Consider the following 132429-nt stretch of genomic DNA (forward strand, 5'->3'; position numbering starts at 1 on the left):
ATGCCATGAATATCATATTCGTAACTTTGTGAATTCGCACATTGTAAATGGCCTGTTTTAATATCTAACATATGGATATTAAGAATGTTTATTTTTTATTTATAGAGAAAAAACTATTTAAAATTCACTGGTATTTCATAGTCATCAGCTGTCGTCTCGCTTCACTGATAGCCAGTTTTCTCTTTTTCACTATAGTTTGTTAACTTCAATGGACGTCTCCCCTCAAGGTTTAATTAATTTTTTATTCGTGAAGGGCCTCGTTCGATAAGAATTCCATTATCTTGCGTGTGTTAACACAGCGAAATGAGGAGAGGTTTGAATGTATAATGCAAGTGAAGCCAAAGGTGGTGGGAAACTTCAGTCATCATGAGATCGGCCGGCAAAATAACCCAAAGTCTTCGACCATGGACGCAGGCACTTACAATATATATTCAGTGAAACATGGGCTGCCCTGTGCAAGTAATGGCACTTCCAGTACAAGCACTCGACATGTACAAGTAATTACATACCCGGGAACGGGCTGACATTGAGAGAAGGCATCTAGGCAAATCTTTACACACACACACACACACAAATGTAATGGTTTGAATTTTCATAACTATCCGTAGTCAAAAATTATAATACCAACACAGAAGTGAAATGTAAGTATTAAAGAAATACTGTAATGAGTGATTTCTGGACTCAATGTGCAGTTGAAAATGGGGGTTTCGTGTCAAGCGGTTCGACCTGATGACCTCACGTCATACTCTTGACTTCACGGTAGTGCAAGAACACGAATGTGTTTGATTATATTTACACGTAAATTAACGAGTAGTTTTATATATTCAATGTTAATCTAACAATGATTCAAGCATTATGATTACCAAGTCATAGTGCTCTTGCATTATTTACTAATTTGTCATTGTATGAATCACTAAATGGGACCCTAAGTTATCACTGTGCACAAGTGGGTTCACTAGTGAACAACGACCTATCAACCTCATTCCATCATTCCTCTGTACCTGGTGTCTGGATATCATCATACTGTGATTCAGTTCCAGATGAATGTTTTACACCGAGACCGCCATCATAGAACTTCCACAAAAAGTGTGGGGAATATTGTTATAGTTGTCTTACTGTAAATCTTTTAGCACAATCACAAGGATGGTGATTTTAAGCACACAGCCTTGTACATTAATCTCTTTCTTCCAGTGTATGGGATTTATGGGACTAAATCAATCATTGTTGCCTGTTAATTTGTCAAATCTAGGTAGCTTGTCCCTTTAATAATGGAGTGCAGCTGATTCCCTCTTTCAGTATCATTTACCTTTCCACATGAAAAAATATCATTACTTACAGTTTCCACTTGAAGAATGCTTCTTCCATGTTGTATGCAAGTTATAGAACAGCATCTATTGAAACTATACTTTCAGAAACCACTGGTTTGGAGACTAAAGATAATTATTCTCCTGAAACTATGTCAGTCTTTAGGTAAAAAAAACTTGTAGCTTATATGTATTACCATCAGATCATAGACTGCATGTTATCAACGTTTCATTAACATGCTTTTAATGATATGAGGATTTTAAAAACTTCTGATGAAAATGAATTGTTTATTGTTAATTCATTAACATGAACATTCTTATCACAGAAACAACTGCTATAGTATCTTTATATTAATGTATAAAATGGACAATACTCTACCCCAATAGCCATAGAAAAGACATATGTACTCTCTTCCAAATTGAATTAAAACTAGATAAATGCTTGGTAAAATGTCATGAAACAAACCTCATTACAAAATGTAGGATAAAACAATAACTGAATAATGCTCTTAAGAGGGTTGCCCTTGTAGAGCTGAACAATTGTTTATAATCAACAATCAGTTGGAAACCACTTGCTCTTACTAGGGCAGTGAATTGTTTCATGTGAATATGTTTTTGATTACATGTGTAATTAAATAAAAATACTGTCAGCTGGCCTTTTCTAATTTGAAGGTACAGCAACATTCAATGATGCTTTTTTCAAAACATATTGGGATGAAGCACAAAGAAATCAATTATATTTATAGATGTGAGGAAAGATACAAATCAAAAACCTCTACATTATATGTATCTTGGATTCTTCTGAAGAACTCTAAATAATCCTGGAAAATAAACAGCATAAGAACAATAAAGCCTGAGTGTCTGAGAATAATATTTAGGGCAATACTCCAATGGTGTCATAGAAATATTCTATAAGGAATCATAATTTTCAAACATGAATGCCATGGCAAGAAAATGCCAATGTTACCTAGACTATTACAATTATTTCATAAACAGTAAAGAAACCATTAAATGACTAGGGGGAACTGCAACATAAGTACTTACATTTCTAATATGCTTAAGGTCAGATATACACTCTGAAGTAACATCCAGAGCCCATCATCCTGCATCACTGTCAGTAGGACCTTCTCATTCTAAAGGGGTTCAATATTTCCCTCCTCTTGAAAGGAGTATAGCCTCAAGCTGCAAAAGCCCCATCAGAGGGGCCCTGAGACTATGTTATAATGATAAAATTATTGTCCTTTTGAAATAATTGATACAGAATAAGCCCAGCTTTCTTTTGTATGCTGGTCCATATTTTGTCAAAACTGTCCACAGCAATAATTCAACACAAAAATACTATTTTTGGAAGTCAAACTTTAATCAAATCTAATCATTAAAACAACAGGAGCATATAAAAATGGATATACATATACTCTCAATGGCAAAGCTGCCAAAATATCTTTACATTCTCATTTTGTAATCAGTATTTCAGACAGAATTTTTCTTAGTTGATTTTCTAAGACTAAAAACTTACTATAAATCATTCACTTTTAACCACTTCTCCAAGGGTATATCTGCACAACACCCTAAACAACTAATTAGATCAATCTACATTCACAGCAGCCAGGAATGAAGATGATTAGAGATACAATCTACTACTCACAAATCACTTTCTGTCAAAATCAAAATACTTTATACAAAGTCTTCCCATGGAGATTGGGCATTACTGTCCTTTGTCACCTAACAAGATGGGGGATGGGGACCACAGCTCTAGAAAATTCGTTTCCATAAAGAGGCATGCCTGTATGTTTGATCTACCCTAGGGAAATTAGGTAAATGACAAGATCAAAAAGGAAAATGTGGCGGCCTTGTCTCTCCACTGTTTCACACAATCTATTCTGAAATTTCCTCAGAACAAAGCTGCTCTTCTGAATGCCAATTAAATTAGGCTGTTACAAGAAATAGAGTAGTTAGTAGTTATGAAAGCCAGATTCATGGTAAAATGAAATATTCCCCAAAACGATGGCTACACTTCATTATCCAACATGGTGAATGCAGTTAATGCAACTACTCTAAAAAAAAAAAAGCTATTAAGGTTTGATAAATGAGATAATCATGTTTTAGAGCTCCTAAATTTTGTTTTAAGTAAGCTACTTTAATAAGCAAAGCAAAAAGAGCTGAACCAGGCACAGGAAGAGTTCAGGGTAAACCATAAAAAGGTCTGTCAGGCCTACTTGTGGATAAGGAGCTTGGGTTTCATTGCATTAAACATGACAGCTACAGAATGAATATGAGCAAATGAGGCAATTCCTTTGTCTGCTCTTGGTGCTACCTCAGTGAGTACATACAATGGAAAAAAGATGTGTGAATACATACAAAATACATAAAACTTCATAATATGCAGAGTTATCAAGCACACACACCCACATACACACACATAAACTTAGTTGAAACATATACTACAACAATGTTAATCTTCCTTTCTATCATCATTTCTCCCCTTAAATGGTTAAATACAAAAGCCTTATTTAAATTTAATCTAAATATTACTTTCCTTATATTTTCACATTACTTTCCCATAATTCTTGTAATACAAGAACTTTTATTTTCTTTTGGTATCTCTTTTACTACATTTTGACTATAATGTAGAAGACTATTTTCTACAAAATTATGATTCATAGAGGAATCTTTTTTGTCCATTATCTTTCTAATACTTTAAATCCTTTCCATAACATTCAATTTTCATACAAAAATATCCTAAATACTGCTTTCTGGTACAACTGAAATCTTACAAATTATTACAAAACTTATGACAGTAGGTAAGTGCTTTAATTCTTTTACTACTTCAGTAATATCGCATATACCAACAAATATCATGGAAGACTACATATATACATTTCAGCAACAATCTTCAAAGCACGGAATGTCCTTGAACACATAATTTCAAGTTTCCTATTGTAGTGACCCTGAATTAAATACCCTTAACTGGAAAAGTAATGACACAAACTATATTGGTGTAATAGTTACCTAAAAATACATGTTAATGAACAATCATAAAAGGTGTGTTAAGATGGCAGTTACAAAACAATACAAAACTGCAAAATATATTCTGCTGTGAAATAGGTACATAACAGAATGACAGTTTAATCTACAATTAGATCAAAAAATATCATGATTTGTCAGCAAATAAGTATAAGGATAAATAGTCATCATCATCATACAAATCAGTATTTATCACAATGATAACAAAGATAAGGAAATAATAAAACATCAGATGTCGTGCTCCAACTTAACCACGAAATAATAAAAGCTGAGGGCAAAATTCACTTACTTTTCATTGGAAGCTTCATTTTTCATTTTGTTGAAATACATTCAATAACCTATAAGCTATTCAATAACCTATAAGCTCTTAAGAGGGTTGGTACCACGGGGCTGTAAATCTTCCTTTAAATATTATGACCTATGTACTGACTGGAATAACACCGATTGTTATTTACTATCCTTTAAAAATTATGACCATTGTACTGACTGGAATAACACCAATTCAGTTATTAACTGTAACTCCTTTACCACAAGAAATATCATTGAATCTTCTATCATTAAATACACAAAGAACTATAACATTATTAGTGAAGGTCTATACAAACTGGATAGCTTTGTTGCATGCAAAATTTGTAAACAGTTCTCTATCTTGTCCACATAAAAATTTCATGACAGAGATGATGCCAAACCCAAACAACAGCTGAAACACCACCATCTGGTAACACTTGTTTACTAATGGTGTCTTAGCTACATCTCTTCCTTGTATATCAACTGACTATTCTATGTCTTCAAACTCATTCCTTTATCTCTCCTGGCAGTGTAATCATTGCACTTGGGAAGTTTTTGTGTTTAATTTTCCTAAGGTTTTATGCACTGGTGGCTGATTCATGTGAGAAACTGCAGAAACTGGTGGCTGAGTTTGGTAAAGTGTGTGAAAGAAGAAAGCTGAGTAAATGTGAATAAGAGCAAGGTTATTAGGTACAGTAGGGTTGAGGGTCAAGTCAATTGGGAGGTAAGTTTGAATGGAGAAAAACTGGAGGAAGTGAAGTGTTTTAGATATCTAGGAGTGGATTTGGCAGCGGATGGAACCATGGAAGCAGAAGTGAATCATAGGGTGGGGGAGGGGGCAAAAATTTTGGGAGCGTTGAAGAATGTGTGGAAGTTGAGAACATTATCTCAGAAAGCAAAAATAGGTATGTTTGAGGGAATAGTGGTTCCAACAATGTTATATGGTTGCGAGGCGTGGGCTATGGATAGCGTTGTGCGCAGGAGGGTGGATGTGCTGGAAATGAGATGTCTGAGGACAATATGTGGTGTGAGGTGGTTTGATCGAGTAAGTAATAATAGGGTGAGAGATGTGTGCTAATAAAAAGAGTGTGGTTGAGAGAGCAGAAGAGGGTGTGTTGAAATGGTTTGGTCACATGGAGAGAATGAGTGAGGAAAGATTGACCAAGAGGATATATGTGTATATAAATAAATATATTCATATTAATTTATTTTGCTTTGTCGCTGTCTCCCATGTTAGCTAGGTAGCGCAAGGAAACAGATGAAAGAATGGCCCAACCCACCCACATACACATGTATATACATACACGTCCACACACGCAAATATACATACCTATACATCTCAATGTATACATATATATACACACAGACATATACATATATACACATGTACATAATTCATACTGTCTGCCCTTATTCATTCCCATCGCCACCTCGCCACACATGGAAGAACAACCCTCTCCCCCCTCAATGTGTGAGGTAGCGCTAGGAAAAGTCAACAAAGGCTGCATTCGTTCACATTCAGTCTCTAGCTGTCATGTAATAATGCACCGAAACCACAGCTCCCTTTCCACATCCAGGCCCCACAGAACTTTCCATGGTTTACCCCAGATGCTTCACATGCCCTGGTTCAATCCACTGACAGCATGTCGACCCCGGTATACCACATCGTTCCAATTCACTCTATTCCTTGCACGCCTTTCACCCTCCTGTATGTTCAGGCCCCAATCACTCAAAATCTTTTTCACTCCATCTTTCCACCTCCAATCTGGTCTCCCACTTTTCCTGGTTCCCTCCACCTCTGACACATATATCCTCTTGGTCAATCTTTCCTCACTCATTCTCTCCATGTGACCAAACCATTTCAAAACACCCTTTTCTGCTCTTTCAACCACACTTTTTTTATTACCACACATCTCTCTTACCCTTTCATTACTTACTCGATCAAACCATCTCACACCACATATTGTCCTTAAACATCTCATTTCCAGCACATCCACCCTCCCCCACACAACTCTATCTATAGCCCACGCCTTGCAACCATATAACGTCCCTCAACCTTACCGTACCTAATAACTTTGCTCTTATTCACATTTACTCTCAGCTTTCTTCTTTCATACACTTTACCAAACTAAGTCACCAGCTTCTGCAGTTTCTCATCCGAATCAGCCATCAGCGCTGTATCACCAGTGAACAACAACTGACTCACTTCCTAAGCTCTCTCATCCACAACCATACTTGCCCCTCAGTGAGGCAGCACCACGAAATAGACAAAAAATGGCCCATCCACTCATAAACACATATATATACATAAATGCCCATACATGCATATATATATCAACATATACATACATATACATATATACACATTGGAAAGGATCATAACTGAGCATGCGATCAATAACTCATTTCCCCATGGACTCATAGGAATATATACACATGTGGATCTTCATACTTGCTTGCCTTCATCCATTCCTGTTGCTACCAACCTACAGGAAATAGCATTGCTACCCTCTGCTTTAGTTAGGTAGGGCCAGGAAAACAGACAAAAATGGGCCATATTCATTCTACTGCTCTGTCATCTGTTCTTGACATTACCTCACCCAAGCCGGAAATGGCGAGCATGTATGAAAAAAATATATGATGAAGTGAGATTGATATGCCTTAATAAACATATGAAATTAGCTACCTCTTCTGATGATAGGGTAAAGGATAGCTACATAACCAAGTATTCAATCAGGGTAATCCTGTATTACTATGCCAAGTGTAAGTAAAACATCTTTGCAGGGAATGTTATTTTTCCCCTGCATCTACAAAGCACATATGATTCTGCAAGTAACTGTCGACATTAAAATACATACTATAATCTGAGAAAAAAAAATATTAGCAACAGCTTAAAAAAAGTTATGTTCTGAAGTAAAATAAAGTGCATCCACCTGAATTTCATGCACTTCATCCTCCATATCTGCAAGGGTGGCTACTCCTGTCACATAAACCCAGCAATCATGGTAAAAGTTAACTCAATATCCCTTCACCCACTAATTGCATTTTAGTTCACAAAGCCTTGGAAGCTTGATCCCTGACCCAAGATTTCCAAATATCATCAAGGAACAGGATTCTATCTAATATTCATGGTAAAAATCTGTTCAATTTTATATCATGTCGTCAAATCTTGTGCACACAAGCATTTATTTGTTGGCATTTCATCACTAATAACCAGGTGACCTTGATTTCTAAACCTAACATCCTAAACTTAATCATGAAGAACTCTTTGTATAGTATCTGTGGTATAACTTGGTAGGTAGTGGTTGGTAGGCAACCAACAACCAGGGAGGTATATTACCAGTATTGGGAGGGTTAGTGTCATTTGCATAGTGAACCAGGACTTTAGTGGTTGTCATGTTGCACTCCTCAGATCCATGGAGCAGTCATTTCTTTCTCCCACACTAACATGTGGACTACTAGCATTCCATCTATGAACATACATTCTCCTTGTCAGTTGTAACACTTGACAACACTTAACTCACATAGCTTATTCTTCGTAACTCTAGATTTTCCTGTGGTGAGCACTTGTGTGAGCCCTGCCTTTTGGCAAAATGGTAGGAGCAGTAGATAGTAGTAGGTAGGGACATTTAGGCAGGAGCATTAGGTAGAAGCAGTAGTTAGGAGCATTAGGTAGAAGTAGTAGTTCGGAGCATGAGATAGAAGCAGTCATAAGGAACATTAGACAGGAGCCTCTGCAAACAATGTGCTAGAGTTGCTCTCTGCCAATGGCCTGTTAAGGGTAAGGCACTAAAGGCTCAGAAGTGGCACTAGAGTTCTTTATCTATGGAGACTCTGTTGTCATGGCCACCCCTATGAGGGAGTTCCAATTGGGCCAAGCAGCAGAGATAAAGATAGAGATAACTTGGTCCAAATATTTACCCAGTCTTCACATACTATATATACAAGGATTCTATAGCATTTCAGTTCACCAGATCTTCTGGCCCTGACCTTTAATCTCCATGTCAAAAGCATATTAAGGTGCTGAGGTTTGTATGCAGGGTCCACAAGAAATACTGTACACACAAATTTTCTAGTTTCTTAATGAACACAATCTTGATTTTTTTTAACCTAACCTCCAAAATTTTAAATTTAAAACTTTGTGTTGTATCTGTTGAACAAGTCTGGTTAATATTCATCAATCAAACCTTCAGATGTTGTGACCACAAGCACTTATGGACGTTCAGTTATGATGAATACGTAATGACACATGATGTCCTAAAACTAATCAGATGTGGCAAGTTATATGTTCTACCTGTATTACATGCTCCATCAATATGAATTCCAGCTATTAATGAGATATTGAGCAAAAGTATTTAGCAACATTTAATTACACATGACCCTGGCCAATGACCTCCAAAAATTATTCATGCAAGAAACTTTTTTTGTAAGTACTCTCTGAGGTACAAATTTGGTCAAATCCATTAGCCTAGTCATCTGATATACTGTACACAAATATCTAATATTTAAAAAGCATTTAACCACATAAACTGGTGACCTTTACCCTGGAACACAGACATTCAAAATTTCATCATCTGTAGAACTTTCTATATATCATCTGAACCTTGTGTATGGTCTACATCTACTTACCCATTCATAAGTTATTTTATATTCAAAAGATAACATAGTAAGCTTGAGCTTTGACCCCTAACTTCAAAAATTTAATCAGCTGTGTCACAAGTCTGGTTCATGTTCAATCATCCACTCATAATAAGTCATTTGCACAATCACTCAGTGGCACTTTAATACAGAAGCCATATGACTTTGACCTTTGATCTATGGACCTCTAAATTCTAAGCACCTGTACAACTTCATGGGTAGTACTGTGGTTAAAGTTTATAATATATCCTATCATCCAGCCATGAATCATCTCATGCACAAGTACCTTTTTATTATATAAAACCTCAACATTTGTTCCCCAAACTTGAAAACTTAATCAGAAGTAGAGCATAGTATGCATCATATGTGTTACAAATCTGGGTCCATATCCAATAACCCAGTCATGAGGTACTGTGTATACTTGTATTTAGTAGTACAATAGTACACAAGACCTTGTACCAACCTCAGACTATGACCTAGAAAACTTAATACAGAATAGAATTTTGTACACAATATTTGTGGTAAAAGTTTGGTCCATATACAATCAACCAGTCCTGAGATACAGTGTACACTTGCATTTAACAATACTTTAGTTGTGAAAAAATCTTGGGACCTTAACCCTTGACTCTGACCACAAAAACTTTATCAGACACAAAATTTTGCAAGGCGTATCTGTAGTATGCATCTTGTCAATATCTAACTTCCAAGTCATGAGATATCATATACACAAGATCACAATACGTGGATGATTATATGAGAAAACCATCATGTCCCCCTGCTTTGAAGAAAGAGGCATAATCAAAGAATGGAAGAGGCATTATTGTGGATCCTATGATATACTGACACATAAGGACTGTATGTAAGACATGCAAGTTAGCTGTGAACACACAACACAAACATAAGAGAATGTAAACTTGTGAAATATTCTACTAAATAAGAAGAGAGTACTTAATAGTTATTATCATTTAAAGAGAATGTGAGCTCTCAAAAGAGAAAGTTTCAGACATGAACAAATATATTCAAAGAGTAAACTTTTGAAAGTCATAGCCCGTGAAAACCTTATCAACAGGGTTGAAAAGTTGGTTAAAGAGACAGATATATTATATATGGTAATATATGTCAATAAAGAGAGTAAAGCACCAACAGTCATGTGGTACAAAAATGAGTTTTAGCCAAAATCACATGCATAAAGGAAAACCCTTGTAAGAGTCTTCATCTGAGAAGTCAAAAAAAATATTTCAAAAATGAGATGATATATAAATAGATGAGTGTATAGATAAAAAAGCTCAGTAATCATAAGTACTGAGCTTTGGCCATAAAGTTAGAATATAAAACACTACAGGAATTCATGAATTCACACTAAGAAAATGTGATACATAATTTTCAGTTTTATGTCATAGCCTATTCTTGAAATAAAGGTAAAATATACTGTGGTACCCCTGACTAGTTTTACAAAAATATGTCAGTGAGGAAGTTTAAACAACCACACTTGGAATGAGAGCTGATTCAAATGCAAAATTAGAAATGCTTCCCATGATAAGCATATGATACTATCACAAATGCACATGTTTTACTGAACTATTTCAGAATTAGTTATGATTAAAAGAATCAATGTTTTAACTCATGGAACCAAAAATATTAGAGATTTTTTGTGGTTAGATAACTGCAGCTCTGGCTGATGCAGAACTATGAACAGATACCACTTACCAATATGTTACAGTGTTACATATCCATAACCTCGGAAAAAAGTATATATACAAGTCCTTAGCTGCTAAACTGCTTTTGATTTCTCCCCTGTTCCTAATGAATCCCTTATGTTATGCCCATCATTATTAGTCTTCTGAACATCTGCCTCTGTATCTTCTTTCTCTTTTACTTGCTCTGGCAGCATGGTTGTTTCATATGGGCTTGCTAGAGGCTGACTGATGTTGGTAGCAGTCTTCTTGTACTTCTCCACCACCTAACGAGATTCAAATGCTCTAGTTTCACAAGTACACAAAACTGGCAACAAATGAGATATGGTTTCCTTAAAAAAATCAACTATCTGTATATTCCTTGTTCCCACTATATAAAGCACACCCTTAACTTAAGGGGGAATATCTAAGATTTTTTGTTTAAATATCTCAAACACGTAGCAATTTCCACCACAATGTTATCTGCACCTAGCCTCCTTTACACATTAGAATACCTTATATTCGATGGTGTGCCTATCGCTTATTTCTTTTCAGAGTACCAATAATCGAGATGAGAGTATTTCCCATTTTGGCAGGGGTTCATGGAGTTATAACAGTAAAAACATGTAGCACTTTCCACCACTATGTTATCTGCACCTAGCCTTCCTTACACTTTAAAATACCTTTTATTTAATGGTGTGCCTATTGCTTATTTCTTTTCAGAGGACCAATAATCGAGATGAGAGTATTTCCCATTTTGGCAGGGTTTCATGGAGTTATAACAGTAAAAACATTTCAGCAGTGGTAAATGAAGTTATAGTAGGAAAAACCTGCACATGAAAAGGGGACTGTTTGGACTCTGGTGTAGTACTGATAACCACATTTGCTAACAGGTATTCCTCACATCCATACATAACTGCTGGGACTACTATACCATTAGACATACCTATCACTGCCCTCAAAGACAATGACCTCTCTTTCTACACATTCCTTAACTTACCCAAGACTTTACCCCCCCTTCCAATACCCCACCCTTTTGTTCACTTCAGTTCCCATGGTTCTATCCACTATGTCCACTCTCAGGTATCTAGAACATTCCTTTACCTCCATGTTCTCTCCATGCAAACTTACACTCAACTTGCCTCTCTCCCTTGCTAGACCTGAGTTGCATGACCCATTATCAACTGAGCAAACATTTTTAAAAGATTTAAAAGATAACTTATCTAAAAAAAAAAAAGCTACAATTGTGGTTGTGATACTTATTGGATTCAAAATCCATTTCAAAATTCTTGGATGGCAATGATATCTATTGTGTTCCTAAATAACCTGTGTCTGTAGACCTTACATCTTTTTTATATTTTCCACTATTTCTTAAAAAAATGAACCCCATGCTTGCCTTGGGCTTAGTTAACTACAGGAAATATTACTAACAACAGTGGATAATGGGTAACATCAGTCGTACCTCCTCTGGAATGCTTTTGATATCTGGTGGAAGTGGTGGTGGGAAAGGATCCAAGTGATTGATTCCATAAGGTCTCAGATGGTAGAGAAAATATTCCATTTCATACATTTTGTTAGGTGGCACATAATGAAATGAAACCGCTGAGTCTGAACAGCACTCAAGACCCTGAAATACATGAGGAAACTCTCAATGATATGAAAAATATTTTCATATATGGTATTAATATTGTGTTCTACATTGATTCCTAGGGATGGGAAAAGCCTACTGTCTGAAATCCTCTTTTGCTGTAACATAATTTTCTAAAGGTAGAAACAAAAATTTGAGGACATGAGAATATTTTGTAAGAGGTTCATTTGTCTATTCATAATGCAACTCCACTGACGTAAAGAAATGCTAAACTAAAAGAATACATTTGACAGTGATGTCTTAATGGAAAAACCTACAAAGGTGTGCAAATATCATGGTATGTTTAGAACAATTTGCAAAGCCACCCTGCATCATAGCTCAGAAAGACATAGTGTTTATTTTATTTATTTCATTTTGTCGCTGCCTTCCGCGTTAGCAAGGTAGCGCAAGGAAACACACAAAAGAATGGCCCAACCCACCCACATACACATGTATATACATACATGTCCACACACACAAATATACATACCTATACATCTCAACGCATACATATATATACACACACAGACATATACATATATACACATGTACATAATTCATATCTCGCTTTTTAAACCAGGTATTCCCAATCACCAGTCCTTTTTCAGCACATAAATCTACAAGCTCTTCACCATTTCCACTTACAACACTGAACACCCCATGCATACCAATTATTCCCTCAACTGCCACATTACTCACCTTTGCATTCAAATCATCCATCACTATAACCCGGTCTCGAGCATCAAAACCACTAACACACTCATTCAGCTGCTCCCAAAACACTTGCCTCTCATGATCTTTCTTCTCATGCATATGCACCAATAATCACCCATCTCTCTCCATCAACTTTCAGTTTTACCCATATTAATCGAGAATTTACTTTCTTACATTCTATCATGTACTCCCACAACTCCTGTTTCAGGAGTACTGCTACTCCTTCCCTTGCTCTTGTCCTCTCACTAACCCCTGACTTTACTCCCAAGACATTCCCAAACCACTCTTCCCCTTTACCCTTGAGCTTCGTTTCACTCAGAGCCAAAACATCCAGGTTCCTTTCCTCAAACATACTACCTATCTCTCCTTTTTTCACATCTTGGTTACATCCACACACATTTAGACACCCCAGTCTGAGCCTTCGAGGAGGATGAGCACTCCCCGCGTGACTCCTTCCTCTGTTTCCCATTTTAGAAAGTTAAAAATACAAGGAGGGGAGGATTTCTGGCCCCCCACTCCTGTCCCCTCTAGTCGCCTTCTACGACACGCGAGGAATGGTGGCTGATTCATGTAAGAAAGCAAAAATGGGTATGTTTGAAGGAATAGTGGTTCCACATCCAAGCCCCACAGGACCTTCCATGGTTTACCCCAGATGCTTCACATGCCCTGGTTCAATCCACTGACAGCACGTCGACCCCGGTATACCACGCTGTTCCAATTCACTCTATTCCTTGCACGCCCTTCACCCTTCTGCATGTTCAAGCCCCGATCACTCAAAATCTTTTTCACTCCATCTTTCCACCTCCAATTTGGTCTCCCACTTTTCCTGGTTCCCTCCACCTCTGACACATACATCCTCTTTGTCAATCTTTCCTTACTCATTCTCTCCATGTGACCAAACCATTTCAAAACACCCTCTTCTGCTCTCTCAACCACACTCTTTTTATTACCACACATCTCTCTTACCCTATTATTACTTACTCGATCAAACCACCTCACACCACATTTTGTCCTCAAACATCTCATTTCCAGCAAATCCACCCTCCTCCACACAACTCTATCTATTGCCCACGCCTCGCAACTATATAACATTGCTGGAACCATTATTCCTTCAACCATTCCCATTTTTGCTTTCCGAGATAATGTTCTTGACTTACACACATTCTTCAACGCTCCCATAACTTTCGCCCCCTCCCCCACCCTATGATTCACTTCCGCTTCCATGATTCCATCCGCTGCCAAATCCACTCCCAGATATCTAAAACACTTCACTTCCTCCAGTTTTTCTCCATTCAAACTTACCTCCCAGTTGACTTGTCCCTTAACCCTACTGTACCTAATAACCTTGCTCTTATTCACATTTACTCTCAGCTTTCTTCTTCCACACACTTTACCAAACTCAGTCACCAGTTTCTGCAGTTTCTCACACGAACCAGCCACCAGCGCTGTATCATCAGCGAACAACAACTGATTCACTTCCCAAGCTCTCTCATCCACAACAGACTGCATACTTGCCCCTCTTTCCAAAACTCTTGCATTCACCTCCCTAACAACCCCATCCATAAACAAATTAAACAACCATGGAGACATCACACACTCCTGCCGCAAACCTACATTCACTGAGAACCAATCACTTTCCTCTCTTCCTACACGTACACATGCCTTACATTCTCGATAAAAACTTTTCACTGCTTCTAACAACTTGCCTCCCACACCATATATTCTTAATACCTTCCACAGAGAATCTCTATCAACTCTATCATATGCCTTCTCCAGGTCCATAAATGCTAAGACATAGTACCAATATAATATTTAATTCATGATTTAAACAAATGAAAAGGGTAAAAGCAACCAAAATCTTTTCTATTGTCTGTTGACACAATTCATGAAATTAAAGTACTGACACTTACAACTTTAGATGGATAATATATCCAATCCCAGTACCAATTCTTTGGGCCAATGTGTCCAGGGACTAGGTGGTGCTCAGGGACAAATGGGAAGAAACGGCCACGTCCTAAGCTATCTCGTGAGTCCCCTGCCCTCACTCCCACATTCTGCATACATTTACCTGTAAAATTATCGTGTTAGGAGTACATAAATCAAGTGTGTTACAATCTTAATAATTTCATACCAAAAAATAAAAGGTATCATTCTCCAAAACCACTGTGACTTCTGTAGTCAAATCTTCCTAACTGCAATCAAATCTACATAATTCAAGACCAAAGCCTCTAAAAAAAATTGAAGCATAAAAACTGCTATGTGATACCTGAAAATAACTTTTGAAAAAAAGCAAGTTTTTAAGAATGAAAAACAATTTCTCTCCAAAGTAATATCCTGAGTTTGAGAGAATCTCCAAGATCACTGGCAATTAAAAACTTCTGGAGGTAAATGCCTCTCAACCTTTGCTGGCCACCTATTCAGCTTGGTCTAAGTCCACCCTCCTCCCAATAAGTATTCTCTAGTCAGTCATGATTTCATTGTTGTGCTGACTGACACAATGGCCATTTTTCACCATAAAATTCTCAAAAAATGGACATTGCCATCACAGTGGCTACCATAAGCTACGAGAAAAGTTTTCTAAAACAGATGGAAAGGTAGGCTGGGAAATAACAACCTGAAAAATTGCTCACAGAATACCTCTTGGGAAACAGCTTTTCATTCTTTAAAACTCATATCTCTCTCCAGGGTCACTTTGTCCTGTGAGCTTAGAGGGCATACCAACACTGAGGAGATGGGTTAGAAAAAAATTCTCAACCAAGAAAGTAGCATGGCATGAACAGATACTTTCAAAGTCATCCAGCAGAACCAATCTGCAAAAAAAAAAAAAACAGATCCTACTACTTTTCTTAAGTCCAATTAAATCCAGCAAAGGAATAGACTATGAAGACCCAGGATCAGTTGAAGAATATGATGCAATCAGATATCAACACCCTTACAACAGAACAATTAAGATGCCACTACTTACTACTGACAGATAAAGGAGGGTAGAGGAATTCCTAATGAAATCAATTCATAAAACAATACAAACACTGTTATTGTGGGGCCACTGGGAATTAAAACTCAAACCACGGTTTTCAGATAATGCATATTCTTTGAAAGATTTGGCATTGATACATCTCACAACTATGATAAGGCTGTTAAAGCAAGCAGTACAGAAATGATACTACCTATCTTTATCGATAAATTCTTCCGACATAAATGCACGATCTGATTATTCCAATACAGATACTAACATTGAATAATGATATTTCCAATTATAAGTTTGCAAACATTCGACAAACTAATACATCTGGACATGCTATCACTAATTAAAGGTTAAAGCAGTGTTGTTTTATGGACATATAACATGGTAATGATATAAAATATCTATCACCTACCAATTTCAACATCTTCTGCCCCAGCATGGTCTTGTCGACACTTCTTTGGATTGGGTATAGCCTCCTCCACAAACTTTCTCAAGGCTTCCCGACTTAACACATAACCAGCACCTGAAAGGGAAGAAGTTCCGCAATTAAGAATATGAAACAATCTACATCAGGAGAACAACTGAATAATAAAGGAAAAAAAATGGATTGGGCATGTTTGACATGACTGACATGTAAGAACAGGCATTTGAACAAACGTGAGTAAATTATGAATGACACCTACGAATCATATACGGTTTATGAGATGACATTAAGTGTACCTAAATACATGAGGTCAAAAGAAGCATCATAGAAAGAGCCAGCTTAGAATGTTGCTGAGCATTAAAGCAACTCCAAGCACATTTGCAGGACACCCAAAAGGCTTAACAAGGAGATGCATCTTCAGTCCCATCAGAGAACTGGCTCACTCTGTAGCTTTAGCATTTGACCACAAAGCCCGAACCATGCAATCCCTACCTCCACTCATGTATTCCTGATGGGCATGGAGTATTGGCACAAATTTATCGATGAACCTAGTAATCGGAGCCATTGGATTTAGGAATGCTAGAAAGGGAAAAGAGACACTTGTATCAACAGATGACATGTGTGGACCATTCATGCAGCATGTTTAAGTAGCCCATCCTTTTGTTTATACCTAAGTCATCATACAGACAATTAATGTATATTGATGATGAAAAGATGAAAAATTGATGATTCATTATCAATAAGCTTTAAGAGATAAGTTAACAAATCAGTGTGGATTAACATTATACATATACGTAATGAAACATAAGAATATGAAGATAAGAAAGTAATCATGCACACATGTCAACTTTCGGTACAATGTAAATACACAGAAAAATATCAATCATTTAAGATACTAAGAGTTAAGATACTAAGAGAAGTAATGATCTCTTAATATTCTCCAAGGATGTATTTCAGGATGATGAAGAATGAAATACCATAAAAGCAAAGATGTACGAAAAAATGTAAAAAGTGATATACAAAATGTAATTACAGGGACAATTTCCAATCTATGATTAATAGTTAATCTTTACAGCCAACCTAACCTGGTACAAAATGACATGAGCCTCCCTGGATGTTGTGATAAATTTGCAGGACAAAATAATAGCAACTTCCTGGATTATGTAACACCATAAAAAATTCATCTAACTAAATATATCACGGATGTTCCTACTAAAATGTATGTGACTCATATAAATCTCAATAAATATCAGTCACTTCACAATTAACACTTCTAAAATTGTAAGCATGGACAAGGATTGCTAGCATTACTGTTAAATAAACCTTTGTTGAGGAGCAGTCCTTTATCAAAAACAGCAACAATTCACTCATGAATGAGACATACCTCAGAGTGAAAAATTGTCACACATGACTCCTCATAAAATGTGTTTTTGACTTGGCCAAAATGACATTTCTTACCCAGTCCCCAAATCTCTATCAGTATCATGTAAGATCCCTCTTAAAATCTTTTTGACTCATCCCAGAGAGTGAATTATTCTTTCAATATATATGCTCCACATATTTTCCATCCCAACTTGGTGCTTCAACATTTGCTCTATTGGTCATTACCTTCCTAATATCATACCTTCCCTTTAAAGGCTTATCAGAAGACTATGATGCTAAAACATGCTTTGGTAACATGTTCTCCCAGGACTCAAGACATTATAGAGGTAAGTGTTTACTGAGCTTATGAAACAAAACAAAAAACACATATTTCTCGGTTACCATACCACAGCAAAACTTTACGCTCAATCTTTCCATATTGTAAGTGCAGCAATATTAACTTCTAAACATTTTTTGCATATAGTACTACAACAAAATTTAAAAATACAGAACAGAACAATCTCTACTGCATTAGGCTAAATAAAACTGTAAGCTATGAACCACATCAAATATATGATTTGTTCTAACCTATAAGAATTGTTACTGCATAGCATAATACAGAAGGCTACATTTTCCATAACAAGGAAGTGAAAAAAAGAAACCATAACAATGCCTCCTAGACATTCTTAATTTCACTTGTCCATGCGACCTGGATATATTCCCATGTAACAATTACATTACTATAGTAAATGTAACAATGAGCAAACATTCATTCTAGTTACACATTAACCTACAAATTTTGCATTCTGTCCACTTCCTAGTTTGATATCCACAACCAAAAGATAGCATCTCTGGTGTCTGCAGAGAATTAAACATCTTAGTATATCATACCAAAATTTCACTAGAGGGTGGGGGCATATCCCCTCCCCCCCTTTCACACAACCTTAGCAATGCATTTTTTTGTATAAATTTTTTTGAAACAGCAGAAAACTGACCATTCATTAAAAATTTCAGACACATCAGCCAACTCAATCACATTTCTTTAAAACTACACTTCCACGTTCATAATCATTTTCAGTTCTCATTCATACCGATTTCACCAATCTCTAACTCATTCTTGTCTACTACCCTGTTAATCAAAATAACATTCAAAATATTGTACTAAAACATTAGTAACTCCCATTTCATTTTTGCATCCGGCTCTACATTTCTGCTTGCAACTACACCTCTATGACCATAATTTCAGAGAATTTACAGGTATGCTGAAAAGTCTGACATCAGAATTCCTGAAACTTCAGAAATCTGGCAATTTTTTGTCAAGATCAGCTTTCCCTCTGATTGAGAAAAAGAGCAGGAATGGTTGCATTATTTTCATTATTCCTACTCAGCTTACAAGTCACTGTAACTATGCATATTCCTAGTATGAGAAAAATACCACAAGAAATGTATACTAATGAAGTGGTGTGACACCCTGTGCCAATTTTACTCAATGCAAAGTTGAATATCTTTTAATACACTTTCTCAAATAAACTAAGAAATCCTGAATAATCAAAATCTGGCAATGTCTAGGCTTCAGGCATTCCAGATTTTTGATGTCATACTTGTTCTGAGTATACCATAATAATATAAGCCCTATAATCATAATAAAAAGAAGCATGGTCTAATGTGAGCATACAAAAAAGTATATAGGGGGCAAAATGAGATTTTCATGCTGACTGCAATACATGTACAAAGCAAACTAAAAGGATAACAAAAGAAAGATCAACCATACAAAATGTGAACTGAAGTAATTACAGAAAGTATTCCAGCTCTAAACACAGTAAATACAGTCATGTATAAAGCATTCAAAACCAAAAGAGAATAATTCAAAGATATACACATAAAAGGGATATAAGAAAGCTTAAAAGACTGAACCAACAGTACTAAAGTCTGAATACTTAAATTCTATGTTACAGAATGGGAAAATGAGGAACAGACTACAGTTGAATAATCTGAATATCTCTTTAATACCTACTCGTATTATCCTGCCTTCACAAAGTAGCATCAGGAACAGATGACTGAGCCTTCAAAGAAAAATCCTCACTTGGGTCCTCCTCCTATTCCTACTTTTAGAGAGAAAAAGTATAGGTGGAGAAGAATTTCAATCTCCCACTCCTGTCCCTCTTAACTGCCTTCTACAACACTCAAAAGATAGGAGAAAAGTGTTCTTTCTCCCCTTTCCCTATAAACACAAAAATATAAATGATGGATCAAAAGATGAAAGAGAAGAATTGAAAAGAACAATAGAATTACGTGGACCTTCAACCTGTTACAAGTAACCTATATGCTAACACAGGACAATAACATGTCCAGTCTCCACACACATAAAATCCAATGATTTCCTTTTAAAATATGATTTTCATGTGACATATCTTATTTGTGGACCAAATACTGTACTCACTTGGTAGGGATATTTTGTGTCTGGCAGCATGGTACAGTCTTTGAAGTCAGCAGAACATGATTTACATGCAGAACATGATATCCCCCACCATAAATGAGTAATAGGATTTGTTTCCCAAACAAAACATGATGCATGAAACCTTATTTTCACTACTAATTATCAGATTTTTTCTGTAGAGCCATTAAGAAATTTTCATCACATACGAAATGGGACTCTTCACACACCCTTAAGTAACTCAAAGAAGTGTATCTGATCATTATAACATTAAGAAAGTAACTATAACTTATGGTATGAAAATGAAAGAAGTAAAATCCTGTATAGTAAAAGATGATACTTCTAAACTATATGGTTTGAACTTTCATTTTCCATGATAAACTGGAATGAGACTGATCAATTAATAGCAAACAGAAACTCAAATGATGTTTTATATACAGGGCATATCAAAGATTTTTAACAACGTGAATCTGCAGTGTATCTAATACACAGAAAACTTGAAGAAAACTAATGATAGAGATTAGACAAAATAATGTACAGGTAGGAGTTGGTAGACAACCAATGACCAGGGAAGTATATTACCAGTACTACCTGTTTGGGTATCAGGAGGGTTAGTGACACTGGCATAGTGAACCAGCACTTTAGTGGTTGTCAAGTTGCACTCTTCTGACCCAGGTAGCTGCATTTTCTTTCTGCTCCATTAACATGAGTACTACTGGCATTCTGTCTACAAACATACAATCTCTCCTTGTCATTTGTCATACATGACAACACTTAACTCACACAGCTTATTCTTCATAACTTGAGATTTTCCTGCAGTGAGCACTATGCCCTCGCCCTGCCCTTTGGCAAAATGGTAGGAGCAGTAGACAGAAGTAGTAGGAGGGACATTTAGGCAGGAGCATTAGGAAGAAACGTTAGGCAGAGATAGTAGGAAGGAGCATTGAATAGATGTAGTCATTAGGAACATTAGGCAGGAGCCTCTGCAAACATTGCACTAGAGTTGTCCTCTGCCAGTTGCCTGTTAAGTGTAAGGAATTAAAGGCTAAGAAGCAGCACTGGAGTTCTTTAGTTATGGAGACTCTGTTGTTATGGCCACCCCTTTGAGAGAGTTCCAACTGGAATGGGCATCAGAGATAGATAGAGAGATAGATAGCCATAATAATGTGGTATGATTGATGTCAGGGTTTCAGTTCGAAATACAATAAGTACTGACTTAAAAGCCACCCTAAGCTCAGTTAGAATATCATGAAATGAAAATAAATGTAGATAAGGTGGAAAAGCTTTAAAATACCTGAAGAAATAGTAACATGGTCTGACGATTTAATTTCCCTTGGAAGAATGGCAGCAATGATGAACAAAGTACAGCTGCAGATCAAAACATATTGTCCATATCACCACAGAAATCCATCATCACTCTCTTCACCCCTGACATACATGAATCCAACCTGCGACATCCCATACCATTACCCTAAATGGCCAACCAATCCCACTCAACAAAAACTCCAACCATACTAGTTATCTCAAACTAAATACACTAAATTCATTCATCACACCTCAAACACCAACATAAAGGCCATACACAATACTGACCCTTGCCAGCTTTGGTTAAGACAAATATTTCTTGGTATCTGCAGCAAATAACTCTTATCTGCTAAACCACAAACTATGCCTCACCTGCGAGCCTGGTCATCCACCTCGTCAAAAGTAAATCTAACAAATATACAAATAACATAAAACAGAGCATTCAGATTAATTACTGGCTGTCTAGCAACCACAAACATTTGACAACTGCATAACAAAATAAAAATACTTCCAATACGATCTCACTTCAATATGTCCAACACTCAGTTCTCTGTAACAACAAACAACACCTTCAAACCACCAACCCAAATCAAAAATCAATTCCCCCTGCTTCAAACTTAACACTCCTCCAAACAAATATGCACAACAAAATGACCCAAGAAGCACTGATCAATAGCCCTCTAAACCAATTCTTCAACTGAATTCCATCAGACATGTACCTATCAATGACAACACTTCCCAAGTGTGTGCAAGTTATTTTACTTCTTTTTGTCTATGTTCTAGACACCAACCATCTCCCCAACATTACAACCAATGATTCAACATCTCAAAAGAACCCTTAAGGCCATAATGACATTTCTAACCTGAAGTCACTGAAAACTTACCGGTCAATTGTCCTGTGCTCACTTTACAGAGACATAAACACATCACATTTCTTAACCTGTGGTCCTGCTCAGTGAACATGGCTAGCTTCCTGAGCATTACTCACACGAGGGGAATATGGGATAAGAAAGTAAGTACACATACATACATAAGCATATGTATATTTTTTCTGAAGATCACACTGGCACAGTTATGTCAAATGTGTCCATCTGAATCTAAAGAGGAAAGCAGTTTGGCAGCTCATATGCACATAACAAAAGGTACCAAACTAAAAAGTTATTTTAAGCTATTTTTTGCAATTCAAAGGAAAAATAAAAGTGTAATCAACAAAGAAAAAAGAAAACTCTATCAGACTATACCTCCACTCATATATCCTTGCTTGACATATTTCTTGAAGCGACATCCAAACCATATTGGTTGGTTGGCATCATAGGGACTCAGCATATAGCGGAGATTTTCCACAATAACATATCTAAAAAAAACATGAAATTATTCAACACTTGCTGGAAGGAAAATTTCTTTAAAACATCAATTTATATGAACTAATATCAAAGACCCTGTCAAAACTTTCCGTACTTGTAGCTAGGAGAAAATTATAAGGTTACCTCACACACCCATTGGATGATTCAAATCTTTTATTTCAAACCTGATGTATATTCTGACACAAAGATAAGACAACATAAGACTAAATCTATAAAAAATACTAACGTGTCATCATCAGCTTTCAAGAACCAGTCAGCATCATTGTAGTGGTTATTATACACGTACATGAATGCAGCCTTTGTTTTTTCCCAAAGATGGTCACGACCTTCATTAACTTCAACTGCCACAGCTCCAAGAGTCTTGTCTGTTTTTTGTAAAAGAAAGATACATTAGCATCTACAATATGACACCTTATTATCATCTTTAGATGAGGAAAAATGTTAGGTTTGTAAGGGAAAAGGCAGAGATATAAAGGTACCTTCAAGTGGACTGGAACAAAGGGAGTGAGATCTGGCTTGCAGAAAGATAAAGACAGTTATGCGAGAAAATTTGTGGCACTATTATTCTGTGAACAGTTTCTAACATCAACTGATGTTCTCTTTGGAAATGGTGGCAAACATCAACTAATGCTTTAACCTTTCCCACCTTTGTTTAAATAACCAGATGACTTATTCACCATCAGATCAAAAAAAGTTTCATCTAACTCTAGAAAGGTGTTGAAGAAATTCTGCTCGCTTTAGCATTTCTAAAACTACCAATATAAATACCTGTAGGTCATACATACATGATGACCCATGGTCAATGCACATATGGTTGGATGGCCAAGGTCGTGAGGAGAAACACTAATGATATACAAGCTTGTGAGGAAAGTGAAAGATAACATGATAAATGCAAAGAAATGAGAACCAGTGACTGTTTTAGTGGGATTATGTAAGAGACAGGGAGGCCTGCATGAGAGTCAATGTTTCTAATTTCCTCTTTATGTAATCCCAAGGTGATGCAGGACTTTGGTAATGGTAAGAGATGGCAGGTAAAGAGCTAGGATATTTCCATAGAAAAATACCTTCAATATCTTCTCCATTAAGGCTAGTCTGGTCCTGTATTCACACATATATTCATGTAATTCACCACTAACACTGTGCCTATGCATAGAAGTACATGGGAAGACACGCTTAAAAGAGATAAATATCAATGTCTTCCTTTATCATAAAACTGTCAAACATTTCACTCACATCCCCTTCGTCCATCCACTTAGCAACAGATCAAGCCAATGCAAAGGTAAAAATATTTCTTTCTTTGCATTTTCTGTTGTTTATGAACCATAATACATCACTTCATAAATAAGAAAAAAATTGGTGTTATTTGTATTTTGTAATACAGTAACCAGATCACTTTAAGGGTAAATGAAGGAAAAGTGGTTGGAAAATATGTTGTAAGACAATGAATTAAAGATATAGCAGATGAAAATAGTAGAATGACTTGGGAATGGATGCAAAAGATGCATTTTGAGTAGAGAGGTGGTGTGACACTTCTCATCTCACTTTAGGACACAAAGTGAAAAAGTAAGAAGCATATTTACATGTATAAAAGTTATTGTTTCACTGTAACACATGAAGCATGGGTTGATGATGTGTGGGAGTGATACATAGATAGGTAGACAGACAAAGTATGACAACAGTATCAGGGATAGAAATGCCATTTTTTGAAACTGTAAGAAACTTATGGAGCCACAATGATACAGTTCATTATCTTAAGAGGCAAACTGATTTTTGAAAACAGTAGAGTGGCTGGCTATGATCATGTATAACCTAAAGAACAGCACAAAGATAAATAATGAACAGTTAACCCTCTTCTTTCATCAAACCCACCAATAATTCCCACAATGTGAAGAGAGGAATCTTTTGAGATGGTATCAGTACGAACATCGGATATGATTATAGGTCACATAGGTTTTTCAAAGACCATTGTGCTCTATATGATGGATGGATATACAAAATTCCAAGAAAAGAAAAATAATTTGAAGGAGTTTATGCATTTGACATGTCTAATTTTGTAAATACAAGCTCTTCAGCTTTTCCCTACTGCATGTAAAGTTATTTCCAGTTTTCTTGACAAATACTCTACTATAAATGAGGACGAATCAAACTCTCCTTCCTACCCTATCAACAGTGGAGGTCCTTTCCCTTAATAAATTATCGATTCTCACCCAATAATGTAATTCACTTAAACACTGATTATCATTTACATCTGTACTCCTTCGCTTCTTTTAAACATTAACCCTGCCTGCTTCCATACTGTATCTTTTGCCCTTCTTCAATCTACACATATTTAATGCTTCCACACCATAATTCTTTCTCTTTCCCTTGCTAAAACCCTTCTACACTTTGTTATATCTTTCAAACATTATTTTGTTTCACCCTATAACTCTTATCATCATACTTTATTCATTTATCTTCTAACTTTTTTGCTACCTTCATATTAAAGAAATAGCTGTCAACCTTAAAAAGAAGGGGATTCTGTTCAAGTCATGGACATATATTTTTCAATGCAAACATCTATTCTCACAGCAGCTACATAAGCTGTTCGAGTGGATGATCAATTCCTGTAGTGAGTATAGCATACACATCTTGAAGAGAACCTCCTACATCTTCCTTCTTAAAGAAACCAAGTTCAGTCAAATTAAATCTACCTTCTAAACTTATTATCTCTCTTTTAATACTGAATTTCTTACTCTACTACAAAGCTGCCTTTCTCTCTTTTACCAGTATAACGTTGGTTTCTGCTACTAGGAGCTCACTACGTACATGTCCTCCTCTCTGGATAAGTCATGAATTGCCTAACAGTTCACCATGTCCTAGAGACACTGTGAACTGAGATCACAAAAGGTGATCGATTCAATATCTGTTTTTTCTTTCCATGTCTAGATGCTGAAATAGTGCATGAGTAAGGCATGTAAATTTAGACAGAGAGAAGTGGAAAATCCTTTGCCCTGGCCACTCCTTGATATGAGTTCCCGGAAGTAACAGACATCAGAGATATAGATAGATAGATAGATAAGAACCCTTTATCTCCTTACGTATTTGCCTGGTCTCCAGTCTGTATTCTTGAAACAGAGAAGTCTATCATTTTATCTTTACCTGAATGATTAACACTTTTCACATTTTCCCATGCTGCATACCACTGACATGGACTGTTGTACGTTTTTTTTATAATAAATAAAATTCTTTACATCAAACTATTTTCAGATGATTGGGCATTTTCTGATCAGAAAGTGTCCCTCCTGAAGCCAAAAAACTAATTTCTTTGGATAAATTTTGTTTCTAAATCCATTTCAGTTATGACAGGGTGTCCCCTAGTTGAGTTTGTTTTACAAGGTTTAATCATAACAAAAATTATGAAATTGAAAACACTGATAATAATGCAATTAAGAAAAGAAAGACTAGCTAAGAAGTATTGCGTACCTTCTTCACTACTAATAAAAACTAGTTTGTTGCAACGTCGTGCCCATGTAGCTTTTACATGCCGAGCTTTTTTTTCATGATTTTTGGGGTTGGTCATCACCCAGCACAGCACACGGACTTTCTCTTTAAGATGTTCTGCCTCCACACCCTCTCCTAAAAAATATGCAAAAGAAATTGTAAAGTATTTGCTTACAGCTTGAGGAAAAAATATCTATAATTCAATGAAAAGGAGAAACATAAAAAATCTTAATCAATCATAATTCTTTCTTATGGGTTTTAAGTTTTCACAATCAAATGATAATTGCACATAATCCTTGGAACCTACACTGCTCTAGAACCCTGATACAAAATGATTTTCAGCTGCAGCTTCCTTCCAAAGAGGATCAATTTGGAAATGTTTGATGTTTGTTCATATGTGGGTGACTTTAACATACTTTCTTGATGAAGATCCTCCTTCCAAGAGACTTTGAGAAAAGATGAAGACAAGTGGAAGTACTGCTTAAAAAGTTATCTCTGAACCTATGAAAAGCATAGTTTTGTAGCTAGACTCCTCACTTGCACTCATCTCATCCATCTGCTCTGCACTATCAACAGATCTTTGAAAATTCAACATCAAAATGACTAAGCAAGTCATGAACTGATGTGCCCTTCTCTAACATCTTTAAAATTCATACTTTTTGGTGAACTATAAGTGAAATATGCATTCTTTACCTATCACTAACACTTTTACACTCATTAGGACCAACATTTGTGATATATTTTCTCTAAATCCACACTAACATTTTTGTAAAATAACCATATTCCTTTTTCTCAATGTCTTACTGCTTTACCTTACTCCTACAGTTCTTTTCCTACTTCCTCACATTCATTTTCCTTCCTGTGCTGCAATATATTTACTGCAATCCTTTCAATAAATTTTTTCAACTTCAGAAAGCCATGCGGCACTTGTTTCGCTTAAGTCTCTGACATATGAAGGAATGGAATAAGGTGCAACGAACACATAGTATACATACCTGCATGGTGAGCTTCATGACTGGAATGCATGGCCACATTACCCAATGGTCCAGCAGCATTCTCCAGTTCATCATGACTGTGCGCATGACTCTCTATGCTATGAGGAGGACTAAAAATGCATTTTATTAATAAAAATTCTATTCAACTGTTATATCTAAAACAAATACAATATGAACCATCATCTATTTTGATGCATATCAATGTAGACAATTCAACAAAACAAAATCGAATCAAAATTTTCAATCTCATCTACCATCTGTCTGACTTAAAGCCACACCAGGCAATTTTATTCTTAAAATTCCTATTATCAATGTTCAAAATACCCATGGATTTAAATTGCAAGAAATGTGTCTGAGAAGTACACAGGTAAAAGTGAGGTCCTGAATGAATGTATTTTACTACAGTGTGTAATATAAAACTGAGGTTGACACCTGATGCATGAAAAAATCTAGAAATATCTTGCTCTGGACAATAGGTTGGGCATTTTAAGTTAATTCACACTGGACAAATAATAATGATAATGGCAAATAATAATGTCACAAGAATAACAAGTTACATCAAAACAACTGGAATTAGTTGATTACCAAGGTTAAACACAATTCTTTTGAGCTTAGTTGCTCTCTGCATAATATCCAACCAACATAGTTGCTCTGAAGTTTTAGCAAAGTATTTCATCCCATCAAAATTTCACAGGCAAACTTCTATGGTTTGGATGGACAAGGAGCCTTAGTCATCAAGAAGAAGACAGCATGTTAATGAGGCACAGCTTTAAGCAAGTGATAACTGTTTTTTTTCTCTCTCTCTCTGTGAAGGAAAGAAAATGGAGAAGCTCACATTGGCCTGTACAGTTCACCTGGCTGTATAGTGAATATTACAAAAAAAAAAAAAGAAAAAAAAAAAGAAAAAAAAATACATAAGTGGCAACAGAAAAGCCTATGTATTTTGTTATACTGCATAATCTATTTAGTGAAGCTAAAATTTTAGCCAATTCTGACTTCAAAAGAAATTCTAATTGTTTCAGATTTAAGAAAATTCTTATTTATAATAACAATGGCCATCCATGATGGTGGTTGGGGTAATCGATCAAGTTCTGAAGAGGGACCATGTAACGACTACCCTACCATGCATGATACTAATTGGCCAGGTAGTCTGAAAGGACATGAATTTTATGTAGTACTTTGACTAAATGGGCTTAATTTGGATAACTGTCAAAAAATGTACCTTTAACAGAAAATCCTGTTACATACATTATAAAAATCACAATTATGCAGCTACAGTAGGCTGAATCATGGCATGAGAAGTGGTTAAGACAAATCAGGTCCATGGGACTTGGAAGTAGATGGGGTTAGAGAGAAGATACAAGCAAATGAGGCTAATTTTGTCTGCTCCTGGTCATACATCACTAACTTGGATATAGTGAACAAGTATGAAAATAGATTACAAAATGGTAGTCTGAATAATAGGTTATTTCTTAGTTTAAATCTGTGAAACGAGACTCCAAATACATAACCTCTTATTTCCTCCTGTCTTAATGCTCCCAAAGAAGCAACTTGAGAAGTGGCAGTATTTTCAAGAATACAATTATGCTGCTATGTAACGAATCACCTTGCACAAAAGTTCAACTGATGCTAGATACTGGAATTTGTCAGTTTTGAGAATCTGAGTCATTCTTAATAAAGTTTCTTTCTAGATACTAAATACTTAACCTCACTTACAACTTTCAGTTTTTCACCATGCACACTGATCTTACAATATGATTTCTCTTTCCTCTCAAATACTTACATTCACTTTCAACATCCTTCTCCACCATTCATAATCGAAATGGCTCACTGTTTCATCCACTCTTCCTTTGACTTAGCATACAAACAGCATCATCTGTATATAACTGCAGCAAAATTCAATATTTTTCTCTATGGTTATGTTTCACACATTAAACACTTCACCTAGTTCTCATCTCAAGTAATGCCCCTCCCACAAAAACATGAATTAACCATGATGACATCACATATTTGTTTCAAACTAATCACTCATACCAGCAATTACTCTCACACATGCACAAAGTTTATTTTCAACTCTTAATGTTATTATGAAGTCTTCCATACAAACCACAGAGTCAAAACTTCCCCAAATGCCTTCCTGTGCATTATGCCATAGGAATTTTCTAATCCAAAACACTAAACAAAATATTCTTTTTTTCTTTTACCTTACGTAAAACAGAACATTTGACTACTTTTCCTACTGTGTCATAGCAGCTCTTCTGGAGGAAATAGAAGTCAGTCTACAATCTTTCAATAACCTTCACTAAACCTGGATCAACCTTAATATCTAAACAGCTAATTCAATGCACTTCTTAAAAATGAAACTCTTCATATTACATGCCACTGGAAATGATTCATTTGTGTTTATCTGTTTACATTCCTATAAAAAGGTACACTCTTTTACTCTATACTAGTCTCACAACTTTGTGCAAACTCACTCTTCGACAAAAATGAGTTACCCACGTAAAAACAGGAACACGGAAAAAACACCATCTATAAAAGGTTTCAAAAAAGCAAAAAGCTGATGACAGCATTTTTTGTATTCTCCTATTTTCATAAGATGGTATCATGCTAAATTTGAAAGACTGTCTTTGCCAGAAGCAGTAGCATGACATGTTACATTCACTCAAATGATCTTGCCTGGCTCTAGGATAAGAATGAATCTCATATACTTTGGAGGCAAAAATTTACCCCTGTGCCATGGCATCATTAAACATGCAAGAACTTTCATTATAAAAGAAAAACTATTAAAGTATAAGGCATCTTAAGAAAAAAATATATAACATATGATATTCTGCTACTGAGAAATCCATCAACAGTAAAACCCTAAAGGAAATTTGATCCAGGTAAGGTATTAGTATGTGCATAGCCAACAGCACATTCCTAAGCAGTGTAATAACAATGTATCAGAAGAGAAGCACATCTACTTTTTTTCTTCTTTTTCAAAGGTACTAGTCACACATAAAAGTCCCCATTAAAGCCAGGCCTTGAATGGAAGAGCTAAAAATGAGAAAACTGAATTCCTAAGGTGATGGAGGGCATGCTTTTAAAAAAGGGGCAGTTTGCATTTGTCTAAGGAAGACTCCAAAATAAAAGTTGCACATCTTTACAGAATAGGAACAGCATTTACAGTGTGAGCTGCAGTTCATAAAGAAATCAGTGAACTATATTCTCAAGAACAGTTCTCAACTGGCAAATCCTTTAATAAATAAAAAAAAATAATAAATGATAAATAAAAAACACATTAATTGGGAAGAGAACCAGTGCTGTATGAACAAAGTATGCAAGTTCCTGATTAACTGTGAGCACTAATGTCACAAGGATACATAAAGCAGTCAAGCAAAAACTGTAGAAAGGTCTGTGGGGCCTGAATGTAGCTGGGGGTTATGGTTTTGGTGCATCACAAATGATGGCTAGAGAGTGGATGTAAACAAATGAAGCTATTTCTTTGTCTATTCCAGGTGCTACCTTGCAAATGAGGAACTGTTGAACAAGTATGAAGAAAAAATTTATTTCATAACCTTTATCTCAAAATACACCCTCCCACAAGGCACCATTAGTCTTGTGGCCTTTAATGATCTACTTACCCACAGCTCATAAAAGTTTGTTACAGGAAACTTACTCTTTATTTAGTTAAATTACAACTTCTTGGTTTCTTTTTTAACAGTTTTCTCTGTACAGAACTGCCATGAGAGATAGCACATACTAAAAAGATTAAGCAACCATAGGAAATGTATCCAATTACCAAGGCATGGAAAGATTTAATTCTACATATGAAATTGGTCACCCTTATGTTATCTACATTCTACATTATTCCCTATCACTTATGGTGATATAGAATCTGACAATTCTCAGAAGGAACACCCTACACCACAGCAAATATACCTGCCTGGTTTCCATGCAAATCCAATATTTTTTATTACTTTCAAAGAAAAAACTTTACGATTGGGTTTTGAAGTGAAAATACATCCCAACCACCAAATCTAATGTACTAGAAATGCAAACTAGTTTTGGGAAACAAAACACAAAGCTTGTGAAGCATAATAAATCCTGTAGCATAATTATGAATATAGCATAAACACTACAAAAACATATCCAATATTCATATTCAATTCCATGTCGAGACAAGTGCCAAAAACCCTGTGATTTGCTTCCCTCATAAACCATCACCTGTTAGTGCCTTTTACCTAATGCCCTCTATGTAGCGAGGGTGCATAGTTACAGTGCTGTTTAAGAGATAGAAGGAGAAGAAACCGCAGAACATTCCTGTTCCCAAGGTTAGAATGAAGCTGCGGCTTATGCCCATTGTGATTCCTGTAAACAGAATGGGTGCACATTAGATAACTGCAATATTCACAATCTTACTCACACTGAAGAATAGGATTACACACTAAAAACAGCAATTATCATTAGAAAAGCATGATAAAGTTTCTGCCTCATGTTAAAGAATGTGATGCAGCCATAGAAGAAAAACTAATCTGTATAGTCAAAAATCTGTTGAGCATTTAGGCTGAAAAGCAAGTACACTGAATGTTCATGTCACATTAAAATGATGCACCCACATTCTTGTCAACATTTTATAATAAAGCCAACATATAATTCTAATAAGATGACCACTTTTATCATCATTGGTATATGCAAGTTCTCTGAGGGCAATATTTTCCTTCAGACTACAAATTATTTTTGTGGCAACAAGACATCTTAAACGGAGCACCTATGATAAGATTTTGGTATAAGGAAGGGATACAGCAGAGTGCTCATTGCTTATCCTGCTTCTTTCACAATAATAATGTCCTTTCATGCCATATGCGATGCACAGTTGTTTATCTTGGATTAATCTGGGAAGGGTTTCAATTCATATACCCAGTTTTCTATTAAAGTACCTACCCATAGGTATGTACAGTGTCCACAAAAATCCTTGTCTAACCCCTATTATTTTTTCAAAGGTGATGTCACACTTACATTTTAGTACTTCGTCATCTTTCCTTTGGCCTTGATTACTGTATGTCGATGTCAGACATGGAAATGGCAAAATTCCCAAAGTATTCTTGGTATATGTTTTGGGTCCATAAAGTCTCAATCTTCTGAATGAGGGAAGGCACTGAAGAGCAAGTTGATTTTCATCTGGTCAAACAGTTCTCTGTTGGGTTTAGGTCTAAGGAGTTCCCAGGCCACTCCAGCAGTTGAATATCTTTCCCTGATAACCAATTCATCACATTCCTAGCTTTAAAGCAGAGGGCACTATCCTGCATAATGTGATAACACTAAAGAATCTCATAAAAAGAAAGCAGATGGTCCTCTAGCAGCTTAATATACCACTTTCTATTCACTGTAACGCTTTCAGGTAAAAAGTAAAACTCCTTTCCTACCTTTTGTACTACTAAAGTAACCCCAGATCATCATACTCTCTGGGTGTTTCACCATGAAACATGAGTCATACTGGTTGGCACCTTACAGCCTCCTCACCCTCCCTGGCTTCAGCTACACAAACTTGAGGAACTTGCATTGAAAAACCTTACTCCACTGTTGCTCACTCCAGTTATCTTTACTGCACATGTAAGTTGGCATTTCATTTCCTTTGTAGGCAGGGGCTTTGGCAGCTGAAATGCAAGAGGGAATTTGATGGTCCTTTGGCAATGCTGAATGGTTCTCTCCAAGAAGTTTCATAAAAGTTTTGGATGGCTCTTCCTCATTCAGCGGCTGAAATGCAGGGCTGCTTCAAGAAATCTTGTTTTAGGATGCTATCTGTAGATCCAAAAGTTTTACTTAGATGACACTGTCAGGGAGGCCATGACTGCCACCTGATTGTGCATTCTGAGCATCCAGCACCTAGAAATCTCACATGTACCAATATTTTCTTTCTCCCAGGCAAGAATTTGGGGTTTCTCCTCCTCAAGGAGGTAAGAGCCAAACATTCTGATGTGTAGGTAGAAGAAATACAGGATCCAGAAGCAAAATTCCCAAAATGAGGTAGCAGCCAAGAGAAGTAATGAAAGAACATTCTTCCTTAACAATAACCTGAGGCATCCTAAGTTTGGTTTTTGGTGCTCAAAGTGTTAGAAACACCAATCTCAGTGACCATATTGATGATGATTTCACCCTCAAGAGTGTCATATTCTTGTACCTAAAATAACTTTAGCCAAGCATTGCCTCTGAAAATACATGGGGGTGGACAAAGTTTCTTAAAGAAACTATATACTGTAATGAGATTTTGTCTGAAGCAGGAATAGCTGTGTAATGCTGATATCTTGGTCATTTCACAAAACTGTATTGTGGTTTTCTACATTTATATAGAAGCGTCTATCTTAAGTTCACCCAGAACTGTTTTGGTCACTGCCTGAGATGTCTTTTGAATGTTTCAGTGTACACACTATTGATATATTTGACCTAATAATGCAAGACAGTGTCGTCTCTCCATCTATCTTGATAAGATCTCAAACATATTTGTTTGGTACCTTTCTGATATATTCACAGGAACACTAAAAGGTTTCATTACTTTGTATCTGCTAAATTGTGAAGTTCTCAACTTCTGTATAATTTCTCTCATTCCTTCCACTTGCTACCATGCATGAAATGCCATACATAATTTTCTTCTTTCTAGACTGTATATACATATCCAGTGATCTGGATAATCAAGACTTTAGTATACTTATAAAGGAAGGCATGGTGAATCATATTTTTCTCACTTTATAAATGTTCTCTATCACTTTATATGGCAAAAGTATACCAGTTGTTGCTCTTCTTCAAGACCATGGCAACCAACAGCCACAAAACTGAGACCCATCACTGAATGAAAATATATCTATGCATGCTTGTCTCTAATACAGCAGTGTAAACAAAGCATCAAATGCCTTTATAACATGGATATAAGGCTTTAATAGACTTAAATATTACCACTTAAAACTTATCTAACTTTTGCTTGTCACTTCTGTTAGAGCACTTTCCAATTCATCCATCTCTGGTACTGTAATAGAACAGTAAACCCTTGATATGAAATCTGACAAACAAGATAGCTGAAGAGAGAAACAACAAAACAATATTTCAGCATTACAAAATCTATAATGGAACCTTAGAAATCTTACAGATTATAATAAACTTTATCCATAATACCTGAACACCTGGGTTGATCTGAATACAGTAAATATATTCAAACTGTTCCTGTAAGTATCCAAACATATCTTCACCTGAAACAGTTTATCATGCTCCAGTTTATTAACTGGAGTTCACCATTTATGGAGGCTATTTTGCTGTGGCCACTCCCATGGGGAGTTCCTGGAGGGAACAGGCATCAGAGATATGGATAGACAGATACAAAGCATACTTACTGTATGTCCTGACCCTCATACATAGCATTTGACTAAAACAATGGGGAAATATCAATCACAATACAAGCAAGGCTCTTCAACTATTTCTGAAGTACACCACTGTTTACTTATCTCATCACTGTGAGAAAATGTGAGTTATAAGGTTCCAACTTAGCAATAAATTTAACTTTTCAAATTCCAGTATACTATATAAGCAAAAACAATGAACAAGAAATGCTTAAAATCATCATAATCTACAACTGAAACCTTTGTAATTATCTAAAAATTAATTAACAACTGTTTAGTTTAAACATTCAACACATGTCCATGAGAAGCCTTATCTTATCAGGGAAGTACAGCAGTTATCTTTACCTGCACTCACAAAAGCCCTCTCACAAGCATCAACAAAAGTATTCAGAATATTCTGCAATTTCTTTTATAACTAATAAACATTTTGGGAACAGAGGCTTTCATTTGCACTAACTACGTAAACCTTTAAAGAATTTTCAGATGATTTCCTCTTTTTCAATTGCAGTAAAATGTACACAAATGTACAAAGTACATTATTGATATGGAGACCATGAACATGAACAAGATCAGCATCTATCCATTATTGTTATCAATATTATTATTACATAGCCCCAGGACCCTTTCTCACTTCCCCAGCAGTTCCTGCTGCTTCAAAACTGCAATATAATCAGTAGCAGGGAAAGGATGGACTCCTGTGGAATGATAATTTCTTCAACAGGACTGTGCTAAAATGACACAACTCAGCTGGAGATGACTTAAACAAGGCAACTCTGTCAACCCTAGTTTCATATACTGATGCCTTACTCCATTCTTCACTCAATCTCCCTTGATATCTCTGCTTACATGCCACACTTCCAAGCTAACTTCCAGCACTTATTTCAGATGTATATAATTACCTCTTTCCTTTAAACTACCACAATCTTTCACTGTCATCTTCACAGAGAAATGATCAAACATTCAACCCATTGCCTCCCTCAGCAGTTCACACTCAACAACCTCTCCTACGAGCCCCTGACAGTTAGTGCACAATTCATTACTGCCCATCAAGTCCTAACCCCACTCCTATATATACTTATGTATGCTGCTTATTTTCATAAAACAATATACGTATACCTTATCTTCATTCCTGTTTCAGCACACAAATTGACAAGCTATTCTCATCTTTCTTTTCACTAAGGATCCCTTGCCTCCAGTTATACACCTCGTTGCCACATCACCCAACTTTACATTCACATATCCATGCATCAAAACTGCCCTTTGTAAATCTGACAATTTGAAACAAAATACAGGTCTCCTTTACTATATAAGGGGAGAGGCATTTCTAGAAAATGCTGGTTAAAGCAAAATCATTCAAAACAAAGATAGATTTTCACAGTAAAATATGGGTTACATTCTACACCCATACCCCAACCCAGCCAGCCAATGCTGGACAAATATAAAAATACAACTAAATAAGTACACATCTAAGGCATACAAAACTAATGAGAAAGTACATATCTCAGTAATGATCACTTTCATGACCAATGGCATCATCCAATCTAAACAAGCTTACTGTATGCAAATTCAAGGGTGAAAATTCTTTACAAAATATTTCATATGAATGAACTATCGTCTGTTCTTGAAAGGTTGAGCACAATTATACCCACCATGCATTTCATATTCTAGGTATCACAACAAACCATTAAGAAACCACATTTGAAGATATACAGGATTCCTTCCAACCTGTAAACTTTGCTCCAAATTTCAATCAAAATCAGTATGTCTCTTCCTGGATCAACAGGTCGATGATCATGGAGCAATGTTATAAAGTTGTGGGTGACTAGTTGTAAGATGGTGCTGCTCTAGGGTAGCTTCTTGCTACTGGACTAATTAGAGATACAAACAGATACTGTTGCTTATGGCAATGCACCTAGCACCTTCTTGTTACCTAAATAATTTAAACCTCTTGTTTCTTCTTCACTAAATTCCATTATCTCCACTCCCAACATCACCAACTGGTGGGAAGGGCAAGGGCAGAGAGGAAACTAAGTTCACACCAGAATCTATGTACTTCTGTTGCAGTAAGTGTATATTTAGGTTATATCTAACCAGGCCTTACATTATTCAGACTGTTGTTACAAAACAAACAGATGCAATACAAGATGAAAGAATGCAACTTATCCTTTTCTAACTACTTTAACACCAACTTAGTCATTTCTCATAATTCCTTCCATAGTTTACCTATAACCATCTGGTAAATATGCACACCCAAGGAATGATTTACAATGAATTTACAAAACATGCCTAAGTGTGATATAAATATCTTACAAAGATTTGATGTATTCTATATCTACCTAAGGCTAAAAAAAAATCAAAACTTTAAAAACCTTGAGGATTTCTGGGAATAACTTAAAATTATCACCTTAAAGAAGAACTTCATACCTTTTAGAGATTCAGTAGGTGTCTTTCTTCAATAAAGGCAGCAACGGAGAGCTGGCTTCTGTTACCTGTAAAAATGTATAATTTCAACACCTAAGATATTAATCCAGCTGTCATAACCCAAATACAACAGTAACTTGTCAGTTCATTTTCTGAAAAAAGAAAATATAAGACTAGTCCTACAAATCTATAATCAGTTACCCTATCCCATTTCTAAAAGGATACTGGTGTTAACCAAGACTCCTTTTCCATGGTTTCCTGAAGCCCAGGGCTGCACTATACTCAGCAGCAGGGACAGCATAGATTCCTTTGAGTTGATAAGAACTCTAATAAGACAATACCCTTTTCTATCAACAAACCATGACACCTTACAAAAGGTGACTTTATGCTTGTGGTGTAACCTCAAGCAGGTGGAGTTCAGCAACACCGATGGTCCTGCTCTGGAATATAAACAAATGTTGAAAACTACATTCCAAACTCTAATGAGGGAAACACCACATACATATTCTATTTAGCATTTCTTCTTTATTTCTGAGATAGCCTTGAATCTAAACACATTTCAAAGTACTCCAATTAAACAGTCATACACATTTCATACAAACACATCGCAATAAGAACAGTAAATACTGTGTGTTACATGGACACCAAGGATCTGCTGACTTATGAAAAAATTCAACTGTGTCTTAGATGCTTACCTGCACTTACCTTACCAAGTGTAAAATCATAAAATCTTTTTCACGCAGGACACAGCGACAAAGTAGGAGGTTGGCAAATTAAAAAGCGAGGTGAGTGGTGGGATGAAGAAGTAAGATTAGTAGTGAAAGAGAAGAGAAAGGCATTTGGACGATTTTTGCAGGAAAATAATGCAAACGACTGGGAGATGTATGAAAGAAAGAGGCAGGAGGTCAATAGAAAGGTGCAAGAGGCAAAAAAAGAGGGCAAATGAGAGTTGGGGTGAGAGAGTATCATTAAATTTTAGGGAGAATAAAAAAGATGTTTTGGAAGGAAGTAAATAAAGTGCGTAAGACAAGGGAACAAATGGGAACTTCAGTGGAGGGGGCTAATGGGGATGTGATAACAAGTAGTGGTGATGTGAGAAGGAGATGGAGTGAGTATTTTGAAGGTCTGTTGAATGTGTTTGATGACAGAGTGGCAGATATAGGGTGTTTTGGAAGGAAGTAAATAAAGTGCGTAAGACAAGGGAACAAATGGGAACTTCAGTGAAGGGGGCTAATGGAGAGGTGATAACAAGTAGTGGTGAAGTGAGAGGGAAATGGAGTGAGTATTTTGAAGGTGTGTTGAATGTGTTTGATGATAGAGTGGCAGATATAGGGTGTTTTGGTCAAGGTGGTGTGCAAAGTGAGAGAGTTAGGGAGAATGATTTGATAAACAGAGAAGAGGTAGTAAAATCTTTGTGGAAGATGAAAGCCGGCAAGGCAGCGGGGTTTGGATGGTATTGCAGTGACTTTATTAAAAAGGAGGGTGACTGTATTGTTGACTGGTTGGTAAGGTTATTTAATGTATGTATGATTCATGGTAAGGAGCCTGAGGATTGGAGGAATGCTTGCATAGTGCCCTTGTACAAAGGCAAAGGGGATAAAAGTGAGTGCTCAAATACAGAGGTATAGTTTGTTGAGTATTCCTGGGAAATTATATGGGACGGTATATACATACATGTCCACACACGCAAATATACATACCTATACATCTCAGCATATACATATATATATCGACCCCTGGTATACCACATCGTTCCAATTCACTCTATTCCTTGCACGCCTTTCACCCTCCAGCATGTTCAAGCCCCGATCACTCAAAATCTTTTTCACTTCATCCTTCCACCTCCAATTTGGTCTCCCACTTCTCGTTCCATCCACCTCTGACACATATATCCTCTCCGTCAATCTTTCCTCACTCATTCTCTCCATGTGACCAAACCATTTCAAAACACCCTCTTCTGCTCTCTCAGCCACACTCTTTTTATTACCACGCATCTCTCTTACCCTTTCATTACTTACTCGATCAAACCACTTCACACCACATATTGTCCTCAAACATCTCATTTCCAGTACATCCACCCTCCTCCACAAAACTCTATCTATAGTCCCCGCCTCACAACCGTATAACATTGTTGGAACCACTATTCCTTCAAACATACCCATTTTTCCTTTCCAAGATAATGTTCTCGACTTCCGCACACTTTTCAACGCTCCCAGAACTTTTGCCCCCTCCCCATTCTATGACTCACTTCCGCTTCCATGGTTCCATCCACTGCCAAATCCACTCCCAGATATCTAAAACACTTTACTTCCTCCAGTTTTTCTCCATTCAAACTTACCTCCCAATTGACTTGTTCCTCAACCCTACTGTACCTAATAACATTGCTCTTATTCACATTTCATATCAGCTTTTTTTCTTTCACACACTTTACCAAACTCAGTCACCAGTTTCTCACCCGAATCTGCCACCAGCGCTGCATCATCAGCGAATAACAACTGACTCACTTCCTAAGCTCTCTTATCCACAACAGGCCTGCATACTTGCCCCTCTTTCCAAATTGCATTCACCTCCCTAACAACCCCATCCATAAACAAATTAAACAACCATGGAGACATCACGCATCGCTGCCGCAAACTAACATTCACTGAGAACCAATCACTTTCCTCTCTTCCTACACGTACGTACACATGCCTTATATCCTCAATAAAAACTTTTCACTGCTTCTAACAACTAGCCTCCCACACCATATATTCTTAATAACTTCCACAAAGCATCTTTATCAACTCCATCATATGCCTTCTCCAGATTCATAAATGCTACACACAACTCCATTTGCTTTTCTAAGTATTTCACACATACATTCTTCAAAGCAAACACCTGATCCACACATCCTCTACCACTGCTGAAACCACACTGCTCTTCCCCAATCTGATGCTCTGTATATGCCTTCACCCTCTCAATCAATAACCTCCCATATAATTTCCCAGCAATACTCAACAAACTTATGCCTCTGTATTTGAGCACTCACTTTTATCCTCTTTGCCTTTGTACAATGGCACCATGGAAGCATTCCGCCAATCCTCAGGCATCTCACCATGAGTCCTACATACATCAAATAATCTTACCAACCAGTCAATAATACAGTCACCCCCTTTTTTTAATCAATTCCACTGCAATACCATCCAAACCTGCTGCCTTGCCAGCTTTCATCTTCTGCAAAGCTTTTACTGCCTCTTCTCTGTTTACCAAATCATTCTCCCTACCCCTCTCACTTTGCACACCACCTCGACCAAAACATCCTATATCTGCCACTCTATCATCAAACACATTTAACAAACCTTCAAAATACTCACTCCATCTCCTCACACCACCACTACTTGTCATCACCTCTCCATTAGCCCCCTTCACTGATGTTCTCATTTGTTCCCATGTCTTACACACTTTATTTACCATCCTTCCAAAACATCTTTTTGTTCAATAAAATCCAATATCTAATTTGGAGGAGTAAAAATCCTGATAAATACAGTATCTTCAGCTAGGATTATGATGTATACATCATGAGTGATGTGGTAATTGCTACATTACTAGAGTTTCCTTTATACTGAAAAGTAAAAGTTCATTACAGTATATGAATATGTATATGTAAGGGGTGTTCTCCCAATCACAAGATTTCTTGGTTCTGAACTATGAAAAACTGTCTACGAGAGGCAGATTCCTAACAGCACTTGTTCACTATGGAATCAAACACCACCTTCAAACCCCTCCCCCATACACACATGCACACACACAAAAAAATTATATCCATGTGTAGCTAATGTGGCAAATGATGTTTAAGGTGCAGTGAACCAAAAGGTGCCTTCCAGCCTACAATGCATACTGTTCACTACTGAGTGGAATGTGCCTTTGGTTATCCTCACAACTCAAAATATGTTTTTTGCAATAGGAAGGGAGAAAAGGTAAGGCATGGAAAAATAACAATATGCTCACAGGGATATTTCTTCAATGATAAAGCAGTTTTTATTGCTTGAGACCAGACAATGCTTGTCCCTTAGTAAAACTCTAAAAGCATTAAAGAGCATACTCACATGGATGAAAGACCTTAATGAAAAACTTGAGGCCCATTCTTAATGACTTCATCCATATAGACAAACTGGACTCCACTCTTAACTCATCCTTTTTCTGAAGGTGGTATACTCAATGCCACATACAATAGGTCATCCAAAGCAATGGAAGTCTAACAGAGATGTCTTTTTAATTTCACAAAAATTTTTCTTTTTCTTCTTTTAAACTATTCGCCATTTCCCGCGTTAGCGAGGTAGCATTAAGAACAGAGGACTGGGCCTTTGAGGGAATACCCTCACCTGGCCCAATTCTCTGTTCCTTCTTTTGGAAAATTAAAAAAAAACGAGAGGGGAGGATTTCCAGCCCCCCGCTCCCTCCCCTTTTAGTCACCTTCTACGACACGCAGGGAATACGTGGGAAGTATTCTTAATCCCCTATCCCCAGGGATAAAAAATTTATTAATATTTATTTTTGCTTTGTCGCTGTCTCCCGCATTAGCGAGGTAGCGCAAGGAAACAGACGAAAGAATGGCCCAACCCACCCACATACACATATATATACATACACGTCCACACACGCAAATATACATACCTATACATCTCAACGTATACATATATATATATATATATATATATATATATATATACACACACACACAGACATATACATATATACACATGTACATAATTCATACTGTCTGCCTTTATCTATTCCCATCGCCACCCTGCCACACATGAAATAACAACCCCCTTCCCCCTCATGTGTGCGAGGTAGTGCTAGGAAGACAACAAAGGCCACATTTGTTCACACTCAGTCTCTAGCTGTCATGTAATAATGCACCGAAACCACAGCTCCCTTTCCACATCCAGGCCCCACAGAAATTTCCATGGTTTACCCCAGACACTTCACATGCCCTGGTTCAATCCATTGACAGCACGTCAACCCCGGTATACCACATCGTTCCAATTCACCCTATTCCTTGCACACCTTTCACCCTCCTGCATGTTCAGGCCCCAATGACTCAAAATCTTTTTCACTCCATCTTTCCACCTCCACTTTGGTCTCCCACTTCTCCTCGTCCCCTTCACCTCTGACACATATATCCTCTTGGTCAATCTTCCTCACTCATTCTCTCCATGCGACCAAACCATTTCAAAACACCCTCTTCTGCTCTCTCAACCACACTCTTTTTATTACTACACATCTCTCTTACCCTATTATTACTTAATCGAACCACCTCATACCACATACTGTCCTCAAGCATCTCATTTCCAGCACATCCACCCTCCTCCGCACAACTCTATCCATAGCCCATGCCTCGCAACCATACTACATTGTTGGAACCACTATACCTTCAAACATACCCTTTTTGCTTTCCGCAATACTGTTCTCAACTTCCACACATTCTTCAATGCTCCCAAAATTTTCACCCCCTCCCCCACCCTATGATTTACTTCCACTTCCATGGTTCCATCTTCTGCCAAATCCACTTCCAGATATCTAAAACACTTCACTTCCTCCAGTTTTTCTCCATTCAAACTTACCTCCCAACTGACTTGACCCTCAACCCTACTGCACCTAATAACCTTGCTCTTATTCACATTTACTCTCAACTTTCTTCTTTCACACACTTTACAAAACTCAGTCACCAGCTTCTGCACTTTCTCACGTGAATCAGCCACCAACGCTGTATCATCAGCGAACAACTGACTCCCTTCCCAAGCTCTCTCATCCAAAACAGACTGCACACTTTCCCCTCTTTCCAAAACCTTTGCATTCACCTCCCTAACAACCCCATCCATAAACAAATTAAACAACCATCGAGATATCAGACACCCCTGCCGCAAACCTACATTCACTGAGAACCAATCACTTTCCTCTCTTCCTACACGTACACATGCCTTACATCCTCGATAAAAACTTTTCACTGCTTTTCTAACAACTTGCCTCCTACACCATATATTATTAGTACCTTCCACAGAGCATCTCTATCAACTCTATCATATGCCTTCTCCAGATCCATAAATGCTACATACAAATCCATTTGCTTTTCTAAGTATTTCTCACATACATTTTTCAAAGCAAACACCTGATCCACACGTCCTCTACCACTTCTGAAACCAAACTGCTCTTCCCCAATCTGATGCTCTGTACATGCCTTCACCCTCTCAATCAACACCCTCCCATATAATTTACCAGGAATACTCAACAAACTTATACCTCTGTAATTTGAGCACTCACATCTGTCCCCTTTGCCTTTGTTCAATGGCACTATGCAAGCATTCCGCTAATCGTCAGGCACCTCACCATGAATCATACATACATTATTAAATAACCTTACCAACAAGTCAACAATACAGTCACCCCCCTTTTTAATAAGTTCCACTGCAATGCCATCCAAACCCGCGGCCTTGCCGGCTTTCATCTTCTGCAAAGCTTTTACTACTTCTCTCTGTTTACCAAATCATCCTCCCTAACCCTCTCACTTTGCACACCACCTTGACCAAAACACCCTATATCTGCCACTCTATCATCAAACACATTCAACAAACCTTCAAAATACTCACTCCATCTCCTTCTCACATCATATCCCCATTAGCCCCCTTCACTGAAGTTCCCATTTGTTCCGTTGTCTTGTGCACTTTATTTACCTCCTTCCAAAACATCTTTTTATTCTTCCTAAAATTTAATGATACTCTCTCACCCCAACTCTCATTTGCCCTCTTTTTCACCTCTTGCACCTTTCTCTTGACCTCCTGCCTCTTTCTTTTATACATCTCCCGCTCATTTGCATTTTTTCCCTGCAAAAATCGTCTAAATGCCTCTCTCTTCTCTTTCAATAATAATCTTACTTCTTCATCCCACCACTCACTCCCCTTTACTTTAAGATATTCTTATCCAACAAGAGATTTCTTCACGTAGATGCAATATTCTTTACACTTAAGGATTCAAAAATTGCCCTGGTTATAAAAGAAGCAGGATCAGAATCTTTTTTTTTTTTTTATCAAAAATGGTTATTTTTGATTTCGCTTTTTTGAATGGGCATTCATTGAGTTTATTTTGCAAAGAGAGAAGTCAGGACATACTAAGAAAAGTAATATTTCTATGATAATTCTGTCTTATATTAGTCACTAAAGGTACTACTTGATTACTATATCTATGCTTTGGTGAATTTGAAAAACACTCTAAGTACTTAATTAACTTATCTACCTATACAACACTTGTTTCACATGATCCTTAGTACAATATTATGAGTACTGAGCAAAGGTCACTGAATTGTTGAGATCTACTTTTTCCATATATAGTTTTCTTGAAAAAAATAAAAAAATCTGGTCTCAAGCAATATAATCATTCAAATAAAGATAGACAGTTTTATATCACAAGTGATTTTCTCCCGATTAAACAGTAGTACATTTCTTTTCTTACAATCTGCAGCAGTGAAAAGAAATCTGAAACCATTATCAAAAAGACCACTAATTATTTTCAAACTCAGTTAGTTAGGTAGCCCTGTAAATATAATTTTCATCATATATGAGGAATGATCAGATATCTTTGGGGTACTGTGACAGCAAATTCATCATCAGGCAGATTCCACATTCAGTAAATCAAACATTATCCTACAAAAGCAGTTGATTTAATGAAAATATATGGGAGGGCATAAGTTCATGATAAGAGGGTCTCACATAACAGAAGAAATTACTATATAAATATAATCCAAACTGTATCAAGATCAGTGCGAACAGAATTAGCAGTAACAGAAAAGGGGGCCAAGTGAGGATATTCCCTCAAAGACTCAGTCCTCTGTTCTTAAACCTACCTTGCTAATGTGAGAAATGGTGAATATGTATACATAAAAAAAAAGAATAACAGCAAGAAACAGAGAACATGCTCCTTACCTATACAGATATGAACTGAAGAAGCATATGGGTGATAAACAAAAAGAGCTTTCTACTGATTTTGTCAGAAAATACTTCTCATCTTCAGAAAAAGTCCTCTGAGAATTTGAGAGCATTTGCCATCACAGGGATTAAAACATCATCTTTTTCCCTAAAGTAAGGTGTATCAAACAGGGTTTTACCCTTTTTGACCATCCTGACATCTGAGACCCAACATAAACCAAACTGCCCTGGTCTGTTATCTCACTAGCATGATAACTGTGGTGGTGCCTTCCGGCCTCCAACCCTCCTCATTTTCTTGTTCGCATTTCTATACTGTAAATTTGCTGACCTTTACTTTCATCACATTTCTACACAGTAAATTTGCTGACCTTTACTTTCATCAGTCAGTTTTTTCTTTTTTTTCACTTTTTGACTGTTTCTGCCCTGCAAAAATGTCATAAATGTATCCTTATCTTTTGTTTGTTCTGGATGACATGAGCTGTAAGTATTCTTTTCTTTCTTTAGACTTCATGGTCTGTGGTAATGCATCTGGCAGGCTGGGCTAGACAACTAAAAGTTCACTGCACTGATGCTGTGGTCTTTATGACTTTGCCTGAGTCTAACTTTTGTAATTTTGTTTAAAGAAGTTTGTTTACTCATCAATTATCTTTTCTTGTATGCTTAAAATCATGGGCCTTTTAGTAGTTTTGTTTCCACAGACTTCTGTAGTGATCGATAGTATAGCCATCAAAATGATTTATAATGTACTTGGTTTGTTTTTCTTTTATGTTAGGTAAAATATTGCAAATACATTAGTAATACATGTCGTATACCTTTGATTTTTTTTATAAATTACAAGACAATCGATACTCCTGAACAAGGAATGACATGTTTCTTGCTCTTACACAGGGACATTACAGATGGCTGTCATAAGATGCAAGTACATTAGTCCCACTAAAGATGCTTCCTCCTACCTTCTCTCTGTGATGGTCCACCAGATAGCTCCCTCCACTAATCTGTTACAGGTGTGGCTTCTAGTGTGTCTGCTTGACATATGTTTCCAGTGAGATCATCTTGTATCACTTCATCAGTAGGGGAGACAGAAACAGACCACAAGGCTAATGAAGCTAAGAGGCCAATAACAATGCATGGTTGATGTTGTATGGTAACAGTCTGAGAACACCTAACCAGAAACCTCTACTCTGAGATTCTCCATCACCCAACAAACACAACAATGACAAAAACACATACATCAAAATGCCCTGACACGCACTAAACAACTGCCTTCCCAACCCAATCTTAAAAACCACCTTGACAGAAGTTTACCTATCAAAATGGCTAGAGTGACAGCTGTCATCATTTCATATTTTGTAAATTTTGTTTTACGCATTTAAGCTATCATGGTTGCACTGAAGTTGGACAAATAATCAAGCAAGCTAGCAATCAATACATCATCGCTCAACTATGATTTTAGTGATTGTAAGAATGGGCTGAGATCATTACAAAAAACTAGTAAATACACATTATAATCACAAAAAATGCCATAATGAAATTACATACACATCAAAAGCATTGGAGATATTTTATATAAGGTTGATTTTATCCTAATGTAAAATTCAAGTGCACTAAGACACAGTACAAACAAGTAGGTGACACCACCTGGGGAGATGCATCAAGTTGTTTGGAGCACTTCAGTATCTTACCAATATAATCCACAACACTTTTTATTTCTCCCCAGGTAAATCATAGTCTATATGCATTGTTTTCTAGTTGTTTCTTTTTTATTTAATAGTATTCTTTCAATTCATAAGATTAATAAGAGCTTTACGGCAAAATTATCATATTTTCTTACTTGTCTTTTTATAACAAATACTACCATAACAACTTATCTGAATACATCTGATACAACTTTGATGGCATGCTACATGTTATTCTGATACACCCTGACAAATACTAGGGTTCTGTCACAACCTTCAATATTTACTGGTACCAGTATTCTGTAAGAGTCTAGTTCAGCTCCATTTTAGCTCTGGATACTGAGTGACTGTATCCTACAATGGTAGAGGTGTATTCAAAAAATGAAATAAAAATCGTGGAAAATCAAGTTGAGCATTTTCTTTAGCAATGTATGATAAAGTAATAACAATGAGGATACAGTATGGCATATCAGGGAAAATACAGGGTTAATGAGTAAAAAAGTAGGTAGAATACATGAAGATGATCAATAAACCTTACCTAACCTTGCTTACTAGAAGAATGATCTTAGAAATATACCAACATGAAATATGCCTACAGCTAGGGACTGCATGTCTAATTGCTGCATGATCTTAATGACGCCATTTGGAGGCAACAGAACAATACTCAATCATGGGATTGATCGGTATATTTCAACCAGAATATCAAACTTAAGATTAAATCTTGATCACAAGGAAGACCGAGTCTTTAATAAGTCTTTAATAAGTGTTTTATTAACTTTTAAACTAATCAACCCAACATTTTCCCCAACATACTACTGCCTTACTCAGTATCAATCAGTACAAAACAATAAGACAAATCAATCTTCCACATGCATATCTGAAATGATAAAAAGCAGTGTACAGTTAAAAACAATGTAAAGCACTTGATGATCTTAACGTGATTATAACTAACCTTAACACTTCAACTGGGGCTAGTAATTGTGCTTAGCTACTGAATATTAGTTTTTAGTCATTGTGAAGGCATTCTATTCTATAGCTAGCTCACCTATATCTTAATATTGTCCATAATCTATACTCTGTGGCATCAAATCAATCTGAAACTAAACTAATAAAACGTGTTCATCGTCCATGTACCTTGCCAAAATAAACTCCATCACTCACGTAAAACATAAATCAGTCTTTTCCCCAAAAACTACCTTCGTTGCAGAGCTAAACCGAACTAAGGCCCCGTAATCTTTCTTCAACGTCTCTGTGATCTAAGTGACAGATGAGGTATTACATAAGTGGGCAGCTACAGGCGGCGTGGTGGGAGGAGACAACTGTCTTACAACTGATCTCCGCTCCGGGCAGACGCTGCCTCCGATGATGCTCGCCCTCTTACCACACCCTTCCTTTACTACCCACAGCCATGATACCCTCTCCAGATCATTCCTACTATGCTATCATTACCTGTTATACATCCTCGTCGTTTATGAGTGACAAATGAAGTAAGCGGGTGAAACAATGACACCAAATTAGCTACCCAACTAACGCAGCAGTGTACACACATCTGCTTATCGAGCTAGGGATTAGCGACTTAAGATGCTACCGAACTTTAAAGTAGTTTATATGCAGTTTATTACTGAAATCTGTTGTGATTTAATATAAGAAATTATAATATGATCATCTTACTTTCCATCATTCATTTCATATAATGTAATACAAATAATGTTTACGCTTGTAGTTCTCTTTGTACCTTTCGATTTGAAATTACCTACAGTTATTGTAAAACAATGTACGATTACGTCATTAACTTTGTTAATAACTTATTTCATAGGTAATGAATCTTAGAGGGATTTTCGTACTGATTCTCAATGTTTCCAAAGCACCTAAGGGAGTGGCACGTTCGTTTTCTTCTCATCCTTCCTTCGGCTTTTCCGGTTCTTTGTTCAAATGCATAGTTTTCTTGCTAGTCCTTTCATCACGGAATCGTTGATGAAGGGACCTGTCTTGTCACCTACATATAAAGTTTCTCTGGGCTAAAGATTGACTTATGACTTGAATACCCATGTCCATTATCTTCCTAAAAAGGTTTAGGGTAACAACCTCCTTTCATCCCCTTCTTCAGACTATTACATCAGTTTACAACTCGTTGTGGGAAATCTATTGTCTAGTATCTACCCTTTCTTGAACGCTTCGTATACATGTTCTCTTGTATCTTCAGCCACCATACCTGAACGGTTGTTTCCTCATGGATTACGACATACCCGTTATCATTATAACTCAGGAAGTACAATTTCATCTTTATTATTTACTTAATATTCTCAGAGAATCAAATCACCCATCACTTATACCTTGCCTCTTACATCAAAACTACTGACACTCACTTAGCTGCTCCCATAACACTTTCCTCTCATGATCTCACGGCCAAGTGCATAAGCACTTATCATCACCTGTCTCACCGTCTACTTTCATTTTTACTCATCAGTCCAAAAGCTACCTCCTTACACTCTTTCAAACACTCTCACAACTCCTGCTTCAGTGGTGTTACTCCTTTAACTCCTGTCCTCTCAACAACCCGACTTTACTCCTAAGACATTTAGAAATCATTCATCCCTTTACCCTTAAGCTGTGTTTCACTTACAGCCAGACAATTCTGGTTTCTTTCCTCAAACATACTATTTATTTCTCCTCTTGGTTACATCCACACACATTAAAATCCAAGTCTGAGCTTTCGACATGCTGTCCCTGGACTGAGCTATGGTAAACCATGGAAAGGTCTATGAGGTCTGGTTGTGGATAAGGAGCTGTGGTTTCAGTGCACTATATGACAGCAAGAGATTGGATTAGAGTAAATGTGGCCTTTTCTCATCTGTTCCTGGTACTACCTCGCTAATGTTTGTCATCATCCATTCCCAGTACTACCACACCCAACAGCATTCAGCATCACTAGCCTTGTTTCAGCGAGGTAGCACCAGGAAAATAGACAAAAAAGGCCACATTTGTTCACACTCAGTATCTAGCAGTCATGTGTAATGCACCGAAACCACAGCTCGATATCCACATCGAGGCCCCACAGAACTTTCCATAGTTTATCCCAGACGTTTCACATGACCTGGATCAGTGCAATGACAGCAAGTTGCCTCTGGTATACCAAGTTGTTCCAATTCCCTCTATTCCTTGCATGCCTCTCACTCTATGTTTAGGCCCCCAATCACTCAAAATATTTTTCACTCAATCTTTCCACCTCCAATTTAGTCTCTCACTTCTTGTTCCCTCCACATCTGACAAATATATCCTAATGTCAACCTTTACTCACCCAGACATCACAACAGCTGCCCCTCTTAGCGCATTTACATCCGAATCTCTCTTTTACACGCATATCAAGTAATATGTAATCTAATAATGACCTTTGACCATCTCTCCTACTCACATTTGTATACTTCCATATCTCTCTCTTTCTAAACCAGGTATTCCCAATCACCAGTCTTTTTTCTGCACACAAATCTACAAGCTCTTCATTTCCATTTACAGCAATGAATACCCCATGTGCACCAATTATACCCTCAAATGCCACATTACTCACCCTCGTATTCAAATCACCCATCACTAACACCTGTTCTTGTGCACCAAAACTGCTGATGCACTTATCAGCTGCTCCCAAAACACTTGCCTCTAACAATATTTCTTCTTATAACCAGGTGCATAAGCACCAATAATCACCAATCTCGCACCATCCACTTTCAGTTTTACCAACATCAATCTCGAATTTACTTCCATGCACTCTATCACACACTCCCACAACTCCTGCTTCAGGACTAGTGCTACTCCTTCCTTAGCTCTTGTCCTCTTACTAACAGCATGACTTCACTCCGAAGACATTTCCAAACCATTCTTCCTCTTTACCCATGAGCTTCATTTCACTCAGAGCCAGAACATCCAGGTTTCCCTCATCAAACATACTGCCTCTCCTTTCCTCTTATCTTGGTTACTTCCACACATATTCAGACACCCAAACTTGAGCCTTCAAGGAGGATGAGCACTCCCCAGTTGACTTGTACTCTATTTCCTCTTTAAGAAATTGAAATGCAAAAAAGAGGGGAGAATGTTGGGTAGAAGAGAATGGTGAGAGGAAGTGAGCATGGTAAGGAAACTTGGGTAAAGAAATACTAGGAGAGAGTGAGTGTACAATGGCAAAAGGTGAGAGCAAATGAAGAGAAGGGAGTGGGTTAGGAATGGGATGTATTTAGAGAAGCAGCGATGGCATGTGGAAAAAATTAGTGAAATAGGTACAAAATGATAGTCATGTGGAAAATGAAACACAAAGCTTCAAACACTTCCATTAGTATTCACTTCATCCAGGATACAGAGAGAACAAATGTAGGAAGGTTTTGCAGACACATGGGCCAGGTAAGGCTGCTGACCCTATCAGGTGAGGGTCAGCTAAAGATCAGGTACGAATTGTGACCACCTAAAGGGTCATATCGTGGATTAGGTTATGAACTTTCACAGGTTCACAATTCTTTTGATAATTAGAGGGTACAGGTCATATATGCCTAGATTGATGCTTTGTTTGTTTTGAAAACTATATTCATTTATTTATTTGGTTTGTCGCTGTCTCCTGTGTTAGCGAGGTAGCGCAAGGAAACAGACGTAAGAATGGCCCAACCCACCCACATACACATGTATATACATACACGTCCACACATGCAAATATACATACCTATACATCTCAACATATACATATATATATACACACAAAGACATATACATATATACACATGTACATAATTCATACTGTCTGCCTTTATTCATTCCCATTGCCACCTTGCCACACATACAATAACAACCCCCTCCCTCCTCGTGTGTGAGGTAGCGTGTGTGTGTGTGTGTGTGTTGAAATGCATATATTTGCATATGTGCACGTATGGGCATCTATGTACATAAATGTGCTTCCCCGCACTCCCTCGCTGACACAGGAAACAGCAACTAAGTATAATACAATATATTTATTTATTTATTTATCTTGCTTTGTCGCTGCGTTTGCAAGGTAGCGCAAGGAAACAGACGAAAGAAATGGCCCAACCCACCCCCATACACATGCATATACACACATGCAAATATACACACCCATACATCTCAATGTATGCATAAATATACACACACAGACACATACATATATACACATGCACACAATTCACACTGCCTTTATTCATTCCCATCGCCACCTCGCCACACATGGAATAACATCCCCCTCCCCCCTCATGTGTGCGAGGTAGCGCTAGGAAAAGACAACAAAGGCCCCATTCGTTCACACTCAGTCTCTAGCTGTCATGTAATAATGCCTGAAACCATAGCTCCCTTTCCACATCCAGGCCCCACAGAACTTTCCATGGTTTACCCCAGACGCTTCACATGCCCTAGTTCAATCCACTGACAGCACATCGACCCCGGTATACCACATCGTTCCAATTCACTCTATTCCTTGCACGCCTTTCACCCTCCTGCATGTTTAGGCCCCGATCACTTAAAATTTTTTTCACTCCATCTTTCCACCTCCAATTTGGTCTCCCACTTCTCCTCATTCCCTCCACCTATGACACATATATCCTCTTGGTCAATCTTTCCTCACTCATTCTCTCCATGTGACCAAACCATTTCAAAACACCCTCTTCTGCTCTCTCAACCACACTCTTTTTATTACCACACATCTCTCTTACCCTATTATTACTTACTCGATCAAACCACCTCACACTACATATTGTCCTCAAACATCTCATTTCCAGCACATCCACCCTCCTCCGCACAACTCTATCCATAGCCCACACCCGCAACCATATAACGTTGTTGGAACCACTAATCCTTCAAACATACCCATTTTTGCTTTCCGAGATAATGTTCTCGACTTCCACACATTCTTCAATGCTCCCAGAATTTTCGCCCCCTCCCCCACCCTGTGATTCACTTCCGCTTCCATGGTTCCATCCACTGCCAAATCCACTCCCAGATATCTAAAACACTTCACTTCCTCCAGTTTTTCTCCATTCAAACTTATCTCCCAATTGACTTGACCCTCAACCCTACTGTACCTAATAACCTTGCTCTTACTCACATTTACTCTCAGCTTTCTTCTTTCACACACTTTACCAAACTCAGTCACCAGCTTCTGCACTTTCTCACATGAATCAGCCACCAGTGCTGTATCATCAGCGAACAACAACTGACTCACTTCCCAAGCCCTCTCATCCACAACACACTGCATACTTGCCCCTCTTTCCAAAATTCTTGCATTCACCTCCCTAACAACCCCATCCATAAACAAATTAAACAACCATGGAGACATCACACACCCCTGCCGCAAACCTACATTCACTGATAACCAATCACTTTCCTCTCTTCCTACACGTACACATGCCTTACATCCTCGATAAAAACTTTTCATTGCTTCTAACAACTTGCCTCCCGCACCATATATTCTTAATACCTTCCACAGAGCATCTCTATCAACTCTATCATATGCCTTCTCCAGATCCATAAATGCTACATACAAATCCATTTGCTTTTCTAAGTATTTCTCACATACATTCTTCAAAGCAAACACCTGATCCACACACCCTCTACCACTTCTGAAACTACACTACTCCTCCGCAATCTGATGCTCTGTACATGCCTTCCCCCTCTCAATCAATACCCTCCCATATAATTTCCCAGGAATACTCAACAAACTTATACCTCTGTAATATGAGCACTCACTTTTATCCCCTTTGCCTTTGTACTATGACACTATGCAAGCATTCACCAATGCTCAGGCACCTCACTATGAGTCTTACATACATTGAATTACAATATAACAGTAAAAGAAAAGCTAGTCATATGTATTTTCTTCTAGCATTCACATGCCATGATCATCACGTAATGAGGATTCTCTTTATCTTATAATTATTTTCCCCTAAGCATGGTCAAAGCACATAACCTTGAAGAGAGAAATCTTCATTAACTAAGGGTTATCTGCCTTTGTGCGCAGATCAGACATCCCGACACAGCTTAGGTTCTCTATCAGTAATAAATGTTGATGAAGAAACCTCTTTGAAGATCACTAATAAGTACAGGAAAGAATGCAAGCAAATAAAACACAGCTACTGTACAACAAATAACTTTTGGTGTTTTCAAGTGTAATAACTCTAACATAAAAGTTCACACAAATACATTCCTCATCTAAATGTAAGACAGTGGGCTACTTACTTAGACTGTCAGTTTCAATTTTCTTGCATCTTTTTTATCAGGATTTTGCCAGCTAATCCACTGACACTAATACAATGGCTGCAAATTTCATCTTGTCACTAAAACAAAACACAACAGAAAATTTTAGAGAAAATCTATAAGTATATCATGTCACAACCTAACTGAAATTTCTGTAACACAGAAAATTATTTGTTTTTTGAATATCAATACTGGAACCTCCATAACCTACGCTGCCGCAATTCTTCTTCACTAGGAAGAGGATTAGATGCTCCATCACCATCTGAAATCCAATACAAACCAAATTACTTCTAATGCTGTCTTTAAGAAGAAGAAGAAGAAGAAAGAAAGAAAAAAACTTTCTAGTTCATAATATAATATACTCATTTAGAGTGGTGGCTACATCACTAAAGATGGAACAAACACTCCACCATGCAAGCGTCATCTACATTCTTTCCTATCACCAGTTCCCTGTTGCATTATCATAAATGCCACATAAAGATCCTGCTTCTCAAAGTATTTCTCACACAAATTCTTCTAGGCAAACATGCAAACATCTGATCCAGAGCTCCTCTACCTTTCTTAAAACCACACTGCTCCTTTCTTAATCTGATCTGTGCATGTAACCATATTTTCAATCACCACTCACCCATACAACTTATCATTAAACTCAACAAATGTATACTTCCGTAATTCAAAGATTCCCTTTTGTATCCCTAGCATTTATACAGTGACACTATAAAAGTATTCTGTTTACATTCAGGCACTCTACCAGAATCCATAAACACGAGGACAATCCTAGTAAACAAAGAACACCACAGTCACCCCCTTTCTTAAGAAATTCAACTACAGTCTCATCCACTTTGCAACACTTTATCTCATGCAAGGCTTTCACTGCTGCCTCTCTTTTCACCAAATCACTTACTATGACTCCCTCACTTTACATACCTTTGATAATTAATCAAATTAAAGAAATATTTTTTGTAAGTATCCCATAACATCTTCATTTGTCCTCCTACCACACAAAAAGCCTTAACTATGCCTTTAATATCTGGGATTCTAGCCTTTAAAGATTATGACCCATTGGCATCATTTCCATAGACTGACTGATTATCAATGATTACAACCTTTTAAGTCTTCATCCCACTACTTGACTAAGATAAGGCAAGCTGGAGGCATGCAATCATTCGTGCTCCTTAAAACATTTCACCAAGACAAGCGAGACCTTTTGGTGCCTAGGAAAAGAAAGTATGAATTGCAGTATTCCATCCACTGACAAACTTTTGATGTAATACGGAGTGGCTTTGATGGGTGTCAAATTATATAACTTATCTGCTGTAATGGTGTGGCCAACATACTTTTCTTGGAAGAATCTTACCAGAAAATATGAAAATAACAGGAGATTCAAGCTTTTGTGTAAAGTACATGTTTGTACAATACACAGAGGGAGTTTTACACTCATGGGGCACTGTGCCTGGATCTAGAAATAAGTCTAACAAACTTAACTAATATGTGCAACTGTTACACTAACAATGCACAACTCTCGAAATAATAATAATAATAATTCCTATTAGACAAGGAAAGCTGAAAGCATGCCAATACATACCTGGTAATTAATTCCTTTGCTTCAATAATTTCTAACTACTGCTCATTAAGAAAAGAGGGGATAAAACAAAAAGCTGTCATTCACATGAAAGCTGAGTTGGAACGTGGTACAGTTATGTTTTCCTTAAGTATATGTCAATAGCTAAAAATATTAATTGATTCAAAGTAATGAAGGAACCAAAATACCTGATTAAATAGAATTCTCACCATGCTAACACACCACCTCACACCAAACTAAGACATTTTCATGCTGCCTTACCCTCAGATTTTCATGTCTAGCTTCAAAAGTGTGTTGAAATCAAAATCCATTTTGTACCCTCAATTCACAGAAATTTAATTACTTACAGTCAGTTAACTATATAAAACTCTCACATCACAAGAGACTAGTCAGTCATGATCAACTTCTTTCTTTAATCCTTTTCAATGCAGCCGGTAAATTTATGATTTCTCTCATTTTTCTCCATACCTTACAGAGGGTACAGATAAAAATTCCCACTTTCTGAAATACCTCATGGTACTGGAATGCAAATCTTAGTGTACATGTCTGATGCCATACATCATGTGCTGCTACAAAGTAGACTGGAAATGTTTTCCCTCTAAAGTTTACTTACCCTTAAGAGTTGCACATGAACATAGCACTGTCATGGCAGTGGAGAAAAATTATGATAATAATTCTATTTAATTATATACTCCAAGTATCCCTTTATGGGGCTCCTGCAGTTTCAAGGCTCTACTACATCCACTAGTAAGGGAATGATGGACTCCTTTGGAATGAGAAATCCCTCAACAAGACCGTATTCCTTTTTGGTGTAGTGATGATAATACAACTTTACAAAAGGTAACTTTCCACTAAAACACTAACACACACTATTGTCCTGGTGTAACATAAGCAAAGAAATGCAATAATATACTCATAGTTCTGACAGCAGTGGCTTACCCCAGCTGAAGGCATGCATCATCTGACACCTCAAAGCAATATTATAAAGCACTTAATCCAAATGAGTTTAACAGTTTCATGATCAAGGATAACTACTCTGTTCACGACAACATTCAAAATCAGAATTATTAAAATTTTTTGAATTTTCAAAAATCCACAGAACAAGAGATAAGAGCAGGGTTAGAAGCCCACTTCAATGAAAGGGTTAATGCAAATCTCCTAACTTTCTTACCTTTGCTATGTCTGAAATTTTGAGTCTCAGTGAAAACAATGGGAACAATAGAGATGATGGATCACTGCCAAATTCTGATTTCAAATCTAAAAAGTCCCATTCTCGCCTTATCTTTTCTAACACGACTGACTTTCTTGACAGCTTTCGGTGTCTATAGTAGCAGACATCACATAACTGCAATGTATCCCATAACCCTGCATAGCTGGCATGTGACAGTTTCATGACTGAAACAAGTTTTTGTTGTGATCAGTATTTTGTCTTGAAGAACTGTAGCGTAATACACAAACTATTAAAAAATAATGAATGTCATGCTTACCAGCTTCATATGGCTCATTCATTTGTGAATATTGTTCTCCCTGGTACTGAGAGCCATAATCAAAATTCCAACCATACTGTTGCCTTGAATATTCTGGTGATGGCCCTGTAATTCAAAACTTCAAGTCATGAACACAAAATGGCAGTTCTCCTTTTAATGTTGCTCTTTCTACATAATTCATGCAATTAATTGCATCTGAATGATTAAAGTATTTGTAGTTTTCTTCAACAATTTTGGACACCATATTTCAAACATAATGGGATATTCTTTATAATCTAATTTCAGTTTTGAAGAATAGTTGATGGACATGATAAAAAATCATTAGTTTATATTTTGGATCAAATGTTTGAAAAAACAATCATGAAAAAATGCGAAAATGGTCCTGAAAAAATTACAGTACATAAGCTACTTTTATATCAGATGTATCCCTGAAAATAAAAGGGGGCTGAAAAAAAAGGGTAAGTGGCATCAATCACCAACTATCTCCTGCTTCAGAGTACAAAAATAACTTCAAGTTCTACATTAACAGAATACATGTACAGGTATTCACTGCTTAATATATTATCATTTTAAAGTAGCTGAGATATTAGGAAACTAATATGGTGAAGATAGCACTTGACTGAGTTCACCACAGGTGTTTATTGTAGTGTGTAATAACACTTCTAGAGTTGGAACACTCTGACTCAACATGCCCCCAGTGAGGCATGCACACTAGCCACAATTAATACTTAAAAAATGCAATGATATTCATATATACATATTCAATGTCATTCTGAAGCACAACCAATGATTCACTTATTCAGCTCATCATTTGACCCTTTTAACATGTTGGGTAATTAATAATAAAACTTTTATTTCACTTTTAACTAAACTTTAATTCTTACTTTGATGGGGACGTGGGCCAGCTGTACTTCGCGTGTATGCTGGTTCATTAAAGGCATTTAGTCCTGATATGATGCTATGCACAGAATTTACCAGTAACTTGAGTGGGCCCAAAATATAAGCAGATCCCACTAATATACCTGTGAAGAGATCAAATTTAAAATGATAGAGGAAAAATTCTAAAGTCATATATCTAACAATCCTATAATAATGCCATCTTGTAATATCAGGTTACATGCCAATGGATGTTTGCAATATGGATCAATAACCATTGTCATAACAAGACTGCCAAGCTAGTTATCATAGAATCTATAGCTTTGGCATGAGACTGGAACCTTGGAGAAAAAAAACAATTTGATCCCATTTCATACTGAAGCAAAGGCATCAATCTCCAACACTGATTTTATCTCACTCACATTAAATGGTTTAGTGACAGTGACGGGTAAAAATATCAGCTTCAACAAATGAAAGACCTTCCTCAACAGAAACCATGGTACTCATCATCTGTCTTGGGCTAATTAAGGATGCTCTAGCTGGCTGAAAGAAAAATTGGGTGGATGTCACCAACTGTTAAAACAACAAATGAAAATTAAAACAGGACTGCCCCATACATAGCATAAAAGATATTTGTGTCACCCAATGTACTGCCAATCATAAAGAAAAATAATGAACTTATTACCTGGCAAATATCTGAATGCCATGACATTTGTCTTTGTCAAATACATCTATATTATAAGTTTCAGCTTCCCATCATTTAAACCCTTGAGAAAATAAAACAAAATAATATGCAAATTCATACAGGTACACGCCCTAAAATCTAATGACTTCATTATATCCATGGATAACTATGGTGTAAATATTTAGTTTTGTATCAAATACTGTTCTAGAGTTACATGCTCATAAGAATGTGTCCACAGAAAGACAAACCAACTCCAAAGTTGGTCTGATACATAGTTGATGACATTCAACCCAAACAAAAGGAATATAATTTGGATGGGACAAAGTGAAAGAAGCCCACAATATGATTACTTCCAAGTAAGAAATAAGCTTTATGATTAGAGTGCAAGAAGAACCTTGTTATGAAAATCATCCTTATCTGCTGTCAGTCACACATTAATACCTCTCAAAATGAGGTATGTTCATATGGATTTGTTTCCTTCAACCATTATAAATCATATGAGGCTAATAGATACTTATTTACAGCAACTTATTATGACTTACAAGAAACGACTTAAAACAACTTAGAAGACAAAGGATGTCGGTCATACTTCTCTGAAGTGCAGGAACAAGAAGTGGCTAAGTGCTACCAGACACCTCACCTCTAAGCTATGACTTCACAGTCCTTGCAGGCTGCTGTATGGTTGTGTGTAAGATCATGCTGGCCTCATATGACTGAAGATGGCTGTGGGAGGTAAAATCCTCATGGATACAACTATTTTGAGGGGTTAAAGTCTTTTAATCCTCCAATGAGTAGATGCTCCCTCAGATGCTCATACAGCTCTGTCCCTGAAGAACAGGGAAAACTTCCCCAACCTTTGCTAGAAGCACCTCTTATCACATGGAGGTTCATTTCTCAAGATTTTCTAAGAAATAATAAAAAAGGATGCCAAACTTGAAACCAAAGAAGACAGGTAAAATCACAGTTGATGACCTACTGGCATTAACATATCCTTGTGATTAGACCATGTGTGCAATCAACTAAATTATTAGAGATGAGAGTTTTGATATGACTAAATATATGATAGGGACTAAATACATACTATATAGATCTAACTACAGACTTGACTCATTTCCTATAAATGGACTTTTCTGTCAAAGCATTTAAAATCATTCTTATTCTCAGTTGCACTATAAGACAAAATGGGACTGGAAAAAAAAAAAAAAAAAAAAAAAAAAAAAAAAAAAAAAAAACCTTAAATGGTAAATTTTTCAATACTCTGGAAGATGTGTACTGGCAAGTGCTGAATTTTTTTTCCAAAATTCAATCATGCTACAGCTTTGTCACTAAAAGAAACTTGATGATACATTATACTTAAGCAAGAATACAAACTATGAATATGTAACAAGTGGAAGATAAATACTTCTTTGCCATAAGCATCCTGAAATCCATCCTGAAAGTATTCAAATAATGAAAGGATATAGTATATGCTCTACCCTATCTAAAACAATGCACTGATACACTCACCTGCCAGATGCCCGATGAAGGATGATCGAGGTACAAGAATGTGTATGACAAAAAGCTCTGCCCACACAGCATACTTTGATGGCACCATGATTCCATGTACATAATGAAAACCACTGCCTTCATAGTGAGTTGTTAATGCTTTTAATGCAAACAGCACACCTGAAAAATAAAAAGTACTAATCTAGACATACAAAAACATACATGCACACATTTTTTTTCATATTTGATTGCCGTTTCCTGCATTAGCAAGGTAACATCAGGAAACAGACGAAAAAAGACATAATCACTCACACACACATACATATATATATGCACATAAGTGCAAATATACATGTACATATTCATGCTTGCTTGCCTTAAACCATTTCCAGCGCCATCCCACCCCACAGGAAACAGCATCGCCACCACCTGTGTCAGCAAGGTAGCACCAGGAAACAGAAGAAGAAAGGCCACATTCATTCATATCTATACACGAGCACCAAAACCACAGCTCTCTATCTACATCCAGGCCCCATAGACCTCTCCATGGTTTACCCTGGACGTTTCACAAGCCCTAATTCAGTCTACTGACAGCATATTGACCCCGGTATACCACATCGTTCCAATATATTCAATGCATTCTTTTCACCCTCCTGCATGTTCAGGCCCCGAATGCTCAAAATCTTTTTCCATTCTTCCATCCTCAATTTGGTCTACCGGTTCTCCTGGTTCTCTTCAGTTCTGATACATATATCCTCTTTGTCAACCTTTTCTTAACTCATTCTCTCTATATATCCAAACCATTTTAACACACTTGCTCTCTCAACCACACACTTTTTATTTTGACACATTCTTACCCTTTCATTACTTGATCACACTACACCTTGTTCTCAAACATTTCATTTCCAACACATCCACTCTCCCCTGCTCAATCCTATGTTTAAAGGAATGGTAGTTTCAACAATGTTATATGGTTGTGAGGAATGGGCCATAGATAGGGTTGTGCAGAGGAGGGTGAATGTGTTGGAAATGAAATGTTTGAGGACAATATGTGGTGTGAGGTGGTTTGACCGAGTAAGTAATAAAAGGGTAAGTGTATGGAAATAAAAAGAGTATGGTTGAGGGAGCAGAAGAGGGTGCGTTGAAATGGTTTGGACATATGGAGAAAATGAGTGAGGAAAGATTGTCTAAGAGGATATATGTGTCAGAGGTGGAGGGAACAAGAAGCAGCAGGAGACCAAATTGGAGGTGGAAGGATGGAGTGAAAAAATTTTTTGAATGATTGGGGTCTAAACATACATGAGGGTGAGAGACATGCAAGGAATAGAGTGAATTGGAATGATGTGGTATACTGGGGTCGATGTGCTGTCAATGGACTGAACCAGGGCATGTGAAACATCTGGGGTATACCATGGAAAGGTCTGTGGGGCCTGGATGTGGATAGGGAGCTGTGGTTTCAGTGCATCAAACATGACAGCTAGAGACTGAGAGTGAATGAATGTGGCCCTTTTTGTCTGTTTTCCTGACACTACCTTAATGAAGCAGGGAGAAGCGATGCTGTTTCCTGTGGGGTGGGGTAGCGCCAGGAATGGATGAAGGCAAGCAATCATGAATATGTAGATGTGTATATATGTATACATCTGTGTATGAATATGTTTATATGAGTGTATATGGGCATATATGTATATGAGTGGTTGGGCCATTCTTCGTCTGTTTCATGGCACTACCTTGCTGACGTGGGAAACAGCGATTAAGTATAACAAAGAATATAAAAAAATAATTTTTCCATACATATTTGCCATTTCTGCATTAGTGAGGTAGCGTTAAGAACATAGGACTGAGCCTTGGCCCCATTCTCTGTTCCTTCTTTTGGAAAAGTCAAAACTGGAGGGGAGGACTTCTAGCCCCTGCTCCATCCCCTTTCAGTCACCTTCTACAACATGCAGGGAATATGCGGGAAGTTTTCCTTCTCTCCTATCATCATTTTTTGCATTAGCAATTCCCTGCATTAGAGTAATCTTAATAATATCTTTCACATTATATATCTAAATAGCCTACTATAAAATTTTCTTTCATAATCAATTACAGAAAAATTCATGAAAATCATAATTCTTACCTTAGGAACAAATCATATTATTTTCAATTTCTACATTTAATTTGGTTACTTTAAACTCTTTTTGGTCTTAAAAAACAGTGTCTCTATGCACCCCTCCATGTGATGTATACTAGTGAGTGAGCTGCTACAATCTTGAAATCAGCTTTTAACCAACCCAAGAATATTTTCAAAACAATATCTAAGAAATTTGCCACATCTCAAGCTGTTTTCTTCCTTGGCATTTCTTATGCCTACTTTAGCGATCTTAATTATGACAAGAGATAGTACATTTGTCATTACATCTAATACATTTTAAGCATGTTCTTAGTCCTTTATCCAAGTCTATATGACAGCATTTGGTAATGTGCATGTCAGAATGAAAATATATCCTGTCTTAATTATATACTCATAGATGTCATCATCCTAAAATATAACATTTCTTTGCCAATTCTCTCCTAAGTATCTATCATGATAATGTTTTGCCTTAAACATCTCGGGGCAATGTACAGAATTCGTGGTTAAATATTTTACTTTCTCATACAGTATTTTTGTGCTGGATGACCACACTGAACCAAAACAGATATGGGAAAACAGAAAAAGATGAACCAAACCTGAAAATCCAATTGCACACTGTTTCATATAGGAGTAAGTATGAAAAGCTTCAGTGGCTCCCCAAACAAGTCCAACATACGTTAGGCTTGTAGCTGCAGTAAAAACTACAAGAAGTATCAAGAACTTCAAAGAACCATATCTGAAATGAATGAAGTAGGAATCAGAATATTTCATAAATGGAATCAAAATCACAAGTGCCATGCTATTCTTCTTACAGGGTATATGAAGTTATCATTCGTTCTCCCCATTCCATACTGGCACAAAGTACCTTGAAATAAAAAAAAAAAACTGATAACAGTGAATTACAAAATCGGAACTCCTTACCGTCTTTCTAAGGACCTCCCCTTGAGTATTAAAGACGCCATATTGTAATAGAGATGGATATCATCTGCATGTTCAACTGCGGACAAAAAAAGTCGACGATAATCTTTATCCCGCAAGATGGCTTCTCCACTAAGACACATATCATATCTATCCCACGGTGGATTTATAATCCCCATGTAGAGGAGAGTCTGCCAAGAAAAAAAAATGAGATAATTGTGGTAAACCACATTTACTGAAATTCATCACCAAAAACAAGAATGGAGGATAGTGACATTAGAAAATAAGAGTATATTTCAGACAAAACAAGAATGGGTGAGGATATTTCAAAAAAGGCCCAGTCCTCTGTTCTTAACGCTACCTCGTTAACGCGGGAAATGGCGAATAGTTTAAAAAAAAAAAAAAATTCCGACAATGTGCTAAGTAGTAGTGTTTGTAAGGAAGAGGGAGTATACAGTTGAATTATCCCTTATGAATAAGAAAAAGACGAGAACAGCACATAAATGAAGCTCAGATCATTACATTAATGTTACGGAACATTAGTATATATCTGTCATCCTTAACATTAAAATCATAAATATGGCACATCATGTTTTGTTCATGGTGTTCTTGAAAATAAGTGTACATTAACAGAATAGTCTAAACGAATGCAGTAAGAGCATGAAGTAGCTATTTCGGGTACAGTGAAACATCTTTCATACGGCGTTCTATATAATTCAAAAACTCCAAATTACCCAGTTCGGCAAGTTTCCATAAGTTCAGAAAACCCACTCGACCATGAGGCGCTGTGGTCGTTTGAGTGCTCCAAACGATTCTCACCTGTATAAATGTTTACTTCAAGAATGTTATAATTCAATAAACAAAACTGTCAAGACAACTATACAAGTCAAAAATGGGGAATATTATTGTACATTCGAAGAATAGATCAATTCCTCGCGATTTCAGCCGGTCAACTTAATTTTAACAACAGGGTTCGCACGTGTCCGACTTACTGAGAAGTTTTGTAATCATCTATTTGTACAGTACTAATCATCTATTTGTACAGTACACACGGACAACAGTCTCAGAATGACCACTAGTGAACTTCAAAGAGGCTGGTATGATGTCATCCTATCAACTTTAAGGGTAAATATCATTTTTCTGTTGTGTGTACATTACACTTACAGCTCATGTAATTAACTGTAAAATGTAACTGAATAATCTATAAAAACAACCATAGACAAAAAAAAAAAAAAAACTACGTAAAAACAATATTAAATCGCTTCCTTACGATGAGTTCAGCCTATGTTGGGTATTATAACAGCTTGATGACCCATTCGGCTTAAGTAGCAACAAGTTTTTGAATGTTTTTTTTTTTTTTTTTTTTTATACTTTGTCGCTGTCTCCCGCGTTTGCGAGGTAGCGCAAGGAAACAGACGAAAGAAATGGCCCAACCCCCCCCATACACATGTATATACATACGTCCACACACGCAAATATACATACCTACACAGCTTTCCATGGTTTACCCCAGACGCTTCACATGCCTTGATTCAATCCACTGACAGCACGTCAACCCCGGTATACCACATCGATCCAATTCACTCTATTCCTTGCCCTCCTTTCACCCTCCTGCATGTTCAGGCCCCGATCACACAAAATCTTTTTCACTCCATCTTTCCACCTCCAATTTGGTCTCCCTCTTCTCCTCGTTCCCTCCACCTCCGACACATATATCCTCTTGGTCAATCTTTCCTCACTCATTCTCTCCATGTGCCCAAACCACTTCAAAACACCCTCTTCTGCTCTCTCAACCACGCTCTTTTTATTTCCACACATCTCTCTTACCCTTACGTTACTCACTCGATCAAACCACCTCACACCACACATTGTCCTCAAACATCTCATTTCCAGCACATCCATCCTCCTGCGCACAACTCTATCCATAGCCCACGCCTCGCAACCATACAACATTGTTGGAACCACTATTCCTTCAAACATACCCATTTTTGCTTTCCGAGATAATGTTCTCGACTTCCACACATTCTTCAAGGCCCCCAGAATTTTCGCCCCCTACCCTACCCTATGATCCACTTCCGCTTCCATGGTTCCATCCGCTGACAGATCCACTCCCAGATATCTAAAACACTTCACTTCCTCCAGTTTTTCTCCATTCAAACTCACCTCCCAACTGACTTGACCCTCAACCCTACTGTACCTAATAACCTTGCTCTTATTCACATTTACTCTTAACTTTCTTCTTCCACACACTTTACCAAACTCAGTCACCAGCTTCTGCAGTTTCTCACATGAATCAGCCACCAGCGCTGTATCATCAGCGAACAACAACTGACTCACTTCCCAAGCTCTCTCATCCCCAACAGACTTCATACTTGCCCCTCTTTCCAAAACTCTTGCATTTACCTCCTTAACAACCCCATCCATAAACAAATTAAACAACCATGGAGACATCACACACCCCTGCCGCAAACCTACATTCACTGAGAACCAATCACTTTCTTCCTACACGTACACATGCCTTACATCCTCGAAAAACACTTTTCACTGCTTCTAACAACTTGTCTCCCACACCATATATTCTTAATACCTTCCACAGAGCATCTCTATCAACTCTATCATATGCCTTCTCCAGATCCATAAATGCTACATACAAATCCATTTGCTTTTCTAAGTATTTCTCACATACATTCTTCAAAGCAAACACCTGATCCACACATCCTCTACCACTTCTGAAACCACACTGCTCTTCCCCAATCTGATGCTCTGTACATGCCTTCACCCTCTCAATCAATACCCTCCCATATAATTTACCAGGAATACTCAACAAACTTATACCTCTGTAATTTGAGCACTCACTCTTATCCCCTTTGCCTTTGTACAATGGCACTATGCACGCATTCCGCCAATCCTCAGGCACCTCACCATGAGTCATACATACATTAAATAACCTTACCAACCAGTCAACAATACAGTCACCCCCTTCTTTAATAAATTCCACTGCAATACCATCCAAACCTGCTGCCTTGCCGGCTTTCATCTTCCGCAAAGCTTTCACTACCTCTTCTCTGTTTACCAAATAATTTTCCCTAACCCTCTCACTTTGCACACCACCTCGACCAAAACACCCTATATCTGCCACTCTATCATCAAACACATTCAACAAACCTTCAAAATACTCACTCCATCTCCTCTCACATCACCACTACTTGTTATCACCTCCCCATTTGCGCCCTTCACTGAAGTTCCCATTTGCTCCCTTGTCTTACGCACTTTATTTACCTCCTTCCAGAACATCTTTTTATTCTCCCTAAAATTTAATGATACTCTCTCACCCCAACTCTCATTTGCCCTTTTTTTCACCTCTTGCACCTTTCTCTTGACCTCCTGTCTCTTTCTTTTATACATCTCCCACTCAATTTCATTTTTTCCCTGCAAAAATCGTCCAAATGCCTCTCTCTTCTCTTTCACTAATACTCTTACTTCTTCATCCCACCACTCACTACCCTTTCTAATCAACCCACCTCCCACTCTTCTCATGCCACAAGCATCTTTTGCGCAATCCATCACTGATTCCCTAAATACATCCCATTCTTCCCCCACTCCCCTTGCTTCCATTGTTCTCACCTTTTTCCATTCTGTACTCAGTCTCTCCTGGTACTTCCTCACACAGGTCTCCTTCACAAGCTCACTTACTCTCACCACCCTCTTCACCCCAACATTCACTCTTCTTTTCTGAAAACCCATACAAATCTTCACCTTAGCCTCCACAAGATAATGTATATTCGCATAAACCCAAGTTCACCATGCACTTACAGCTTACGCAATGCACAGTAAAATGTAACAATCATATAATAATAATAATATTTTTCTTACATAGACTCAGAAAATAAAATTAATCTTGTGTAATCGGAGTCGACCACAGTAAAAGTTAACGCTTGTTTTATGTAATTTGCCATTACGTGTGATATATAAAATAATAATCAGACTATTGAAAAACAATAGTGCTGTGTAATCGAAGAGATCGTCAGGTATAACCAACGTCTATATAAGTTAAATGGGCCTTGGTTATAACAGTGTGGGGAAGCTGCCGTGTTCAAGGGGGTTGACAAAGTATTTATGGTTTTTGCATGTAGAGCTCGCGCTCCTGGTTTAGGTAAGCTACTGCAAAATGGCCTAAAAACAAATAGTAACACTAAGATACGAGAGGAAATACAATGTTAATGAGTAGTCGACTTTACTTCTGCATCATCTGAGTAAGGCATACACTTGCATGGTTAAGCCTCTTTGTTCAACTGAACACACTGATTATCCCTGTGACCTTCCCTTTGTATGTCAGAGGTGGACGGAACAAGAAGTGGGAGACCAAACTGGAGGTGGAAAGATGGAGTGAAAAAGATTTTGAGTGATCGGGGCCTGAACATGCAGGAGGGTGAAGGGCATGCAAGGAATAGAGTGAACTGGAACGATGTGGTATACCGGGGTCGACGTGCTGTTAATGGATTGAACCAGGGTATGTGAAGCGTCTGGGGTAAAACATGGAGAGTTCTGTGGGGCCTGGATGTGGAAAGGGAGCTAGACAGCTAGAGACTGAGTGAGAAAGAATGTGGCCTTTGTTGTCTTTTCCTAGTGCTACCTCGCGCACATGCAGGGGGAGGGGGTTGTTATTTCATGTGTGGCGGGGTGGTGACGGGAATGAATAAGGGCAGACAGTATGAATTACGTACGTGTATATATGTATATGTCTGTGTGTGTATCTATATGTATACGTTGAGATGTATAGGTATGTATATGTGCGAGTGTGGACGTGTACGTATATACATGTATATGTGGGTGGGATGGGCCATTCTTTCGTCTGTTTCCTTGCGCTACCTCGGGAGACAGCGACAAAGTATAATAAATAAAAAAAATACAAATACTTTGCATAATGAGAAAAGTCTGCTGGTTGAGAATGGTTGGCCTACGGCTGGTAACAACACATACACGTTTGCTGGAAATTCTGCCGGTATCGAAGCAGGTACGTGGCTGAGTTGTGGTTCAAGGTTGTATTGGTGCATAGAGAGTCGCAGACCGTTGTGATGATATAGGGAATTCTCGACTGCGAGTTTCGAGAGCAATAAGTGTGTTTGGCGACTCGGCATCGCCCGAGGACACGCTGGGCGTGAGGGTGTACAATACCCAGAAATGTAAAGCAGGTTCTGACCGGCTACGTTGTGTAGCGGACGGCCACATCGTGGCCAAGGGATCCCATAGGGCGAAAAAAAATGTGCCAGGTGAGATCCACCCGGTTCTGTGGGAGTGACACAATGCTCCAAACTGTAGCTAGACCGCGCGAATAACTGGCGCGAAGCCGGCAGTTACGAGGAAGGGTAGGTTTGACTGTACTCAGGCTGAGGTCCAGAAATGAATTAAACTGGGGGTGGTGAGGCATATTCATAAGTTGTGGAGTTAGTGTTGGAGCAGGATTCAGAGTGTGACAAAGTGGTGCTGGTGTTAAGGGTTAATGTGTACATTAGTTTATGGACGAAGGGAGTCACGGTAAAAGTATGTGAACTATTGAACTGACTGGCAGAATAAGGTTTGGCCACATTAACCCAGGTGTGTTGTGACATAGATTAAAAAAAAAAAAGGTGTGTTGTGACATTAAAAAAAAGTTATCAGGCATTGTGTTAATAGCTAACACCCTGCATATGAACAATTTATGAACTTGGAAATCTTTTATTCAATATTGTGAACAAGGTTTCATTTAGTTTTGAAAGAAAATTAAATTTTATTGTTTTGTATTTCACACAAATTAATCTTGTAATACTTATTTTGGATATTAAGTAGATTTTTTGTTTCAATGACCTATGCCGGAATTCAAGTTTTAAATTTTGTTAGAATAATGTAATGTGGCGATAAGACCTTTCACGTATCTTCTGATCGTGTCATATTGGGTTGCAATATTTGGGTCACTGTCTGATTTCTAAAGCTTGTACAGGTTATTTCAGCGCCGTTTAGCTTTTGCAATATCTTGGGACTACCATCCTGGCTTGTTGTTTTACGAAAAAGTTGGTAAGTCTGGAGATTCAATTTCAACACTTCGAGGTGGTTTGCCAGTTGATTTCTGTATGGTTATGATCTCTAAGAATGATCAATTCTTTATCCTATATATTGCTCATTGTGAACTCTCGTATATTACAGTGTCCATATCTGCTGGCTTATTATGGCGTTTATGGACGACGTTTATATGAAATCTAGAATATTCTGAGCAAATCTGAACATGCAAGTGTTCAACAGTGTTGTAATACGAATTTCGATTGGGTTTAGGCAAGATTTTACATGCAGTGCAATTCCACCTCCTGAACCGTCTCTGTCCTTTACACATAATTTAAAGTCTTGACAGATTGTACTCGGCTAATTAGATCGTTGTTTATCGTGTTCAGAAATGTTTCTCTTTAAACCAATCATATCAATGTGTTTACTGGTAAACAAACAATGCCAATTCTGCTATTTCATTTCGGTTGGATTTTATATTCATGTAAACGTCATGTAATTTCTTCCGAGTGATTTCTGTGCGAGACTGGCGCCATGATTTGGTGACTGCCTACTTCTAAACCAATCATATCAATGTGTTCACAGGTAACCAAACAATGCCCAATCAGCTATTTCATTTCGGTTGGATTTTATATTCATGTAAACGTCATGTAATTTCTTCCGAGGGATTTCTGTGCGAGCTGGAGCCATGGTTTGGTGACATGGCTATTTTTAGACCCGGGGCGTTATGAGGCCACACCCCCTCTTAACCCCCACCTCCCCCGGCCGAAGCCGCCTGATGTGGGGGTAGCGAACTCGACCTAACCAACCTCGCTCCTGTGACATGTATGGTGTGCCGACCTGACCTCAAGCGCCCGTCTGATGTGGTCTACACACTCATGCATGCCCATACTGTAATGCTACGTAATTTGAACCACTGAAACCCATGTTATGAGAGAAGGGGGTACATTCCTAACCATTTTTTCCCAAGTGTAACTTTTAGGTATGGATTATACCATACCTGAAACAGGTTATCACCCATACACATTACCACATTCCATCATGACGAAATGTACAAAGATTTCTGACTGAAAAGTTATTAATGTATGGTGCTGCTGGAGTGGGGTGGGGGTAAATTGAGGGTTACTGGTTGGGAGAGGCATTAGGGTTATGGAAAACACTCCAAATTGTGATTCAACAACTGTTGTCTCAAGACAGGTAAGACAGATGATATCTAATATCTAACACTAAATAAATTAGAAGGTAATAGCGTGAGGGAGAGACCCCACACCTTACGTATGAATGGTTCAAACTGTAAAGATTTGAAGATGCACCAGATTATAATTTATTTTTTCTTATTTCAACTTTACTGATGTTTAAAAATGTTCCAGTATCATCTAAAATAGTTAGCAGGAGGGAGATCGAAGGTTTCTGATACCAGAGGCAGTTCGCGGGACATGCTGGCTCTGGGGTGAAACGGCATGTTCATGGAAACGTGTACACATAGGAAATGTGGATAGATGTTGGATGAAGAGAAATAGAAAAGATATTACAGGAATAAATCTGTGCAAGGTAGAATAAGGAACAATGTACACGAAGGCTATTCAACACGAAGTAGTATAAGAAACAATGTATACTAAGACTATTCAATACGAAGTAGTATAGGGAACAATGTATACTAAGACTATTCAATACGAGGTAGTATAAGGTACAATGTATACTAAGGCTATTCAATACGATGTAATATAAGGAACAATGTATAGTAAGGCTATTCAATAATCTACGAATCACACGAGTTTCTACAGGTACCACCTCACCTGACCAATGACAGCAAGAAGAGTAACTGGAGGTATGGTGTTCATCCCTATGCTATAGAGTTTGTGGGCGAGTAGCATAATTCCTATACCAAGTACTGGTCGACGTTGCCTGGCCATCGTCACTCTTGAACCTTGAAGTAAACTGTCAGCTGATTTCTTGAAAGTCCTGGGAAAGAAACATCAAAATGTACGATTAATGTTTTATGGAAACATCAAAATGTACGATTAATGGTTTATGAATAGGCCATGAGGTCATACAATTTAGATACGTTAACATGATTTCCACGATAAATTCACATCCAAGGGGGTGGGTCGCCATACGTGTCAAAAGTCACGTAGGCCATTTGTCGTACTAAAAAGCCGGTTTTCTCGCTGAAGTATAGACGCACAGTGACTTTTGGCCCAAATTGTATAACTACCTTTATATTCAGTATTCATAAACTTTCTTTTTAAGTTGGAGGCCTGTCATGGACTGCAGTTAAAAGGCCGGGCCTTAATCAAAATATAGAGATTACGAATGGGAAAAGGAAGAGACAAGGGAAAGTATTAATTGGGGGGGGGGGGGGGAGTGAAAAACTTGTCTTTCAAAATGTACTAAGTCATAAATATTAGGGATTTTTTTTTCTTTTACACTGGAGGCTCCAGTCACTAACAATGGTCTACATCATGACCGTAATTGAAACACAAGAGAATTCTGAGAGGGAAAAGTAAGAATGTGAAATAATAAAAATAATAATAATAATAATAATAATAATAATAATAATAATAATAATAATAATAATAATGATCATAACAATAATAATAATGATAATAAAACTTATACAGTCTACCAGGTCATAGTTACTGGGAAAGACATGAGAAGGTAGAGAGTTAAGAAAAACTTTTCAAAACGGTCCATCCTTGAGTTGCCAACAGCCATACAGTACTCATGTGACGTAGCAGCTTGCCGAGTATTGTGTGGTCTAGCTAGTAGTGGGGGCACACAAGCAGCCAGCTCTCGGGAGAAAAACCAAAGTAATACCTACAGAGGAGGGAAAGTGAACCACAATTGTGGAATACAAGAGGGTGAAGTTTGGATGTTAGCCTGAAACAGTTTCTAAGTCGGACCGCTTTCGACTAAACTCTGTCAAGTTAGGAGTGATAGTTCCAAACCTTCGAGGTACAGGGAAAGAAACAGTTATCAAAACGGCCCACCCTTGAGTTGCTAACGGCCACAAAGGAATCATGTAACGCAGCAGCATGCTGAGTATTTCGTGGTCTAGCTCGTGGTGGGAGCACCCAAGCAGTCAGCTCTCGGGAGCAAAAACCACAGTAATACCTATAGAGGGAAATGGTTCAAGACACCACTTTAATGCTCCCCAGTCAGGACTATAGTACTACTCTGGGCAGCTTCAGTCAAATACTTTTTCTTCACATAAAATAGTTTACTTATCTTCCTCCTTTTCTTGTTTTGCATTTCCAATTCTCATTACGTTTCCAATTTTATTTAATGGATCTCCAAACACCTGAGAAGCTCAAATTTCTCTTCACTGTATTTACTTTTTAATAAAACCTGGTATCTTACCCTTCCACGTAACAGTTTCAACTAGGGCATTCTTTTGTTTGCGCCATGTCACTTTACTAAAAAAAAAAAGCTTTTACTTACATTAATGGATTGGCGGAATGCGTGCATAGTGCCATTGTACAAAGGCAAAGGGGATAAGAGTGAGTGCTCAAATTACAGAGGTATAAGTTTGTTGAGTATTCCTGGTAAATTATATGGGAGGGTATTGATTGAGAGGGTGAAGGCATGTACAGAGCATCAGATTGGGGATGAGCAGTGTGGTTTCAGAAGTGGTAGAGGATGTGTGGATCAGGCGTTTGCTTTGAAGAATGTATGTGAGAAATACTTAGAAAAGCAAATGGATTTGTATGTAGCATTTATGGATCTGGAGAAGGCATATGATAGAGTTGATAGAGATGCTCTGTGGAAGGTATTAAGAATATATGGTGTGGGAGGCAAGTTGTTAGAAGCAGTGAAAAGTTTTTATCGAGGATGTAAGGCATGTGTACGTGTAGGAAGAGAGGAAAGTGACTGGTTCTCAGTGAATGTAGGTTTGCGGCAGGGGTGTCTGATATCTCGATGGTTGTTTAATTTGTTTATGGATGGGGTTGTTAGGGAGGTGAATGCAAGGGTTTTGGAAAGAGGGGCAAGTGTGCAGTCTGTTTTGGATGAGAGAGCTTGGGAAGGGAGTCAGTTGTTCGCTGATGATACAGCGTTGGTGGCTGATTCATGTGAGAAACTGCAGAAGCTGGTGACTGAGTTTGGTAAAGTGTGTGAAAGAAGAAAGTTAAGAGTAAATGTGAATAAGAGCAAGGTTATTAGGTACAGTAGGGTTGAGGGTCAAGTCAATTGGGAGGTAAGTTTGAATGGAGCAAAACTGGAGGAAGTAAAGTGTTTTAGATATCTGGGCGTGGATCTGGCAGCGGATGTAACCATGGAAGCGGAAGTGGATCATAGGGTGGGGGAGGGGGCGAAAATCCTGGGAGCCTTGAAGAATGTGTGGAAGTCGAGAACATTATCTCGGAAAGCAAAAATGGGTATGTTTGAAGGAATAGTGGTTCCAACAATGTTGTATGGTTGCGAGGCGTGGGCTATGGATAGAGCTGTGCGCAGGAGGATGGATGTGCTGGAAATGAGATGTTTGAGGACAATGTGTGGTGTGAGGTGGTTTGATCGAGTAAGTAACGTAAGGGTAAGAGAGATGTGTGGAAATAAAAAGAGCGTGGTTGAGAGAGCAGAAGAGGGTGTTTTGAAATGGTTTGGGCACATGGAAAGAATGAGTGAGGAAAGATTGACCAAGAGGATATATGTGTCGGAGGTGGAGGGAACGAGGAGAAGTGGGAGACCAAATTGGAGGTGGAAAGATGGAGTGAAAAAGATTTTGTGTGATCGGGGCCTGAACATGCAGGAGGGTGAAAGGAGGGCAAGGTATAGAGTGAATTGGAGCGATGTGGTATACCGGGGTTGACGTGCTGTCAGTGGATTGAATCAGGGCATGTGAAGCGTCTGGGGTAAACCATGGAAAGCTGTGTAGGTATGTATAGTTGCGTGTGTGGACGTATGTATATACATGTGTATGGGGGTGGGTTGGGCCATTTCTTTCGTCTGTTTCCTTGCGCTACCTCGCAAACGCGGGAGACAGCGGAAAAAAAAAACTTACATTAAGTCTGGTCATTGCATTTAAGGACACTGAAATCTAACTTGAGGAATCCAGGGAGAACAATGATGATACAGGTCGAGTACCCCTTATCCGAAATGCCGGGATCAGTGTTTCGAATTTTGGAATATTAACATATACATAATGATATGCGGAAAACCGGATGATATGAAAAACGGATTAGAGTTGAGACACACCTCAACTTTTCGACCGTTCAACGGTTTTCCTCAGGAAACATTGATCCCAGCATTCATCGGGACCGTGTTCCCTTGCTAGTGATGGTCACCCGGTCGGACGCCTTGGCGTGTCGCTCTCAGATTGGATCGCTTGTCCTGCTTGCCTCTACCCGTTCACAGCCAGCTCCTCTGCCCCACGTGAACAGCAAGATTGAACTCAGACCTTGTGTTAACGTTGTCCTTATTCTTTTACTTTATGTAAGCTCTCACACGATCACTAAACGGTCGACTTCAAGTTAACGATAGGCAAGTGACAAACAATTAAGTGATACCTGGAGTACGGGATTAAGAGCAACGCTAGCGCAAGGTCTTGGTACATCTTGCTGTTCTCATCAGGCAGCGGAGAACGCTATGAACGGGTATAGGCGGCAGGGCAAGCGATCCAATCAGAGAGCGACACGACATGGCGTCCGACCGTGAAACGTAGAGGTATGTCTCAGTTCTAACCCGTTTGTTTCCATACCATTCTGTTTTCCACATTTGTCATGATGGATAATAGATATCTTGGGGATGGGACCCAAATCTAAACGAAATCCATTTGTTTCCTATACAACTTATAGCCTGAAGGTAATGTATAAAATATATATATTTTTTCATAATTTTGCGCATGAAACAAAGTTTGTGTAACAATGAACCACCAGAAAGCCTATGTGGACAATCTTCATTCCTGACTTTAAAATTTTTTTTTTTTTTTTTGCTTTGTCGCTGTCTCCCGCGTTTGCGAGGTAGCGCAAGGAAACAGACGAAAGAAATGGCCCAACCCACCCCCATACACATGTATATACATACGTCCACACACGCAAATATACATACCTACACAGCTTTCCATGGTTTACCCCAGACGCTTCACATGCCCCGATTCAATCCACTGACAGCACGTCAACCCCAGTATACCACATCGCTCCAATTCACTCTGTTCCTTGCCCTCCTTTCACCCTCCTGCATGTTCAGGCCCCGATCACACAAAATCTTTTTCACTCCATCTTTCCACCTCCAATTTGGTCTCCCTCTTCTCCTCGTTCCCTCCACCTCCGACACATATATCCTCTTGGTCAATCTTTCCTCACTCATTCTCTCCATGTGCCCAAACCATTTCAAAACACCCTCTTCTGCTCTCTCAACCACGCTCTTTTTATTTCCACACATCTCTCTTACCCTTACGTTACTTACTCGATCAAACCACCTCACACCACACATTGTCCTCAAACATCTCATTTCCAGCACATCCATCCTCCTGCGCACAACTCTATCCATAGCCCACGCCTCGCAACCATACAACATTGTTGGAACCACTATTCCTTCAAACATACCCATTTTTGCTTTCCGAGATAATGTTCTCGACTTCCACACATTCTTCAGGGCTCCCAGAATTTTCGCCCCCTCCCCCACCCTATGATCCACTTCCGCTTCCATGGTTCCATCCGCTGCCAGATCCACTCCCAGATATCTAAAACACTTCACTTCCTCCAGTTTTTCTCCATTCAAACTCACCTCTCAATTGACTTGACCCTCAACCCTACTGTACCTAATAACCTTGCTCTTATTCACATTTACTCTTAACTTTCTTCTTTCACACACTTTACCAAACTCAGTCACCAGCTTCTGCAGTTTCTCACATGAATCAGCCACCAGCGCTGTATCATCAGCGAACAACAACTGACTCACTTCCCAAGCTCTCTCATCCCCAACAGACTTCATACTTGCCCCTCTTTCCAAAACTCTTGCATTCACCTCCCTAACAACCCCATCCATAAACAAATTAAACAACCATGGAGACATCACACACCCCTGCCGCAAACCTACATTCACTGAGAACCAATCACTTTCCTCTCTTCCTACACGTACACATGCCTTACATCCTCGATAAAAACTTTTCACTGCTTCTAACAACTTGCCTCCCACACCATATATTCTTAATACCTTCCACAGAGCATCTCTATCAACTCTATCATATGCCTTCTCCAGATCCATAAATGCTACATACAAATCCATTTGCTTTTCTAAGTATTTCTCACATACATTCTTCAAAGCAAACACCTGATCCACACATCCTCTACCACTTCTGAAACCACACTGCTCTTCCCCAATCTGATGCTCTGTACATGCCTTCACCCTCTCAATCAATACCCTCCCATATAATTTACCAGGAATACTCAACAAACTTATACCTCTGTAATTTGAGCACTCACTCTTATCCCCTTTGCCTTTGTACAATGGCACTATGCACGCATTCCGCCAATCCTCAGGCACCTCACCGTGAGTCATACATACATTAAATAACCTTACCAACCAGTCAACAATACAGTCACCCCCCTTTTTTAATAAATTCCACTGCAATACCATCCAAACCTGCTGCCTTGCCGGCTTTCATCTTCCGCAAAACTTTTACTACCTCTTCTCTGTTTACCAAATCATTTTCCCTAACCCTCTCACTTTGCACACCACCTCGACCAAAACACCCTATATCTGCCACTCTATCATCAAACACATTCAACAAACCTTCAAAATACTCACTCCATCTCCTTCTCACATCACCACTATTTGTTATCACCTCCCCATTTGCGCCCTTCACTGAAGTTCCCATTTGCTCCCTTGTCTTACGCACTTTATTTACCTCCTTCCAGAACATCTTTTTATTCTCCCTAAAATTTAATGCTACTCTCTCACCCCAACTCTCATTTGCCCTTTATTTCACCTCTTGCACCTTTCTCTTGACCTCCTGTCTCTTTCTTTTATACGTCTCCCACTCAACTGCATTTTTTCCCTGCAAAAACCGTCCAAATGCCTCTCTCTTCTCTTTCACTAATACTCTTACTTCTTCATCCCACCACTCACTACCCTTTCTAATCAACCCACCTCCCAGATAGATAAAGCAATCATTTTCATACACTTATTCTCACATAGCAGAGAATAAGCAAACAACACAGTATTGCATGTAGGTCTGGCCACGGTGACGATGGTTTGTTACAAACTGGCGCCAACAGAGCGTCTGAGGCCAGCATGGGAAAGTGAGGTTAGGTGTGGAATTTTCCACTAGTTAGTAACGTCATGTCGCAGCTCAAAAAGTTTCGGATTTTGGAGCATTTTAGATTTCGGATGTTCAACCTGTACCTCAATTAAGGGAGAAAAGCTAGTGAAAGGGCAGCGCATTGCCCACAATGGAAGAGGCAATTCTCTGCTCCAGAGGGAATATCGAGTCAGGGTTACTGAGAATCAGTAAAGTTCTATTTGTTTTCCTTTGCGTTACGTAAACTTATCCATATTTTCCTTTGTTTTACGTAATTTCATCCATATTTTCCATCTCCAATATCCTGCCCACTTTTAGGGACCTCAAGCCAAGCTTATCAATTTTTCTTGAAAGCAAACTTCAACTGTTTATATGTGCCATACAAAGAGAAACACATTGTCCTATGATTTTTATCAACATACGTGAGGTGTCTGGGTAGTACTTGCAAGGGAGGAGTGCAAATGACTGGGAGATGTACAAGAGAAAGAAGCAGGCGATCAAGAGTAAGTTACAAGGGTTAAAAAAAAAAAAAAAGACAAGTGAGAGTTAGGGTGAGAGAATAAAAAGATGTTTTGGAAGGAGGTAAATAATGTGCGAAAGACAAGTGAACAATGGGGACATTTTTTTAAGGGAGTGAAAGGGATAGTGATAACAGGTGGTGAAGTGGAGGAGATGGGGTGAGTGTTTTGAAGGACTGTTAGGTATGTTTGATTATAGAGTGGCAGATGGATGTTTGGATCTGCGTGCTTTGCAAAATGAATGGGTCAGGGAGTGGTTTCATGAAAACCGTGCAGAAGATGAAATACGGCAAGGCAGCGGGATTGGACGGTACAACAGTTGAATTTATTAAGGTGATTATGTTGCTGATTCTTTGGTAAGTATATTCATTGTGTGTATGAGGGAAGTGCCTCAGAATTGGAGGAATGCATGTATAGTGCCACTGTATAAAGGCAAAAGGGATAAAGGCAAATCTTCAAACTAAAGTCATAAGTTTGGTCTGCGCCAAGGGTGTATAATGGCACCATGTTTGTTTAACTTGTATATGGTTGGGGTGGCTAGGAAGGTAAATTCAAGAATTTTGGAGAGAGGGGTGAGTATGCACTTGGGGAGAAGACCTGGGAAGTGAGAAAGTTGTTCGCCGATGATACAGCTGTGGTGGCTGATTCGAGTGAGAAACTGCAGAAGTTGGTGACTGAGTTTGGAACAGTGTGTGAAAAAAAAAAGTTGAAAGTAAATGTGAATAAAAGCAAGATTATTAGGTACAGCTGGGTTGAGGGACAGGTGAGTTGGGATATAAGTTTGAATGGAGGAACTGAATTGTTTTAGATTGCTGGGAGTGGACTTGGCAGCGAATGGAACCATGGAAGTGAGTCATAGGGTTGGGAAGGGGACGAAGGTTCTGGGGGTGATGAAGAATGTGTGGAGAGAGAACGTTATCTCGGGGAGCAAAAAGAATAGTAGTTCCAACAATATATTGTGGTTGTGAGGCATGGGCAACAGATAAGGTTATGCGGAGGTAGGTGGATGAGTTGGAAATGAAATAATTGAGGACAGTATGTGGTGTGAGGTGGTTTGATCAAGTAATGAAAGGTTAAGAGAGATGTGTGGTAATAAAAAAGTGTGATTGAGAGAGCAAAGGAGGATGTGTTGAAATGGTTTAGACATGTGGCGAGAATGACTGAGGAAAGGTTGACAAAGAGGAAGTGTGTGTCAGAAGTGGAGGGAACAAGCAGCGGGAGACCAAATTGGAAATTGGAAGGATGGAGTGAAAAAGATTTTGAGCGATTGGAGCCTGAACATGGAGGGTGAAAGAGGTGCATGAAATAGAGTGAATTGTGATGAAGTAACATACTGGGGGTCGATGTGCTGTCAACGGACTGAACTTGGGCATGTGAAACGTCTGGGGTAAACCATGGAAAGATCTGTGGGGCCTGGGTGTGGATTGGGAGGTGTGGTTTCTGTGCATCACACATGACAGTTAGAGAATGGATTTGAGCAGATGTGGCCTTCCTCCATGTGTTTATTGGCACTACCTAACTGTCACAGGGGGAAAGCGATGTTGTTTCCTGTGGGGTTGGGTGGCGCAGGGAAATGGGTAAAGGCAAGTAAGTATGAATATGTCCATGTGTAAATGTTTTTATCTATTTTTCATTATACTTGATCGCCGTTTCCCGAGTTAGCGAGGTAGTGCCGACACAAAGAATGGCCCATCCACTCATATACACAAAAACGCCCATACACGCGCATATACATATTAACATATGCATATATACATATATACACACGTATATATTCATACTTGCCTCCATTCATTCCAGGCGCAATCCCGCCTTACAGGAAACAGCATCGGTACCCCTTGCTTCAGCGAGGTAGCGCCAGGAAAACAAACAAAAAAGGCCACATTCATTCACACTCAGTCTCTAGCTGTCATGTGTAATGCACCAAAACCACAGCTCCCAATCCACATCCAGGCCCCACAGACCTTTCCATGGTTTACCCCAGACGTTTTACATGCCCTGGTTCAATCCACTGAGCACGCCGACCCTGGTATACTGCATCGTTCCAATTCCCTCTATTCCTTGCACGCCTCTCACCCTCCAGTATATTCAGGCCCCGATCGCTCAAAATATTTTTCACTCCATCCTTCCACCTCCAATTTGGTCTCCCGCTTCTTGCTCCCTCCACCTCTGACACATATATCCTCTTTGTCAATCTTTCCTCACTCATTCTCTCCATATGTCCAAACCATTTCAACACACCCTCTTCTGCTCTCTCAACCACAATCTTTTTACTTCCACACATCTCTTACCCTTTCATTACTTACTTTCATCAAACCACCTCACACCACATAATGTCCTCAATCACTTCATTCCAACACATCCACCCTCCTTCGTACAACCCTATAATAGCCCATGCCTCGCAACCATATAACATTGTTGGAACTACTATTCCTTCACAAACATATCCATTATTGCCCTCCAAGATAACGTTCTCTCCTTTCACACTTTCTTCATCGCTCCCAGAACCTTTGCCACCTCCTCCACCCTGTGACCCACTTCTGCTTCCACGGTTCTATTCGATGCCAAGTCCACTCCCAGATACCTACAACACTTCACTTCCTCCAATTTTTTCTTCATTCAAACTTACATTCAATTAACTTGTCCCTCAACCCTACTGAACCTGATAACCTTGCTCTTATTCACAATTACTCTCAACTTTCTCTTTTCACACTTCCAAACTCAGTCACTAACTTCTATAGTTTCTCACTTGAATCAACCACCACAGCTGTATCACTGGCAAACAACAAACTGACTCATTTCCCAGGCCCTCTCATCACCAACAGACTGCATATTTGTCCCTCTCTCCAAAACTCTTGCATTTACCTCCCTAACCACCCATCCATAAAAAAAATCAAACAACCATGGGAACATTACACACCCTTGCTGCAAACCAACCTTCACTGGGAACCAATCACTCCCCTTTCTTCCTACTCATATACATGCCTTACAACCTTGGTAAAAACTTTTCAGTTTCTAGCAGCTTACCTTCCATACCATATACTCTTGAGACCTTGCACAAAGCATCTTTATCAACCCTATCATATGCCTTCTCCAGATCCATAAATGCTACATAAAATCCATCTGTTTTTCTAAGTATTTCTCACACATTCTTCAAAGCTAACACCTGATCCACACATCCTCTATCACTTCTGAAACCACAATGCTCTTCCCCAATCTGATGCTCTGTACATGCCTTCACCCTTCCCATACAATTTCCCAAATACTCAACAAATGTATGCCTCTAAAGTTTGAACACTCACCTTTATCCCCTTTGCCTTTCTACAATGGTACTATACATGCATTCCGTCAATCCTTAGGCACTTAACTATGATCCATACATAAAATGGACATCCTTCCCAACCAATCAACAACAGTCACCCCCTTTCTTAATAACTTTAAGTGCAATACCAAACAAACCCACCGCCTTGCCAGATTTCATCTTCCACAAGGCTTTCACCTCCTATTCTCTCTTCACCTAACCACTCTTTCTGACTCTCACTTTGCACACCACTCCAACCAAAATACCCTACATCTGCCACTCTATCATGAAAGACACTTAACCTTCAAAATATTCACTCCATCTCCTCCTCTCTTCATCACTACCTGTTATCACTTCCCCCCTTCACTGATGTTCCCATTTGTTCTCTTTTGTCTTATGCACGTTATTTGCCACCTTCCAAAACATCTTTTTCTTCCTAAAGTTTAATGATAATCTCTCACCTCAACTCTCAATTGTGCTCTTTTTCAACCCTTGTACCTTCCTCTTGACTTCCTGCCACTGTCTCCCCTTCTTGCACTTTCATTTTTAAAAGAGGAATCAGAAGAATCAAGAGGGGTGTGCTCATCTTGTTTGAAGGCTCAGACTGGGGTGCCTTTATGAATTAGGATGTAACCAAAATGAGAAGAAAGATAGGTAGTATGTTTGAAGAAAGAAACCTGGATGTTCTGGCTCTGAGTACAATTCAAGGGTAAAGGGGAAAAATGGTTTGGAAAAGTCTTTGGAATAAAGTCATGGGTTGGCCAGAGGAAAAGAACTAAGGAAGGAGTAGCACTACTCCTGAAGCAGGAGCTGTCGGAGTGTGTGATAGAGTGTAAGGAAGTAAATTCTAGACTGATGTGGGTAAAACTGAAAGCGGATGGAGAGAGATGGGTGATTATTGGTGTATGCACTTGGTCATGAGGTCATGAGAAGAAAGATCTTAAGAGACAAGTGTTTTGGGAGCAGCTGAGTGAGTGTGTCAGTAGTTTTGGTGCAAGAGACCAGGTAGTAGTGATGGGTGATTTAACTGGGAAGGTGGGTAATGTGGCAGTTGCGGGTATAAGTGGTACTGTGAATGGAAATGGTGAGGAGATTGTGGATTTGTGTGCTGAAAAAATAAAAAAAGACTGGTGAATGGGAATACCTGGTTTAAAGAGAGATATACATAAGTATACATATGTGAGTAGGTCAAAGGATATAACATGATTGTGTGTCAATTGATAGGCGTGTAAAAGAGAGACTTTTGGATGCTGATATGCTAAGAAGTACTATCTTGTGGAAGCAAAAAAGCTTTGTAGAGGTTTTCAAAAAAGAGGAGAGAATGTTGTGGAGATGAGAGTGATGAGACTGAGTGAGATTGGAAACGGGACTTGTGTGAGGAAGTACCAGGAGAGAAGGAGTGTAGAATGGAAAAAGGTGAGAGCAAATGACATGAGGGGAAAGGGTGAGGAATGGGATGTATTTAGGGAAGCTGTGATGGCATGTGCAAAAGATGCATGTGGCAAATTAGAAAGGGTAGTGAGTGGTGGAATGAAGAAGTAAAGTTGTTAGTGAACAAAAAAAGAAGGGCATTTGGATGATACTTACAAGGAAGGAGTGCAAGTGACTGGGAGATCTATAAAAGAAAGTGGCAGGAGGTTAAGAGGAAGGTGCAAGGGTTTAAAAAGAGGGTAAATGAGAGTTGAGGTGAGAGTAAAATTAAACTTTAAGGAGAATAAAAAGATGCTTTGGAAGGAGGGAAATAATATGCGTAAGACAAGAGAATAAGTGGGAACATCGGTGAAAGGGGCAAGGGGGAAATGATAACAGGTAATGATGAAGTTATCATTACCTAATGATGGAGTAAGTACTTTGAAGGTTTGTTGAATGTCTTTGATGATAGTGTGGCAGATGTAGGGTCTTTTAGTCAGGATGGTGTGTGAAAAGAGAGGGTCAGGGAGAATGGTCTGGTTAAGAAAGAGAATGTGTGTGAGAAATATTTAGACAAACAGATAGATTTGCATGTATTATTTATGGATCTGGAGAAGACAGAGATGTTTTATGGAAGGTCCTGAGTATATAGGAACAGTGAAAAGTTTTTATCAAGGATGCAAGGCACATGTATGAGTAAGAAGAGAGGAGAGTAATTGGTTCCCTGTGAAGGTCGGACTGCAGCAAGGGTGTGTGATGTCCCCATGGTTGTTTAATTTGTTCATGGATGGGGTGGTTAGGGAGGTAAATGTAAGTTTTGGAGAGAGGGGCAAGTATGCAGTATGTTGGGGATGAAAGGGCCTGGGAAGTGAGTTAGTTGTAGTTTGCTGATGATACAGCACTGTTGGCTGATTCCAGTGAGAAACTACAGAAGTTGGTGATGAGTTTGGTAAAGCGTGTGAAAGGAGAAAGTTGAAAGTATATATTATCAGGTTCAGCTGGGTTGAGGAACAAGTTACATGGAATGTAAGATTGAATGGACAAAATTGGAGGATGTGAAGTGTTTTAGATATATGGGAGTGGATTTGGCAGCGAATGGAACCATGGAAGTGGAAGTGAGTCACAGGGTGAGGGAGGGGACGAAGGTTCTGAGAGCAATGAAGAATGTGTGGAAGGAGAAAACGTTATCTTGGAGAACAAATATAGGTATGTTTGAAGGAATAATAGTTCCAACAATATCATATGGTTGTAAGGCAGAAGCTATGGATAGGGTTGTATGGGGGAAGGCGGATGTGTTGGAAATGAAATGTTTGAGGACAATATGTGGTGTGAGGTGGTTCGATCGAGTAAGTAATGAAAGGGTAAGAGAGATGTGTGGAAATAAAAAGTGTGGTTGAGAGAGCAGAAGAGGGTGTGTTGAAATGGTTTGGACATATGGAGAGAATGAGTGAGGAAAGGTTGACAAAGAGGATATGTATGTGTCAGAGGTGGAAGGGACAAGAAGTGGGAGACTGAACTGGAGGTGGAAGGATAGAGTGAAAAAGATTTCAAGCAATTGGGGCCTGTTGTATTTATTATATCTTATCAACGTAAATCCCAGCTATTTGAGGACTAAGTGCAATTTTCATGTTTTATTATCTTCTATAAAAGTTGTAATTACTTTTACATTATCTGAACCTAAATTTTTCCTGATCTACATCCTATCTACTATCATCCAATCTGTTATTGATGGATTATTCACTATTATCTTATCTCATCAACACTGCTAAATCACTTCTACTTAAATCTAGGGAGATCAATATATTTTTCTTCCAATATTATAAGATATTTCTGTGGTTCCCTCAACCCTTTTGCTGTACAGTTAGGCATCAGTATGGTGGTTGAAAACGACTACTGAGTAATGAAAATGCCTACAGTACATACTAAGACATCAAGAAACATACAGTAATAACAAGACTTGAGAAATGTACAGCACAAACAAACAAGTGTAGGCTAATCTTTTAAACACCAAATATAATTCTATTGATCGGAACATGAGCTGGGTGAATGTTTCACGTCAGCTGTCCGTAGGATGGCCACTTTCCTAAGTAACAAGAGGACATTAGAAAATGATGTAAGGATGCCATAGGAGTTCCTCCTGTTTCGGTTGTAGATGATAAATTTTGACAAAAGTGGAATCAATTAATTCTTCACCATCTCAACTTCTAATACTGAGTAACTTTACTCCACAAATTCTCTTTACATTAAAGCCCTCCCACTTTATGAAAACTCAAAATTACTGAAATGGGAGCTTTGATACGACTAAAATCACGCACTATATCAACTCTAGGAACTTTAAGGAATCCAATGGTATCTCTCATATAAATTATCCAAAATATGTGCTTTCTCACTTGCTTAAGTTTCATAAAAAATCATGCGGTTATGCTAGTGTTACATCTACTTTAATGTCAATCAAACTCTACTTTTTCCCTAATCTTCACAAGTGTCTTCAACAGCCAATCAGTACTGCAGGATAAGTAAAAAAGTGATTATATCGTACTCACCAACCTTAATAAAACATGCAAATGAAACAAATATCCCCTCATGAAATCTGTTCGACAGTTATTGTGGAGGCGGGAAAAACTGGAACATTACCAAAAGCAAGAACTAATTTTAGAATTAATGAGACCATCTAAATAGCTCTTTCAAACATTTCTACGATTTTCTCGGAAATACCTTGTGTTCAAATTTCATAAGTCCTTCTACTTATTCGAAAATCTCCCACGAGGTAGTCCAAAAATTGACAGGCCTGCCGAGGAAAACTACGTTGATGGACAAGATCGTGTTACAGAAATGATTCACTACTCCCCCTGTGCATACTTTGCAAAGTAATCTTACCAATATCAGGGACTGGAGACTTCCACGTGCTTCCCTGAAGCCTTGTTGCGTGCTGGCAATCAAGATGAAAGACGTGACTTGTAGCTCACAATTGTTGCACTCTCTACCATGACGTGTATTTGAATCGTTTGTTTACATCGTGAGGATGATGTCATCTTCGATCTTAAACGGCTTCACAATTCAGTCAACTAATTGCAGAATCAAGGCCTTTAGAAAAAGTAAAAATATTCTCAACTAACTGTTTGCGTACATAAGTAGCTAAATGGATATATCTTTTTACGTTAGAATGCATACAATGGCGGGAATAAGGGGTGGAAATATGAGGTTCCCGCGCTGTGACGTCATGATGTAGTACGGCGCCTTGGCACCAGATGGCTCTGGCAGATCATGTGATGGGATCGAAGTAAGGAGACAAACTGTCAACCGAGGAATCGAGCTACAACAACCTTCCCAACTCTTTTTTTCCGCAATATAGATCGGTATGTCGTAAAAATCCTATTTTGGTCCAATGTTTATGTAAGATAGCCTTTAATTATGCCATATCTCAAAAATTAGTCCACCCTGTTGGGTGTTTGTAGTTAACTGTGTCACTACAGATTGATATTGCAAGGGTCATAGCCAAAGGTTTAGTTGATTTAGAATTTATGTGCCGACTTATACGTTGACAGGTTTGTGCTATATATTAATGAAACAAACACAGTGGTGTCCAAACTACTCTAGATAGTGGTTCATATTTGTTCTTGTTATACCTTAGGAGTTGTCATCATTGTTTTTTCAGCTATTGTGGGAGATGAGGTTTTTATATTAAATTGTATTTACATAATTTTAAGACTGTCGCAAATGGTTTAAGATAAATGTACCGAAATTATACAGTGGAAATCATGGATATGGTCATTATGTTGAAACTGAATTCAGAGCCAATAACAGGCTAATGTCTAAAGTTGGAAGGTTTTTAAGCTGAGGGAAATTTTGTAGTAAAAATTTAAAGAAAAAACTTAAGCACTATATATAACGATGAATGAAAAGTGAAAGTTCAACTTGTTATACGTTGTACTTGGTTTTATTGGTTTATATTTGTTCCAAGCTCTCAAGCACTAGGGGTTAATGAAGCATCTGGTAGTAGGGGATTATGCTCAGAGAATTGTCATTATGTGTGAATATCATCCAGTATCAGGACTACCTGTTTTGGGATCTGCTTATTAAGATGTTCTCATATAGATGTATTAGACAGTGTGGAGGTAAGAGATGGTCAGTTGCTTTATACTCTGTGCTTATTTTGCCAATTAGTGAACTGTGATGGGTTATGTGGTATTTTGCTTTCTGGTTTGTTTTCTTTTATTTTCACATTATTCCTGGATTTATGGAATTTTGCCTTGGAAGGAAAGTTCTGCAAGTATTACGATTCATGCAGATGTCAATTTTTATGAATGAAAAGTTCAGTTTCAGTTGCCCCAAGTCCTCCAGGGTGGTGGGAGTGCTCATATTTATCGCCATTTTCAAGTCTAGGCAAATCATTGGGTTGAAACAGTTAAAGCATTCAGCCTTGCTTCCTTACCAACTTTGGGGCTATGTCCCCTAGACCTTGGCCAACCTCAGTAATTCCAATATACCTTAATGTAACTCCCAGGTGACACAAGAGAAAATAAACCAGTACAGTCTGGTCTAACTCCAGTTGCACTAGCCTTGGAAAGTAATGTTCTTTATTTCTAATGCATTTTAGCTATGTATGGTATTTTTATTAATTTTTTTATATACTTTATTAATCATAAGAGAGGACTGATAAGCAGAAAGAAAATTGTCAGAGACAAGGCAGATACCAAATGTAAGAAATTCTATAAAAGTAACCAGTCTAGAAAAAAATTGAGATATGGCTGATTTTTTTTTTTATTACAGAATTTTTATGGCATAGCTTACACTGTTAGTGTTGCAATTAGATACTTTTTGTAGTATTTCCAAAGAAGCATTGAGATATTTAGAAGTAATGCATGTGCAGATATGATGATGCTTATATATTTATGTCCTCTATTTTCTTCTTCCAGGGTAGTTTTTTCAGCCAGCCATAATGGCATCCACTGAATACTGGTTGATCTCTGCCCCAGGGGATAAGACATGTCAGCAGACTTGGGAGAAGATGAATAATCTCACAGCTGTTCAGAATCAGCTGAGTGTGAACCATAAGTTTCACCTCCCAGATCTTAAGGTAGAAAGAACTCTGTTTTTTTGACATCTTCCTTTTAATGTTTTGCCTTTTCTAATGTATTTTCATTTGATGTTAATTGTTGTAAATCTCAGTGGTGGAACATTTGATTTATTTATAAATTTATTTACTTATTAAATGAAAACAACTTGTAGTTGCTGTAGTGATGCTGCTATTTATGAAATATTGTGAAACTACTTAGAGCAAAAGTAAGAAAATTTTGAAGATATTGCAAGAAAAGTGTAATGATAATTGGTGGATGGAAGGAGAGGCAAATCACTGAAGCACTCATACAAATTGGATAAGTGCCACCACACTGATTTCTGTGTGGATTATGATTTGTATGCAGTGCAGATTATTACTAGAAATAGAAAAACTAAACATTATGAACATGAGCATTCTGGAAGCTTGTAAGGCATAGGAGAGGCCAGAGAGACAGGTTCTTGCACTTTGATTGTGGTAAAGGCCATACAGGAAAGACAAAATACAATAAGCAGATTTTTGTACTAGAAAAGGTGTTCAGTGTGTAGGTTAGAACTTTTGAAAGGTCTTCAGTAGTGTGGCATGAAATATTCTTGAATGTGTGAGGAGTATCAGAATAGTTCTTTTTTTGTAATTTAGCATTTATGAATGTAGATTAAAAGAAATTGAGGAGTTTCTTTGGGTTATACAGTGTTATCCCAGGAATGAAAGTGAAGTGTGATGTTTGTGGGAAGTTGCTTGGCTTTTGCAAAGGATAAGGAGGCTAAAAGATAATTGCAAGTAAAAAGTCTGAAGAAGACTGACTGTTTTATTATAGTGATAGTCTGAAATAGTGGGAAAGTACTGATATTCAGCAGGGGTGCTCAGTGGCAGAAAGTGAAAGAGGCAGAAAAGTGGAAATTGGAAGCACAGTAACACAAGAAAGGGGAGTTAGAGGTGTTTTAAATTTGGAACAGGTTGAGCATATGGTGTTCAGAATCTTGTATAGTGAAGTACTTTTCATGCTTTTTATGTGTAGATTTGAAATGTAAGATTTGTAGAAAAATGAGTGTAGTAGAAATGAACATACCTAATATATTCATTGTCAGTGTACTGCCAGTAGAAAATTCTTGGCATCCATTATCTTTCTTCTCCACATCACCCTTAGAAAGAGAGTCCCTTTCATCTGTTCTAATATACTGATCCTTGACCTTTTGAATCCTGACTGCATTGAAAATGTTGTCTCTCCCAGCCTGACAGGTGTTTGCAGTATTCGAAATATTTTTGATAAAAGTTATTTAAGCCATGTAAACAATTACAGCCATATAAACAAAGAGCATCATATACATTTATATCTTAGCATGCCACATTCATATAATTTCATTAATTGCTCTGTGACCTATAGGGTCATTCTCCAGTTTCATTTTTCTCTGCTCTCTCTGGAGATTGAGTCTTTCCCTAATAATATATTCATAATCACTCCTAATGGTTCTTTGATGTGTCTGTATGTGATAGTTGGTAGTTATATTCTGAACTCCACAGAATCTTAGTAGGCTACAGTGTGTAGCAGGGCAAGGACCCAGATGGTTGGGAGTGCATAACATCCACTCAGAATGGTTTTTCTTTGATACTTTGCCTTGTAGATGTATCTGCTAGCACTTTAGAGTTGCAGGTAACATGTAGCAGGAGGTGACAAAAGATGATAAGATAAAAAGAATTGGATGAAAAAGTGAAAATGCAGCTGGAGAAATATTGAAATCCCATGGAAAAGAACAAAAGGTGATTGAAGAAAGCATGAACAAAGCAGAAAAACAAGAATATGGAGATCAAACCCTTCAAGATAGAAGATACTGAAAGTGACTATAAGCAAATAGGATGTTCACCAAACAATATAAATCAAATTTCAGCTCAAAATGTTAGGAAAAATTGTAAGATCTGCTCATCCAATATGGTAGAAATGCATTCATAGCTTTGAAATACTGGAAAATGATGTAATCAGAGCTATTGATCGTTGCAGAGAAAATTGCCTCTAGGACCAGTTGGATTCCCAGCCGTTTTCCTCAAAAAGACAAGAGCAAAATTGCAGACATTCACAAATTGGCAATACAACACTAATACACGTAGGAGGATTCACTGTAATACCTGAACAATACAGAGAAGTTAGCTTGACTACAAGTATTGAAAACCTTTGAAAGAATGATTAGAAGACATTTATTTAACCATCTACCCAGGAACATCTACATAAACAAAGGCCAACATGGAAAAAAAGTACTCATGTCAGTTATTATCTCTGCTGTGAACATTTAGTCCAGGGAAAAAAGAATGGACACCTTTTCTTAACTTTATGAAAGTCTTTGACAAAGTAAACTACAGAATTTTGCTCAAGAAAGTAGCTAAGCATAATCATTAAGGGTAAGATAGGAAGATAGATTAAAGAGTTTTTAACTGACAGAAAGTTCAAAGTGGAAGCAAATAGGAAGATGTCCAGTCTGGGTTATAATAGGGATGCCAGACATTGAAAGTGAAATAAAGGAAAGCATAGTAAGAGCTTTGCTTATGCCACCAGAATAAACAAAATGAGATTTGAAATTGATCAACGCTGTTTACAAGGTTGTTTACAAGTTTGCAAATGAGCGGAAGTGAACCAGTTATAATTCATTGGAGATAGAACAAATAAGTTATAGAACAAAAACGAATACATTAGTGGTACCATATAAGGGCCCAAAAGAGAATGTGATGGAACATGGAACAAATGTAAATGGTTTGAGTTTCATCATAAATAAGAAACTAGTTTTCAGCAACCATATTAAGAAGATAGCACAACAGGTTTAGAATACCTAATCCAAAAATCTGAAATCTAAAATGCTTCAAAATCCGAAAGTTTTTGAGTGGAGACATGTCGTTACAAGTGGAAAATTCCACACCTGACCTCACTTGCCCATGCTGGGCTCTTAACACTCTGTTGGCACATGTTTGTTACAAACCATCATCACCTCTAGACCTATGTGCATTACTCACAGTGTTTTTTTGCTTATTCTCTGCTCTGTGTGAATAAGTGTAAGAAAATTATTGCTTATCAGTAGCATACAAATTCAGTCAGGAATGAAGGTGATACCAAACTACCACAAATTGTCCACATGGGTAGCTGACATTGTGATACCATAGCTTTCTGATGATTCAGTGTTACAGAAGCTTTGTTTCATGTGCAGAATTATTAGAAATATTGTATATTTACCTTCAGACTATATGTTTAAGTTGTATATGAAACATACCTCATCGTTTCAACCGTTCAACAGTCTTCCTCAGGAGGTACTAATTCCAGCATTTGGCAGGACCATATTCCCCAGCAAGTGATAGTTACCTGGTTGGAGGCCTTGGCATGTCACTTACTGATTGGATCGCTTGTCTTGCTGCTTCCACCCATTCACAGCAATCTCCACTGCTTGACATGACAGGCAGATGAACCCAGACCTTATGTTAACATTCTTCTTAATCCCTTCCTTCTAGGTAAGCTCTCATGCTGTCACTAAACGGTTTGTCATTAACCTGTAGGACTTGGCATTGACTGTTTAGTAATAGTGTGACAGCTTACCTAGAGGAAGGGATTAAGAACGTTAACACAAGGTCTGGGTTTATTCGCTGGTCACATCAAGCAGTGGAGATCACCATGACCAGGTGGAGGTGACAGGACAAGTGATCCAATCAGAGAGCAACAGGCCAAGGCATCAGATCAGGTGACCATCACTTTCTGGGAAACACAGTTCTGCTGAATGTTGGAATCAGTATCTCCTAAGGAAGACCACGGTCAAAATGTTGAGGTATGTCTCAGTTCTAACCCATTTGTTTCCATATCATCCTGCTTTCCATATATCTCATTATGTACATGCAGATATTCCAAAATCCGAAACACCTCTGGTCCCAGGCATTTCAGATATGGGGTATTCAACCTGTATGAAGTCACTTGATGGGTGGTGTGGTTCTGAGAACATTTACAGTAAGAGTTTGAAGTGTATTGATGAGAAGCAGAATTGAATACTACTGTTTTGTATGGTCACCATTGAAAGAAATAGAGTAAGCAGACTAGAATTCAGAAGTACAGCTCTAGCATAAACAAAGGGTTGGAACTTAAGAACTTCCATGAAAGGTTGAAAAACCTGCAACTGTATAGCATGGAAAGAAGGTAATTAGTGATAATCTATGCAAAACAACAAATTGAAGATGTAAAAGAATATGTATTAGACCTGAAAGCCTCTTAACAATGAAGGAACAGAGTTAAGTCTACAAGAATACCATAGAATAAACGAAAAATTAAAAAGAAAGAATGGTATAAAAGCACACCAAAAAGAATGATATAAAAGCCCACCCAGGGCTGGTCAATATACTGCCAGGAGAAATGTAAACACACATGGTGAATAGAATTATTCAAGAGAATTCTTGGCATGTGATTGAAATCAGTCTCAGAACCAAGAATAGATGATTACATATGTAATACAGGTGGCAGCTGAGAATAGTCTCATACTCTAAGAAAGGCATGCAGTGAGCACTGTGTGCTGCTGTCATTATGGCAAAATCTTGTCACAAGATTCATTCTCTCTCTCTCTCTCTCTCTCTCTCTCTCTCTCTCTCTCTCTCTCTCTCTCTCTCTCTCTCTCTCTCTCTCTCTCTCAATATCCTTGTAAATACTGGATTGTAAATTTTGTTTCATCTGAGAACTTCCCAAAATGTTGATATCTTCAGTTTTCATGGGTTAAGGGAGCTTACCCTATGGCCTCCAGATGACACTGAGATGTTGCTTTGCACAGTCCATGCTTAGGAACACCCTGCCAGCTGACTTGGCTTAAGGGCAACCCAGGTATCATGGTAATGATTTACAAAGCACTGCCAGTTTGCAATGGCTTTGACAGTTTTATTAAATAAAGTTTCGAAAGTTAGAAAATATTTTCCCCTCTTCAGGTCGGTACTTTAGATCAGCTGGTTGGGTTGAGTGATGATTTGGCTAAACTGGACACATATGTGGAAAGTGTGACCCGGAAGATGGCTAACTACCTAGGGGAAGTGCTAGAGGACCAGCGAGACAAACTGGCAGAAAATCTTCTTGCTAATCAAAGTAAGGATTATAGGGATTGATGTATGTTAAGCAATTATTTCTTCATTGCCAAAGTGTCTTGTTTCCTGTTTATCTTGACCCAGTATATGAATACCTTTTAACCAGCTATCTGGATAAGAAGATAGTATAGGTAACAGATGGCCCTCATGTACATTGCAGTTGTATGTTATAATATTAACTTTCTCACCAAAAAATTTGCATCATTATCCTTTCTAGCCTTCATATAGGATTTATAGGAGTTGGAGTGAATTACCAGTCAGATGGAGCAAGGGTAGGTGTTGATGTTATAGAGGCATAGTTATTGTCATGTCTATTATCATTAGCATCTTTTACATGTATTATTACTTCAGATGGAATTTGAAAAAGATTTGTTCATAAAAAATTGCTTCGTTAATGAAAAATGACTGATGATGGTAGTGGTTTTGCAACTTTGTAAAACATTTCTTTTAAGGTGAACTGCATTTGGATGAATTTCTTGAAACTTAACAAGCATAAATGCAGAATGTAGTAACTAGTGATATCTTGTGGTTCTTTCTGATTCCATGAAATAACTGCTATTTGAAAGGCTTCTTTTAATGTTTCCTAAGAGGTTTCAGATGTCACTGTGAAGGCAGTAAGCCAGTTTTTAAAGAGAGGATAGAAAAAGACAGAGCTGGAGGTAACTTATACACCAGCTTGATTGGTACCAAGTTGAATAAAAGAGAGAGATCATCTTGTGGCTGTCTTCCATACTTCCATATTTTGGGAGAAGGTTTACTTTTCTGAGTGGGACTTTTCATAAGAAAAATATAACTGGACTGTCCCTCTGACATTTATCCAGATACCATGTTACCAACCACATTGAGAAATTTCCTAATTACTGAGCCATATTATATGTATATATAGCTACCATAGCTCTTCAACTGTGTAACTGATAGCTTCCTCCCCCCGTGATCATTGAAAGTAGATATTGTAATATAAAATGATTTATTTTTTGCTCTTCACAAATATTCATGTTACTGAAAGTGTGACTTAACTGTTTAAAGAATGATTTGTCACCTGGTGACCAGTGATATAAACTGATCATGCCCAGTTTAGGCAAAATTACCGATATGAATGCATTATCTTCCCATCTCATTTTGATTTCCTCAGAATGATATTTATTTAAGTTATATGATCCTTTTTCTTGGGTATTTAGGACTCAAAATCATAACCATTTCACTCCAGATACTTGCTCCAGTTGCTCTCAGATACAGTGCATCACAGGCAAAATGATCTTACACATCTTTATCATTTTTTGTCTATTATCTTATGCTTAGATCAACATTTTCTCATTTCACCTAGTAATAAGAGCCTTCGTCCCTAAATTGTGGTGTTGATTCCAATTTTACTTAAAAGAAAGAGTTCTCACTATCTTTGTTTATTTTGTTGAACTTAATGGCAGCAACACAAGAAGTTGCTTACAACTTTCTGGGAACTTTCCATATAAAGATGTTATTTATATGGAAAGTTCCCTGAAAGTTGAGCAACTTCTTATGTTGCTGCCATTTAGTTCAACAAAATAACAAAGATAGTGAGAGAAAGTTCTTATGTCTTCATGTGTTACTTTACAGTGCAGTATTTATACTGATGTGTATAGCTTCTAGTTTTCACTTCTTAAATTTTTAGGAACTATGCAACCTTCTGTTAGAAAGATAGTTTTATATTTGGCAATATACAAGCCACTTCCTTTTGCATTGGTCACACTTTCAACTACTTCATCTGCTTAATCTTTTTTCATGTCCCTCATTTGATAATATTTAACTGATAAAAGAATAGTTCATTAAACGTAGATTAAATGAACATGAAATATTTAATTGGTAAACTTTTTTTCATGTTGTCTACGTATACCATAGTGGACCTGGCAACATATTTGACAAAGTTTCAGTGGGAAATGGCAAAGTTTCCAATCAAGCAGTCGTTGCGGGGTATTGTTGATTCCATTAATAATCTGGTTACTCAAATAGAAAATGACCTCAAATCCAAATCAACAAATTACAACAACTTGAAGTCAAACCTGGCTAACATGGAGAGGAAGCAGACGTATGTATATTTACAGATTTATTTATTTTCTATATCATTAATGGTACCATGGCAGTATTTTTGTATTTTTTTGATTATTTTTGATATATTTGAGCTGACTGTCATGACTTAGCCACTGTTTAACACTTCTTTGAACATTTTTGAAAACTCTTGAAAAATTTTAGGTTCATGTTTTAAAGATTTAGATTTTGATCAGTAAATGGAAACATTTGTCCAAAATCACACAAAATGGAATTTAAAGTTAAGCTTAATTTTTTTTTTCATAGTATGTTGAAGAATAACCTCCACAACTATGTACAAGTTAGTATATGAAACTTATTTTGATATACATTGATTTCTGTTGCTGCAGGGGTAGCCTGCTGACACGAAACCTTGGTGACCTGGTGAAGAAGGAGGATTTTGTTCAGAATAGCGAATACCTTACAACTTTATTGGTGGTAGTTCCCAAGTGAGTTTTTAGAAGCGTATTTGACTAAACTGTATATCCATACTTGATAAACAACTTTCCAGTGTACACCAAGAGTCCCATCCAAAATCAAAATATAATAATTACACCTCTCTCTCCATGATTCCAATGTGATACTTCTCTCTTTCATGTATGTATATTGCCTATTTTGCTCAATACGATCCCAGCTTTACATGTAGCAATCCTGTACTTGTTTCACTTTCTGTAAAGAATTGCAAGAGCTTATGATGCTGGTTCATTTTATTGTATATGGTAGATGAATGTACATCATGTATTGAATAGAAATTTTTCAGTAACTCACCTTTTCCAAGTTTTTGCAACACATGTACAAGTTCTACCGCTATTCATCACTGTATGGTGATTTCGTGATAGAAGCCATTGTGAGAACAAAAAACTTAAAAAGCAATGAAATGGTTACGTCTTTTAGGACATGCACACATTTATGTTGAAAAAAAAAGTAATGGAATATAAACACTCACTAGCAACCGGGTGGACATCAGTGCTGATTGGAAGAGTAAGCTATCATTAGCAAGCTAGAGTTTTTTGCCAATGCAATGGCTTCTAAGAAGGGGTCACTGTTATTGATGAATATAGTGGTGGAACTAGTAAAACCAGTGGGTAGTGATCTCTTTAGAAATTTGTGAATGCAGATTGCATATAGTATCTATAAGTTGGAAAAGTTGTTTGATTATATAGAAGGTTCAATAGATTGGAGTTCCTTAACTGCAGAAATCCCTTCTTGCACTTTAAGGTGTCAATCAATACACACCTGGTGGAATTCTTCATTCCAAGAGCCATACATCTGGAATTAAAGATTTATATCTGCAGTAACCTATCATGCCCTTTTTTTAGGGTTTGAAATGATTTTTCTTAGTTCAGGTTTAGATGGCTTTACAGGTATATGAATACAGTGACTGATTCCTTTTGCAGAACTTTCTATCCAGATTGGAGTTCAAAATATGAGCGTCTAGCAGATATGGTTGTGCCCCGTTCCACTCGCATGATCTATGAAGACAATGATCATGGCCTTTTCACTGTCACCCTTTTCTCCAAAGTGGTAGATGAGTACAAGCTTCATGCTCGTGAAAACAAGTAAGTGATTGTTTTATGTATTAGACTGGTAGACTAGTGATGTTATGAAGACGAGAAACTACAATTTTGTGGTAAGTTGGCGTATTGTTTAAGGGACTAGAGAATTCATACATTGTATCAAGAGAACTTAGCTTCCCATTTCTGTACTGTGAATAGGTATCAACTGTTGTACATTATTTGAACTTTAGGGTTTTTGACCAAACATTTCAGTTTCATTTGAATCCATGATCTTTGTGTTACAGTAATTGTAGAAGGCTTATTAGGAACCTAGTCAAAACACAAAAGATCATAATAATAACTGCACAAGATTAGACAGAATTCATGCGTATAGAAGAAACAAGCTGATACAATCAAGTGAGAGGTAATATATATGATATACTTGTTTATGGAGAGATAAGAGATGTGTGTGAGATAAGGTGTGTGATGCCACCATGATTGTTCAATTTCTTTATGGATGGGGTGATAAGGGAGGTGAATGTGAGTGGGGCAAGTATGCAGTCTGTGGGGGATGAAAGGGCCTGAGAAGTGAGTCAGTTGTTGTTTGCTGATGATTCAACATTGGTGGAAGATTTGAGTGAGAAACTGCATAAGCTGGTGACTGAGTTTGGAAGAATGTGTGAAAGAAGAATGCTGAGAGTAAATGTAAATAGAAGTAGGGTTATATGGTGTAGTGGGGTTGAGGGACAGGTTAGTTGTGGTGTGAGTTTGAATGGATAAAACTTGAAGGAAGTGAAATGTTTTAGATTCCTGGTAGCTAATGGAACCATGGAAATCAAAGCGAGTCATAGGGTGGTTGAGAGGGTGAAGGTTCTAGGAGTGTTGAAGAATGTGTAGAAAGAGAGAATGTTATATGGAAGGCCAAAAATGGGTATGTTTGAAGTTATGGTTGTCCTAACAGTATTTAATGGATTTGAGCCATGGGCTGTAGATAAGGCTCTGTGGAGGAGCGTGGATGTGTTGGAATTGAGATGTTTGGTGTGAAGAAGTTTGATCAAGTGAGTAATGAAAGGATAAGATAGAGGTGTGGTAATAAAAGGTATGGTTGAGAGAGCTGAAAAAAGAGTGCTGAAATGGTTTAGACATATGGAGAGAATAAATGAGGAAAGGTTGATAAAGAAAATATATGTCAGAATTAGAAGGAACGAGGAGAATGGGGAGACTAAATTGGAGATGGAAGAATGAAGTGAAAAGATTTTGAATGATTATGGCATGAACATGCTGGAGGGTGAAAGGTGTGCATGGGCTAGAGTGGATTGGAATGATATGGTATACTGGGGTCAGCTTATTGTCAGTGTACTGAACTAGGGCATGTGAAGCATCCATGGTAAACCATGGAAAGGTGTGTGGAGACTGGTTGTGGAAAGGAAGCTATGATTTCAGTGTGTTACACTTGACAGCTACGGAATGGGTGTGAGCAGATGCAACCTTTATTCATCTGTTCCTGGCATTGCCTTGCTAATGCAGGAAGTAGTGACCAAGTTTGAATAAAAAACATATTAGTGTAATATGAGATAAATCTTCAACAGTAAATGTACTCAACCATTATGGACTTAAATTGAGGTAGAACTGTGATCATGTAGTATTAGAATTATACAAAAGTACCTCAGACCAGTGATATAGAGATAGAGAAAACAGGGCATGGATTGTAGGGGGACCAGAATAAGGGATTGGCAATACAAAGAAAGAGGAGTATACAGTTTAGAAGGTTGCAGCCCAGTTTTGCCCATTGCCAGCTTAGCCCAATGCATACCAACTCAGTCCACCATTATGAATTAAAAAGACCTAAACTAAGCTAACCAAACCTAGCATAACCTACCCTAACCTAACCTAACTAACAGATGGGCTGAGTTGGAAATCCAGAATGGTCCAAGTTGGCAGTGGGCTGAGTTGGACCTAGACTGTTTAGAAGTGGTTAACATAACAGATGGCTTAGATAATTTCTCAGTTTTCTTTTTAGAGAGAATGATAAGTCTTATGTAAGGTGATTTTATGTAAAGTTTTCCTCTAGGTATAGAGATTCTAGGAATTTTATGAAAATATAATCTCAAAATGTCTTCATGTTATGAAACATTAAGATGATTCATTCTTCTTAAACATCCTTGAGAAATCTAGTTCCTCTGCAAAAATGAGGTTTGTGTTAGATATATTTAATGCTTTTTCAGCTTATATAGATACTAGATTAGCTTTAAGTTTTACTGGTAGGAAAGAATCAAGTGTGATGGTAAGGCCTGTCAGTTGGTTTCCTGTAAATGTATGTTGAGAAACTTATTTTCTCTGTAAATATTAATATCAGAGCAGAAGTTTTATACCGATGCCCAACATTAGTGTAAATTTGGTGTGATGGTGCTTTTAGGTCAGTCAGTGGAAGAAGAGCTGATGGTGTCTACTTTTTAATGAGAAAGAAGTGTTATCATTATCTATAATGAAGTGAGGACCTAAAATCCGAAGTAGAAGGGGAAAGGGGGTTGGGTGAGACCAAGAAAGAGATGGAAGGATGGAGTGAAAGGTTGAATGAAGTACATTCACCAGAAGTAGATGGAGCAAGGGGGAGGTGAAGACCAAGAAAGAGATAAAAAGATGGAAATGAAGAGGCTTTGAGCTATCAGGGGCTGAATATGCAGGAGAGTGAGAGAGGCCTGCTTGGGCTTGAATAGATTGGAGCATTGTAGTAAACAGGGGCTGACTTGCTGTAAGTGGGCTGAACCAGGGCATACAGAATGGTCAAGGGGAACCGTGGAAAGGTGTGTATAGCTTGGCCTCTGATAAGGGACTATAGTCTCAGTGCATTATACATAAATGCTCAAGTGTGGATGTGAGCAAGTGAGACTGTTCTTCATGAGTTCCTAGTGCTATAGTGTTATGCAGAAAATGACAAAACTAACAGGAGTACCATCTATGGCTGAACACCATCCATGGCCAAAACCCCACATACTATCATTCTTTGGCATCTCATGATCGCTTCATTTGCTTTGGTTATGCCAACTGATAAGTGTCATTTCCATTATACATCATTCTAATTCACTCTATCCTTTGCACACCTTCTCCTCTTCTGATTGTTCAAACTATGACACTCAAAGCTTCCTTCACTCCATTCTTCTATCCACTTCGAGGTTGTAAAAGTCAACATTGGATTTCTTTTATGGTTCAAAAATGTTATCATTATGTAAAGTATGTGGCATTAGGGAAAGCAGAAATGATTCATGAAGAATGAAAAGCATGTGCATTATCTCTCATGAAAAAAGTTGTTGAGAATTAGAGGAACATAAGGATTAAACGAATGGAGAGCAGCCCTAGAAATTAGAATATTTTGATATAGCTGGCTTATTTAATATGTAATGGATCTATAGAGGTTATGTTAATTGCAAGATCATTGGGGAAAAGAAAATAGAGTATGCATTCCATTTACATGAATTAAGATTGGCCATATAGAAGAGAAATGTATTATATGTAGAGAGCTATGATTTTGGGTATCTTATGCTTGTTAGTGGCCATATAGAAGAGAAATGTATTATATTATGTAGAGAGCTATGATTTTGGGTGTCTTATGCTTGTTAGTTGTGGTATTTGAGGTTTTTGTATTGCCATTGATTTTCCTCATTGTTGTAATTAAATGTGGCTATCCTTAGGAAGAAGGGCAAAAACTGAGGTCATTGAGTAGCAGAGTTACTCAACATTCCACTATGTAGATTGAGGATAGGTTATTCTGTGTTGACACATGATCACTTAATGGAGGGGAGATGTGCCCCATCAGATGGTGCTTGCAATTGCATTATTACCGTGGAACATGTACTGTAGGAATGCCAGAAGTATAGGAACCTCAGAAACAAGTTTAGACTTGTAATGAAAATAGAAAGAATGAATATTAGAAACTTTAACAGAACTGATATTATGGATAGGTTGATAGATTTTTTTATTTAAGGAAGCCAAGTAATTTTATTTAAGTAGGTTTAAAAAGTTGGATATGTTCTGAAAGATGTCAAAATATATGATTTTATGGAGATATTTTGAATAGAGAAAAACTGGAGGAAGTGAAGTGTTTTAGATATCTGGGAGTGGATTTGGAAGCGGAAGTGAATCATAGGGTGGAGGAGGCAGCAAAAGTTCTGGGAGTGTTGAAAAATGTGTGGAAGTCGAGAATGTTATCTTAGAGAGCAAAAATGGGTATGTTTGAAGGAATAGTGGTTCCAACAATGCTATATGGTTGCGAGGCATGGGCTATAGATAGAGTTGTGCGGAGAGGGTGGATGTGCTGGAGATGAGATGTTTGAGGACAATTTGTGGTGTGAGGTGGTGGGGTAAGAGAGGTGTGTGGTAATAAAAAGAGTGTGGTTGAGAGAGCAGAAGAGGGTGTTTTGAAATGGTTTGGTCACATGGAGAGAATGAGTGAGGAAAGATTGACAGAGAGGATATATGTGTCAGAGGTGGAGAGAACGAGGAGAAGTGGGAGACCAAATTGGAGGTGGAAAGATGGAGTGAAAAAGATTTTGAGTGATCGGGGCCTAAACATGCAGATGGGTGAAAGGCGTACAAGGAATAGAGTGAATTGGAACGATGTGGTATACTGAGGTCGACATGCTGTCAATGGATTGAACCAGGGCATGTGAAGCGTATGGGGTAAACCATGGAAAGTTCTGTGGGGCCTGGATGTAGAAAGGGAGCTGTGGTTTCAGTGCATTATACATGACAGCTAGAGACTGAGTGTGAATGAAAGTGGCCTTTGTTGTCTTTCTTAGCGCTACCTTGTGCACATGTGGGGGAGGGGGTTTTCATTTCGTGTGTGGCCGGGTGGCGACGGGAATGAATAAGGGCAGACTATGAATTATGTACATTTGTATATATGTATATGTCTGTGTGTGTATATATATGTATACATTGAGATGTATAGGTATGTGTGTGTGTGGACATGGAGATATATATACATGTGTATGTGGGTGGGTTGGTCCATTCTTTTGTCTGTTTCCTTGCGCTACCTCGCTAACGCAGGAGACAGCGACAAAGTATAATAAATAAATAAATACTTTAAATTTTTTATATATTTAATTCTTAAAGAGCTGAATAATCATTTGGTTCTTGCACTTCACAAATTACACAAACAAACATCAAGTAATGAAAACCTCATTGCCATCTCTTCTCACTGGCATCAAATAAACATGGAATCTGTATGAGTGAAGACAGGTTTTGACTTGTCTCTTCATGATTTGATTTGTATGCTTAGAAGATTTTACGTTTTCTCTTGTTCAGATTCATTGTCCGGGAATTTACTTACAATGAAGAAGAATTGACTGCTGGCAAGAATGAGCTATCTAAGCTTATCAATGACAAGAAGAGGCATTTTGTAAGTAGCTTTTACTCTATTATTTTTTATGGCTTTTCTGTTTGGTATGACCTTAACTTCTACTTGATATTTCATCTGTAAGGAGACAGTCATATGTTGTGGTAAAATGTAGATTGAAAGGGTATGTGCAAATACATCCTGGACAACCAAACAGACACTTTAGACTCATCTCACCCTCTTGCAATGGCCCACCAGTATTAAGAGGACTTGAAATTTTTATCTGTAACACAGTAAGTGTAGGTATCCATTCATGACTCTGTTGTGAAGTTTGAAAGTATATGTAGCTGTAGTTAGTATTGCACTATAATCTGTTGACTTAAGGTCCTTTTTTGTTGTATATCTTTCACTGTTGTTGTCTGAAAGGTTACTTTTTATTTTTTTGATTTTTTAAAATGAGCAAATTATAAACAGAACCAAACCAAACTACATTTAGTGTGCAATTTTAAAAAGTTTACTATGTATATACACTAGTATATGTAGTTTTGGCATTGCCAGCTTTTGCAGTTCCCATACTTTGGCTTCTGTGAGAGTACTGGTTCTCTGTCAAGTGTTGCTTGTGTATGCAGGCTTGTCATTCTTTTGTCTAGTTCCTGTCATTGTCCTGGCATATGTGCATGGCAAGTCCATACTTTGCTTTGTTTTAATTCTGATGTAGTTAAGTTATTGACTTCCCCCTGTTGTTTCAGTGCATTTTCCTCAGTGTGTAACCTGTGTGATTGTTCTGATATTGATCCTTTGATAATTTATGACATAAGGAAGCAACAGGAAAAGTATCTCAAATTCTTTGTTAAAAGTGACTTGATCTAGGGCATTCCTTAACTCAGGACAGTGCAGTGATAAAGATCAGCAGAGTGATAAGCAATTTAAGCAGTGTGTCATTGGAGGTGCACCCATTTCTTGTCCCATTCTAATGAAAAAGGGAAGCAATATCTTCAGCAGTAAGAGATGATTGAGCCTTTTGAATAATTCACTAGATGAGTGAACTAATTTTCATGTCACAGCATCCATTACTTAAAAAAAGAGGTGAGAAAATGACCACAGATAAGGAAGATTACAAGATAGAGGAAACGGTAATCAAACAATAATCTCTGATGCATATTTTTTGGATAATGGTGCATTATTGTTGTCTGTTTGCCTGCGGTATGTATCTTCACGAAGAATAAGTGTTTGAAACAAACAAATTGATAATATAATAAATATAGATATTTTACTTTGAATATCAAAATTCAGGTGTAAAAGTCTGAGATGATTTTACAATTGCTTTGTCTATATCCATGTTATCAGTATGACTTCATGTATAAGGGATTGAGGACCACATGTTTCATTGATATTTTTATGAGTTTTGATAAATGTTCATCTAGGTAAATGTGTTTCATGTTCAAGATTGATTATAGGTTAATGAGTGTTAAGTCCAGAAATAGTATCAACACCTGCTAGTATTATATTTTATTGATTTGAAATGACCTTTTCTCACAGGGTCCATTGGTACGTTGGTTAAAAGTCAACTTTAGTGAGTGCTTCATCTGTTGGACACATGTGAAGGCCATTAGGGTCTTTGTTGAATCAGTACTCAGGTAAGCTTTCATTTCCCCACAAATATTAAAGAAGCTCATTTAGAATGTCACTTTTGTTTATTTCTTATTACCTGTTTGGACAGTATGGAGCAGCACATCTCATGATGGGAATGTTCATGCCACTTTAGGTGAATTTATTTTTGGGGGGCTTATTCTTCATGTTACCGGCATTATCCGTGTATTACGTTAAAGAGAGATGCATCTTGTTGAATGCGTTATAAAGGGAAAAAGAAAGTCAATGTTTTCTATGTTTACTGAGCTAGAGTTAATGCCTTTTCCTTGCATACTTTGAAGGTCGATTCTTATTTTGTTTTGTCTTTATCTTTCTCATTGCTTAATCCATCTCTTATCTCTTTTGCCTCCTTTCATTTTTTCATTCATATCTCTGTCATTACTTAGGATTTCTATCTGTTGCTGGAACCTTTAAAGAATAATAGGAAACGAAACCTTTCTTGCTTAAATAACTGGTCAAATTTTGTGGGTAGGTCAGTTTTCAAGAGAGTAAAACACAAAAGAATTTGATAAAACTGAAAAGAACTAAGAAAACTTGACCTGTACATACACTGAGCAGATGTTTTGACAACAACAAAGCCTTGTTGTCTTATTAGAGAATGGTGTAATGGTATTGTTCAATGGTATAACAACATAATCCTGCCATTTGTCCTCTTCATATCTTCCATTTCACCAGCACAACCTTCCCATTGAAAACTGTGGAAGTTGCCAGATACATGATGGCTAACGTCCATACATAGTTGCCACTTCCTTGGCTGGATAGTAATTGTTGGCTGCTGGGGTAATAAATTTTTGGGAAAATGTCTTAGTGTCGAGCAGGTAGGTTGTAGTGTAGAAAATACGAAGAGGAAGAATAATAGGGTAAGTTCTTATATCCCTGAACAATACTATTCTGCCATTCTCCACTAAAACTCAGTAGGAATTTGTGGTTTTGGGGGCATTTACTCAGTGTGAGTCCAAGCCCAAAAAGTCAAGGGCCTACTGGTCTTTTGCACCCCAGCCCTCTGCAGCAACATGCAGTTGGGGTCCCAGAAGGCTTAAATCTGCTAGTACCACAGAATTAGGTAAATCTTGGCTTGTTAGTTTAGTTGTGATAGGTTGTTTTCACTTTTATCATGCTCCATTTTGTTTTACACCTGAAAAATGACCTAATTGGGAAACTGAATCTGTTATTAATGCATGAAAAGCTGCATTTCCTATTTTCTTGTTAAAGGTTCCAGCCATGGATAGAAAGAAGTCTTAATATGGCAAAGTGTTGAGTGAAAAAATGGAGGCATAATAGAGAAGATAAAGATGATAGCATTATAACAACAAAACAAGATAATAGAAAGGATGGGTATATTGTGTATGTAAGGAAATTATGTTAACCCTAGTGCAGTGGCTTGATATACTGATGCATGACTTTATTCCTTTATGACACAGTATATTTCTTGATGTATCTGTTAGCAGACTTATGCATGAATTATGCCACTAGTATCTAAGAATAGGCCCTTAACAAATGAACTTACTAGAATTTATGTGAACATTCACATCATTAGATGTGCATTTCTATATTATCCAACTAGATTGTGTCAAAAATCAGCTGTATCTTTATTAGGGATGAAGTTGACGATGATAAGGGCTTCAACCCCAGCTTCACCTTATAATGTATCTATTGTGGTTCAGGGATATTGAGGGCCTGTTCATTTTCTAGTAACCAAAGTTTGTATATTTTTTTAATAGGAGGATTATATCAAAATGAATTGATATAAAGATGCTATTGAATTACTTCTCTTTTTCAAGATATGGGTTGCCTGTAAACTTCCAGGCTATACTTGTTCATCCACACAAAAAAAGTATTAAGAGGCTACGAGATACTCTCAATCAGTTGTACTCACATCTGGATTCATCTGCTACAGGAGGAACTGGGGATGTGAGTACACAAATATTTTTGTTATTGTATTTAATTTGTCATAACTTCAACACTTCTCATATTTGGTGTTCTCATATTTGTTAGAATATACTGATCTCTGCCAAGTGTTTATATGTCACTCTGTATGTGTATCTGCTTATCTTTCTACTCTGTTTTTCTTTGTGCCTTTCAGTATTTAAGCCAAATGTCATTCTCACACACATGAATTGGAATAGAACTGCAAAAGTTCAAATAGAATACTGACAAGTGAAAAAATTAGAAGGCAAAAATATGTGCATTTGGTACAAATTTGCTTTGTGGTTTTATGAATCACTGATAGATTAGGTTTGTAATTTTTGTACTTTTATAAGTTTTTGTAAACAGAAAATTGTGGTTTAAGTGTAACACACATATAGGTTGTGTAAAATAACAGTTAAGCTTTAGCTTTGTATGGTAATAATTTGTTTGAGATAAAAGTAAGTTATAAGGGATGAAATTTAAGCTTTAATGAGATCTAGAGTTGTTATTCTTTTTTCCAGTTTTATCAACAGTATGTGATTGCCTGTTTGTGGAATTAGTGATGGAAGTTTACACTCATGGGGACTTGTGTTTTAAGCTTGCTTTTGTTTTGTACAATCTTTTAGACGTACTTTTTTCAGAAGATTCCTCTCTAAGCTTGTTCTAGTACCATCACCTGCTCATGCTCCTCCTCTTGCTCATGATGTGCTGTTGTTTCCACCACCTCCTCATTCCCTTCCATCTCTGATTACATTCCCTATACTTCCACCATTGCAGCCTTCTGTTGCTGGTAATAGTGTTGTGGCTGCTGCTACCTCTCCTCGTTTTCCTACATCCTCCCTTCCTGTATTCCCCGATCCCCTCCCCGCTTTTCCTTGCTTTCCATTGTAATGACAAGGCTTTTACCATTAATATTTCGTTGAAGTCTTTTGTATTTCTTTTTTTCTCTCTCTTGGGTCACACACATTGTACTGCAACTGTCATTATTGATGTCCCGTAAATCATATGATTCTTTTGATGGATTGCTGGTATTGTATATTTGGAATTGCACTATGTCATTATGGATTTTTCTGTCTTTACAGATTGTAGACATCCCTGGACTGGGTTTTAACACAAGTGAATATTATCCGTATGTATACTTCAAGATTAACACTGACATGATTGGCGATCATAGGCCTTAGAGTATTGAAAAGTAGATTACATACTGATTAAATTGAGTTCCACTGCTCTCGATAAGGTGAATTAATGTCAGTTTTTCATGTGAACTAAAATCTTGGACATATTGTTATTTATTTTTCATAAGAATGTAAGTTTTTATGTTTTCATCATAGCTGCAGGTGCAAAGATTTTGAAAAATGCTTGTGTAAATTAGATGAGATGCAGCTTTAAAGACAGTATTTTCACATTTTTTTGAGTCATGCACAAAGTCATTAATTGATAACTCTATTTTTCCTTTAGGGTTGTGAAAACCTATGCCATATTTATTGATGTTATGTTTGGAGACAATTGTCTTACTGGCACTGTGGGCAGAATCAATGTAAAATATTTTATTTGTAAATTATGAAGTTGAAAGAATGTTCTTGGTACATGTATCTTGGTAGGTTACTGGAAAATCATCTCACATTCCTGAAAACCCTTTCATTCCATCTTTTATGTGTATAAACTGGATTAAGCAGTGCAATTATATTACTGTAATGGTGTAAAATAGTTTGTTAGAAAGATGGACAAAGCCAAGTTTTCACAAGATACCAGTACATACTTTTTCATTGCATTTAAATATTAAAATGGATCCAGATTTTTTCTTTTTCTCATATTATTTCCAAATGTATCATACAATGCTTTTTATTACTTTTGATGCTGCTTTCTTAGTAATGTTTATTTTCATCTATTTTCATCCCTTCTTTTTTAAATACTTTGTGGTAGCTCTGTAAATGGCTTAAATGTTGACTCTAGCTGGTTCAAAATTGAGTATAAATAGAAACGAAACTGTATATGGATGTGGTGTAAAATTCAAATACTTTGTTATGGCCTACTTGTATATTTTATGTAAATTAAACTTTAGTGACATTTACTGTTGGGTAACATTGTTGACTGTTTGATGTACAGATTGGTATATACTATACATGTGAATATTGCACAGCTATTGATTTGTCTTTAACCTACATTAGTATAACACAAATACCATTTAGACTCAGTTATTTTAAGTAACAATAGACATTGTATATTATTTGAAGTAATTAACACAAATGAAGGATGTTTGGTGTGATTGTTCTGTATGATAATGTATCAGACATTCTGTCACAAGTGTTTGGAACTTACACCTGATTTTACTGTTCATTTTCAGATATGCCATCCCTGGGCAGGATCTTGACTACCATTCACTGCTTTTATAATTGACCCATTTCTCTGGAGTTTTGTATTAAAGATCCACATGAATAGATATATTTACAAAGAAAAGGACTGTTGGTAAGCAACACAATTTAGATAACCACTTTACTGATCATTTGTCCAAATTGAAGTAATCCATGCATCATAGGAGACACTAGCATCCGAGGGTCACCACATGCTTTCCATACCACTGGAAACTGAGGAAGTCATCTCTGCAGTAACACAGCTTTATTGACTCATGTTTGTGCAGAGCCCTTGCAGACTTGTCTTTACAAGTACTTTGTCCACTCTTAAACCGTGGCAATTCAGGAAGGGACAAGTCTAAAGCCACTTCGAACCCAATATCATAATCAAGCTTTGGTCAACAGCTGCTTCATTTCAAAAACTACTTCAAATTTACATGGCAACTCAGCAGGAAAAGATGACTGGGATTGGCTTTTTTTCAGTACTTCTCTGAGCTCTCTTAAAGTGATCTGAATGTTATCTTCCTTCATGGATTATTAATTTTGCTCCTCAACAATAAGGGATAATACAAGCATATTGTGACAAATGATTTTGCAAATCTGAGCTTTCCACAAATGATTTTTTTTTTTAATATAAGCTCTCCACTTTCAACCAGTTCCTGAATCAAACAAGTAAACAAAAGTAGTTGTAAACATAACTAGTTAGTAGAAAATACAACTTGGTACACTGAACCCATGGTGATCCCATATTCCACATTTACATATCTTCATCACGAGATGAACTTTTAGTCTCCAGTGAATGAGCTTTTGAATAAGGAGATATGTGTCACTGTTGATCTAAATATAAGTTTATGGGCTCTCAAATGGCCTTTGGCATCACCAAAGGGGCTTGAAATTAAACCTTCAATTTGGCACTTTGATTCTGGATGCTGCCATGCCCCTTTGGCACCACCAAAGGGGCTTTAAAGTAAACCTTCATTTTGACATCTCTGGATGCCTCCATGCCACTCTGATGGCCTTTGGCAATGCCAAAGGGGCTTTTAGAGTAAACCTTCAGTTTGGCATTGGATTCTGTTACGCCACTCTAATGGCCTTTGTTGCCACCAAAGGGGCTTTAAAGTAAAGCTTCATTTTGGCATGTCTCTGGATGCCCCCACGCCACTCTGATGGCCTTTGGTGCTGCCAAGGGGCTTAAAAGTACACCTTCAATTTGGCACTTTAATTCTGGATGCTGCCACGCCACTCTGATAGCCTTTGGAGTCACCAAAGGGGCTTTAAAGTAAACCTTCAATATGGCACTTGGTCTCTGTATGCTGCCACGTCACTCTAATGACCTTTGGCAAGGCCAGAGGGGTTTTAGATTAAACCTTCAATTTGCCTCTGATTCTGGATGCCGCCACGCCACTCAAACGGCCTTTGGCGCCGCCAAAGGGGCTTCAAAATAAATCTTCAATAGAGCACTTTGACTCTGGATGCCGCCGCGCCACTCTGATTGCCTTTGGTGCCACTGTAGAATCTTCAAAGTAAAGCTTCAATTTGGCACTTTAGATGCCTCCACGCCATTCTAATGGCCTTTGGCGCCGCCAAAGGTGCTTCAAAGTAAACCTTCAATTTGGCACTTTGCTTTTGGATGCCGCCATGCAACTCTAATGGCCTTTGGCACAGCCAAATAGGCTTCAAAGTAAATCATCAATTGGACACTGTTTCTGGATGCTGCCATGCCACTCTAATGGCCTTTGGCACCACCAAAGGGTCTTCAAAGTAAACCTTCAATTTGGCAATTTGATTTTGAATGCTACCATGCAACTCTAATGGCCTTTGGCTCTGCCAAAGGGGCTTCAAAGCAAAACATCAATTTGGCACTTTCCTTTTGGATGCCGCCACGCCACTCTAATGGCCTTTGGTGCCACCAAAGGGTTTTAATGTAAACCTTCAATTTGACTCTTTGTCCCTAGATGCCACCATGTCACTCTAATGGCCTTTGATGCCACAAAAGGGGCTTCAAAGTAAACCTTCAATTGCGGGCTTTTCTAGATGCAGCCAAGTCCCTCTAATAGCATTTGATGCCGCCAAAGGGGCTTCAAAGTAAACCTTCAATTTGGCAGTTTTGGATGCCGCCACGCCACAAATGAATGGCCTTTGGCGTCGCCAAAGGGGCTTTAAAATAAAGCTTCAATTTGATACTTTGATTCTGAATGCATTCGTTTAGAATGCCGTGATCAACTTGGCTTTTCTACCGTTAACCTTCACTGCTTTCTTCGGATTATTACATATATTTAAAGTTGGTGTCAAGTCATATGTTTATTAGTCTTATATATATGTGAAATGCTGCTTCTGGAAGCCTTGTATGTCCAGTGTTTTTTAAATGTAGAACAGTGTTGATAGGGGTGTTTTTCACGAAGTGTTTACAAGGATTTTTATTTCTTAACTTAATGCAATGCTTTATGTTTCCGTGTGGCTCAGGGCTGGATCAGGGTAAATTGTATGACCTTCAGTGGCTCGCTCTGAATTTTGTTAGACTAGCCCCGCAGTAGTAGCATAGGAGCGGACAGCTTTGCTTCGTTGCCAGCGAACTTCATTGGTTCGTATGTTCTGAACCTTGGTTCTACCGCTCTTAATTTGTCTTCCACAGGGGCGAAAATTGGTAGCCAGCCTCTTGTGAGAGCCCAAACAACAAGCTCTTTTCATGTTGTGGCCCGATAGCCAATGTTAACGGCAGTGTTTTCTCTAGTGCATCTGTTTAGTTTATAGTTAGACAAAGCTAATGGGATTCGCTGACCCTTGCATCCTGCTTGGCTTCTTGGCTTCTTTCCAAATTCTAGCAAATGTTAGGTTCTGTGCTGTTCTATGATTTGGCAATTTAAGGTGTTTGGCGGCCTTAGTTGTTTAAAACGCTTGAATTCCCTCAGACTTTCAAACGGCAAGTTTTCAAAGTTATTAGAGCCAATAAACATATATTCAAGTCTCACTAATGTAACTTTCCATATATAGAGTTTGGCTCAATGAAACCTAAACTTCCAAGGATGAATATACTCAAAGACACCAGTCAGACAAGCCACCATTGCTCCCTTGCGGAGGTAGCCATAACATGCGCGGGGAAATGCGCAATCGTAGTTCTGACTCCACTGATGGCTGATATTTTACGCTCAATGTTTTTCAAGTATGTGTTACCTGCTGACGTAGTGTTTACCCATCTTTTCGGTAAGTTATACTTTGTTAGCGCCATGGCAATGATTCTGTTGCTTTTACGTGGCGATCGGTCTTCAGTGAGCTTTTAGTCAGCCTGATATTGTCTTCCTTGAACCTAGTTCCTCTAGCCAGCCCCACAAACTCATCTGAATACTTTGCATGTTTTCAAATCCACAGAAGCCATGGACACACTCAGGCAAGATCTTCCAAACTCCATCAATTTTTGTTGGGTTTATTTCATCCCGTGAGGTACTGGTGTGTATAGTTTTCTAATGTGACACCTACAAAACTTCCAAAGTATTTTCCCTTTAGAACATTTTAGTAGTTCCCATCTCTTTGACCATTCATGTATAGTTAGTAATCACATACTAAGCACTAGAAATACTAGTAATTATGTACTTGGGACAATATTGTTAGAAATAAGCTGGCTATTCCATTTCTCTCCTTAATACAGCTTCATTGTATTATGATTAGAACCATGAACAAGGCAAGCCTTAGTTTAAATCTTGCGCAACGATTGTGAAATTATTATAGAAGAAAAATCATGTAGTCATGTAATATCCATGTTAAGCTAGGTTAGAATCTCGGTTCTTTGGTTCAGACTAACCTATCCTAACCCATGTCAACCTTGACGTAATTATTAAGAAATCTGCGTGATCATAATTTTTTTTTCCACAATGATGTAGGTTAGATAGAGTAAAACCAAATAAAGTGACATAAGCACCTGGAAATCAAGCAATCGACTCCTATTTTTGACAGTTTACTCCACCCAACCCTTACTCAAATTGTGAAAGACGACTTTATAGTTAGTAAGCAGCTTAGATTAATGTTCACTGTAATAATTGTCATGGAAGTTGTCTTTAGAATTAGTTAGCAGCTTAGATTAATGTTAACAATGATATAATGGTTGGCACTTTTGTGGCCCCAAGCATTCTAAACTCAAGGCCTAAAAGAGGATGTTGCATATCTTTCATATTAAACGATGTTCCACGCACTCGTTGAATCATCCACGGGCCGTTTAAACGACTAGGCTATTTGTTATATAACATCGTAAGCAGTGTACAGCACTACTTCCCCCCTCGCAACAGTCCACGGGCGTTTAAACCACGAGGCTATCTGTTATATAACACTAATCTTAGGCAATGTACGACACTAGTTTTCTCTCTAAACGTATATACTTTTTGTCTTTCGCTTTCAACAAGTGGAACCAGAGGCAGTCATAGCCCACTACGCGCAGCGGTATGAAGGACGTGATGACCTGGCATTTGTTCAAATTAACATGGAAGGATCAGGTCAAAAGTCACGCGATTGTAGGCCATTATATACCTAAAGGTTGTTTGATCATCGTGCTCGAGGACCTTCTTAATGCCGCGCTAAGATTCAGAAGCGCTGTTAAAACGCATTATGTTCGTATGTGTAATGAGGACTATGTTCAAAGTGTAGAATTTAGCAAGAAGGTAGACCATAAAGCTGTTGCTGGGTGATACAGGGTAGATTTGAATTCCATACTGCATGTTTTATTTGATTGCTATTAACGCCCAGATTTCGTCAAGCCAGAATAAGTCAAAACGTGTACGATTATTATTTATGTAAGCCGATTACATACGAATTTGGCAGACGGTGTCAAATTTCGTGCTATTTGATCAGACCGCTTTAACGAGGCTTTGGAACTCGAAATTTGACTCTCCGTGTCTTTCCTAATAACTCCGACCTCTCCCTTTTTTTGAAGGCAAATTTCCACGTTAACCCCTTCTCATTTACAAGTAAGGCTTCTGCTGGATGTGGATTTGTGATAGGCGTCACCAATATAATAATAATGATAATAATAGTAAAAAGCCCATCTCCAACCTTGAAAGTGTGTGTGTAGTGATATAATCTAATTACACTTCATTTACTTAGTTCTTAATTGTAAACTATACTATTTCATGGCACGAATAGGCCAATAAAAAAGCCTTGCCCATAGTTTCCGTAGGACGAACAAGGGTATAATGAAATACCACAACGGAGATTGATTACGATCTCCCTATCTTACGATCTATCGTCTGAGTTCCTCTTTGAGCAGACTCCTTGCATCTGCACGTAGAACCCTCCAATATTAAGAGCCGAATTGCCGCTGCTGTCAACATGGAGTTTTATTAGTACTTTATCATGCATGGAATTAGCATATTCACACGGTAGGTTAACAGACTTGAGGAGCGGTGACATCCCTAGATGTTCATCCTCACGACAGATATGTCACGAAGTAAGATACTTATCCCGACATCGACTGTCAGTAACGGCGAATTAATTTAGAGAGTTCCAGACCGGTTTGTTCAGGCTAGACTGTGTTCCAGTAGTCTCTGCTTCTTTGATACACATGTGCGTGGTTTTATCTGTGCTTTCGGGAAGCATAACTGGTAGATCGATATCCAGTTTAAGATCAGTCGATTTTCATGTTTTCTGTCCGTTCAGGTAACATAATTTTTTTCTTCTTTCTCATCTGACGGGAAATTGATTCACGAAATACATCAGTAGGTACAATTACATGCGCACGAATAAACCCGCCAGCAAACACACGATGATAAAGGAAAATGATACGTGATAAGACACCAAAGGCGTCATGGTTTGAGTTTCAAACATGATGCAGCGTAAATTTTGAAATTTTGAGTGCATCTGGAGAACAGTCAATCGAAATTGAGCTAAGATCAAGTAAATGTTGATCTGTAAAAGTCTTATTTCAAGCTGAACATGTCAACCATTACGTGTTAAGTCCTATATATGTATGTATATATGTATATATGTATGTATATGCATGTGTGTGTGGGTGGGTTGGGCCATTCTTTCGTCTGTTTCCTTGCGCTGCCTCGCTGGTGCGGGGGACGGCGACGGGGCAAAGTGAATAAATAGATAAATATATATAGGGGAGAAAGAATACTTCCCACGTATTCCCTGCATGTCGTAGAAGGCGACTAAAAGGGAAGGGAGCGGGGGGCTGGAAATCCTCCCCTCTCATTTTTTTTTTAAATTTTCCAAAAGAAGGAACAGAGAAGGGGGCCATATGAGGATATTCCCTCAAAGGCCCAGTCCTCTGTTCTTAACGCTACCTCGCTAATGCGGGAAATGGCGAATAGTATGAAAAAAAAAAAATATATATATATATATATATATATATATATATATATATATATATATATATATATATATACACACACACACACGCAGGGTATTCCCCCAAAATTGTACTCACTTTTACACCCTGTAACTGATATTTTTTTTTCAGATCTGAAAAAAATTCCGAGTTATAGGGTGTCAAAAAGTGAGTACATTTTTGGGACACCCTGTATATATAACCACCACCTAAGTTTGAATGAGAAACTAAGACATAAAGTTATATACAGAACGGTCAATTCCCGCTCTTGCGCAAGAAATACCAGACATTGCTGTGCCTAACTCCTTTTACTCCTTTGTCTTGGTCGTAATGATGATGATAGCGAACAAAGAACATTGAAACTTGACACAGTGATTGTATTTTGCTATATATCACTGGTAATAATATAATTTTCATGTTCTCATTTGATCGATGTAAAGCTTAAATTTCGAGTGCAAGTGTAATCAACTGTGACTATAGGTGAGGTTCAAATTATTAGTGAAATTCTGCTTTTCATGAGTCTTTATAATTCAAAACGTCATGATTTCTATGAATTTTATGCTTTTATTGGCTTTAAGCGCTTATGACCCGCCACTACACGTAGTATAATACTTGTTACTGGCGGAACGTGAGCAGTTAAATATCTCCAACATATTTGATGATATTGAAACATTAATTGTGATTTGTAAAGTGTATTTATATAGTCATCCCTTTTGCATGTGTTTCTCAGTGTGTCTGTCTTTGTGGACGCATTCGTGTTACTACGATAACTCCAGACTATTATTGCATGTTAGAAACTTCAGACCTACACCATAAGTACCCTGTCCTGAGGAAGTGATGACATGCAGTCTTAAGGTTCTCAAGGGAGATTCATATATGTGTAGTTTAGCTGCTGTATTCTAAGTAAGAATTTCCCTTGCTATGAATAGTACGTATAATGAATAGTAATGATGGTATTGCGTATGAAGGTGCAGTCGTACTGCACAGCCCGATGTCAGTTGGTTTAACTGACAGTTTGAGTCCAGTCATTTCCGCTTGCAGACTGGCCTTAAGCGGATACTTCGAATATACCTATTTAGAGTTGACCAGTCATGAACAGTCATATACGCAGAGGGCGTGTATATAGTCTTAGAATTATCTCAAACACCAGAAGGTGTACAAGGTTATTCGATTAGAATTATCTCACACACCAGAAGGTGTACAAGGTTATTCGATTCTCTTTTGACGATGTTTAGGCCTGAATTATATGACCCACTTAGTTGATATGCTTTCTCTTTAGGCCAGGTAACCAGCCAACCCACCAACCAGCCTCACACATGACTATATTAAGAAAACAGACTTAAGATCAGCAGATCCTCGAGTAAAATCAGTAATAAATGATGTTAAAGCAACTTAGACACATTATGATATTTACTTGTGATCTTCTGAACATATTCCTAAATCATGTGTTATTTTTACTTTTCACGTTTCATTTAATTCGTTACGTTAGACTAAGAGGCGTCATACATTCTGATTGAAGAATCACCTTCTTAAGCTGGTTCAAGAAAGACCGCGTGACCTGTTATATAATTATTGCTCTGTACATACTAACTCCTCACGCCGTAACATCATTAAGACTATTAAACAGACCAGTTATGACCTAACTAATGCTGTGTGACTAATCATAGAAATTAATGGGAACTGGCAGTAGCATATATATATTAGGCTGACAGTGCTCATCAGCTGGAGAATCATGGAGTATACCTATCTTGATTCATTTTAATGTGCTTGACTATAGGACTTCAGCATTTTCCAATGGTATTTATATTTTCTTCGAGCCGAATGCAAAGTAAATATACTGTGGGCATTCAGCGCGTGCATACATTTCCATATGTTTTGTAGACATGCTTTTGCTGACGCACTTACACACCCTCATTGACTGCAAACTAGCAGTTCTGTTTCCACAATTGCGTTGATTAGCTATACAAGCTCTGGTAACTCCCATTTCTTTAGGGCTTCTGCAGTTCTGAGGCTGCACTCCACGCAGGAGCAGGGAAATGATGGACGTCATTGGAGCAAGTTCTTGGACGAGACTGTATTCGTTATCGTTCATCGATCATAATACAGTCTCATGGAAATTTACGACCTCTCGCTTTCAATGTGACCACTTGTAGGCGGAGTCCGGTAACACCCACAGATGTTTATGGCATGTTTCACTATGCGAGTCCTGAGTATTTTCTTTGCCATGGGGTTGATATCACGCATTTAGAAAATTGTGTTCTTCGTAGATTATTATAATTATGATAATGATAATTAATTATTATCATTATTAGTACTATTATCGTGATTACGGTTATTTCTTGTTATCCGTTTTCCGAAGTGAATTGCTATTCTGAAACATAAGTGAATATATCGTTATCATGACGGCACCGCCTCTAGCTGCATGGTGAGGAGAGCAAGAAGTCCCGCGTGAGAACCAGCGGTCCCACTCAGTCCCAGACTGACAGACCCACACGAAAGTTGGGCACCTCATACCTGCTGGAAGACTTTCGCTGAAAACAGTTAACCCCAACCAATTATACTCCGTCGTAAGCGAAGATGACTTAACGATGCTTAAGGTATAGTCTGTTCGCCTACCCTAGCTGTCTATAAACTACAAATATAGTCTTTGATCATACGCACCTTGTAGAAGTTAGTCTTTGATCATACGTACCTTGTAGAAGTCTTAGTTAGCTTATATAACTCTAGTAACGTGAAAAAAGATCACTTAGCCTAGCGCCCTAGAAAATAGTAACGTGAAAAAGATCAGACCCTAACTTTAGTAACGTGAAAAAGATCCCTTAGCCTGGCAAACTTGACCATACGTCGCTCTGCAGAAGTTCACGTCGCCCGAGACTTAAACTATATTTTGTTCTTTGTTCGGGTGCTATGAGATGTCGGTTACACCCGAAAATACTTTGGGATTGGTTAAGAATGCAGTTCATGGTAGCTGTGGCAAGGCTAATATGATTTGGAACAACCATCTTAGTAGCTGACGCTGTGCTCGCAAACCACCAGTGTGTTAGACATTGTTCATTAGTACTCACAACATCCCTGTGTCTCACCCAATGTATCACCCCAATGTCCACAACACTCCCATTCTTTGCTCTCAAAACACTTAACAATCTTTGTTTACTCCTCAAAAAGTGTTCAGGAGACCCACCAGTGACTCACGCCGAATTTCACTCACTAGTATTTCATATGACAATTCTTTTTTTCGTTCATGTTCATCCGTATATCATCATCCAGGGTTTTCAGAACCTATTCATGATCTGGCGGTGTTTACGCGTTCCATCTGTTTCTTTGGTCCGTTTTGATTTTTTTTTCCCCGGGCCCGTTTCTCATATGGCCTTCCTTCTGTAGTTCTTTTTTTTTTGTTGTTCAAGGCTTCAGTCACGGACAAAAGTCCACATCAAGGCCGGGCCTTAAATGAAACAAAGAAAGAATTATGAAGCGGAATGAGAAAAGACAAGGTAAAGTATTTACGAATTTTTGGAGGACGTGAAAAACCTGATGTTTCCTCAGTCCGTATTCCGTATGGCAGTCTTTGGACCATATTTCATCTGGTATTGTTTCCGTTATCCAAGTTTCATCTGGAATTATTTGGTTTGTGTTTCTCGTGAAGATGTTTCCTTGGTGTATATTTATTTCATCTGGCATTATTTCAGTGGTCCATGTTTCATTTGGCAGTAATTATGTGAGCTATTTCTTCCGTCAGTCTTTCAAGTGGTTCATGTTTCATTTGGCAGTGTATTTTTAAAAGCCCCATGATTCAAATGATATCGTAATTACATTAAGGTTAGTGTTTCATTCGGCAGTGTTTTAGTGTACCATGTTTCACTATAGAATTTTGGCTGTTTCACAGTTTGATTGCCACTGTTTTTGTTGCTCTCTCTCTCTACGGCTCATGTATGTAGGCAGGCACAACTAAGATAATAGATACATGTAATGCATAAAAGCATTACATACGTGAAAATCTTAGGAATATATCACTAAAAGGAACGCTCAATGTTGTGGATCAACTTCGCATTACGGGCGGCGGGCCTTTAGCCTAGCTTAAACGAAAACGGTTTCGTGAGCAGATATACTGCATTCAGTATCATCAGTCTCCTCCTATTAATGCTGTTCACCCATGCATGTCCCTTGTCATTGCTATCTGCCAGTATTAACCCCATGACATGCCTCGGGCTCTGCTGGTAGAAGTATTGTTATATCCGAAAATGTTAAGTTTATTGCGTAGTCACAGACGATGGATGGGTCAGTAGTAATACTCTTGTTTTGTGATCATATCGATTATAATCTGTGGATTATAGGGAGTTGCCTCAGTGTGCGGTAGTCAGATTGCTTTATAACTGCCGGTGACCATGCCTGCTTCAAGCAATCAGCTCTATCCAATCAGCGCATATTGGCTTAAGGGGAAATAATTTGTATTGCCGCTTTCAAGGACAGTTTAATATCATGGAGGTTACCAAAGAACTGATCATTCATTTGGTGTCGAGATATGATAGGATTTTTAAAATTACTGTACCAATATATATTGCTTGAGAGGTGATGAAGTTGATGAAGAAATATATTCTGTATGTCATTTTAATGTTTTCCCTGGATGTAAGGAATTGTATATGTTGTTCATGAGTTTGTTCAGTTGTAGAGTATTAGCTATACAGTAAGCTGTTGGAGTTAGAATATGTATAGCGTTATTTCACTTTTTTGTGCTGGTATCTTGTATCAAATATTCCTTCTCATCGTTGTGGAAAGCCGAAGTTTTGCAGTGCATGATTTTGTTTTTGTTTTCTTTGAGCTAAATACCCATTTTTCATGCTGGTTGTGCTACGACGGTCGCAAGCAAAATACCGTAAACTTTGGACACTCAACAGTGCCTGGGGGCTTACGCCTTTCTTTCTCCGGTCGGGCCCTTTGGCCCCCGCCCTCATTCGTTGGCTTAACCTGCCGCAGGGCGTTCCTCTGACGCTGTCAATAACATGTCTAGGAAAGCATTGTGGAATGTGTGCTTCCTACTGCCAAGCGAACGCGGTGGATCCCAGGAACCGCTGTCTTGTACCGTGGGACGTGTTTTGCCTACCTCCCGACCGGGTGGGTCTCCACGGCCCTCGTCTGGTGCCGCGTGTCATGTTCTGCCCACTTCTCGACCAGGCGTGCCCCCAGGACCTTCGTCTGGTGCCGCGGGACGTGCGCTGCCCACCTCCCGACCTGGCGTGCCCTTGGGACCTTTGTCTGAGGACGCGGGACGTGTTCTGCCCACCTCCAGACCTGGCCTGCCCTTGGGACCTTTGTCTGAGGACGCGGGACGTGTTCTGCCCACCTCCAGACCTGGTGGTCTTTGAGGAGCTGTGTCCGTGACCCGACCACTCCAGCCTACCCTCTTAGCTCCCCATCACTGCCGCTGATTATGTAAACCAAGTTTACACGGCTCTTGCTTTGCGCCACGGTGTAAATGAAGGTAGCCTGCGTGACCGCGTTCATCGTATTGTATGCAAATGAAAGATATTTAGAGCCAGGAATACCAGCTCAGATGACGAGAACGAAGCGTACGTTTGATTATCCCGTGTGTGTTTGTAAAGGTCTTACAACAGTTAACGGTACGACTCTCAGATGCACACGTCTTATAAGATTTTCTTGACTTTGTAGCAGCGACAGGTCGGACGCGCGGAGGGGCTGGTCATATAGGGTTTCGTGGGGGAAGACCCCCAGGTCATGGCGAGTGACGCCTGACGTCGTTCATTGGCATCAGGGTCATATTCTCTCTCTCTCTCTCTCTCTCTCTCTCTCTCTCTCTCTCTCTCTCTCTCTCTCTCTCTCTCTCTCTCTCTCTCTCTCTCTCTCTCTCTCGGGGGATTAATCCCGGCCAACCATCCCCCACTCTGGACCACACGTACTCTCCACCTCCCACCCTCCCTGCCTCCCTCCCTTGACCACACGTGCACCAGTCCGTCGTTCCTGGGCCACGCGCATGGTGGCTGGTCCTTCCTGGGTGATGGGGAGGCTCGTGCCCGGAGCAGGCCGCCCAGGTGGTGAGCGAGGCACCGTGGACCTACCCCGCCCTGCTGATGCTCCAGCCTCGGGCCACTACCACCACCCTGATCCACCATGTCTGCTTGCCTCCACCTAGGATCCTAGGCTAATGAGCCGGCTAGGTGACTGGCTACCGTCTACTGTCCCACCTACTGTCAGTAACACAGAGGATGTCAGATGGCTCCAGGCATCACTTCAACACTCGTAAGTAGGTAGGTTAGTACTTCCCTGGGCGGCTGCTGTCTACTACCTAGTGACACGTAGGAAGTAAGATGGTTTTCGGCATCACCAACACTCCTAATTAATGAGGGTTGTATTTCCCTAGGCGGCCGCCGTCTACAACCTACTGACACGGAGGAAGTAAGATGGTTCGAGGCATCATTTCACCACTCCTGCCTGCGTCGGGAGGGTAGTACTACCCTGGGCAGCTGCTGTGTACACCTTTCTGTAATTACATCAGCTGCAAAAACTGGTTCGCTTCGTTTATGCTTCTGTTTTCATTGTAAAGATGATATCAGCTGAAGTCTTTGGTTTGAGAGGTTGTATTTTAAGGGCTTTGTTCTGCTCCTCATTTAGTCTGGAGAGTTGGTGTTTCCGTATCGATCATCTGGACCGCTTCAGAGCTGGTTTCATGGCGGTGATTCCCAAGTTCATCTGGGTATGGCGCGTGAACCGAAAGGTCCGGATCTCGAGTTAATTATCATTGTTCGGTGTCACCATCATCAGTTGCTGTCACTGGCCCAGTGCCACCATCACGTGTTGTCATCTGCCCATCAGGAGGTGGTGCTGGGGTATCGAAGGAAAGTCCCATCGCGAAACAGCAGGTAAATAGCATCAAACAAGCAGAGGAAATAGGAAATGAGGACATCAGGGACACCAGGCATGTGGAACGGTACAAGGAGAAGAGCAGGACCATCTGCCCCAGATAGCAAGGGGTGGTAAGAAGACAGAAGAAGCAGACAAAAAAAAAAAAATATAGTGGAAGCGGTATGTGAGCGAGCATGTGGTGACACACTGGAGGAGAGGTAGCGTGAAGACCAAAAACCAAAGTAGTTTGGATTAATGAGACCAGAACAAATGGAAAGGTGTGAAGGAGCTGGGCAGTGATAACAGCAGGTTTAATTGGCAAGGGAAGCAGAAACGGCATGCAGCAGGTAACTGGAAGGATTTGAACGGGAAAAGTCTATACTGGGGTCCTTTGCGATACTTTGGACAGCAGCAACAGCAGGAGGTAGTGAGAGCAGCAGAGGTGATAACAGCAGGTAGTGAAGGTCAGCAGGGTCGGCACTGACAGGTTTATGGGAGTACATTGGGAAGGTCGGGCACCAGGAGACCTGATGGTCCATGATGAGGCTATCTGTGGAAAGCAGCTGCACACCCACCTCTTCCTCCGGCTCAGCTGCCTGTAGGTGGAGGTAAAAAATACTTGCGAATAAACACGATGGAATATAGAACATATTGCTATGGAAACTTTATGAGAAAATATGAACTGGTAAAATCCCTTACTAATCTTACAAACGGCTTCAAAGGAGGATTGAACTCTAAATTAGTAAGACAAGCATAAATATCTCTCCTTGAAGCAGGATTATATACCAGTAACCGATACCTTTGACGTATTTGTCAATCTTTTAGTCGGTGTTGATATTCTTTGTATTGACTACATATGGTGGTAGTTTAATGTCAGTTTTGTACCATAAAACGTTTGACCATCTTATTATATCTTCCTTCCTTCAATCTTTACATCTTAGGTCCCGCCGTCGAGTAAAGAAATTATCGTACATTTATGGTGTCGAAATTGTCGAGTGTGTTGAAATCATGTTGTTAGATTTCGTAGTTTTTTATATATATAGAAAATGAGAGTATTTGTAAGCCTTCCAGTCTTTCTTCATAAGGCTTATTTTCCGAATGACGGAAGCAATGTAATTGCTGTCATTCATTTTTTTTTCTGGTTTTTCTTCCTCTTCGATTGTGTATGGTGACCGGAATTAGACAGTGTGTTTGTATGCGATGTCTGGCCACTGCGTTTTCTAAAGAGTGAGCATTGCATCTTTGTTTTATAGTTTACATTTCTATCTGTGAAACCTAGTATCCTGTTTTGTAGTTTACACTTCTATCTGTGAGATCTAGTATCTTTGTTTTATAATCTGTGGAACCTAGTATCTTTGTTTTATAATCTGTGAAACCAAGTGCCCTTGTTTTACAATAATTGAAAATTAGTATCCTTGTTTTATAATGTGAAACTTAGTACCCTTGTTTTATAATCTGTGAAACCTAGTATCCTTGTTTTATAATAATTGAAACCTAGTACCCTTATTTTATAATTGTGAAACCTAGTACCCTTGTTTTATAATTGTGAAACCTAGTATCCTTGTTTTATAATCTGTGAAACCTAGTACCCTTGTTTTATAATTGTGAAACCTAGTATCCTTGTTTTATAATCTGTGAAACCTAGTACCTTTGTTTAGTAGTTTACATATCTATCTGTGAAACCTATGTTTACAATTATAGCTTACATTTCTCTTTGTGAAACTTAGTTCCTGTTGGTTTTGTCTTTTTTTTATTTAGACCATTACTGCTAAAAACACCCGAGTTTCTTTCTTCTTATAATGTTTAAGAAAAGTTTACCGAGCATTCTGTATCCATGATTTTTTTCTGTCTTTGTTTTTGTGCCACCACTTTTCATTTATCTACGTTGACATCCATATGATCCGTCTTTGATCACTCCTTCCTATGTCTAAATTCCTCTTGGCTCTTCAGACAGTCTTCCTATTAACTGTTGGCCATATTTCCCAAATTCCTGTCGTCGGCAAGTTGCACACTTCTGTGACTGCTTTTTCTTTTCAGGTTGAGGATGCGAGACGATGAAAAGGATGGGGTCCGCGACTGAGCCTTGAGGAACCTCGCTCGTCACGCGGAGCCAGTCCGACGCTTCTCAGTGTTTGATATCCCGCATTGTTTCCTGCCTGAGAGCCACTCCGCCGTGCATGGGTATATTCAATTTTCCCATGACGGGAGGCTTTGATGATTGCATGCCAGCCTTAGCTCCTCTGTCGAAAGCATCGGGAAAGTGTGAGTACATCAGATGGTGTTTTGAAGTCCCGCTTATCGTATGTATGGCTAAAGACTTCAGCCTACATTGGCTAAACATGGTCTATCATCCCGAAATCCATGTTGAAGGTAGGCTGACAGTCTGTTATCTTTGATCAACGATTTTTTTTTTTTCATTCGGTTATTATTTGCAAGTTTCCTAGAACCGAAATGAGGCTAATGTGATGGGACGGTGGGTCTGGATTGTCCCCCCCCCCTCTCTCTCTCTCTCTCTGTCTCTCTCAATTGGTGTTGCCTTATCAGGTTTGTTTTGACACCTTCCCTTCCTGCAGTCGTTTGTGGAATATTTTGTTGATCGTGAAAGGTGGTAGTGCTTCTGGTCGCTAACTTTTGGAAGCGATATCGTCTGTACCAATTGCCTTGTTTGGAGAGGGTTTATATCAAGATAATTGAATTGCTTCATGATACTCGTTATACTTCAGTGTCACTTTCAGTGTCTTGAAAATATTTTCCGTGCTCTTGTTAAACCAGACGAATTTCAGCGGTAATAACCACTGGATCGAAATACACGTTTGGAAGGGAAGCCTTTTCCTTATCGCTGCGTGTCAAAGTGGCGTTTATGTCATATTGGGTGATAGTATCCTTGATATTCAGTTTTCGTTCTTATCACGTAGAGAATGATTAGCAGGTAGTAGTGGTAGAACAGCAGGAATAGCAGTGGTAGATTTAGCAGGTAGAGGAAGCGGTAGGATTACTATCACAAGGAAGTGAGGGCAGGAAGAACAGCAGCAGCAGGAGTGGTAACATTACCATTAACCGCTGTGGGAAGCCCGAACAGCAGCAGACAACTGGGGCAGCAGCAGCGACAATGGTATCTGTAGTAAAGGCGACATGAGGTAATGGAGCGGCTAAAGCAGCTACAGCAGGTACCGAGGACTGAGAGAACAACTACAGGAAGTAAGCAAGGGGTAGGAGAACTGCCGTAGGAGCAGCAACCAGCAGGTAGTAGGGTTGGAAGAACAGCAGAGGGAGTTAGCGGGGGCTGCAAGAACAGTCGCCACAGCAGGTATCAAGGTCTGCAAGGACAGCAGCGGCGGCAGACAGGGTTGGGACAGCAGGAACAATGGGTAGTAGGTTGGTAGGTAGTGGGGCAGCAGGAACAGAAGGTGGGCGGATGTGAGCGGGTGGCGATGCCCTGCGGGGACAGCGCCGCAGCCGCTCCCGTCGCCGCCGCCGCGGTGCCCGAGAAAGTCGTGGAAGCCGCTGTCATTCTACCAATTCTTTTGTGTTGTCGCTGGTAGGTGGTTGGTGGTAGCATTGTTTACCTGCTCGTATATAATCACTATATATATATATATATATATATATATATATATATATATATATATATATATATATATATATATATATATATAACAAGTGTATTAAGGAAGAAATATGGAGCGTCACGTTCTCCATCCTTAAGCCTAGTCGTGTTTTAGCCTTGTGTTTTAGCATTTCATACCAATCATTGCCGCTTCGACTTATATATAAAGTAATATATGGTTAAATACCTCTTCATTAAGAGTCTAACCTAACGATTGACGATCAACATCTTCAGCTCTTGAGGCCCTTATTATATCAGTCGCGATTATACATCTATCGGAGACATTGCGAACGTACAATCAATTATTTTTAGCGTTATTTTAGCCATCGTACCCTCGCCTTCTCGTATGAAAAGTGTGGATGTATATAGGCGCGTTGTTTTCCCCTCTTGTCATGAGTTACGTGTATGAATATTCAGGAATATTTTGATGGGGTTAAAGCCCTCATAGGTCGTCCAGAGACCTTGGTAATATGGTTTGTGGTTGAGAGAGCATGTGTGTGTGTGTGTGTGTGTGTAGTGGTGCAGTGGTTGCAAGGGGTGGGGGAGGAAAGGGCTTCTCGGGGCCCTGCCCTGGGGCAAATCCTTGGTAGTTACGCCTCCGGTGATATCCCGCACCTTCTAATAACCGTGACGTCACACACTCTGAACCAATCAGCGTGGAGAATTATCGCGGGAAAAGGCTGCTCATAAAATACTTAAATCCTACTGGTAATTAGATATTCCGACATTTCTGGATTCCACAGTTTAGTTTCCATACGCCCACTTGACCTTTGATTGGTATATAATCAACGATATTATTCTGTTATCTGACTGGAAATGTAAACTGCTTTGGTTAACATTTGGTAGTGGGTTTTTGGCGCGCGCAGGTAAGTGGGTGGACCCCGAAAAAAGGGTGTTTCAGACCGGAAACTGGGAGTGTCGGCGTCCGAAACCTTTCATATTGTTCTCCAGGGACAATCAACTCGTGAGTACTGTTTTGGATCCAACTGGTTCTCTCTCTTTTAAAACATTACGTTTTCTTACGGCTTCCATAGCAATTTTTGACTTTAAATAAAAGAAGACCTACGATTATTACAATCGCTCGCTAACAGTGCCTTTTATACAATCACTTCAGCGTTTTATTATTGATTTTATTTGGGAAGTGATTCATCACAAGTTTTTGTAATGTCATGCGCTGCTCACGGCGACCAGACCTGGCAACTCTGGCGCTCGACACGACTGTCGAATATCCAGGACAGCCATGGGTCGACGCTGGCTCTGGTAGGGCCATACTCATCGTTAATGAGAACTGAAATAGTTTGTGCTAGTTTCCCTAATTTGATTACGCGAATACAGTGAGTAAAGTGTCATTTATATATTTACCTCAAGACCAGTTCCTATGAGTCTTGGTGTTAACCAGGGAGCTTTCTCAAGGTTCCTTACAGCCTAAGGCCTGCGCTGCTTCCAGTAGCAGGGAGATGTGGACTCCTTTAGATTGAGGAATTCATTGACGAGTCTTGTCCTTTCAGTGGTGCAGCCTCGACAAAGGTTACATACCACTAGTATTGTAATATTTCATACTATTTGCCATTTCCCGCGTTTGCGAGGTAGCGTTAAGAACGGAGGACTGAGTTTTTGAGGGAATATCCTCACCTGGCTCCCTTCTCTGTTCCTTCTTTCGGAAAATTAAAATAACGAGAGGGGAGGATTTCCAGCCCCCCGCTCCCTCCCCTTTTAGTCGCCTTCTACGACACGCAGGGAATACGTGGGAAGTATTCTTAATCCCCTATCCCCAGAGATTATATATATATATATATATATATATATATATATATATATATATATATATATATATATATATATATATATATATATATATATATATATATATATATATATATATATATGTCATTTATGATACAAGTAATTTAATTTATCAGTGTTGAATTCGACGGTACGACAAGAGAGAGTGATAGTCGATCTCCTCTGGTGGTGGCATGACATTTAACCTGAGAGAGAGAGAGAGAGAGAGAGAGAGAGAGAGAGAGAGAGAGAGAGAGAGAGAGAGAGAGAGAGAGAGGACTTGCTTATGCGTATTTACAAAGAGATTTCTCCTTACTCGTTCGTCAATGGAAATTGTGTGGTGTGAGAGGCAGGAAGAAAACGGCAGCAGTGACGTTCCGTTCTTGTGTTTATACGTGATTCTCCCGGATCTTGTTTGACGTTCCGTACTTCGTCCGTGATTCTCCCGGATCTTGTTTGACGTTCCGTACTTCGTCCGTGATACTCCCGGATCTTGTTTGACGGTCCGTACTTTGTCCGTGATACTCCCGGATCTTGTTTGACGTTTTGTGCATTTTTTTTTTCTTTTCCCTGACTATCCCGGACCTTTTATTCAACGTTCCGTGCTTTTTATACGTGGCTCTCCCGGGCCTTAAGTTGGTGGCCGCCGGTAATGCTAAAGCTAATCTTGTTGGCTCACTTCCGCCACGCCCACTATAGGCTACCGACAAAGAATTAAAAAAAAAAATGACAGGAGGTAATGTTAGGTTATGCTGGCTCAGGTTAGGTTTATTACTTGTGTAATTTATATATTTACTGTGTGGTGGGGTAGCGACAAGAATGGATGAAGGCAAGCAAGTATGAATATGTACTTGTGTATATGTTTATGTCTGTGTATGTGTATGTATATGTTGATATGTATGTGTATGTGCGTGTATGGGCATTTATATATATATATATATATATATATATATATATATATATATATATATATATATATATATATATATATATATATATATTTTTTTTTTTTTTTTTTTTTTTTTTATACTTTGTCGCTGTCTCCCGCGTTTGCGAGGTAGCGCAAGGAAACAGACGAAAGAAATGGCCCAACCCCCCCCCATACACATGTACATACACACGTCCACACACGCAAATATACATACCTACACAGCTTTCCATGGTTTACCCCAGACGCTTCACATGCCTTGATTCAATCCACTGACAGCACGTCAACCCCTGTATACCACATCGCTCCAATTCACTCTATTCCTTGCCCTCCTTTCACCCTCCTGCATGTTCAGGCCCCGATCACACAAAATCCTTTTCACTCCATCTTTCCACCTCCAATTTGGTCTCCCTCTTCTCCTCGTTCCCTCCACCTCCGACACATATATCCTCTTGGTCAATCTTTCCTCACTCATTCTCTCCATGTGCCCAAACCATTTCAAAACACCCTCTTCTGCTCTCTCAACCACGCTCTTTTTATTTCCACACATCTCTCTTACCCTTACGTTACTTACTCGATCAAACCACCTCACACCACACATTGTCCTCAAACATCTCATTTCCAGCACATCCATCCTCCTGCGCACAACTCTATCCACAGCCCACGCCTCGCAACCATACAACATTGTTGGAACTACTATTCCTTCAAACATACCCATTTTTGCTTTCCGGGATAATGTTCTCGACTTCCACACATTTTTCAAGGCTCCCAAAATTTTCGCCCCCTCCCCCACCCTATGATCCACTTCCGCTTCCATGGTTCCATCCGCTGACAGATCCACTCCCAGATATCTAAAACACTTCACTTCCTCCAGCCTCTCACCATTCAAACTCACCTCCCAATTGACTTGACCCTCAACCCTACTGTACCTAATAACCTTGCTCTTATTCACATTTACTCTTAACTTTCTTCTTCCACACACTTTACCAAACTCCGTCACCAGCTTCTGCAGTTTCTCACATGAATCCGCCACCAGCGCTGTATCATCAGCGAACAACAACTGACTCACTTCCCAAGCTCTCTCATCCCCAACAGACTTCATACTTGCCCCTCTTTCCAAAACTCTTGCATTTACCTCCCTAACAACCCCATCCATAAACAAATTAAACAACCATGGAGACATCACACACCCCTGCCGCAAACCTACATTCACTGAGAACCAATCACTTTCCTCTCTTCCTACACGTACACATGCCTTACATCCTCGATAAAAACTTTTCACTGCTTCTAACAACTTGCCTCCCACACCATATATTCTTAATACCTTCCACAGAGCATCTCTATCAACTCTATCATATGCCTTCTCCAGATCCATAAATGCTACATACAAATCCATTTGCTTTTCTAAGTATTTCTCACATACATTCTTCAAAGCAAACACCTGATCCACACATCCTCTACCACTTCTGAAACCACACTGCTCTTCCCCAATCTGATGCTCTGTACATGCCTTCACCCTCTCAATCAATACCCTCCCATATAATTTACCAGGAATACTCAACAAACTTATACCTCTGTAATTTGAGCACTCACTCTTATCCCCTTTGCCTTTGTACAATGGCACTATGCAAGCATTCCGCCAATCCTCAGGCACCTCACCATGAGTCATACATACATTAAATAACCTTACCAACCAGTCAACAATACAGTCACCCCCTTTTTTAATAAATTCCACTGCAATACCATCCAAACCTGCTGCCTTGCCGGCTTTCATCTTCCGCAAAGCTTTTACTACCTCTTCTCTGTTTACCAAATCATTTTCCCTAACCCTCTCACATATATATATATATATATATGTTGGAAAGGATCACAATTTTGCGCGTGATCAAGATATTCCTATGAGTCCACGGGGAAAATGAAACACGAAAAGTTCCCAAGTGCACTTTCGTGTAATAATCACATCATCAGGGGAGACACAAGAGAGAAATATAACAGTCAGTTGATATACATCGAAGAGACGAAGCTAGGACGCCATTTGGTTAACATGTGATTGTCCGAAACCACTTTCGTGTAATTATCACATCATCAGGGGAGATAATGAAAGAAATATAAGTCAGTTGATATATATATATATATATATTTCAGAAGTGGTAGAGGATGTGTGGATCAGGTGTTTGCTTTGAAGAATGTATGTGAGAAATACTTAGAAAAGCAAATGGATTTGTATGTAGCATTTATGGATCTGGAGAAGGCATATGATAGAGTTGATAGAGATGCTCTGTGGAAGGTATTAAGAATATATGGTGTGGGAGGCAAGTTGTTAGAAGCAGTGAAAAGTTTTTATCGAGGATGTAAGGCATGTGTACGTGTAGGAAGAGAGGAAAGTGATTGGTTCTCAGTGAATGTAGGTTTGCGGCAGGGGTGTGTGATGTCTCCATGGTTGTTTAATTTGTTTATGGATGGGGTTGTAAAGGAGGTAAATGCAAGAGTCCTGGAAAGAGGGGCAAGTATGAAGTCTGTTGGGGATGAGAGAGCTTGGGAAGTGAGTCAATTGTTGTTCGCTGATGATACAGCGCTGGTGGCTGATTCATGTGAGAAACTGCAGAAGCTGGTGACTGAGTTTGGTAAAGTGTGTGGAAGAAGAAAGTTGAGAGTAAATGTGAATAAGAGCAAGGTTATTAGGTACAGTAGGGGTGAGGGTCAAGTCAATTGGGAGGTGAGTTTGAATGGAGAAAAACTGGAGGAAGTGAAGTGTTTTAGATATCTGGGAGTGGATCTGTCAGCGGATGGAACCACGGAAGCGGAAGTGGATCATAGGGTGGGGGAGGGGGCGAAAATTTTGGGAGCCTTGAAAAATGTGTGGAAGTCGAGAACATTATCTCGGAAAGCAAAAATGGGTATGTTTGAGGGAATAGTGGTTCCAACAATGCTGTATGGTTGCGAGGCGTGGGCTATGGATAGAGATGTGCGCAGGAGGATGGATGTGCTGGAAATGAGATGTTTGAGGACAATGTGTGGTGTGAGGTGGTTTGATCGAGTAAGTAACGTAAGGGTAAGAGAGATGTGTGGAAATAAAAAGAGCGTGGTTGAGAGAGCAGAAGAGGGTGTTTTGAAATGGTTTGGGCACATGGAGAGAATGAGTGAGGAGAGATTGACCAAGAGGATATATGTGTCGGAGGTGGAGGGAACGAGGAGAAGAGGGAGACCAAATTGGAGGTGGAAAGATGGAGTGAAAAAGATTTTGTGTGATCGGGGCCTGAACATGCAGGAGGGTGAAAGGAGGGCAAGGAATAGAGTGAATTGGAGTCATGTGGTATACAGGGGTTGACGTGCTGTCAGTGGATTGAAGCAAGGCATGTGAAGCGTCTGGGGTAAACCATGGAAAGCTGTGTAGGTATGTATATTTGTGTGTGTGGACGTGTGTATGTACATGTGTATGGGGGGGGGGGGGGGGGTTGGGCCATTTCTTTCGTCTGTTTCCTTGCGCTACCTCGCAAACGCGGGAGACAGCGACAAAGTATAAAAAAAAAAAAATATATATATATATATATATATATATATATATATATATATATATATATATATATATATATATATATATACATCCATGATGAAACCACGTCAGGGATGATCATGACTCCCTATTCAGAGGCTGTGGTTGATGGTAAAGGAAGTAATGCTGTGTGTGCACCGATCTAGTCTCTGAACTATTTGACAATATGATTTGGTTAACTGGTCCTGTGGAATTTATATAGCTCCCAAACCAATTGGTCATCCATCGTTATAGAATATAATATATATATATATATATATATATATATATATATATATATATATATATATATATATATATATATATATATATATATATATATATCTTATAACTTGCATCTGCTTACATATTATCTATATTTTGCTTCCATTTCAAGAAATCCTAAAACTGAAGGGTTTCTATGTAGAATTATTGATATTTTTGTTTCCTTTAAAAGATACCAAAAAATTTAATACTATTTTCAGAAAAACACATAATTTGGCTTACTTTAAATCTAAAAAAAAAGCAATGCTATGCAGTGCAGAATTATATACATTCTGCCTTCAAAACGTACTTAGATATTGAATGCATATGAATTCTATATATTTTATAAATTTCATCCATGCGTCTGTTTACGTTAGCACTACTGTCTCAGGTCTCTACGATAGTGTGAAAGGAAGATCATAAGACAGAATAATTCTGTGGTCTAGAGAGGACTTCAAACAGCAGCAGACCAAAGGATTGTCTCTAGGTTCTCCGTTTTCTTAAGAGGAGGTTGGGAAAACATACGTAGAGAGAGAGAGAGAGAGAGAGAGAGAGAGAGAGAGAGAGAGAGAGAGAGAGAGAGAGAGAGGAGTGTGTGTGTTTGTGTGTGTGTGTGTGTGTGTGGAGAGAGAGTTGAAAAGCAAACAGATGACTTAAGGAGAAATATTCATGAACATTGTATCTGGGGAGCTAGAAAGGAGAGATGTTGACGAAGCTCTGTATTTGCCGTCTGTTTATAAATGTATTTGTACCAAGAGTTGCTTTCAGACACATAATCCTCCATTTTAGACTCGTAAGTGTCTATATCTCCTATTTTTGTCTCCCTACTTTTATTCATCCAGCCACGAAAGACGCCGGATCTTCGCTGATCATTGTCGATGTATGTTCCAGGTCATATTAGGTCAAATGGTCGCAGGAGGCCGGGGAGTTACGCTCGTCCATTCCTCCCAGACTGGTCGTGTGTCTGAGGTGTGGTCGGAGTACATGAGTCAGACACTAAACCTCGTCAAGTGAACCTCCCTATGACCCTACCAGCGTGTCTCTATCGAGGATACGAATGTGTGTTGAGGATTCGAACTTGTCTTTGCCGAGGGTACGAATAAGTCCGTCTTGAGGAGACGAACTTCGTGTGTTTCGAAGGTCAGAAGTTCGTGTGTTTCGAAGGACCGAATATGCCCGTATCGAGGACATGAACACGTCTGTATCGAGGACATGAACACGTCTGTATCGAGGACATGAACACGTCTGTATCGAGGACATGAACACGTCTGTATCGAGGACATGAACACGTCTGT

General features: G+C 38.5%; 3 protein-coding genes across 9 annotated transcripts; 1 reads left to right on the forward strand and 2 right to left on the reverse strand.

Moving 5' to 3' along the window:
• Nucleotides 1-1578: 1578 nt before the first annotated feature.
• Nucleotides 1579-48609, reverse strand: LOC139765689 (glycoprotein-N-acetylgalactosamine 3-beta-galactosyltransferase 1-like). 6 transcript variants are annotated; one of them, XM_071693445.1, is made up of 12 exons: nucleotides 48475-48609; nucleotides 37392-37456; nucleotides 31824-31950; nucleotides 27598-27707; nucleotides 26585-26737; nucleotides 23349-23487; nucleotides 23000-23112; nucleotides 17150-17236; nucleotides 16646-16756; nucleotides 15179-15336; nucleotides 12390-12554; nucleotides 1579-11214 (listed from the first exon to the last, which is right to left on the reverse strand). In XM_071693445.1, exons 3-12 carry the CDS (start codon nucleotides 31940-31942, stop codon nucleotides 11026-11028), a joined length of 1344 nt encoding a protein of 447 aa, XP_071549546.1. In that variant the 5' UTR covers nucleotides 31943-31950; nucleotides 37392-37456; nucleotides 48475-48609; the 3' UTR covers nucleotides 1579-11025. The 6 variants fall into 6 exon arrangements, with proteins under 6 accessions (XP_071549546.1, XP_071549547.1, XP_071549548.1 ...); XM_071693446.1 differs by lacking the exon at nucleotides 48475-48609 and adding an exon at nucleotides 48222-48457; XM_071693447.1 differs by lacking the exon at nucleotides 48475-48609 and adding an exon at nucleotides 46303-46645.
• A 2723-nt stretch (nucleotides 48610-51332) lies between these two features.
• LOC139765691 (rhomboid-related protein 4-like) lies at nucleotides 51333-85929 on the reverse strand. Of its 2 annotated transcripts, none has more exons than XM_071693452.1 (8): nucleotides 85786-85929; nucleotides 71237-71402; nucleotides 63411-63598; nucleotides 63086-63225; nucleotides 60401-60559; nucleotides 58218-58355; nucleotides 57334-57438; nucleotides 51333-54526 (listed from the first exon to the last, which is right to left on the reverse strand). In XM_071693452.1, the coding sequence occupies exons 2-8, from the start codon at nucleotides 71351-71353 to the stop codon at nucleotides 54450-54452; spliced, it is 924 nt and encodes a 307-aa protein (XP_071549553.1). In that variant the 5' UTR covers nucleotides 71354-71402; nucleotides 85786-85929; the 3' UTR covers nucleotides 51333-54449. The 2 variants fall into 2 exon arrangements, with proteins under 2 accessions (XP_071549553.1, XP_071549554.1); XM_071693453.1 differs by having other exon boundaries at nucleotides 51333-54344; nucleotides 85786-85790.
• A 233-nt stretch (nucleotides 85930-86162) lies between these two features.
• On the forward strand, nucleotides 86163-107642 carry Vha44 (V-type proton ATPase subunit Vha44). Its single transcript, XM_071693451.1, has 10 exons — nucleotides 86163-86264; nucleotides 87825-87985; nucleotides 92897-93050; nucleotides 94925-95111; nucleotides 95461-95559; nucleotides 96508-96669; nucleotides 101911-102004; nucleotides 103481-103578; nucleotides 105373-105502; nucleotides 106582-107642. The coding sequence occupies exons 2-10, from the start codon at nucleotides 87848-87850 to the stop codon at nucleotides 106678-106680; spliced, it is 1161 nt and encodes a 386-aa protein (XP_071549552.1). The 5' UTR covers nucleotides 86163-86264; nucleotides 87825-87847; the 3' UTR covers nucleotides 106681-107642.
• The last annotated feature ends 24787 nt before the right edge of the window (nucleotides 107643-132429 follow it).

This window comes from Panulirus ornatus, chromosome 55, assembly GCF_036320965.1.
Source record: "Panulirus ornatus isolate Po-2019 chromosome 55, ASM3632096v1, whole genome shotgun sequence".
In the NCBI taxonomy this organism is placed as follows: Eukaryota; Metazoa; Arthropoda; class Malacostraca; order Decapoda; family Palinuridae; genus Panulirus; species Panulirus ornatus.

What these genes read in the sequence shown, in the direction of transcription:
- LOC139765689 (XM_071693444.1), bottom strand. Translation starts at nt 34,989, where the DNA reads ATGCTATGTATGAGGGTCAGGACATACA. An exon ending in TATGAGGGTCAGGACATACA is followed by an intron (nt 31,951 to 34,961) that starts GTAAGTATGCTT and finishes TTCTGTTTACAG; the next exon opens with GAATCACAATGGGCATAAGC. An exon ending in TCAAAAGCATTCCAGAGGAG is followed by an intron (nt 11,215 to 12,389) that starts GTACGACTGATG and finishes GAATCTCGTTAG; the next exon opens with GTGGTGGAGAAGTACAAGAA.
- LOC139765691 (XM_071693452.1), bottom strand. Translation starts at nt 71,353, where the DNA reads ATGGCCAGGCAACGTCGACCAGTACTTGGTATAGGAATTATGCTACTC. An exon ending in TTCTTGCTGTCATTGGTCAG is followed by an intron (nt 63,599 to 71,236) that starts GTGAGGTGGTAC and finishes TTTTCTTGGCAG; the next exon opens with ACTCTCCTCTACATGGGGAT. An exon ending in GAATGAGCCATATGAAGCTG is followed by an intron (nt 54,527 to 57,333) that starts GTAAGCATGACA and finishes ATTGGATTTCAG; the next exon opens with ATGGTGATGGAGCATCTAAT.
- Vha44 (XM_071693451.1), top strand. Translation starts at nt 87,848, where the DNA reads ATGGCATCCACTGAATACTGGTTGATCTCTGCCCCAGGGGATAAGACA. An exon ending in TTCACCTCCCAGATCTTAAG is followed by an intron (nt 87,986 to 92,896) that starts GTAGAAAGAACT and finishes TCCCCTCTTCAG; the next exon opens with GTCGGTACTTTAGATCAGCT. An exon ending in TTATTGGTGGTAGTTCCCAA is followed by an intron (nt 95,560 to 96,507) that starts GTGAGTTTTTAG and finishes TTCCTTTTGCAG; the next exon opens with AACTTTCTATCCAGATTGGA.